Raw genomic sequence first — 144,179 nt, forward strand, 5'->3', positions numbered from 1 at the left:
TTGTTGCGCTGTGTAGTCTGGTCGATGTTTCCCAACGTTTCAGAGGTCATACTGCCTCCGTCATCAGAGTATGAAGATTTCTGTCTTCTGGGTTGTTGTGCTGTGTCGTCTGGTCGATGTTTACCAACGTTTCAGAGGTCATACTGCCTCCGTCATCAGAGTATGAAGATTTCTGTCTTCTGGGTTATTGCGCTGTGTAGTCTGATCGATGTTTACCAACGTTTCAGAGGTCATACTGCCTCCGTCATCAGAGTATGAAGATTTCCGTCTTCTGGGTTGTTGCGCTGTGTAGTCTGGTCGATGTTAACCAACGTTTCAGAGGTCATACTGCCTCCGTCATCAGAGTATGAAGGTTTCTGTCTTCTGGGTTTGTTGCGCTGTGGAGTCTGGTAGATGTTAGCCAACGTTTCAGAGGTGATACTGCCTCCGTCATCAGAGTATGAAGATTTCTGTCTTCTGGGTTGTTGCGCTGTGTAGTCTGGTCGATGTTAACCAACGTTTCAGAGGTCATACTGCCTCCGTCATCAGAGTATGAAGATTTCTTTCTTCTGGGTTGTTGCGCTGTGTAATCTGGTCGATGTTAACCAACGTTTCTGAGGTCCTTGCTGCATCCAGTATCAGAGCGATGATGTTGAAGGCAGCTGGAACCTCTGAACCATTGTTAAATTTATACAAGACTACAACCCTGAATACAGCCATCTTTTCTGGGAAGTGGAAAGAATCGCTCCACCTAAGGTAACATAGCCACCGTAATTATCTTTCAAGTGATTTTAATTGAACGCGCTGTGTTCACACTGACATCTCTGGTGACGGCGTAGAAACAGTCTATAGCTGTTATGGCGGTTCAAGATATCGTCGTTTGTTTATGGCGAAGAAAAATCTCATTGTAGGTACGCCTTTTCTAAGTTTTGATCTTAACAGATTGCACGGTAAGGGTAATTAGTGTCCTTATTTATTAAAACAAACGATAACATTTGAAAGTACAAATATGCATGTCTGTTCCTCTGAATCTGCAGTCTTGTAACATACTGTGTTCAGGGGAAATAAATAATGTGTTATGTTAATCACGTTTGGGGTAATAGTACCTTATGGTGCGGCATTGCCCAGTACCAGGCTGTGTGATGACATAAAGTCTTCTTTCGGCCCCGGCTTATGATCTATTAAGCATATTTTGTAGTTGATTTTATCTGGGAAACATTCTATGACTTCCCCATGTTATTAGAGCTGTCACATTTTTATTTTCCTCTGTACGTATCTTAATTAAATGCAAGTTCCTAGTTACGTATATTTTGTATTAATATTTTGTCCTTACGCATTAAAATACTTAAAAGTACCTTACAAAACACCGCGAATAAACAAACACACTTATTTACTGAAATAATTGTCTTTATTTTCATGGGATTTGTATAGAATGTTACTGCCCAAGGCACATGGCAGAATTAACCCTATATCGGGGCATTTCCGCCAAAAGTGTTTTTACAAAATTTTGTCATAAAATTACAGTTAGAGTAGAAATTGATACAAAATTCTCCGTGTGTTTTCTTCATGATGAATAACTCTATAAGATTCAGCATTTAGTTTTTATAAACATCGTTCATGAAGAAAGAAAACTTATTTTCCCCTCACTTCTCCTATTCACCGCTGTGAGAATCTAAAGTTGTACTATCTCTGATAAATTTTGAGAATTTCACTTTTTGACCTCTGCATCGCATTTGGAAGGTCTGGGGTTCAAACCACGGTCCGGAAACAGGGTGCTTCAACTAATATTCTCGTGATATTCGTCAGTCCTTACACGAAAATTCTCTGACACTATATTCATTCTCCACTTGCCGGCTCTTTTCAGTTTATAATAGCAGTTATTCCCTTTTTGACTTTAAGATCTGTGTAGGAAGATTCTTTAAAGTACCTGAGTAAGTCAGTTAGTAATCTAAAACTGAACTGAGTTGAATTATTGTCCGCTGAAAAGTTACGTGATTGTTAATTTGTCTCTGAGATATAGAATTGTGGACAAGGATGAATAAACAACAAGCAGAGTTTAATTTCTCGCCAAAAGCATTGGACTTTGTACTGTACACAAAGATATGCAAGACAAATTTTTCTCTTTATTACTATTAAATTATTTTCATATTATATTATAGCGTCATATTAGGAAATATAAGAAACAATTATTACGTGTTATTTGTCCGTCTTTGCACAAAAGGGTTCGCATGTTCAATTAAACTCTCTGAACATTCAAACCTTGTTGTTCAAAGACGGACAAATTATATCTAAGAATTATTTTAAAGCGTTCTTTATCTCTTTAAACCACAGTGGTACATTTTCCTGCTTTACCCTAGCTTTAACGTTCTTTAAGTCTGCATTCCGCCCAGAGATGGCGTTTATGCATTTCGTTTGAATTCTCAGAACAAACGACCGTCATTTCCCTAAACATTATTAACCAATTACTCTTTACAACAGAGAAGCATTGTGTTTTATTTGAAGTATTAAACTAATTATTATATATTATTTAAATGACATACGTGCTTCAAATGGTTAGTTATTATATATGCTATCATTTGAATTACGGGTTATCATAAGATATGGCCATGAAATTATAATTAATGTCGGAAATTGTGTGAGATCGGCGTTTCTTTCAAAAGACCTGCTTCTTAAAAACTTCATCTGTACTGCTTTGAATCTTCTGTTATCTTCTTTGGTCACTGACGACGTTTCTGCTATTTGTTTGTATGGGTATGCTGTAACTTTAAATGAGACATATTTTCTCCTTGGGCATTTCAGATTTCCAAACTGTCATTAACTGGTAAACGTTTCATATATTTTTTTATTATTTCTATAATTCCTCCTTTATTATTTCCGATTGCAATTAATTTTCTTAATTACCTTGTAGTCTAGTAACAAGACATATGCACTTAAGTTATGTGTTCTTATTAGGCAAATGCTGGCTGTTTTACTGTTTCATTTAGGTTTAAATCATTAAAGACGTATCCTGAAACTGTAACAATGGAACTTGTAATTATTTTATGCAGTCTCGTTTGTCATTTGTTCTACAGAAATTATGACGACATTCTGTATTAAAAAGGAATGTTTAAACGTGAGTATTCAAGTTACATGAATTGAGTTTATCCTGATCTCTGGCTCCTTATTTACATAACGAAAAAACGTAATTATTTTACAAACTACTTTTACGTTCATTGCATTATTGTTTTATACTGAAAGATAAATATTTACAATGTGTTAAATAGGAACTTAATACAAGTAAAATGACGTAATTCCACTATTTTAAATGTGTCATACAAAACATTTATTTTCTCTTTCTGTAAAATTTAGTTGAATAATTATGAGATTATTTTAAATTAGTCAGAACTATCAAGTATATTAAAAATGCATTACCAACCCTGGATAACTAAAATTTACTCTGCCTGCGCAAACATTTAGGCCTATATATGTGGATGTGCGGCCGAATAAACTGATTTACCAATGAAGAATAAATCTGACAAAGCCCATCCTTTGAGGTATTTTATCTGCAAACATGGCGGTCACAGCTGCTTATTCAGTTCAAAAGACAACAGGCCCACAACTGCCATATGAAGATGACAGTCTTACGGGATACTGCGCGCTGTAACATCGTAGAAGTTGATCGACTATGGTAAATGGGATCACGTGTTTAATTGGGTAAATTTCAGACTTTGCCTTCTGAACGAAAACTTAGTCGAACTCAGATAAAAACTGCTGTCCAGTGGTGATGGGTGGAAGAATCGGTTTAAGCACGTAACTGCACGTTAGTGCTTGACGGCTTTTGGTTGAAATTAACAAACGGAACAACTACACGTCAAGTAGGTTGCAATGAATGGAGTCGATTTGAGTAGAGCTATATTGTGAAAAGTGTTAACTTATATCTTACCCTCTAATTCTGAAATTCATCTACTTTGTAATCAGCAGAAGGCTGTGTCCTAACGTTTCAGAGATTACGTACTTCTGTGTCCCCATTACATTACATTATAGCCAACTGATGAATTCTAAATACCTGCATTCTGCGAGAATAAGGTCACTGAATTGCAGGTGAATATTTTCAGCAATTAGCACACACGTGACTCCCTACTTATAACCGCAAATCATTGCACTGAATTCGATTATGTAATGTGGATGAAAGATGAAGTCTTTGTACACCGTTAAAGATAAACCTATGGACGCTTTTCAATAAAGATGGAATTAGCGACAAGCTGCAAGGCTGTTCAGAGTACATTGTTTTTACCTTCTGGTCTGCGCAAGTGTTAATGAAAACTTTATCCTATCTTCAAAAACAAGAACTTGCTAACTCCACAGAGCGGAGTCCTTGACAAACTTATAGTACGCTCAGCTAGTCAAGAAATCTCTAGCATTTTATGGAACCCAATGGTTCATTATCGTGCTGACAAGACCCCGCCACCTATCCTTATCCTGAGCCAGATGAATTCAATCCATACACACAAATCTATTTTCCTAACATCCGTTTTAATATTATCCTTTCGTCTACGTCTATGTCCTTCATTAAAGCATTTTGACTACAATTTTTCACGAATTTCTTCTCTCCCTATGCACGCTAAATATCCTACTCGTCGGATTTATCATTGATTTGATCATCGTTATGCTATTTGGTAAGCGTACGAACCATGGAGCTGCTCAATATATGCAACTTTCTACAGCCTCCAGTTACCTCGTCCGTTCTAGGTCCATATATTTTTCAAAGACCACTTTCTCAAATATTTTTTATCAGTTTCATCTCTTAACACGAGAGAATTAATTTCCCAGTCATACATTACAACATATGGGGAATTATAGTTTTAATGTTGTAATATTTATATTTTTTAGATAGAAGACTAAATTTTATGCAGCATTTCCTAAATTTAGTCTGATTATTTCCCTCTTAAATGCAATTTTGAGTTGTTAACATAGTTCCTAAAAATTTTAAATTTCTCACATTTTCACACGACTTATTAGCCTTTTTTACACGCTGAATAGATAATAAATAATCTTCCGGCGTTTAGAATTTACAGACGTCTTTCCAGGCAGTTTATTTGTAACCATGACTCATTCTGATTATCTACGTAATTTTCAGCCACATAAATTCGCGGGATCGTGGCCAGCAGTCCCAACAATTTCCCTTAAGGCCCAAAACATGCTTACATTCAACTCAACAATCGATATTAAAACTTTAACACATTTTTACATATCATTTTCCAATAACAGGATGGCTGTCTCTTCTAGGTTGTAGGGCCGTGCATTCTGGTAGAAGTTTACCGACGTTTCAGAGGTCCTTTCAGTCTCCATCATCAGGGATATGAGTATATGATGGAGGTATGACCTCCGAAACGTCGGTAAACATCTTCGTACTCACCCCAAATCCTGCTTTTTCAAATAATTCCCCCAGAATCACCAGGAGAATGATCACCATCAATGTCAAAAATCTTTGTAACTTTTCAAAATTTAATGCCATCTCTGGTAAAGGAAAATCAGTCAGTCAATTTGGGGGTGATGCAATAGACGAAATGTCTCTTACCTTTCCTTATAATATAACATTTGACGAGGGGGGGAGTTATAAAGAAGATAGTATAGTCGCAACGCGGGACGATTTGACTACGGAAAACATGTCTGAGAAGGCGAAATATTGGAAAGAAATGTCGAAATGTCGTCGTAATCTTCATCTATATTGTAGGAAGGGTTCTGTGAACATTATAAGCAAGAATGTTTTCAAGGGAAAAGAAAATTGATATTTCCATTAGAATTATGTCAGTGCAAAGTTCAAGAAGACGTTGCCGAAGATGTGCCAACACGAATCGTTGCCGGGTTTATAAAAATAAAATATATTCCTTAGCAAGCTTGTGTTCTTATAAGATTTAAATGAATTATGTAATAAATAATTCATTTAATGTAGACTGAGTCACTCGAAACTGTGCAGCTTTGGTTCTATAACTTAACAACTGTGTATAATAATTGCAATTGAGTTATAAACTTGCATTGACAAAATATAAACCTAACAGGAAGTCTCTGGTATATTAAAGCAAGTTTTACGAGACCTGTCCAAAAGTTCTTAGCTTGTTTTTGTTTCAGTCTGTGAGATTGTATTTATTTATGGCTTATTTAACGACGTTATTAGTAACACGGGTTAGCTTAGTCATATAGAACGTCGAGTGATAGGACGAATAACGCGTTGGGAAGAGTATAGAGTTGTAATACTATTCTTCAAGTCATTATCGTTTGATTAATCGGAGAGACCGTGAATTGTCGAATTTTATCTTGTGCTCTTTCGTACATTATACGTTTCTCGTATGTATGTAAGTAAAGTTTGTCTCACTATACGCCATGTAGGCGCTTGGGGGGAGTGGAGGTATAGCTCCTCTCTTCCTTGACCTCGGCACTAGATGGGGGTGAGTGGTCAGCATCACGCCCCGGCCGGCTTTACCCCCGGAAAAGGACCCCGGTACCCATTGTAGAGGAGGCTGGGTGGGCCCCAGAGCCGGTATGACCTTCGAGATATGTCACAAACGCGCCTCTTTGTAGGGTAACGTTATATTCTGCTTTAACTTTGTTGGGGGACTTAGTTCGACCAGATTTAAAATACTATTCATATTAAATGTAACGCCGTATACTCTGGTAAGGTAGGTACTGGCCGACGTTTCGGAGGAGCTTACTGCCTCCATTATCACCCTGATGATATCGAGGTCATAGTATTTCAGTCAGGACGTGACACTGTCGAAGTGAACATTAATCAGAACATAAAATTACTTCCATACATTCAAAATAAAATTAAAATTGGTTCTTTTGAAATTACGAAAAATTCCATAGTCGTCACGAGATGACATAAAATGGAGTAAAATTTTGTCGAGATGCGGTCAGAACATACTATAGACTCTGCGTAGGGACTATTACGTTCTTAGACATGTGCTTATACAGAGTTATACTCGTATTTTGGTGATTACGTGTTATTTTGCTACGAAAAGAGCCCTGGAGGAGGGGAGTTGGGCTCAGCGGATATTGCTTCGCCGCTACACAATTTAATCGGCGGTGCCCTCAATCTACCCGGATATGTAGCTGTCATCTTGTGACGAGTTCCCCGTGACAGCTAGTGTAATTACCGGCCGACTGCATCGATAATTACCGACCGGCCCGGCGGGAGCTTTTATCTGCATGCAAAGAGATCGGCGCCAAGGAAAAATGGAGTTGGAAAATTGGTCTTTGGTTCCAGACCCCCCCCCTCCACGCCCCCAATCATCCCGTCTGCTTCCCTCCTTCATAAGCAAACGGCGCTCTGTGGTGTAATCTATAGATTCCATCTTTCTGAAGATCGTATCGTTGTTAGCGATGTGGGTTGGCGAGATCTCACGCTAATTTAAATGACGTTGTTGCATGTCGTAATCCGAGAAATATATTTTTTTTTCTCGATTCATAACTGAAGAACAAGATTTAGTCTATGGAAGAGTTCGCATAATTGAATATAACTTCAATTCTGTAACTAAAAGTCGAAGTTGTGTGATGCTCACAAATATTTCCAATAAATCGTGCAAACGTTACATTTCTTTCGATTCTCGTAATCAACGGATTTCCGTTATAATAATTGTTGCCGTAACTCAAAGCCATTTTGACATTGATTCTATATGAACCCTATTTTTTTTCTAGCACAGTATTTAAATGTTGCCAATCGCAGCGTGAATTTAAAATAAGAGGGATTTAAAATATTGAAAATAATCTTCATTAGTACACCAAACACTGCCGGTTGTTTTCCACCATTTTTCAAAATTATTTTTAGTGAAAATTTGACCTATTAAAATGTCTGCTTTTTTTTATCTTTCATGTGTTCTTCATCACATAGTTCAGGATGAATAAATCCCTCGTTTAGAATACTACACTGCTATAAATCACTTAGTGGTATAATCCACTTATATAGGTCAGAAATATTTTAAATTCTTTTAAGATTCTGTCACAAATTTCAAAGTAGGATTCGACCCCGATATTATTTTCGAGTGTCTTGTGTAGGTCTTCCTCTACAGAGGATCCTTTACAGACGTAGGGACCTTAAATCACTTTCTTTCTGTAGTTGCCCTTCGTTCATTACGATTTAATTTTCTGAGTAATAACACTCAGTCTTCCACAGTTTCCCCTACTTACACTTTCATCGTAATTTAATTAAACAAAAATTTAGAATTGACCCACATAATTCTAGGTTATTTTTCTATAACCAAATTATTTTTTTTTTTACTAAATTCCGATATCATATTGAACAAAATATAGATAAAGCCCTGTTCCCTTGAACGATATTGCTTCTTTGCAATTTAAAAGCGATTGACATATCTTTCCCACCTATTTGCTGAGCCTACGACTATTACAAAGTGTTTAAATAATCTCGAGAACATTAAGTCAAAACTAAGTCTATTACAGAAATATGAACACGCAAACCCAAATAATAAATAATACTATTCATTAAACAATGTGAAGTAAGTCATTGTTGATTAAGACAAATACAAACTGCCTACAATTGCTAATAACTTAGACACACGAAGGAAAGGCGTAATTATGTGACCTAAGAATAAATTTACCGTCAACAATAACATGGCGTTCAAAATATTGTCGTTTATTTTCCACAGGCTTTTATGGAAAATTTTCTGAATTTTGTCTTCATTTTTGTCGGTCTCAGAAAAAGTACATGAATGAGACAGACTACAGGACTATTTATTTTTATTTTTGTGTGTTGAAACGAATTTAATACAGAGACCTACATTTTACTTAACAATATTTTCATTTTACATTTAATTTTATTCAATTGGCCTATGTACATAATTATTTATTAAATAATGGATTTATATAAGAGATTTTACGTGATTTGTTAAGTTTTAATTTCAATAAGTGTCAATTTATTCGTCATCGTAAATTATAAACAGAAGAAGCCCGCCTACGCGCTTAACGGCTGAAATATAATAATTAATGATGTAATTAACTGTTCATCTCGGCCTCTTACGAGCGAGATTATAAATCTCTACATTAATTATTATCCGTTGGTAATAGGGTATACCGTATTTCCTCAATTTAAAGACGCACTTTTTTTACAATTTAAACTTTCTGAAATCGGGTTGTTTCTTGGGTTTGACGGCTTCTAAGAATCGATGTCGAAAAATTATATCTTTTGACTAATATTCAAGGCAAATCTTCATGTCCGTAACACTAGTTATGGAGCAGTAAACAAAGGAAATTCCTTAAATATTAATACAAAGTAGATTTATATTTATATGTTGATAATTTCTTTTGAAATATTACGTTTTTTCCCCTAAGTACATATGACTAAATAAAAGGTACATCTTACAATTGATAACATCTTAAATATAAATTTAATTTTCATCACCGAGGATGGTTCTTTTAGGAACCGAAACATGTCGTGAAACATGAAAAAATGATGGTCTAATGTAAATCGAATATTTCTATAAAGAACATCATTTAATGTTTTAAATATTTTAAATGTTAATTATTGTAATATTTTAATATTTAATAAGAATTATTGTGATTAGACGGACAACATTTAATATATACCGAACTTTTTCTTAATACAGATTTAAATGATTGTGACTTCCCACACTCAGAATCTCATAATCTCTTCCGGTAATTATTACGTGTCACAATAACCATCTATTTCCAGTTTTTAGTGCGAAAGTCCTTTAATAATTTTTGTGATTTTTTATAAAGAAGTCTGATTCAGATTTTAATTCTTAAATGTTACTGTCAGTAATTGACCGTGTCTTATATCTTCTCTTCAACAAAAATTTCAACGTAATATTCATGAGAGTTCGCGTGATGTGTTAAAGATTAACTCTATTAGAAGCTGATAACAGACATTCGAAAACAATGCAATTTGTATTAACTCATTGAAAGTTTAATTCTTTTTAAACACGGAATATAACGATATGATAACTTTTTTTGGAATTGTTTCTTGACAATAACCGGTCTAAATTGTGTGTTGATACATTAATTATTTAGTCAGTTGTAAAAGCGAAAGTGAAATTATTTGGAGCTTTAAAATTCATATTACGAGTACTTTTAATAATTGTTTTCTGTAACAACGGAATGTTATAAATTCCGCATTCAGGGAAATGCTCGCTGAGAACTGGGTCTGAATAGAATTGATATTTCCCATTGCTCTAGTGGGCTAATGGTGACAACTAATGTCACTCCCAGACGACATAATGAACATTAAACATACGCGTCTTGTTATCACTGTTCTGGGTTCATTTAAATCATGCAGAATGCGGTTGGCGCAGGGGTAACAGTAGGCGGACTTTACACATGGGCGGAGTCAGTGATTGACATGTGTCGGACAGGCCACGCCCCTTTCCTCTCCAGTAGCCAACTGTGACACACTTCCGGTTAAATACCTTATGTGAACCAAGACTGCCTATTTTATGTCGTTGGCACGCAATGAATGCGCTGAGTTTTACTGCCATCTAACGTCGAGATGTCGGAAAAACGAATTTGAATTGTAAATATTTTCACCAAATAGCAGGAGGTTTTATAACTTTGTCGATCGATTTTAGCAAACTGTAACAGAATTTGGCGTTTGAAGATGACTGTCTTCTGGGTTGTTGCGCAGTGTAGTCTGGTAGAAGTTTACCGACGTTTCGGAAGTCCTTGCTGCCTCCATCATCAGGTCGATCGAATCCTACATAATTAGGCATTTGTTGAGGATTTTTTCATCATGAAATCAATCTAGCTGAAGGATATCGATTTTGCTTCACCAATAATCGATTTCAATCAGTTAAGTAGGCCTATGAAATTTCCATATCAGGCCCTCTGTAACACCTGATAGAGATCTACGACTCTCATTTTAATATTACCACAATTCACTTCTAAGAAATTGAAAATTATGCTGTAAAACGGTCAGTAGATTGGAATTTAAAACTTGCCTTAGAAAAATAAAATTGAATTTTTATCTGGAAACACATCGTATCAGCGTGAATTAATATTTGAATATCGTAGTAAATTCTACTTATTATATACCTAGTGTGAAATGTTCAAAAGAATAAATACGATAGAATTAAACAAAACATAGTAGAGAATAATAATATAGAATAAATAAAATAAATTAAAGTTATAACGTTGTCTGATATATGTATGATTTATATCTTCCCTGGCGAAATAATTTGTTGTGACATCCAGTGAGACAAACATGAACTAATGCTTGCTTCACCTTGTTGTAAGCTCTGTTTTAATACCCTTGACGTACAAACCAGTATTCTCGGTTCATATATCGGCCCAGAAACTAACTGTCCTGACTGATTCTTCATCTTTTTCCTCAGTGTTTACAAGCTGAGCAGTACCTTAAATCAGGTCAGGACATCGTATTTCAATATCCTTTTTAATTGTAGGATTTGAGGTTTTCACGGTGGTGAGTTTGAAGATTTCTATCTTCTGGGTTGTTGCGCTGTGTAGTCTGGTCGATGTTTACCAACGTTTCAGAGGTCATACTGCCTCCGTCATCAGAGTATGAAGATTTCAATCTTCTGGGTTGTTGCGCTGTGTAGTCTGGTCGATGTTTACCAACGTTTCTGAGGTCATACTGCCTCCGTCATCAGAGTATGAAGATTTCAATCTTCTGGGTTGTTGCGCTGTGTAGTCTGGTCGATGTTTACCAACGTTTCTGAGGTCATACTGCCTCCGTCATCAGAGTATGAAGATTTATATCTTCTGGGTTGTTGCGCTGTGTAGTCTGGTAGATGTTTACCAACGTTTCAGAGGTCATACTGCCTCCGTCATCAGAGTATGAAGATTTCTATATTCTGGGTTGTTGCGCTGTGTAGTCTGGTCGATGTTAACTAACGTTTCAGAGGTCAATGCTGCCTCCATCATCAGGGCGCAATAACCCAGAAGACAGCAATCCTAGTTTTTGATTATTTAATTATTTATTCTACCATTCACTACTATAGGCCTATAGTTTTAGTTACCGGCAGCTTCGTTAAATAAAAAGTAAATAAATAATAACATTTACGACTTGGCCTCTAGTGGCAAGGACAGTTCAGTGTGTTTGTCCTTAAAGATGTTGAGTTTATTCAACGTTTTGTTTTGCTATGTAAAACTTTTACGAAAGAAACTTAGGTGAGGGGGACAGGGGAGTATCTTGGGCGGAAATGAACGTCCTGGCTTTCGGAACACAAACCAGTTACCGAAGCTTCTCTATATATTTGTGCGAGTTTTACGTCAGACCCAGCGGTTTTATACAGCTCACGAACACGGTTCAAAACAACTCATACTAGGCCCATTTGTAAACAGCGAAATGGGTCTAATAATTTACGTGTTGAATATTAGTCCAGTTGAAAACTCTGGCGTGGAGACGACAGTTGACTTTAAACTTGTGGATGGCGTAGGTCGGTAGACGCATCGGCAATAGATCCTGTCCAGGGGTAACACGGCGGATTAAAACGCCCGTGTTTCGACACGCGAACTCCGGCTTTCTGTTTTGGTAAGTAACGAGACCATAAATTTATATTATTTATCTCTCATTTTTGTCAATATTCATTTATTACTGACACCTGATAAACAGCAGGGGCACTGTTTTGCATACGGACTGTCTGATATTTTTTATAATATGTTAGACACTTCAAAAATGGTGAACAATATAACAACATTTAAAAAAATTCTGAGTTACTGATCTTAATAAGGTCTAATGTTTGTGTCATGTAGTCTACAAATTTCTGTAAGCGTTAGATGAGTCATTTTTATAAAAGTTTTGATAAAGTTAAATTTAAGCTTATGTAGGGTTTACGTTCGACTGTTAGATACTGTAATGGCGTTTTTTCACGTATTATTTACGAATTAAACATTAGGACCAAAACACGTGATCCTGAAACGTCAGTAAACGTCTACCAAACTACACGGCGCAACAACCCAGAAGCCATGAGAACCTTAAATCTCACTATTTTAATAAACTTGCTTTTTAGGTAAGCATGAGACTGAATATGACTGTCTTCTGGATTGTTGCGCCGTGTAATCTGTTAAAAGTTTATCATCGTTTCGGAGGTCTCTGCTGCCTCCATCACCAGGGCAGATGTTACAAGCAAGGAAATCTGAAACGTTTGTAAAATTCTACCATCTTCATGATTCTACAACCCAGAAGACAACGAATTTCGTGCTCACCGCTGAGAAAACCCCAAATTCTACTTAAACATAAGTAGGCTTTTTATTATAGCCCATAATAATTACGAAGATAGGCTAACAGCTTAATTATCTGAAGTTGAAATAGAGACATAACTTAGGTTTTAGTGGAAATATCTTAAATTAAAGAAGGCTATGTAGTAAGTAGTATATGGAATTAGACAGCAGATGTTAAAGTGGACATGAAGGCATTTATTGTTATGATATGAACAGGTCAGAATATCCGTAGAACTTCTGGAATAAAATATGATATGTAAGGCCTGAAATAAAGGTCAGATTAATAGTAGGCCTTGGCAGGGCTGTTGTAAGAAAACTATGGCTTGTAGACGACACTGGGCTGTATGTAATCGAAGTTAGAATTCGTTCGTACAATTTTCGTCCTGTATTTTAATAAAATCTATTTTCATTCGAAGTTTTTATGCGTCAATGTAAGGAGGGCGAAGTGACGTGGATTTGTATCGCGACAGTTTTTCAATCTTGAGGCAAGGATAGTGGAGCGAGAAGCAAAATATTTCAGAAGAATTTATGCGTGATCAGTTTTGTAGTGATTCTGAAAACTAAGGTAGGCCATGTACGTTATGACTTCGAAGCACTGGGTAGCTCATCGAAAGTAATATCAAGAGAAATGTGCCCACATTATGAGCAGTCGATACAAGAATTTTTTTGGACACCTGGTATTTCGAATTAGCAAGTAATAGGATTTGAATAGAATTATAATTTTCATAAATTTGACACACCAGATGTTATAATATGAATTTGGGGATATTTTGTTCCGTTCGTATGCCATTCGTGGTCTAGGTTCAAGACAATTTTACGAAGCAACAAAAACAAACGAACAGCGCTTAAAATTAACATGTAGTTACTTACTAGGCCTAATTCCTGTTGGAAGTGAAGTGACAGCGAAGTGTCTTTGAAAGTTTTATCTCACTTTTATTGTACACGAAATGCATTTACATACGAAACAACTTAACTGCAGTTATGGGTTTACGTCACTAAGACGTTACATGGGCATGGAACTAAATTTTAAGTGTAGTAGCTGCTTAGCCACTGTTAATGCGTGAGGAGGATTAAAGTGTGCAGAACCTCAGTTTAACGGCCACCTGCAATTTCTTCACACACATGGGTACCGAGATTTTTTTTCGTTTCCCGAGAAGTTTCGCCATTGAATAAGTTACACTGTTGTGTAGCAGTTGAGCGAAATTCTTCACAATTTCTATAAAATCCATTTTAATATTATCATATTTTCTACTCTAAAATTTTCCAAGTAATAACGCCTATGTTTCCTTGAGATTTTCAAACCAAAATTTTGTATACAACTCTTGTTAAATTCCTAAATGTTTGGTTTCAATTTAACTGGGTCCCAAAGTAGGAACCGGACTCTAGCCTAATTATTTTAACAGCCTTCTTGAAATTTCCCAGTTGGCCTAGAGGGGATTTTTATGTACGATCTATAGACACTGTTGGTTAGAAATGTCGTCTTAACAAATTAACATTATAAATAGTCGCTTTCGAATCAACACATGGACGTTAATTGTGACGTCATGTTGGTTTACTACCTCATGCGTAAGTACTCGTATAGGCCTACTATCTTCAAATAGGCGTACTCAATAAAATAATCACGTAGGCTTAAATAAAATAATTCTATTAATGTGACTAATACTATAGGTCTACATAGGCCATATGCTGTAATTATCTCCTCGTACAGATTAGTCGCATTATTATTTACTTGTAAAATATTTAATCTTTGCTTATTTTAAGACGCATTCAAAAGTTTAGGCTGGCGTTATGATGTAACGACTAGTAAATACTGAATTTCAGAGGATGTGGATTAAAATATTCCTGGCATAATTTTAGGTGATAATCGTGTTTTTTTGCTAGAAGGGTCTGAGGAAGACTACGAAACCTTGAACCGGGGAAGTCTGTCTCCTTGCTGGCATTTGAATGAGGGACCTAGCCTACATAAAGGAGTGCTAACCACTCGGCTGTATTGTTCATTTGTAATCGGTAAGCCTGTTCAAGAAAAAGAATTATTTTGATGACATGTTTTTTGTGTCGAATTGTCAATTAAAAATAAAATATGCTCGAAAGTTTCTGAACGTTTGTGTCGTAAGTAATAACGAAATAGCTAATCGGCTAAGTAACTGAATAAGGTCAAACTTAGGCCGATATGAATTAACTAAGAGGATAAACATAAACTACACATACTTCTGTTTCTCCAAAACCCATTAGGTCTTCTTCATGTTACATCCATAGCTCTTCACTGTAATTTTAAATTACGCTTATACACGTTTAAGTCAGCAGCGTAAATTAAACTTGCGAGTTCAACCGACTTTGATATTGTCAAAATGGGATATTAGGCTAGGCTTATAAGAGCTTCGAATTAAACTCTTCTTTGTGGTTGAATACAAACACAAAATAAAAACAAGAAACGGACACACTGAAGTATACATAGGCTATGAGCTTATTAAACGTGTTTGACAATAATTCGGAATTTATTCTTAAAAACACTTGATTCGCTGTCTGACGCTCGTTTAAATTAGGGGAAAACTGTAATGCAGCTAGAAATATTTCCTGAGCTTACATATTAAATAATAATAATAATAATAATAAAATTATATGCTGAGAGAAACCATAATTGGGGACATGGAGCACGTATTGGGGAAATTAGAAATGCAAACGAAATTTTAGTTGAAACATCTAGGCTAAATGGAAAACAATATTAAATTGATCTTAGAAGAAAGAGAGTGGTTGAAGTTAGGGTCTAATGGTTGGCTATTCAAGACGCTGTAGGTTTACTGAAACTTTCGATTGTTAAATATAAAAAATATTGACCAGCTAAGTGAATTTCATCTCTTCAAAAAGGATTTTGCTTTATGGAGATGTATAATGAATAATTTTAATGTGTTCTGATTTCGATGTTCTTAATAAATGGATAGTTAGTTCTAGACTGTGTCGTCTTTGGTATATTCAAATTTAGAGTAGTTTATTATTTTAATCGCTGGGACCGTGGGTTCGAATCCCACTCAAGCCATGGATGTTTGTTTACGTTGTCCTGTGTACAGGTAGAGGCCTTGCGACGGGCCGATCCCTCGTCCAAGGAGTCCTACCGAATGTCTAATAGATCAAAGCCAACGAAAGTTGGGACCCGCAGTGCTCAGGCACTTGAAGAACGGGTCGTTCCCAGTATCCCCAGTAATACCTACACGTGAATATTTTAATTGACCAAAATAAACTCACAAAACAAATACTCAATTTCCAAATTTCGTTATTTATCGGTCAATAACTATCTTTTTGAGTACATTCACCGCCTCTGCAATCAACCATTATCATTAGCGTGCTAGTAATCTGAAACTCTTAACTTACATGCGTGTTCATTGTTAGCTGATCGTCGATTTTAATCATTTAGGAATCAATTTCAGTTCAGATTTGTTTATGACTTTGGTTACTGCACGTCATTCAACTTGGCGAATTCAGATAAAAGCATTAAAAAGCCTTTGTTGTAGACGTTTCACTCGTACGGGCATCAAAATATCGCTTGCCGGCCTGCCTGAAGCTACAGAGACGCCTGTCAGTGAGGGATTTGAATCGGCAGCTGCTGTAGCTCCGTGAAGCCAACGAACTGGGCTCGCTGCCTGGGTGACGTGAAATAATTTCTAGCCTATAAGTAGCGACCCTCTCTTACTTCATCAGAAGAGTCATTTAAACTAAATTTATGATTTATTTTATTTAAAAATTTAAATTATGTAATTATATTTCTATAAAATTAAGCTGTAGAAGTAACGTGTTTTAGAGGATGGGGTACGCGTGTTTATAAATCAGTGTTAAGACACAGTGGACAAATGAATAAATAGGGGAGTTTTGATTTATTTCGGAGTAGGAGAAGAATTTTTAGTAGAGAAACTAAATGTGACAATTCTTTAAAAAATATTTTACTTACTAATTTTAGAAACTTTTCACAAGAAGTGAGGGTATTCGTTGGTAGCTTAAGTTCTGTGGCCCAAACTGGACATTTTAAAATAATTTAAAATTATTCTAAAATACACAACCACTCGTCCAGAGTAACTTAGGTTAACTGTGGTAAATATTTGGACATAAGAAGAATGATTTGGTGATGGCAAGTACATTGAAAAAAATTACATTATGAGGAACTTTGTATTTTTTACTGTTCTTCGTCTTCTTCTGTAATTCATGTTTAGACTCTGAACCTGTTTCGGCTTCAGTTAGCCTTCTTCCATGATGACCAGTGTCTTTGTAGGGTTACTCTGTTGAGTATTTTGTGTCCAGTCAAGATCTGGGTTCACAAAAATTTTGTGAAGGGCTCATGAACGGAGAAACCGCTCTGCAAATTAAAATACTATTTTTACTAGGTTAAACTGAATTTTGAAGTGAATGACTCGAAGTGTCTCTGAAAGCTACGTCCAACTCTTGTTGCATAAGAAATGTATTTACACAAGAATTAACGGCACTGAAATTCTGGAGTTGCGTCACTCGGAATTCAACCTGAAGAGATTTGGAAGACCTAACACTACGTAAGATAATAATATTAAAATGGATCTTAAGGGAATAGGGTAGAAGAATGTGAAATGCTTCGATTATACTGAGATTAGGGATCATGGCAGGTTTTTGTTAACACGGGAATGAACTTTCGGGTCCTATTAATGACATGGAATTAGGTTACTTCACTACGCAATTGTTACCTTCTCAAGAAGGGCCATTTTCCGTGAGAGCTATTTAGTTTTGAAGGATTAAATATTCAACAGAGTTTCTTTATTAACCCTCGTATGAGTCAGAGGCTATGAAACGTGGGTACGTGTGCCCTCAGGGATATATATTGATATATTATCTAATACGGAATAAAGAATAAAAAGTCCTTTCACCTGTATCTTATCATTTTATAATCAGACATACACGATTTCACGTAGATTTGGATAAAAGTTAGGTTTACAAGAAAGTGAAGTCTCGTTTTAACCTTTAATTCCGAGGGGTAAATTGATCATAAATGGTTCAGACATCCTATAATGTTTATCCTGTGCTTCAAGGTTACACACATGTGCATTTTTAATTTCTTTTTAAAGGACATACCTGTTGTCCCTGATAACTATGGTGGTTACACTAATAATAATGATGGTATTGCTAATGGTGTAAACTAAAAAATACTTGCAATGTCAATATGCTGGTCTACTGGTAGCACGTCTGTGTTTCCTGGGAAACGTTTCCTGTTTGCTTGCATTCCACGTGTTGTGTCCTCCAGATCAGAGCGAACGAACAGCTGCAAGAAATTTGCCTTTACAGACCCCAGTAACAAATGTTACGGTCCTAAGGAACTGTCTCTCAGGCGCCTGAGGCACACACGAACTCTGCTAACCTAACCTTATCTTAGTTTTAGGTTTATTTGTGTCTGGTTAATTAATTTAACTCCACTATACTTCCATTTATTGTCGTAATTAATTTATTCAGTATATTATACAAGTTACGATGCCACGGTGTTCTAGCGGTTAGAACGCTGGCCTTGTAATCCTGGGGTCTCGGGTTCGATTCCCGGCGGTGCCCGAATTTATAACTTGTGTTGGGCAAGGCCGTGGTCTAGGCAACACGGAGTTTTCCTCCGGGGGCTTCCCCGGTTTCTCCGTGGCATCCCAACAATTACTTCATTCACACACAGAAGAAGGCAATGGCAAACCACTTCTGGATTATCTGCCAAGAACGTATATGAACAGGTCCCAGTCCGAGAAAAGGATCGAAGGATCCCGTTCATATGGACCTGTCGTCAGACAGAACACTAAATAAATAAATAAAAGAATACACAAGTTAATATACAAGTCGTGGTGTATTTGATAATCGTCAATGTTTAGGCAGTGCTTTTGACTGTAACAGTCACAGAATTTATGTCCTATCTGATCTTAGACTTCTGTACGTCTCTTCAGATGTCTTAGTAAATCCCATTTTCCTTTTGATGTATTCTTTAAGCCTAAGGATTTGTTCACGTGATTTTAATTATCACTTTTTTCAATACGGTCTAGGCCTATTCACACTGTCCAGTCACATCTTATATATTCTTGCACTGAAAAGTTATTCGTTTCTTACTCTTAAACAATGTTAAGTGTGTCACTTGTCACCACGACGCGGCCTCTGGAGAAGAAGGTATCCGGGTATGAAAGATAATTGACGACAAAAGGTAGTCCATTAACTTGGGGCTTTATCACGGGAGTAATATTTCCCCACCTTAAGAATTCAATATGTTTCAAAACATTACGTAGTTCATTGGGTTTGGTGACTCCTTCTAAACACGGAAATTAAACTTCTGTGTCCATAAAATAAGTGAGATTTATTAAATAGCTTCTCAAGGTCTCTGCTCAGTAGAGTTAAGTTACTTGGTAACTTTGGTCCACTTTTATTTCTATCACTTTATTCAACTGTACAAATCAATTTAATCTTCAATGCTCCAGAAAGTGCCATCGCTGATAATCATTTTTCTTTTTCAATTTTTGTCGGATTTCTCTTATTGACGAGCGATATTATCCTAAGTTTTTGCTTTGTGTGAGATTTTTGATACTTCCATCACTCGTCGTCCTGATGATGGAAGTATCAAGTACCTCTGAAACATCAGTACAATTCTGTTAAGACTACACGGCTCCACAACCCAGAAGATAAACATACTGTACCAGCTATTTTGTACATGAAACGGATCTGACTTGTACTACCTCGCCATTTTGAAAAATCAATACAGGTCTGTTACCTTTATGATATTTGATAATCCGTAAATACCACTTTATTCCCTTATCTCGAGCCAAAAGATTTGCTACGACTACTGTAAATACGTTAAAGATTAGCGTCACATGTAAACTTCAACGTCGTGAAGTCCTGTTATTGATGTCGATTGCATTATTGTAGCTTGAGCGATTGAAGTAGAAACCAATTCGTTCTGCGAAGTTTTCTGTATTCAATGCTGTGAGTTACCGGCGCTCGGAGCGGAGGTGCTGCTCCCAGCGGGCGGTAGGACACACTCTTGTAATTATAAATCCCCAGGGCGATGGTCTTAGACATAAAACTGGAGCGGGATAAATCAAATGCTGACGGACAGCAAACTAATAAATTGTTCCGAAGGCGATAGTCGCCTCTGATGAACATTGAATCTAGCCAGCGTGATTTTGGCTTATTGTTAGTAGCCTTCAAATTACCACTGTTTCCTTTATTAACTGCCATGCTCTAACCCTGAGACTCAGGTTTAACACCCTCTGTCGCAGGGTCGGTCACTGACATTTGATCATTAACCCCTTCACCGAATAGGATAATTGTGCAGGGCGCACAGCGAGTCGGACCCGGCCACGTTTAGTTACAAAGACAGGATACAATGGCTCGTCTTTATGTCCAGACGTTATTGAAATAGAATTTAATTAACGACAGTTAGCCCAGGAGAACATTCGGAACTCAGAAAGTCGAAGTGGCAGGATACTTAAAAAATGTTTTTGAGGATTTCCACAAAATAATATTCGAGTGTTCAAATAACGAAAGATAAGATGGGCAGGGCATGTAGGACGCATGGGAAAATTAATAAAAGCTTAAATTTTTTTTTGATGGTATGACTGAAAAAAGAGATCACTTTGAAAAACCTAGGCGTTGATGAGAGGATAATATTAAAGTTATCTTGTAACAGGGCGGGAGGATTTTGACTGGATTACAGGGATCGGTGACGGTATCTTGTGAACATACAAAGAAACTATTTGGTATTATTAAAATGTGGGGAATTTATTCACTAGATGAGATACCGTCAGTTTGTCAAGAATAAATCGTCTTGATGATGTTTGTTAATTCTGATTAAGCCAGGGGTGAAAATATTACACCAGTGGCTAATACAATCTCTTTGGTTTATAACATACTTAATGACGTTGGCATATCACCTACGAACTCGGGCTGATTGAATTAAAACAACGTGATACAATTGGCGGCACAGTCAGTGGTAAAACAACATTGTGCTCAGTGCTCTCACTAAAGCCATTGAGTTTAAAAGCATAAGATGTACGTTCTACTGGTACAAATTGTTATTGTATCAGATACAAGCCCATAAAGTAGCGGAGTTAAAATGTTTTGTGTAAATTTTCCAGGTAAAAATTGTGAGAGATACAAGCTGTTGCAGAATCAAATTTAAAATAACACATAACTCTGCAGTAGTTTGTGCAGATTTAAATAAAATTTGTATTTCAGCATATGCAATGGTAATTTGCCATTTCTGAATAAGTATTATTAAATGAGAAAATAGTGACAGTAGGGGTTTCTTGGCCCTTGGGTCCAACAGGAAAATTATTCTGGCCTGATCTAGAAAAAAAGTTAGACCACGCTGATCTAAAATAATAAACGCCTTTGATAAATGCTAGAAACGATAAGTACAGATTTTGGCTTATTGCATGTCTTGTAAGTGACAAATTAACATGATGTTGTTTAGGCCTATAGGCCTATGACTCATCCAATGAATATTTTAATACTATCGTGGAAGTTGACGGAAAAGAACCTTTTTGTGTTGACGATTAAATACAGTTTATCACAGCATTATATTTGCAAATCGCATCGAAAATATAAAATTTATAAAATGTCTTAGAAACGAAATTAAATATGAAAATATCTTCATGGCGACTAAAACCATAGTCTTGCCAAAGTTATCAACACAAAACCAAGCACATGATTCAAGAATTCAGACTCCCACGAAACGCAGACATTGCCAGACCTCACCGCAGGCGCTACCTCAGCCTCGTTTTCATATCTTACTACCAGAGCCACGACCGTCAGAATTCGATTACAAATTTTCCGTGTCGCGCGAAAGACGCACATTGGTTATTGTATTACTGTTGTTTATAGTAGTGGTGTCCCTAGAGGGGTGAGGGGCCCGCCTTAAGATTTGTATACTCTGTTCAACAAACATAAAACGCTTAAAAATTTCCAAGTTTCAAACCGGAAATGATGTAATAGTACAGTTGGTATCATAATTCCAGTAATTTGTCTCCTTGCATTTGTCCGTTTGTGGATTATCTATGTTTTATTAACTACAATGATTTATGCAAAACGTCTATTAAACAAAGACAATAGTCTATGTGTGTGTAATGTGAAGAAAACATTAATTTATGTTAATGTCTTTTACTACAAGCTTCGGTTGGGTACCATGACCCCTCGTAGACCAGGGTCGGTCAAAGCAGTCAGAAAAATGGCGAAAAATGAGGAAAGCCAACATATTACGCAACTGGTATTGATGCAGAGACCACATTTTGTAAGTTCGAATCCCGAATGTGTATGCTGCATACCTGTATTTGGGTTCACTGATTCAAATTGCGTATTTTTAATATTATTTATGTATACGTATTTCAAAGCTTCCATGCCGAATTCATTCCAAGAGAAAATAAAAATTTATTCAGAAATTAGTATATTTTGATGTGGCTGTGTTATTTCTGTTCTATTTTGTGTTCTCATATTATATTTTGACTTCTTGGGCGCTTCAGGACCTTTGTTTCTATGGATGGGCAGCCCCCTCATAGGCCCATACTTGGAGACCCGCATACAGTGGAGCGGCCTAACTGAATGTAGGCTGCTGTAGGGAAATTATTCAAAACGGAGTAAAAAATACAACAGGACACCTGGTGTCACCGCTAAAACAGGAACCTTGTACCTGTCGGCTGAAAATCATTTGCAAAGTTATCATAATTTAAATCACTTTTATTTGTTGAGTCTAACAATAATGTAGGAACATAGCCTCAAAACCCTTACACAGCGTAACTCTCAATTACTAACAGGACTTTTGGTACTCAGTTTTACCTACCTAAATTTATCTATCGATTAAATGGAATGTTAATTTTATCATATTGAGGCACATTTTTCTAAACGTCCACAAGTTCTTCAGTTATGAAATTTTATAAACATAAAGTTGTAGATTCTTTGCATGTAGTAACTTTTCATAGCAATACACTTATAAAAGGGTTTAATTTTTGTTAAAAATGAACAATTAAAACATTTTAGAGAAAATATAGATATCCTAATAACGTAATTTAAACAGTTTATTAAAAAAAATTATTTCAAAAGTATATTTTCATGAAAAAGTCTCTGGATACAGACAATACATGATTACATTACATGCACTAAATTTTATTAATGTAGAATTTATAGTAATTTAAAAAAATGTGAGTCAATATGACAAAATTAACATTTTGTAAACACAGCTTACCACCTTCTATTAATTAAAACAAGAAGGTTTAACTGGCTGTAGAAGGTGGTCTGCTTAGACCGACCTTATCCAATAATGAATTCGGAAAAAACAGATACAAAACTCTGCCTTGATAGAGTATGTTCTTAAAAAAGCCAGGTCCGTGTGATTACTTCGGGCACTCCGTAGCAAAATCCAGAATAAACTAAACACATCCCAGACCTTACCCTGCAGCCCTCAGACGCCACGTGCTGAAGAGCATTCTTATAAGTGTTTAACTGCCATCAGATAATTATAGCTAATTACCTACCCAACCAATCCAGTAGCTAATTGGTCACTACAAGGCATTTCTATGAGTAAACAGGTGTTAATCAGATGTTTTCTCTTGTATTATAAAAACAGAAGACTCAAAGCCATTAACACAAAAGCTCGCCAGTTTAACATCTCTGTTATATTAAATTAACATTCTTACGAATTTCCTTGAAAAAACAGTTAAAATAACACATTCTAATTACATATTATCCTCTCAAGCGACTTATTTTTATTTGGGATTTACAATAATAATTGTATATGTATATGCTCCCATTGGCTCGGTGCAGGCTATACCTTTCACTTCCCGCCCTATAAACCCAGCACCTCACACCCTATTGGCATATTCATCGCCCTGATGACGGAGGCAGTATGACCTCTGAAACGTTGGTTAACATCGACCAGACTACACAGCGCAACAACCCAGAAGACAGAAATCTTCATACTCTGATGACGGAGGCAGTATGACCTCTGAAACGTTGGTTAACATCGACCAGACTACACAGCGCAATAACCCAGAAGACGGATATCTTCAATTGTATATGACTTTATTGTTTCCCGATCCATATAAACTGTCTGACGAAACAAAATAGGCTTCTTATAATTTAATTATCCAGATAACATCGAACTTTGACGTCGAGTTCTTACCACGCCTGCATTGTATTCTAGAGGTCCTGAGATCAAATCTCAGTCTAACGACTAGTTATACTGACTGGGCTTTCTCTCAGTCCCTCAATGAGAATGCTGAGTTAGTACCTTAAATTGAACAACGGTGTTTTGTTTCCATATATTTTCCAATTCCCTATTCATTAATCACCATCTCATTAGATGTTCTATAATCTGACCTGTTGGCGTCGTCGTTAAACAAACCACAAAAAATTAATTTAAGTTGCTTACTGCTCCCAGAATTCTTGGCTCTACGGAGAATTTGCAGCCTTTCAGACAATCTGTTAGATATTTTGGAAGGACTTCACAGAAGGACAATAAGCCCATTACTTGGACACGACATTACAACACAGAAACACGCGGTGTTGAACCCACGCCTTATAGCGCACGGTCACCACAATCCAAATAACAACATAAGAAAAATGAATATAATGAAGTTTCTATTTGTTCTGTACCCTGTTCTATATTTGTGTATTATTTTAGGTCAAGAGACCCCCTTCAATGTTATTTGAGGCCCCAAATGCCCCAGTTTTAATATATTTTAAATTTTAGTCATTTGTCAAATAACTAATTTTGTTTTGATAATTTACATTTCAGTTAAATAAAGCAGAAACGTGTTTAAACAAAATTAACATTTGTGTGTGCATGTGAGAAAATATAGGAGCGAAAAATATGTTCGTACCTTAAGCTTAAGTGTGGAATTAGTAAAGGTATTTGGTTTTGGCCCCACCGAAAAGTCTCCTATTTTTTAAGCGCCCTCAGCAGACTCTCATTTTGTCATGCGTGTCATATATCAACAAATTCTTCAGTAAATTCCTTTTCGGGAACAGGTTCTTAATATCTCTTGGGGTGGAAAACATATTTTGTGTCTGAAAATGAAGAGAAATATATAATATTTAGTTTTATTCTGTGATATTTAGGTTTTGGCCTAAAGAGTAAAATTTAGATTCATGATTTTAATATCCTCTTAATCTTGTAATAGGTCTATAATAATTATTTTTAAACTCTTCTACTTATACATATCAAATACAAACAACGACTGTGTCAAGATTTCTGTCTTCTGGGTTGTTGCGCTGTGTAGTCTGGTCGATGTTAACCAACGTTTCAGAGGTCATACTGCCTCCGTCATCAGAGTATGAAGATTTCTGTCTTCTGGGTTGTTGCGCTGTGTAATCTGGTCGATGTTTACCAACGTTTCAGAGGTCATACTGCCTCCGTCATCAGAGTATGAAGATTTCTGTCTTCTGGGTTGTTGTGCTGTAGTCTGTACACAGCGCAACAACCCAGAAGACAGAAATCTTCATACTCTGATGACGGGGGCAGTATGACCTGCGAAATGTTGGTAAACATCGACCAGACTACACAGCGCAACAACCCAGAAGACAGAAATCTTCATACTCACCGCTGTGAAAACCTCAAATCATACAAACTACTATGTCTATTAGGTCTATTACAATCATCCGCGCAATATGTGCCAAGTCAAAAATTATTTAAGCTCTAAGTATTTTTTTCTTTATATTTCCATAACGAAATTTTACAAATTCTTGAGTAGGCGACAGTCAATTGCTACCTCTATATTAGATCCTGTATTTTCCTCAGTCTTTTGTTGTAAGAACCCTTCGTCTACGTTCTTCACTCGGGGTATATCCAAACAGGTAAACGTACCATTTCCATTCATATGGAAAACACCACGACTTAATATGTAGACTTACATTAAACTATAGATTCTAATTGAATCCAGACACACTTTGGAACGCAGGAGAGATAAATGCTATTTGGAAATTAGACCTCTAATATAAAATATAATATTCTATATACATTCGTTCTCGGTTTCCACTGGAAGATTTAAAAATATAACTTCACAGTAGACGTATCTACTCACTCCGACCACCTATGTTTCTAAATGATGTGTTTACTGGCTGGGGAAACAATTTGTGCTGACCACTACTGTGTTCATATTTTTTAGTCGGTGTTGTCGATTTAGTCCATCCAGTTCCAAAATTCCTCCATATCTTTATTTATAATTATTATTTAACGACGCTTTCAGTTACCCTGATTAAATGCCTTATAATGATACGATGATTAGTAAATAATGATTGTAAAATATGTGGACTGTTGCTATAATGACTAATTTAAGGCACTACACGCATTTGACCGGAGTACTGATACAAAAAACAGAAAGCTCCGTACTATATTTTAACCTGGGATTATCAGATTATGAAGCAGTAGTGCCGTGGTAAGACCTAGACCACAACGTACAATTTCCTGGGTATTGTCACGCGCTTTCGTAGTTATATAGAGCAAATACTAGAGAATACTAATAATTTTTCTCCGTTTTAAACTCTGGAAATATATCAGAGGCAAAGTTTAATTTACTTTAATTTTCATTGCGGTGGATTCATAATTCTTTTAATCTGAGGCTACATTGATACGAATAAATTTCTGAGGCCCCAGTTATTATGTTATTAGCTTATATCCAATTCAGCTCTTTCCAAAGTATTTAATAATAAATCTTAATGACATCATATTAAGAATCTTTTCAAAACTTTATATGGTCATAATTTAATGCAGCATTTTTGTAGAATTTTTTATGTAGAATACAAAGCAGAATATTATTCTCCCTCCTCCCTAAGAAATTTTCAGGGCCTGACAAGGTTTTGCGTGGTTTTTATTTCGGAAAAAGAGCTATTTTAAAGTACAGTGGTAACTGTACGTTATATACGTATTTTAACATACATTACCTCTGCCTCTTATTCACAGAGTGTACGCATTAATTTCGTTTTATTCTTAGAATAAACACCTATTACTTTGTAGAATTTCAGGTTCTAACGGCGATGAGTATAAAGTTCTGTTACAAAAATCTTGAGGGTTCCGGGATGTTGCGTATCGTAATTTGGTAGAAATAGACCTACTTTTCAGAGGTACTACCTTCATCATCAGATAACATCTAACAGACTACATGGCGCAACATCTGAAAAGACAGTCACATTCAGCAAAATTTTCAAGAACCGTAATAATAATATTTGTAATGGAGACACTTTCCGTTATCTTTGTGGTATTAAATCGATTTTTGTATTATTATGTAGATTAATTTTACGTTAAAATTTATTTATTTTAAGAACTACAAATGGCTACCAGAATTTATCACGTTTCAAAATTTTATGAGACGGAATAGCAGTTCTTTATAATGTACTGCCGGGGTTAATATAATGCGGGTCTGGACTGTACACGGAAGATACACATCGCGCTAGCATTTGTTGCCATAAATACAAGCTGGTTGCCATAGCAATTGAACGGAAGTGGCTTAGGTTTGTTCAAAGAGAGATAACACTGAAGTAAAAGGAGAAACGAGGCGAGTCTACAGCGCTCATTATTTCTAGCCGAGGGTGCCATGTTCTTGCGTATCTGATCCTGAACTTTTTAATATGAAAAAGTACAGTTTAGGTTGTGAATGTAGTGTGCAGGACTCTGGACAATATCTATAAGCCAGCCAGATTTATGATCCTAGCTAAGAGAATAATATTCGCATTATCCACATAATAATAAACAATGGCTACCAACCTACCCGTGTTGAATGTCATAGAGAACTTTAGTGCCACTCGAATAAAATTTATTTTAATTAGGTCTACGTATTGTATTTTTGGAATCAGACTCAGGGCTACCAAAACACGCACGCAAAAATACACAAATGATGCTCAGTTATTTAGACCTTATATTCGATATTTGTAATAAACAATCTTTCCTACCTTTCTTTTGTTATATCAGGGTCTCAAGGCGGCAAAAATGAAGATGACTGTCTTCTGGGATTTTGCAACGTGAGGTCTGGTAGAAGTTTACCGACATTTCAGAGTTCCTTGCTGTCTCCATCATCAAAAGTAATCTAACTTCAGACTCACTGCCATGATAACCTCAAATCATATTACGAGAAAATTTCTCGGTATATCGAAACGCAATCCAAAGATATCGAATCGTTCACTTCTGGATCGATTGAGGCAAAGTCGAGATTCAGCAATGCATCTGTACCAGTCTACAGATGACACGAATTTAGCCCAGCTTCTATTATACGTAAGATCATGTTATAATGTAGAAAATACGAAAGGCTTCTCTTTTTGTGAATCTTTGAAAGAAAACGACCTGAGAAGAAATATTTTCCTTCGCCGATATGTTTCTCGAAGTGAATGTTCTTTCACGGTCGAACTAACTAGCGACTTGGTAAAATGGTGCAGTTACATTATCTGATAAGAAGTGATTCTTAGCTACGGTAGAGAAAGTGACAATCATGTAATGTTTCAGAGTTTCATAAAACACATAAAATATTTCATAACAAAAAATGAATTTTCTTCATAATAAAATTTTACTTCACATTAAAATACGATAGTTGTCGCATTTCGTGTGATCTCGCGAATAAGATTACAGTTCATCTTTTGGACTATAATCCTAAACTTTCATAATATTTTACGGACGAAAAGTGGCTTGTAATTCTTGATCTTATGAGAATTTTGAGAAAAAACTGAATGAAGTTAATTTATGACTTCAAATGTTGTAATATATAAATCATTGTGATCATAAGCGATGAAATATATACCAGTAGCATTGGTTTGTGGAAAGACGAATTTGTGTTGATTAGACACAGTCAGTAACAAATTCTTCTCTGTAGAAGAGAAGTTTAATGTGTCGACCTCTCTTAAGTTGTATTATTGGTCTAGACACGAAGCTTGAAGTCAGTGAAGGGTTCGTCTCTGGTTCTGCCCTTCTTTGCTGTCGTATTACTGTCACGGCTTCCATCCATGAAAACTTATTAGATCTTTATTAAGGCGCTACCACTCGAGAATTACCCGAAAATTCGAATGTTTGATACTGAGACGTTGTGACCACTGGGTTACAAATACCAAGGAATATCTGGGTGAAGATTTCCGTCTTCTGGGTTGTTGCGCTGTGTAGTCTGGTAGATGTTAACCAATGTTTCAGAGGTCATGCTGCCTCCGTCATCGCCCTGATGACGGAGGCAGTATGACCTCTGAAACGTTGGTAAACATCTACCAGACTACACAGCGCAACAACCCTGAAGACAGAAATCTTCATACTCTGATGACGGAGGCAGTATGACCTCTCAAACGTTGGTAAATATCGACCATACTATACAGCGCAACAACCCAGAAGACAGAAATCTTCATACTCACCGCTGTGAAAACCTCAGGTCTTACAATATCTGGGTGGTCGTTCTAACTTGTCCGTATTCATAAACCAGGAGCGTTACTAGTGACTTATTTGGGTGTGGGCTGGATTACGTCACATCGCCTCTGACTGTAAACCTCTTGTAGCCTCTGTTCAAAAGCTAAAAAGAGACCGGTAGCAGATTGGTTTTGATTTAAAGCGTCCTATATCGGATCAGTATCTTGGAGCAGTGCTATTTCATTTTCAGATAAGGTAGCGATATGGTAAATGGTAAATTTATTTAGCTTGTTTATGCTAATTTGAGTTTTTATTTTTGGTCGGTAGAGTAACTGGCTTTACGTTGCACGTCAAGACTTTAATTACCAGTAGGGGCGATATTTTTTTCTCTTTTCCGCCCGTCAGTACTGGCTCCAGGACCCACCCATCCACCAATTCAATGGTCAAGGCGGATGAAGACGCTGTAGCGTGAATTTGGTCACTCATGTGCATATACTACAGGCATTTCTAAAATTTTAAGACCTATTTAGGCATTTAAGCTTTTTATTCACTCGCCTGGGTATTTTGAAACTAAACTTTGTGTGTTTTTTGTAATTATGCAGCATTTCTTTGTGTGTCATTTTGAAAGTGTAAAGATCTTTTGTTCTCATCTTGTATTATTAAGTAACCTTTTACTTAACAGCTGAGTTTGGCTGGGAAGTCGTCGCAGAACTGATTTTTTGTAAAATTTACAAAAACTTTTATTGTAACCTTGTATATCACATTGTCTGTATATTTACTTATTTCGGGAACAAACTACTAGTTGTATATTTAACCGTATTACATGTACCAGGCTAGAATAATCGTGATTTTTCCCTTCTACTCCGTCGAAGTCGATTTCGCCTTCTTAAAAGAATATTCGTCGAGCGAAACTGATAAACACAGACGTTTCTCGGAGGGATGGAAAAACACGACTCCATGATATTTAGTATGTTCATTAAATATGGTAATTCCTGAAATTATGCGTAAAGTTATGGTTTGAACTCCGTGGAGTACAGTCCTTCTTCGCAAGCTAATATTTACCTAACTGTACAATATTACAAGCTCTGTCACTCAATTACACTTTTAAATATTTTTATTTTTATTTATTACGAAGCATGTAATTGAGTGCTATACCTTGTAATACTGATTTGTTGTGTGAAGACTGCCGATAATAACATTACCCAGTTTAATCACAGCATGAAGCTTCAATATAATATATAATATAATAATAATAATAATAATAATGAAAATTTTCCGTCTTGTTAGAACCGTGTTCATAAACATCCCGCAACAGGACATTACCTTGAGTCATCCTACCTGCAGCTTCCGTAACACAAATGTTAACCGCCATTTTAGACTAACTACATGGCTTTTTAACCTGTCTCCTACACGACAAGAACCCCTCCTATTTTTCGTCTACTTGAATGTCGACATCCTGTGAGAAACGTGAAATAATTTATTTCCTGAACGTCTGTAACTGACCGACGTGGTAGGTGTCCGGCGCTAACCGAAATACGTGGTGACAGACAAAAAAGGTGTCGCCACATTTCTTTATAATAACATTACTGTAATTATACTTCAAAAGCATGTTGTTTATAAAGCACTGTAACTAGGAAACATATGAAGTCAATAAACTTGGCAGGTGCCGTCCTCCGATGAAGCAAATATTAGACAGTGAAGGTCAACTTGAAGAATAAAAGACGATAACGAACCGTGTGTAAACTTGGGGGTCATCAACTCACATTGCCAGCGATGATAACAATTCAGTTCAATCCAATTAATTTATTTAAGTTTTTGCCAACAGAAGCCAATAACAGGCAAACACTGATAATACATACAGATAATAATAAAAATAATAATGAAAATTTTTACAAATACATAAAACAAACAGATCAGCTAAATATATAAATGTACCATATTAAATATAACAGCCAAATGCAGGCAAACATAAAATAGAAAAAACAATATGATACAAAAATAAAAATAAATGAAAAACATAAATAAAAGCAAATAATCCACCAAGGTAAACACTAATAAATATATAAAACGCTAATGAAATACAAGGAACAAAACAATAGCAAAAATGAAACTAAAAACAAATAACCTAGCTAGATAACTGTAAAAGTAATAATTCAATTCAATTAATTTATTAGAGAGTTTAACAACAGCCTAAAATGCCAATAACAGCCACGCACTAACAACGATAAACATAATACAAAACAAACAAACAACGAACTAAATATATAAATGTACAATATAATAATGATAATACATCAATTCATTAATTTATTGCAAAATAGTTAACAGTAAATTAGCTAAATAATATGCCTAAAAGTGAAACATTAAAATACAAAAAACAAACAAACAAATAAACTAATTATATAAACGTACAAATAATTATACTCATTTATTGCATAATAATCAACAAGCAAACGAGCTGAATAATATGCCTAAGTATATAATAATTAATTTAAAATCAGTTAAATATAAACAATACATACAAAATGAAACTTTATTTACAAGAAAAATATAGGCTAAATTAAATGCCTAAGCAAAATATTCTCCTTTTTAAAAATGTCGATGCGCTGACAGACTACATTGGCAGCAGAAACTCTCCTAAACAAGGGACTAGCCTTAAAATTACGATGAACAAATATACGTGAAGTAGTCTCTAATGGATCTGGAGAGAACACGCAAGCAAACTGAATCCAAAACAGATAGGTAGCAAATTTTGCCTTTAAAAGTATTAATGAGAAAGAAAGCATCAAGATGGCTCTTCTTCAGGTGGAGAGAAAGGAGGTTTAACCCAACTAATACGTCTTCATAATTATAGTCACTTAGGCCATTAAAAAATCTGGCGTAACATAAAGCTGCAAATTTCCTTTGAATTCTTTCAAGTTTGGTGGAATCAGTGGAAGTAATGAGATTCCAGGCAACAGATCCATATTCAAATTTAGACCGAACATTAATTCAATTCAGTTCAATTAATTTATTTAAGTGCTTGACAACAGCTAAATAAGGCCAATAACAGCCAAGCACTGAACAACAGTACAAACATTCAAAACAAAAGCAAACAAACAATGAACTGAATAATAATTCAATTCAATTAATTCAATTAATTTATTTAAGTGCTTGACAACAGCCAGATAAGGCCAATAACAGTCAAGCACTAAACAACAGAAAAGGATGAAATATAATATAATAATAACATTAATTTCTATAATAATAAAAATAAAACATTACAGATACAAAATCAAACAAACAATAATAATAATAATAATAATAATGTAACGCAAATGAATATGAATTTTCCAAATTCGTAGATTAACTCGGTCCTGCATTTGACCAATGCAACAATATAGGTCTTAGGGACCAAAGACAAGGAAGCTTGATGTTCAATCTAATGGGACAGAAGTTATAATTTACCCTACCACAACACAGAGTCAGAGAAAACCTTGTTAACTTATGAACCAAGAATGTTCCCACTGTCGTAAGAGTAAACAGTCTTCTATAATCTTGACAAATAAAAATCGCTTAAAAGAATACATAAAATTGTTATATTTTTAAATACGACATTTAATTAACCGATTCTTTAGAAAACCTGGAGATTGTTATAAAATCATCGAAACATTTTACCTTAGTGACCTAAAATAGTGTAGTTGCGTCATATTGTGATTTATTAAATTAAAATTAAATTATTTGGTTATTCCGTCAAATCACAATGTATCTAAAATAAGATAATTAAAATAATTAAAATATCATTCTGTGTTCCATATCGAATAATCGATTTACAATTGGAACAGTTACAACATGTTTCGGTTTTATTAAACCATCATCAGGTGTAAAATTATATTAAATTTAAAACTCAATTACAATTTTTTTTATTTAGTGTAGTTTTGGAGGTCGTGTCCAGATTTTTTCATATAATGGATCAACTTTATTGTTTGAAGTGACACTAAATAAAAAATTGTAATTGAGTTTTAAATTTAATATAATTTTACACCTGATGATGGTTTAATAAAACCGAAACATGTTGTAACTGTTCCAATTGTAAATCGATTATTCGATATGGAACACAGAATGATATTTTAATTATTTTAATTATCTTATTTTAAATACATTGTGATTTGACGGAATAACCAAATAATTTAATTTTAACCTAGTGACCTAATTTATTAAATTAGTTGATACGGACGTCTTATTGACACATTGCTCTGATATTGAACTTTAGGTTAAGAATACGTGGAAATTTACCTGTAAGCACCTGGCAAGAGGTCACAGAGTGACGCTTAGACAAAAGGAGAACTTCACAAACTTGTATTTTATGTTAAAATTGCACGAAAATTTTGTCTACAAAATAAAATAAACTTAAGTAAGTACTCGTATCATAACTAGAAGCTCATAAGGTAGCACACCATGGCTAATATTACAGTTGAATGCACTGTGAAAACCCTTCAAGGTCACTATTTAAACCCTGTTACTTATTTAGTAGTAAGACGCAGTTACTTAAAATGAGTAAATGGGACAATTATTCAACGCGTTCCTCAGAATTCTATACTTCAGATATATGGCAGTTAACCCCATGAAGCCCTAAACTATAAGCGTTTAGTTCTTACCGAAAATAAAACAACTCTACACAATTATAAAAATCATTTGGTTAAACACGGTTAAGGAAACAATAGATGTTTATTCTGAGAATTCAAAACATGTAACACACTCTGTGGGGAAAATACCCATTTATCGATTGTTAAAGACAGGTACGAGGCGCGTCCACAAAGTAAGTTTCCCACTCGTCCCACAGCTAGCAAACCTTATATTGCGCGAAGCGACTGTGCGTACGTTTTAGAGCAATGACGTAGCATGGCGCATGCACTAACGGCACTTCCCGCGTTCTCACAGTAGCATCGTTGCAGCTGTTGAAGATGGAGGTTCTTATTCCAGCTCCCGCCGACTGTGAAGTGCGGTCAGTGATAACGCTAGGCCGCACACGGCTCGACGGACAGCAAGTCTCCTGCAGGAGTTCAGCTGGGAGGTGTTTAATCATCCACCCTACAGCCCGGACCTCGCTCCCAGTGATTTCCATCTTTTCCTACACCTCAAGAAATTCCTGTCCGGTCAGCGTCAGCGTTTTGAGAATGACAGAGAGGCGGAGATGGTTGTCACACAGTGGTTCAAATCCCAGGCGGCAGACTTCTACGACACAGGTATTCAAAAGTTGGTCCCACGGTATGACAAATGTCTCAATTCCGGTGGCGAATATGTTGAAAAATAGCTGGACACTTGCTGTATCTGTTGCAATAAATATTTCCATGAAATTGTGTTTTGTTTCTGTAAACGGCGCCAGGGAAACTTACTTTGTGGACGAGCCTCGTATGTATATATATATATATATATATATATATATATATATATATATATATATATATATATATTTACCATGTGGTTTTAAAGGGGTAAACACCAGAAAACAAATGCTTCTGCAGATTATGGGAGTATTGAGGAACAAAATAATTATTGGAGCCAGATACAGTATCTGCCGAAATGATGTAAAACTTCAGCGGATCGCGATAGTAGTTTGTTTATTCGTTCTTCTGTTTCCTTCCGCCTTCCTCTCACCCACCCCTTCTTCGAGTCGCCGCTACGCTGCGCGCGTGTGGACCTGTCTTCACGACAAGGTCGCTTGCTTGCGTGGAGATGCCTCTGTTCAATCTTGTCAAAAGTCACACGGCAGTTGCACAAATTGCTACTGGTCGCTGTACTCCTCAACATGCGAGGTTGGCCAACTATCCATTATGATAACAAGAAGCCGTACCACGCTTCTCACATCAAAATAAGCCATTTTGGATCCTAGACTTGTCGTAATTTCTTATTGATTGCGTTTGTAAATTAAGAGTATTTCTGAAGTGAACAGCACCGCTTTAGGGGTGTGTTCTGTGTACAAAAATAATGAGAAATGTCTTATTTTTTAGTTATGGCCCACATCACCTGACTTAACCCGATGTGTTATCATTTGTCACGAAATCTGAACGGGTTGTGAGTGAGCGGTCTTTTTTTGTAGGTTTTCTCCTTTTGAACTAAACTGGGCCATAACTTAAAGACAAAGCGTCCAAGGATCCATGTTTACACAGAATTTCTTTGTTGCTTTCGTGTTCAAAGACGCCCCTAAAGTGATACCGTGTATTTTATAAACATCCTGTATTGCGAAACTTTTATTGTTAATTTTAGTTGAGTTAGCACGTAAAATAAAGGACTGAATTTAATTTAATTAAGTAATATTATAACCTGTTACAGGAACTAAATTATCGTTATTATAATTCCAAGACATATTAAATTATTATTGTCATTATTAATTGAATTATATTACTTAGGTATATTTAGTTCATTTATTTATTAATTATTTTGTAATAAATTACACTGTACATTTGAATATTTAGTTTATTGTTTGTTTGTTTTTGTATTGTTAGTGCTTGGCTGTTATTGGCCTTTTTGGCTGTTGTTAAACACTTTAATAAATGAATTGAATTGAATTCCCCAACTTTTATTTTATTTTTGAGGTATAATTTATGTGGATTACTTAGGGATACGTTTTGTACACGTAGGATACAACCTCAAAGTTCACACTGTCGCCATGTTTATAACTTCTTACAGAAAAGAATATACCATACATTATTTGCAGGTAATATCTTCACACAAACCATAATTGATTCCTAACGCCAGTGGTTTTGTAGCTGTCAGTGTCAAACTAAAAGTAAACGGGAAACTTTGTATCACATTCCATTTATTTTATACTCTACGGAAACTCACTTAAGAAAAAATTCACATTTTTCGGACATTTAACTCATTGTCATATGTAGTTCCATGATTCTGTATTAAATCTAATTGTCATCAGTGGGGTCGAATTCAGTGACAAAGGCCAAATTCACCAAATTCGAGCAAACAGGTAGGTCTAAATTTGTTCAAGAGTTAAGAGAAGGGACACACACAGTCACTAATTGTACAGCATGATCAACTGCCCCATATTATTTATCGTAAGAAAGCAAAATAGTTCGAAAGGCTGACAACCAAAATGTATTTCTTATTAAATAATTTAGCCTGCAGGTTGGAATTTTTGGTGATGAGTTCTGTAAACGATATGGAGAACTGAGACTCGTTTCTGTCTGTATTTAAAGATAAATATAATAATAAACACTCGTAATTCTTCGCCAAATTGTTCGCAAGCAAATAAATTCCCACAGGTTCAGGATGTTTTATTCTAAGAGACGCGACGTGATCATTTTCCATCTTAGTGCAGAGGCCCTATAATCCAAAGGGGCAATGGTCAACCCTGCTTGACCCCGGAAAAGAAACCGCAGAAACTTATTTCGTTGTCAGTCAGGCCGGGAGAAGAGAGAAATGCTCTGTTTGAAAGATAATGATTAGCCTAACCATTCCTGTCTCGAGTTACGTCTCATCGCCAACCTGGCGTTCTGACTCTGTAATCGCCATGTTGATGATAGGCTTGGGAAGTGTTGGCAAGGGAACGGGGAGGGGTATTAAAGTCGATATTTTGTTGGAAATAATTTGAAAACTACATAGTGTTGTTGTGATTGTGTAAAATCATATAATGACCTACAGATGGAACAATAATCATGTCAAACCCTCAGCATTAGGAAGTGAATCGAAATAATCTGGTAATGTAGGCCTATATTAAATTTTCATAGATATTACAGTGAAGAAGTATCTTGAAACTGCTGTAATGTCTCTGTACTCAAAATAAATCTCGGTCAAAATAGGTTGCGATCTGATGACACGTAGGCGAATTCCAGTAACTATGAATTTAAGCTGCAAAGCAGATAAACAAATTGGTCTATTGCATATCAGTACTGAAATTTTAAACACTACTATATATGCGTATCGAAGTACTTCAAGAGTATATTCTGTACCTAACTTCGTCTTTCTGTGGTTAAAATTACCGGATTCAAATTTTGGTATGAGATCGGATATCCTGACGAAGTGTTTTCGTATTTTTTAATGCCGTCAGAAATTTTTATGGGGTTGAAACATATATGAAATCAAATCAGGACCACATCCTCTCACATTCTATCGCATTCATTATTCAGTAATTATCATATTTTAAACTATATAAGTCTAAGCCGATTCTGTCCTATTGACAAAATCTTTATTTAAGATTAAAATAAAGTAATTCTATTTGTAACGTAATATTGTAATACTCATCCCACACAAATATTCAGTTGTTCAGATATGACTAGAAAGGATGTTGAAGTTCCTTAAAAGGTGACAAAAACTTTGTTCTGAATTAACAACTGTTTTGGAAGATGTTTTTCTGTAGGTCTTTCGCAGACTATTCTACTTTTTCTTGGTATCGTAACTTCAAGGTCATTGCCTGAGCCAGATGTGTTTCTGGCGCCAGTGTAGTCTGTATCTGTAATAAAAATCATTCTTTTTTTAATAATGTAGGTCAGATATCTTAATCAGAATATTTCTTCTTTTTCCTTATATCTCCTTTTTGTCTTAATTAAATTTTTACGTCGTTTTTATTGAAATTGCCGTATACGGCTTTCATCTGTTGTCAAACACGTTCATAAATGCATTGAATTATGCAATTTTTCCCCACTCCAATGTCGTTTCATCCCACTTGAGTTGAAATATTCGCCTGAGGACCGCCTTTTTCAAGCGCCCTAGACACGTGCTTTCCGTAATGTAAGAGACCAGGTTATACATCCGTAAAAAAAAGCGTAAAATTGCAGCTTTATGAATTTAAATATTTACGTTTTCAGATAGCAGATTATGAACTACATAAATGGTAATAAAACATTAAGCGAATTTCGTGTGTCGTTAATTTTTTCATTGATGCAAATATGATTTGTTGATGTTATCTAATCGAGTCTATTTAAATTTTTCCACAATTTCAAAGGATTTATTAGCTACCTTTATACTGGATGTTTCGTAAAGTCACGCAACCTGTTTGCCAAAAAATAAATTACATTTAAATCAGGAAACAAAAATTAATTAAATATTGAAAATGTCCGCCGGCTTCAGCGATGTATATATTAAATTTTTTCCTCATATTTGATGCAACAGAACCTTTCTTTTCTGCGCTTTTACTGTGGAGAGGAAACGGTTCACCGGACGAGATGTTTTGATCAATTCCTTTGGTACAGGAGAATCTGGAAATATATCCCTAAACTCATTCTGATAATGTAAGATTTGAGGTTCTCACAGCGGTGAGTATGAAGATTTCTGTCTTCTGGGTTGTTGCGCTGTGTAGTCTGGTCGATGTTTACCAACGTTTCAGAGGTCATACTGCCTCCGTCATCAGAGTATGAAGATTTCTGTCTTCTGGGTTGTTGCGCTGTGTAGTCTGGTCGATGTTGACCAACGTTTCAGAGGTCATACTGCCTCCGTCATCAGGGCGATTCTTAGTATGGAGATTTCTGTCTTCTGGGTTGTTGCGCTGTGTAGTCTGGTCGATGTTTACCAACGTTTCAGAGGTCATACTGCCTCCGTCATCAGAGTATGAAGATTTCTGTCTTCTGGGTTGTTGCGCTGTGTAGTCTGGTAGATGTTTACCAACGTTTCAGAGGTCATACTGCCTCCGTCATCAGAGTATGAAGATTTCTGTCTTCTGGGTTGTTGCGCTGTGTAGTCTGGTAGATGTTTACCAACGTTTCAGAGGTCATACTGCCTCCGTCATCAGAGTATGAAGATTTCTGTCTTCTGGGTTGTTGCGCTGTGTAGTCTGGTCGATGTTAACCAACGTTTCAGAGGTCATACTGCCTCCGTCATCAGGGCCCTGACGGAAATCTTCATTCTGATAAGTTAAGTAAGTACGAGATGCCAGGAACTTGTTCGACAATGAACACTCGTTGCGTTTTTGAAAAGGACATCGTTGCATTTCGATTGTTGTAAGGCAACTGACGGACTCAAGCGAGCAGGTTACAACATGACGTGGCCTGCGTTGGATATAGTCACAGATATCGTGTGTTTATTTTCCGTTTGAATTGTTTTAAATTGCGATTTTAAAAAAATATTTTAATACACAATGCGCGGATTTTCGATTAATTTCATAATTATTTTTGTTTTGTAATCTGGTTTTTAGGCATGAATACGTACTTTGCTTTTACTAGCACGGACCAGAAGCTGGTGTGTCCCATTTATTTCCAGTTTCTCTTAATTCTATTTGTACTTCCTGATTGCTTACCGTATTCTAAAGTCCAGTTGAACAGCAGTGCTAATGCATCTCCTTGTTTCAGACCACTCTGAAATTTAAATGCATCAAACATATTTATATGACAGTCTGTGCACTTTACCGCAGTTTTAATTGAAACGCATTTTAATTAACGAAACTAGTTTAATTAGAATGTCTAATTCAATGAAATTGTAGTGCACTTTTCTTATAACTAATTTAATGAGGTTTCTTGAAGTCTATAGGTAAATAAATAATTTTTATCAATTTTATTTTCAGCCCCTTAGAAAAACTAAGTGCCATCAAAAGTCATACTTTTAACCCACCGTTTTGACTTTTTTATTATAGTGCCCACAAGAATTAAATGTAGAATTTCAAGATAAATATCTCATATTTATCAAATTTTTAGTGTGAATAAGATATGCTTCACCTGTTGTCTGAACACTGAATTAATTAGGCCTCCATCGTCTGACGTCCCATGACCGTTCAAGTATTTCATTGTATTATTGTACATAATAAAACTAGGAATAATTTCTACTTGTTATTCAGTTTGGTTTTCAGATAAGTATGAATGGTAGTCTAAAAGTTAGGTCGTGCGGAAATGTAGTTTATTAAATCCCCTCCAACTGCAACATCAGAATGTTAAAGCATATTCATAATAATATAATGTGACGCTGTTGTGGAAAAAGTCAAAGTGTTACGTTGTGATACTCCTGTTTTACAAGTGTGGCTGCTAAACTACTACAAACCAGAAGATGGCTGTCTTGTGGGTTGTTGCACAGTGTAATCTGATAGAAGTCTACCGACGTTTCAGAGGTCCTTTCTGCCTCCATCATCAGGGCGATGATGACAGCAGAAATAATCTCTGAAACGTTGGTAACCTTCTGCCAGACTACACGACGCAACAACCCAGAAGATAGTCATCTTTAGACTCATCGACGTGAAAACCTCAGATCTTACCTACTGGAAGACAGACCGGAGCATTGACCATTGGTACAGATACTTCTAGGTCCAGTGCATATCAACAAACGATATTATAAATAATATTAAAAGATAATTTAATTCATGTGTCACATAACTTTGTTATGGTATTCCATTGCGACAGTTGACGTTTGGTTAAATTATGTCCACAACCGTAAACACACATGACAAAACCTAAACTCCCACCTGATATCTGAAATTACATTTTTATACAGCAATAGCAGCTTTGTAACTAATGATGCAAAAGGCTGTCTAATTTATATAAAAAAATTAACTGGTTTTAAGGGAAGGCCTGCATTCTTATGCTATGCGAGTACAACCGCCCTAATGACAAGTTTTGGCGGTAAAAGACGTTTGAGAACATTTTTTACTATGACATTACCTACCGGTTTCTCTCTCAACGTGTGTGTGTATGTGCGCGCGTGTGTGTAAGATGGTTATCTGGACTGTAACCGGACGCCCGTATGCGGGACTACTTTCTTCATTATGGGTGTAAAAGGTAGGCAACACGTTGATTCAGGTCTGTGATCTGCAGGTGACATTCCTGAATAATGAAGCAAAGGATGTGAGGAATTTGTTAACAATCCTATAGGTAATGAGCATTTCGGGTCACAGATCAAAAGTGTGTTAGAACTTCAATCTTCTTGTATTACCTAACCTCACTTTTTACGTGAATGTTTTGCGTGTTTTTTGAAAACTAACTAAAAGTAACTTACTCAGTGCTGGTTTATGGATGATTTTAATGGTATTTATAGAACTTTCTGCTGAAGACAGACATTTTAAACAATTGCCATTAATGATAATTGTTGTTTCATCGTCTCAGTGTTGTTACTGCCACATCAGACCTATTAACAATTGCAGTGAATTAAGTGACAATCAGAACAAATCTCTGAGACTTCTAGCCAGGACGTGAAGTGATAATAGTTTACCTAATAGACAATTCGCTGTCCGATCTCTTACAGTGACTTAAGGATAAATCACAAATTTTTCAGTCTTGGTGCGATAATATATCAGATAATTTATCAGGACGAGTTCTGATGTGCCGAACGTTAGTTGCCACTTAACACGAACGATTTCTGTAACACTCAGTGTTAATGTTAGGTTAGGTACACCCAAAAGAAACCGTTTGAGTCATGTTCCGACATGTTTGTTCGATACATCTGGGACCCAGGTTTTATCACACTTAGAAACAGTCAGCAAACATTTACCTTGAGAAGAATCCCACCACAGTGGCTACACTTAATCAAGTAAAAATACAGAGCTGAACGTCCAGTTGTTTAAATCCCGAAATTATTATCACAAGAACATAAAAATTAAATTTTCTGAAAGTAAATAAGGCTCGTGTTGCGTGAAGTGTGTCTGCTGGTTATATCACAGGAACTTACTCTAAATCGATTTCATGTGAAGTGAAGATTATTAATAAATTCAAAGTTCTTATGGGCTTAGTTTATTTTTCTCACAGGCGTGTGTTTAATAAAATATGCCTACGCCTAAAATATATTTAGGAACTTGATGCCTTAAAGCTAACTACAGCCAATAAAATTCACGCATACTGTCACATAAATGTGACAAGTAATTTGAAGAATAAATGTATATCTTCCGTAAATGTGTTATTACTCGCATAGACTCTGAAATAATTCTCTCAACACTTTATTTAAGGAAAGAGAACTTAAATGTGATAGTAACGGTTTAACGTAAATCAAGTATATTATTTTTAAATTGTGAAAAATTTCAAATATATGTGAATAACAAAAACAAATCAAAAAGATGTTCACGAGGAAATTAGGAGGAGTCTAAATTCTTTAAACGCTTGGCTACTTTTCAGTTCAAAATATTTTGTCTTCCAGTCTGATTTCTAAGAACCTAAAGGTTGTTTTTTATGGGTGCGAAACATGGTCTCTTACTCTAAGAGGGGGACACAGTTTGCAGGGTTTGAGAATCGGGTATTGAGGAGAATATTTGGGCCTAGGAGAGAAGACGATGGGGTCTAGAGTAAACTGCATAATGATGAGCTTAAAAATCTGTACTCCTCCCTCAGTATGGTCAGGGTGATTAAGTCGAGAAGAATGAGATGGGCTGGGCATGTAGCGCGCATGGATGGGACAAGAGGTGTGCACCGGGTACTGATTGGGAAACCCGAAGGGAAGAGACCGCTGGAGAGACCTAGACGTAGATGGAAGGGTACTGTCAGGCGGGATCTGTGGGAGATAGGAGTTTAAGGAGACTGGAATTTGTTGGCCCAGGACAGGGTCCGGTGGAGGGCTTTGGTTAATTCGGTGATGAACTTTCGGTTTCGGTAAGCCATCTAATTAGTTAGTTATATTAACTTTAAACAACACTTTTCCAAATATTTTAATGATTCCATGCAAGTTAGTTAAGGCTTTGAAAGGTTTTAAAATGAATCTTACAAAGATTACTCCATACAATTCACTGTACGTTTCACTCATCCAACTCAGTGAAATAATTTGAAAGCTATTTATTATGTATAGACGCTTATGACAAAATTATTCTAGATGCTTCTGTGTCACGTTTGGAATAAAAAACGCTAAAAAATGCCACTCGTCTCACGAGGTATAATGGTCCACGCTCTTTGTATTGTTGCAATTCAAATCCTTTGAACTTCTATAAAAAACAGAGCAAAGAATGAAAAGTACAGAACTTGGTACTCCGATAGAAAAATGTTTTGTTGCAGGGCTTAATTTTTATGATCACACTGTACGCGAAATGCTACTAATGCATGCAACTTGTTAATAAGATTAGAAATACAATGATTATGTGAAGTTTAAGGAGTGAATTTTAATTTACATCTGAAATAAAGGAAAGCCGAAATTTAAGATGCAATAAAAGCTAGAATTTTTATGATGCAAGCAGTAGTTCTCTTTCAGAATATGAAACAGGCTGGTTTATATGTATGTCAGTGTGTGAACGGTTGAATACATGTTGTGTATTATGTATTGTGGGCAGAATAGTAGTTACAGGTTTAATTTATACTGGACGTTGAACAAATTATTATTTGTCTGCATTGAGGTTTCCAGCAAGAAGACGGCATTCCTCTGGCAGTGGGGAGCATGACTGATTATTAACACGACTAGGACCGCCTAGAGCGACTGAAATATCGTATGTGCGGTCGTGATAAACACTATCGAAACTGGTCTCGGCTCGTGAGACTCACTTGTCTTTATTCGTAGTCGGTGAAGGTATTAGCGGAGTGCAAGTAATTCTCGATGTGGTCTAAGTGCGCATGTAATAATTTCGCGTTTGAACATCTGCAAGTTTTATTTTAGAAACCATTGAACGGGTTTTAATGAAATTTGGTACCGAGTATTGTATACAATTCTAATGAATAAAATTTGATTCTTACCTATTTACAAAGCTATAAAATAAATTTATGAATGTTCTAAAAACTTAGCTTAAACACAACGGTACGTGGCTTAAAATATATATGTGACTGATATATACAAATTTTATTTGAAACGATTTCGGACGTGGTGGATATTTAATGAAATACGCTAAAAATAATTTCACAATATAGAGTGATACCTGTAGTGACTACAATGTTTTTGCATCAGTAGTCTAAAAATATAATTTTTGTTCTTTGGTAAGCAGTGAAACGTGTCCATTATGGCTCCAATCCTAAATTATAAATATCCGTAGATTTTTTGACAGTAATAAATGAAAATTAAATTAGAAAATATATTTAGTCCTATAACGTTAAATGGTTTTAACGATTGTGTTTTATATTAAATACGAACGTCCGACAAGGAGTAGGGCGAGGAGCCGACAATCTTGCCTTATTGGACGTGTCAACCACTGGAATGTTACGTAAGATTTGGAAATTGTGCTGTAAGGAATTAATTATTTGCAGATTTATTTGATCTAGAGTAAAGTAAATGACTGTACAGACGAATGGAATTGATTGGCAGAAGTAAGACTAAGAAAATATAATCTTCGAGCTGTGTTTCTTTCGCGTTATAATAACATAAGAAAGTCTTAACTGCGCTAAAAGTAGCACATCATTTCTAATTAACAGAATATTCAAGGTACTGGATAATCATGTGTAATTAATCTGACATAATCTTAAGATACGTCGAATCTTTTGCATATAATTCTAATCCTCTAACATTTCGTAAAATTAAAGCGGTAATTTTGAGAGAAATTTCTTTACTTCATACGATATCAGTATGTCTATAATAATAAGTTATGTTGGCATAACGTGCGTTACATTCATTATAAGTTACGAAAGTAGTTAAATGACATGCTTCATACGCTTTATAATTATTTATAATTAAGTTTTTGTGAAAATATGAAAACGGAGATGAAGTTAATGAGACGCACAGCATGATATACCTAGTTTGTTAGATCATAGATGAAATTAAGATAGTTTAGAATAATTTGACATGAATAAAATTAAGGAAAATTTATCAGAGTTTTAACACAGGTGGTTAGAACATGTTAATTGAAAAATATTAGAGACCCAAAACATCTTATTGACTGAAGATTTCTCTGTCTTCGGGGTTGTTGCGCTGTGTAGTCTGGTAGATGTCCACCGACTATTCAGAGGTCATACTGCCCCCGTCATCAGGGCGATGAATTCATTCACGGTCACAAACGTGAAATATAAATTCACGCTTTGGCCTGACTTATCTGCTGGAAGAGAAATCTTTATTTTTATTAATGATGTGATGTTTCAATTAAAATAGTAATTCTAACTACAACAAAATTTTTATAAATTCTTCTAACATCGATATAAAAATAAAAACAATTTTTCATGTTGTCATTTACAGAACATATTTACATCACATGCTGAAAATGTCCACCATCTTCTCAAAGACTAGAATCCACCCGAAATATTATTGCCTATCGGTTTATTGTTGTTTTATTCGATACTTCCTTGTCTAAATACGTAAAGTGATATGTGAAAATGAACAACCATTCTCCTCATGAATACGCCATGTTATCATCTGCAAAACGTCTGCACAGCTGACGTCAGAAGGACCTAGCAACAAAAGCGACCTTGATGAATATCACTGGGGTTATTGGGAGAATCTATTACACGAGGATGGATGTGCTTTAGTGCGTGTCCGTTATTAGGTTTGATTTTTAAATGGTACCATCTGCTTTAGTTCTTTTAGTACAGGTGTTAACTCATAATAATAAATAATTTAAATTTGTAGTAAATGTTTAATTTGAGAAGGACATAGTTTAGACAAATGTTTACTAACATTTGTAAGGTGTTGTACACCGCTACTTGTTCCAGTAAGGTAAAAAGTGCACGGAATACGTTATCTGGTGTTTAGTGAAACGTCTCTTGAACTCGCGTGTTTATATTAGAGCGTTGTTTTTGTTTGAAAAACAAAGAGATTAATGCTTTCTCAATGATTCCTTCAACACTCTAAGGCAGACATTTTCGTCTGCAACTCGCAACATGGGCTGTAATTAATGCCACGCTAAATATTTGGATGAAATACGAATCAGAATGTAGGGCAAAGGTATCTAAGATAAGAAGTCGACATGTTCATCAGACACTTAATCAGATTCTTAAGTTGATGAAGACTTGTTTGGTCCTCATCAACATATTTCCGTGCGCAGCCTTGGATTTTTTCTTATATGAAGACGTAATCGATACATTGTTTAAACTCCTCATAGCTAAAACGATATAAGTAAAATTCTTTTGATATACAAAATTAGTTTTATCATTAATATTAATTGAAAAATGAAGGGAACTTGGGTGTGCTTGCAACAACATTTTTTAGCTTTAATATAAATGTAATTTAATTAATTACAGTGAGTTCAAATACGGCAATACTTCCAGATGGACGTAACTCCTCCACAACTTCATTTCTGGATAAAAAACAACAACAAACGTCCACCCACACAAATCATGTTAAGCACGACGTACATACTGAACAACTTCGAATACGATATTAAAAATACAATAAATCTAGAAGAAAACATCATTTGAAATCTGAAAAACATCTGACTAAAAGTTGCATTTAAGAAATTATATTCAAGTTTATATTATTTTATACACGTGAAGATGGTTCTTATAGAACTGAAACATGTCGTGTAAAAAGTGTTGATCTAATGTAAATCGAACATTTCGATAGAGATCATCATTTAATATATTTTAAATATTTAAATGTTAATTATAATAATATTTTAATATTTAATAGGAACTTTTGTGATTAGACTGACAAATTTAAACAAATAATTACAGTGAACAAATTGAGATCATACACCAGAAAACTTTGTACATTTTTTTAATTATTTCACTTTAGCTTTGATCATCTCTCTAATAATGGCGACAGAATCACATATTTGGTCTCACTTAGTGGATTACAATACAGCCCAAGAATTTACAACGCTTATTTTGTGTAAATATTTTTTGTATATTGATAGCGAAATAGTTACAGGAATTTTATGTAATAAATTTCCATTTATATATAAAATTTTCTTACTAACAAAGTGGATATTATTTATAATCCGGTAGGAATGGCAAACGGCCGCCTCACACCTGCTTCTTTGCTTCAATGTCTCAATGTCAACCTCAATTTCCATCTACAAGAGAGAATGGAATAGTTACAGCTTTAAAGACGTCTTTTCCTTGCAAAGAGATACCAATTAAGTTTTTTATGAAGCACAGGTGAATGCCAGCTGTATACAGCAGACAGAGACGTCTAGAAACATGGTTTTGTCTTATTCAATTATAGTAGTCCATTTAACAATTGTATTGATCTATGAACGTGTTTAAGAAACGAATTACACTTTTATAGCAAATAAGTTCTGTTACGCACCTGCTCAAGAAGGCGTTCTGCTTATGAAAAGAAAATATTCTTAACATTCAGTTTTGCGGCCTGTAAAAGGAGAGATTAAAATGTCCAGTTCTTAATAAATAGAATTACGTCATAAATGAACACAGGAAGACATAAGATAACAAAACTCACTAATCTATTTTTACAGTTTTATTCATAAATATGTCAGGATTGTCACTGAAACCGCCATTGGAACATCAAGTGTCCTTCCTTATGTCGCATTTCGGAAATTCTATGTAATCGCTGTTAAAATTATGCAAAAATACGCTCTTTACAAAGAACATATAAATGAATGCTTAATGATTATGTCGCGCATATCAGGACGTTTAATCGCACAGACTATAAACTGTTATTTGCTGGGTAACACATCTGCAATAATAAATTTGTATCAACAATACGTGAACATTAATTCCAATGAAATGTGTAAAGTCAGAGCATTGGGAAGACAGACCTAATATTTTTAAGCTGGATTAGGCTATATTTTAAATATAATTCTTATAAAATGTACATGTTAATAGTAAGGGACTTTAAATTGTTCAAACCCCACCCCACCTTTAATTTCTCAAACGTTTAACGACGATAATCGGTTTTATAACAGAACTGCAACCACATATCTTTTTACGAATCAATTTTATGGGACGTTATTTGAATAGTTTAATTTTATTGGTTGTAATGTTAATTCCAAGAAAGGAATACATTCTAGCGTAAACATTTAAAATCGTGTAGCCATAGCAGATTTTCACAATATATACATTTTTCATTAATTATTTTTTCCCCAGAAATATATCATACATAAAAACACATACACTACATATAGACCTATATATTTAAAGTTACTTAAACAATTAAGCTTAGGGTCATGTTCGATTTGAAGAGACCCAGTGACTGATTATACACCATAGGATGTGAGATATTGTAGGTGCGTCATATTGTGATTTTATTTAAAAATATTATTAAAATATATATACTCGATACGGAACAAAGGATAATATTTTAACCATTTAATTATCTTATATTACTTTATTGTGATTGACGGACAATTTTAATATATATACCATAGGATGTGTTGGTTGTAAAATAAAGAACTAAATGTTATTAATATGATTAAATAACGGAGAATACTATGGGTAAGGCCTATAGTAAGCATGGGCAGCTGAGAAATGCGTATAAAGATTTGGTCGAGAGAGCATATGAGAAGGAAAATGGCAGTATTAAATTATTTAGTAAATACGGTGGGAAGGTGTCCATTATATCACATTTATATAAATGTGTCTGTTGGATTATCGGAAAATTCCAAATGACGCACTGTTACGCAGATGTAATTAACACTTGCATTATGAGTGTATTTATGGCGAAACACAGTAAAACATCAAGTCTTGTGGCTTCATGGTGTCTTTTGATATGTACTGTGGACGCAAAGTTCCCGTCATTGCATTAACTCAATTATGTACGAGATAACAAAGTTTCTCTTGTACACGCCCTACCGCTGATGTCGCTAGTGCAGCATCATGTTGTACAAGGCCGGTAAATCATGTCGGACCCACGCAGAGGCCAAGTCTGTCCGTTCCCGCTGGCTGGACCCTGAATAACCGGTCGTCACAAGAACAGCCATATTTTCTTTTATGTCTGCTGGTAAGCAGTCAGCAATGATGATGATGACACATAATTTTGATGTTAATAATAACGATTATAATAATAAAAACCACCTCAGTAAATGTATTGCGGAATATCCGTATACATTCTTTACAACGTGCATTTAGAGGTTAGATTCGCCTTGTTCGTTCGTTCAAATTTTGGCCATCAGATCACAGCACCTCAGTTTCCACCTCACGACTTTCGTCATTTGTAATTCTGTAATCAACGTTCATAGGTCATTCAAAATAGGTTTTTGAGGTCGAGCAGAACAGCATAACCTCTTCATCAAATTTCATCCAAATCCGGCGGGTGGTTTCCCAGATGAATTGACTGGACAGACGGACGGACAGACATTACCAGACCATAATGAGTGATCTTTATGCACTTCGTTAAATTTGTCCCTTTAAGCAGCAATGTATAAAAAAACTATGTAGAATGGAGTTGAGTCTCTTTGGCTGTTTCTTAATTTGGCTATTACATAAGCCTGTATCTGCTGAAGAGGTCTTTATGCTGAAACGTGGTGATGTGGGATGATTATAAGTCGAAGAACCGTGTGACGGAGAAGAGTGGCGGTCTCTTTAAAATGCTATTCAGGCATTCGCCCCCCAAAATTGGAATATTCTGTTTCTACAGTCGATACCCGATCGGATATTAGAACCGGGTACTTAAAAAAATAACGCGTTGTCGCTGTGTTAACTTGCTTTTACCATCCGTTACCCATATATAACATGATGCAAATCTGATTCCAGCCCTTCAAGTGACATCTGATGAACATGCATCTAAAAAACGTGTTTTTGACTGAAACTAACATAAATTACCGTTACATACTGACGAGTATTATTCTTATTTTGAAGTTAACGTGAATATGCAAATACATTTTAATGTTTTGCACAGTGGAGCCTATCTGCAGTCAGGGTAATAAAATAAGACTGGTAATGTGTAATTGTTTTTTTGCAAAAGGCATTCTTTGTTGTTTTCTTATTTCATTCATCGTAATGAACATACGAAAATGTTCTTGGGATATCATAATCTCATAAAAATATTTCACGGCTCAGAACCTGACATAACCTCTTATGTGTTTCGTTGAATTTACAGGATACACGATTTTAGAACTTCGAAGTGCCTGAGAAATGGTTGTATGTTATTTTCTGACTTCAAGCTCAGCTCTCGATGATTTGTGTTTATTGGCACAAACACTCCAGAACCCCGATGTTCAGAATGCGCATGTAGACATATTTATTTTTATTTGCTTTTAACCGATTTTGAGCAATTCACTGTATTTACAATTATACTTAATATAGGATACAGATTATCTGTGATTGGAACTTAACGAAAGCAGAACTTTAAGTAAGAGGTCCTTATAAGAAATATAATCCATCCGTCGAATTAATTTAGGAGCAGTTGAAGAGCTTATTACAGACAAGAACTGATATTGAAAACAAAATGAAGCACGATAAAATTAATTAAAAACGAAAATGTGATGCGAGAAAAGAATACAATTATTTTTATTTAGAGAGCTGACTTACATCAGTAAGCAAACTACAATCTTTGTTAAATATGTCGATGCTCCTACAGACTGCATTGACAGCAGAAACACATAATAATTATAATAATAATAATAATAATAACTGTCACCAAAAAACTTTATAATTATACCAGATAATTATCGTTACAGGGAGGCAAAGATTATAACATAAAGAGTTGTCTGCAGGAAGGAGGTTGTACATGAATAAACGAGGATCGATCTCAGCACTCTGTAGAATGGATCTGAGAAACTGTAACTGCAGTCTATCTGGTTAACCCATCACAGCATGGAAATGTCGTACACGGACTGCAATTCCATTTCTGGCATCCGTTTTGCCCCTCAGGTAAATTAGATATTGACAAGGGTAGAAAAATCCACAAGCGATCCTATCGCTTGTGGCATTGTAATTTATTTCGGGATCCGACGACACGAGGTTCCACTTTCTCTGTTTATGGGCTGTTACAACATATTCAATGTGTACTAATAGCACTTTGCTATGCGACCAAAGACAAACAATTGCCTTCCGAACGACCGTTCTTAATAATACAGGAGTTTTATAACACTGCTTTTACCAGTTTACTGAACAATACGCGGTCGTATATCTGTAAAATAATTAAATTACCCCTTCCAAGTCGATGGGGATAGAAATAAAATTTAATATTTCAGTTCATAACGCAAAAGACTATTACTAAGTTAAACTGGTTAGTGGTTTTTAAAAAAAATCCTTTAGGATTTGAGGTTTTCACTGCACTGAGTCTGTAGTCGGCTGTCTTCTGGTTTATTGCTCCGTGTAGCGACGTTCCAGAGGACCTTGCTGCCTCCATTATCAGGTTAATTTTAGTAAGCTCCTCTGAATCGTCGATCAATGTTTATCAGACTCCACTGTATTAACATCCCATACGACAACCTTCTTTATATTAGTTGCAGTCAGAACCTCAGATGCCGGCCATTTATACAGTTGCATTTAATTAGAGCAATATCATAACTAAATATCGACTATCTTCACACACGACGGACTTACGTCAGTAATATCCAAGTCAGTCAGTATCAGTGATGTATGTAAAATATCAAAGAATCGCTTGGAAAATTTGTTTGGTGCAATGGAGTAATCCTACAATATCTTTCTGTTTTATTTATTTGCCTTGTTAATCTCAACCAGATTACATATAAAAATATATTACACACATATTCACATATAATCGTATTGGCATGTATTCTGTCTGTTTATGTGCGTGATTCTGCGATTGAGCGTATGGATTCGTGTATAAAGAGGTGCAACCACTAGTTGTACAATAATCAATTTACATTCATGTGTATACTCCGTGTACATGAATAAAGCTGTGGAGACCGAGTCATGCAATCTGGCCATTTTTCGTAAAATAAATACCACCATCTGAACCCCAAAGACCTGTTGGTGTCTGCATAAAATCTTGTGTCATTTCAGGAGAAAATACCACCAGCATTTTGTTTGAGTTACGTTTTTTATTTCGTGTTTTTACTCAGTTATTTCTTACGTGTTCAGCCACCGCACGAATATACTATTCCTAGGTCTGTGGCTTAATAATACTTTGAAGTGAGTTAAAAATTCAATTAAAATGCCCCGAATTTTTCTTTATTTTCTACTAGTATCTTATTTACATGTTCTTGCTGTTTCTCCTACGTCGGAAAATGTATTCAAACGTTTTCAGTGATAGGCCTACGGAGTATCCGACAAGACTCCACGTGCGACCAATTAACTGTCCAACCGATAACATTTCTTTCATCCTACTTCGAAAATATTTAGTCCCTTGTTTATAAACAGGAAGAAGTTAACTTCCCTATGTGATTGGATCTTATCGACATTACATATTTACACCACTGTCTACCTCTGAATCGACCTGTGACATTAACAAATTACATAATGTTGCGGAATGGTGGCTAGGAATCATGCTTTTTATTCAGGATCCCCGCGTTCAAATCTCTGTTCAAAGACTGGCTAATCTGAAGGGACTTTTTTGCATTATTCTTTTAGTACATCCAGTCAAATGGCTGTCTAGTAAATAAGTTAAATTAGAACATGACCGCTTATTTCTATAATGTAATTCAATTATGTGTTATCCGATAATTGTGCCGCTTAAGCTTAGCTAAGCGTCGTTACAAAACAAGGAATAAGCACTGCACAGACTGAATATATGACAGGGACACTTTTAACCGTTCAGACTCCAGGGTCTGTTATTATTGACGCGATGGGGTGAGACTGCCTTTGGATATCGACCTTTAACAGACCCCTGTTGGTAAAAACCTATTTCAGTGTTGTTTTATCCACCAAAAATCTAACATGAACTAACGCGAGGTCAAACCTGGGAATCTACGATGAAAAGTCAGCGACTAACAACCATATCACTACTGAGATTGGTTAATAAATTTTCTGTTGATGACTGTCTTCTACTGTGGCGTTTAGTTTGGAAAAAAAATTAACCGACGTTTCAGAAGAGTTGACTGCATCTATCATATCACCTGACAAAGACAGTACTTTTGAAACTCTGGTCGATTTCTACCAGATTAGGCAACGCAACATCCCAGAATACAGTCATTTTTATACAGGTCGCCGTGAGAACCTGAAATCTCACCTAATTTTCCGCTCTTCGGTCCACCACTGACTGTATGTAACGCCACTGAAACCGAGTGTCTCAGGACTTGTACCGGTAGCCGGTGACAAGTATGAACACAATGACTGTCATTTGTCGCTGGTATTAGTGCACTTCTTCCAGAACATTTCTTTTTAACATTCGACTTCCAGAGAGCTCCCCTGATAAATCCAGTTCCATCAAAACACAGCTTGTAGCTACATAAACCACAAGCACCAATAAGCCTGCTTTCTGAGCAACATAAATTGGGGGGGGGAACCCGTTAAGATAAAATTTACTGGTCCGCCCCAGCGGGATGCTATCGTCTGTGTAAATTCAACGGCGATAGTCCATCACCATGTAACTACACTGAACCTGCTCTGTAGTCCCTAACACGTTAGTATATTGGAAGCAGGTAGTAATATTATCCCCGTTCTGGTTACGTAAAATGTATGACTGGCATCAATTATACAAGTGCCGTTGTCCCAGAAAGACGTACACACACATTTAATGAATGAAATAAAGACATTTTAAAAAACTAAACCATTACATACGTCCGCATTGGCACTTTGTGAATTAGCGAATCTAGTGCAGGTATTTAAAATGACCACCGTCAGCTTCGTGGCAGAGTCGACAGCGGTGAGCCACCGACTGACAAGTAACCACCAAACTTGCTGCAGGGACTGCGCAAGACCGTTCAATTTCTGTCGGAGCTCTTGAGGTTTTGCTTGCCTTGTGCTGGACACCGCGTTCTTCGGTAACCCCAAAAGAAGAAGTCATCTGGGGTTAAATCTGGCGATCGTAGGGGGTAGTCAACAGATCCTCTGCGTCCTATATATCCACAGGTCGGGAAAACTTTTGCCAAGATAGACCTCGACATCAAGATGGTATTGTTGATACCACACGATCTCACCTTCTTACAGCTGGGAAAGAGTGGGGTAGTGGATTCGTAATTTCGTATACATATTTTGGGACACCTGTTTTCTGCAGTAACTCCTCCTGCCAGGTTGATATTTCGAAATACGAAGATGGTTTATCATACTTTGTCTTTCCCTTATTTTATGATAAAAATAGTGTTGTTATAACGTGCTATTAAATTTATATGTATCTCAGTACTTCAATCTAGTGCCTTGGTTATGAATGTGTGGAGCTGTTCCTCCGTATTTCTATAACGCGTGTTGTTTAGTTAAGCACAAAAGACAAATTAACCTCATTTATTCAAATAATATTTAAAAGAAAATACACTTTATCGTTACAAATATAAATAGCTTATCTGTATATCTTAATGATAATTAAGAAGACATTTGCTCTTAATTTGATAACTAACTGAAACGTATACAGATACTGCAAGGTACATGAAGTGTTATGAATGTAAAGTAAATGGTACACATGGTTACCGTTGACCTGCAAATAATTAAAATTTGTCATGGCTGATGTACAGTTTTAGTGCGCTGGAGAATGTAATCTTAAATTTGGAATTTTATCAGTTTTCTGAATGGACGTTTTGCAATTAGTTGTGTTTTATATTGCTGCCTGACTTCCATTACTCTTTTGTATTCGCGCGTTTTAGGTTTCGAAAGTAGAAACTCGGACAAACGTCAATATGGACATGATAATTTTAATCATTTGTTCGCAGAATACCTAATAATTTGTCGAAATGTATACACTTATCAGAATATGTAATGATTTTTCCTCGGAGAATAAATTACATTTTTTTTACATTATATATTCCAAACCAGCGTTTTCCAAAGCGAAAGCCACGACCCTGCAGGGGATCGCGAAGATTTCTCCGGAGGCTAATAGTCTCATTAGATTACACATAAATTTATACGAAAACGACACATTAAATTACAAAGTTACAATTCAAAAAGTACCTCTTCGATATCATTAAGAAGCCTTGGTTATAATTATTGCTTTATGAATTGCTAAATCACATTTTAAGTCATTTTATAAGTTATGGGGGGGGGCCACGAACCATTTTAATTACGTCATCTGATCCTTATATTAAGCGAGTCTATGAATCGCTGTTCTAAATGAGTCCACGTGCCCTGTGTTGGATTTTAAGATGACTTTTGTGGAACACGTAGGCTTATATCGTTGTAAATAATTTATTTTAGACCTTTTTTTTTGCTTAATATTTGGATAGCTAACGTTCTCGAACCTTTGAAGTCGAACAGTCTTTTTTTTTACAATGTAAAGGGAAGTTGCTTTAAGTTAAATGAGGTAGAAACTGAAATTAATTTGTTGTTAAAATTTATTAAAATGTCGCGTCCGGGAATCGAATGAAATAGCATTCTATGCGTTAGCTGTAAAGCCCGTAATTCAAATTCGAGAATATCCAGTTTGTATGTCACTTGTGGATCAAATATTCTGAGGCGTTGCGTGGTTTTCTTCAGTTCGTCCACGCTACATAATCATTCAGCAAGGTACGATCGCTACTTTACTACATCTCCCCCAGTCTTGCTTTCAAGCCCTGTAATACATCTTTCGGAACTAAACAACCTTATTAGCTTAAACTGCTTTGTACAATATTTATATATATTAAACCAATAAACTGAATGATGGTTGTGCATTGCGAATCTTAATTATCTTCGTGATAATGGCATATTTGTGACGAAATAAATATGGCAGTCTGTGTATTCATTGCAGATACGCTAATAGTAGCAGACTTTATCTATAAATTACCCTCCCGTTATGGATGCATAACTTTGAATACTGCAATTAACAGATTCCTTCACTGAACCTTATTCTAAGGAACATTAATTTAAAATAATTTACTTGTAAATTTTATGACATGCATGTTAAATCTTATACTAGACCTACATAGTATTACTTCACCTCTTAAATTTTTATACTCACATGGATTCGCCTTAGTAATTATGGCACAGCTAAAATATATCTACAAAAAATTCTCGAAAACTATTAAACTAAAATATTAATTCTCGACATAAATGTGGTATCTAATTGAGCCTTAATACTAAGACGATACTGTAATTTGTGGAAAACGTACAAGAACAGTCGCTTGGCCGAACGATTGCTTTGATTTAGTATAAGCAAGCTCATGTTAACTAGCAGACTGGTTTCGTTAGATCAACTAGCAGGTGACAAAACGGAAACAGGTTCATAGACTCCCATCCACATTAATTGGCGAGCTTCTAAAACAACTTTTTGTTAATGGTGTATTATTAAGGGTCAAGCTGTTCTCCTGAACCGTTTCCTGCTCTAGCCTGATGATTAATAAGCATTCTTGTTTCATTTTCAAAATCTACTATACTTATTCCACTTCAAATGTGTTTGTCAAAAATTAAATTAATCTAGTGTCGTTTTACACAAATAATAAGTAGACAACATTTTATATTTTGTGTTGTATAAGAAGACTTTAAGTCTAAAGTAACTTGTATGGACTTAAGCTGTTCTTACAATGTATCAAATAAATAAGGTCAGTGATTAAAGTTTGTAATTATTTTAGTGACGTCATTGTTACGTATTTTGACATACACCGGGTAAAAATTACACGAGGTTTATTCCGAACATCGTAAACTATTACATATTTTTAAGTTATATTTATGTTTTAAATGTTGCATGTTTATGGTGTTAATTACCATAAGCATTCTTATAGCCTTGTATTGAATATAACTATCATTTCACTAACCTCTAGGTGTCCGTAGGCCTTTGTTAGAATAACTTAGAAATTATGATGAGACATTTTTGGTATCGTGGTAACCTTCGATACCATTACATTTATTCTGACTTATATTTAGAATGCTCTAATCGCTTGAAAATTATCTATAACCTCCAGACACATACTAGTTTTAAAATATACTACTGAGTCAAGGAAAAGTCACAAGGACTTTCTATTTTTACTTCAGTTGGATATAACATAACCAAACATCAAATGTATCAATATACATGTATTTTTTAAAATACATCTATATTTTAACTTATTTTAATAGTGGTTGACACTTCTGCTTCATATTCTAGAGGTCCAAGGTTCAAATCTCGGCCTGGAGACTGAGACGTTTCGTGGTTTTCCTCAGTCCCTCCAGGCAAATTTCGAGATAGTAGCTTAAATCAGGTTACGACCGTTTCCTCCCACATCCTTTCCAATTAACTGACATCCTCTCATTCAACGCTATATAGTAAGAGCTACTGAAAAAGCATTGTAAAATAAATAAATATTATCAATGTTTAAGCTTCTCTGGTAAAGTATTGCAACATTTATGGGAGCTTTTAAACTACGTTTGTTTATTGTAATTTAAATATATCGGTTTCATAATGTCAAGACTTAAGGGAAAAGCGAGGTTTGTTTGGAACGCTCTGTATAAAGCGACTTTTCAAGACATAAACACGATGAACAAATAACCTGAAGCGACTTTCGTGATATTTATTTTCGGTTATGTGGTCAAAAGTTTTGAGCAGCGAAGCTTATTGCACAAGGGCTGACACTCCATAAAGTACTTCGCAGTAGGACGAAATATTTCGAAAATGCAAGTGTTTATTTTTGTCCGAACTTCGTTGACTGAACTAGTGAAAGCGTACGTATTCTAAATGGGCATATATATATATATACCGGATATACACAGCAGCTGGCGTCATTCATTTCAAACTGAAGACTGGAAGAACAGCCTACAATGAAGTATCAACTGGTAAGTGTTCTGTGGCTCCATGATTTCTATAACTATACATTCAATTACACATTCTACGACAAGAAATTCCTGACCCAGAATCTGGCTATGCAGATGATTATCCTTCTTTTCCTTAGACCCTGCAGGCAAATTATCGGCTAGTGTCTTAAAATAGGCCACGACCGCTGTCTTTCACATCCTTCCTAAATCTTTAATAACGAATCAGCGTATCACTTGACTTGGTTAGAATGGCTTATTCAAACGTAATCCCTATTAACTTAAGACTTTCTTATCAATCAACACACAAATAATCTGGGATACTCAAAGCGTTGTTAAACAACCCCATAATAAGTCCAGAGTCATTGAGAAATTGAGTAAACTCATCTTGATAAAAAATTCTTTGCGTTTTATAGAACCCGAAAGTTCATCTTTCTCAGAAGATCCTGCCATGAGTTTTGTTAAATAATCTAATAATAAATAAATATACAATAACAAAAATAACTTTGTTAACGTAACAGCAAAGTCCTGTACCGTGTGTTAATGCATTTCTTCTAAGGTCCCCTTAATGTTTGTTTTAATTTTACCCAGTGCGTTAAAACAACCCACAATATCACCACTAACACATTAGTATCACAGATTTGTACTACTACCATCACCACAGGCTCGCGGGAGTAGTTCCGCTCAGAACTTTAAAACCTATTTTCCTGTTACATAGATTTCCAGTTCTACATTTTGTTTATGTCATATTTAATTAATGTTAAGTTTGTAATCAAACAATTAGTCACTTTGATTCATGGGTTAGCGTGAGATGTCGCTTACAGATTGTCAGAGGAATGATTTCTATTCGTGTTGCAAATTTGTCACAAATTGAGATTATTATTATTATTATTATTAATGTTTGTGAAAGATATTTGATTTTGTGGTCTCAAGAACCCGCTAAATGTCCTTGTCTTTGACCAGAACAACCTAATTCACAGCTAGAAACCTTACTTTATAAGATTCATTTTAATATTATCCATTACCATTTTCCTTTGTGTAAGTCTTACAGTTTCGCCCAGTCGTAGGCCCCATGTAAAATTTCGTAATGCGTCCTAGTCTTTTGTTACGGTCACGAGTTGTGAGCCTGTGTCCCTCAGCCACGTCTAAGAATCACCCCTTGTCAGCTGTCTGCGACTGCTTATTCAGTGTATTCACGATTACGTCTATCTACCACTCTGGAGGCCGGCTCTATTCTAAATCTGGAGACACGTCATGCCTGGTAACAAGAGATAACGTAACGTGGATTTAAGAGACAAATTTTATTTAAATAAAAAGCATAATTTGAAGAATTGTTAGCATAAACTTATCGTAAGAGCAAATTGTTGTTTTGTGAATAATGTTCTTCAGATACTAACTAAAACACACAGAGAGCTGTAATTGTATGTAGAAACATAATAATGAGAGAGGACACTTTCCATCGGAATCTCAGTAATCATTAGCAAGATAGTTATTAGATTTCTGTCAATATAATGACAACGAACGACCTGGAAACGCGATTACAGCCAACCTAATAAATTGCATATATACAAAATATACCTCACAATGAATAATTCCCAATTTAATATTTGTATAATTGTTACCTTTAACCATTTGAAATGAAGCTTGTTTAATTAATATCTATTAATTAAGTTTTTAATTCAGAGAAAACGCAACCATATTCTCCATTACAGAGATAAATTGATTAATTCTGTTTTGGCAAATAACAGCTGTTTGTTATAATAATTTAATGAAACCTATATTTAAATACACTGTGTGGGCAAAATACTGATTGTTAGAACAGATTATATATATATTTACCGCCGGTCTCTGAAGGGCTATGTTACAGACATTTTGATGATTATCTTATAACAATGCATCAGTTTCTGAAAATAACCTGAATGTCTGTGAAAAACTATAGAAAAATTAAGATAATCGATTGTGGTCTTCTGTTTCGAGTCTTGTAGGCGATTATTATCGTTTTGGACGAACGATTCTCCTCTAGGGATGTCCACACTTGACATCTTCACCGCCGTGGAAACCTCACAGTGAAAGTTTGCGAAAGTAATTAGAATGGACGCTGTTTTTTACTAGTCAAATGTTGCATCTCGCTCGGTGTCTTAGTTTGAGGACGATTCATTAATTTATTTACTGAGGTCAGTTTCCACTACAGAAAACTCTGCCAGTCTTAAACCGTGTTTTTGCGGGCTTTAGTCTTCAAAAGCACTGTTCTCTTGCTACACAAATTTAATTCCCATAACTAAAAATAGAATATTTCTTCCCTGTTCCAACTTACGCTAAGGATGATACAGAAAATCATAAAACTGGTGCTTTCAGGTGATTCTTTTACTTCTGGTGATCGTCAGTGTGGCGATATGTCTGCCCTCAGACGCTGACCCGACGGACCCTGATGTCGGCTCCAACTACTCACCGACTGATTTGTCCGGCACAGTCCTCAAGAAGAAGAAGTTGAAGAAGCTTCTGTTCCTAGGCTAGACAAGCCGTCATAACATTACGCCTCAAAAGTATTAGTATTCGTGCTGGAACATACCCGTATTATTGTTTAGTTTACTGAGTTACAGCCTGTGTTCGTGGATAATTATCAATAAAATTAGATATTTAATTCCTTTAGAATCTTAGTCTGGATTGTTATCTTGATTTTATAAGAAAGAAAAATTTTGTAGTAATGTTTTAATGGTAATTCTTTAAATTGTTTAGAAACGTTAAAATATAGTGGGTATGTGTGACTGGTTGTTAGAAGAAATAACTTCTGGAAAAAGTACATCAAACTTATATTACAGAAAAATATGTATTTCTTCAAAAATATTTTATAAGTTAATAAATTAAAGTACGTTTAAAACAGAGTCAAATGTCTGTGATTTTGAATGTTGAATAAATTCTTCCTGTCATATATTTTTAAGAGAAGTTTTCGAAATTTTGCCCTTGCAAAACAAAATCCTGAAATAATTATATTTAAAAAGGGATTATAACTCTTGTTCCAACGAAGTAATATCAAATTTATGAGACGAGCGACTAGCAGGGTGTGTCGTGTTCTTTGTAAGTGCATTAACTTGAGTGCACTAAATGGAACACCGTTTTCAAACAGACATACTTTCTAATTTTTATTTTGTACCAATAATCAGTGAGCCGGGATAGCTCAGTCAGTATAGTGACTAGCTACGGGCTGGACGACCGGGGTTCGATCCCCGACGAGGGCAGAGGATTTTTCCTCTAGCCTCTGCGTCCAGACCGGCTCTGGGGCCCACCCAGCCTCCTCTACAATGGGTACCGGGGTCCTTTCCCGGGGGTAAAGCCGGCCGGCGCGTGATGCTGACCACTCACCCCCATCTAGTGCCGGGGTCAAGGAAGAGAGGAGCTATACCTCCACTCCCCCCAAGCGCCTACATGGCGTATAGTGGGACAAACTTTACTTTACTTTTACCAATAATCAGTATTTAAGGTACTATTCATTGTTTGTTTTGAAAATCATATGAAAGCCATTAATACAATCTGTGGAGAAAATTCGATTTTTTTCAGGCACGTTGTAGGCTACATTCAGTTATCATTGTGTTAGTAGTATGTAATGGGCGTAATTTAAGAAGCAATTATTAAAATAAAAAGTTAGTTAAAACAATTAAGACACTTTAGTCTCTCGTGTAACTAAAATTTGAAGAACATCATGTATCAAGTATTGGCGTAGTTGCCCTAAAAATGTGCCTTTCATGAAAATTTGCATGAGTTTTTCTTAAGACGAACTACGTCATACTTAATATTCCCTGGATGTCTATTTCTGTAAGTTTCAATAGTTACAACTGATATTTTTTATTGTTAAAATAAAAACCCGGACCTGCCAATAAAATGAACATAATTTACATTTCATAAGCTATCATAATTACTTACTTCATAATATGAATAATGAAAATAGGATGGGTATTTGCTGTTTCTTTGCGTACATAGCCTAATATATTTTCGTAAACGTTTGTAGCCTATTTCGATACTTGTTCAGCTGGTCCAAGAAATTTAATGTTTTATTATGGAATCTGAAAGTTCATTAAGTGTTATCAGCAACCCTATCCTAAGACAGTTTATTCAAAATTACATCCCACAACCTATTTCCCCACGATATATTTTAATATTATTTAATCTCTTATATACATCACGAAGTAACAAGTAGTCTTTGTCCTGCAGGTATTTAGATAAATATTTTGTAAGTCTATTTATGAAGTTAATGACACAGTATCTCAAATTATATGGCGTAATATGATAAGATGATTAGTAAAACATTGATGGAAAGGAAATATTTATGACCCAATGTCGAGATACTATCCCGGACTTTTCCTGGAGGGACTGATAAAAACCTTAAATTTGAATCTGAGACCTCCCGAATATGTAGCCGAAATGTTAAACACTTGACCGCGAAGTTCCTCATGTACCTACGCTACACCTCTCCTTAGGTCAAGATCGTATTGTTATATAAATAAATTCTATGGATTTATCCTACCATAATATTAATGTGTACTAACTTAAAATGTACACATAAATGCATCAGTAAAGAGTATAGGCCTACTTATTACTTTTAAGCTCATAATTTGAAGGGAAGGAACTAATTAGTGATTTTTAATCAAAACTTCTCATTCAGTAAAAATATAAGATATACAAACTACATTTTATTATCATACTAGCAAAATGAGACATAATATTCCAGAAACTAATTATGATGGGAACAGATAAAATATTGTAATTACTATATGATTAATGTGTTAGAAGTTTATATAAAATTTGAGGCTATAAATCCAACCTCATGAACAGGTGTACATGGAGCATGAATTCAAAACAGTGACCGCTCAGATGTAAATTTATAATTATTCTGCATTCAGTGCAGTGACATCATAAGGCTATAAAAACACAGAATGTGCTTAATCTTTTGTTCCATATTGTTTCGGATTACCTTCTCTGCATATTAACCTGAGAATTTGATATGGTGCCTGGTCTCACACGTTTTATGACTTAATTACTGTGAAATACGTAACTTCGCCTTGCTCTTACTGGAAATGCTACACCATCGTATATTCTTTTGTTCCGCGAATATTCAAATAAGTCACGTGTAAATGTAAGATTTGAGGTTTTTACAGCTGTGAGTCCGAAAATGACTGTCTTCTGGGTTCTTGCACCTTATAGAATGGTAGACGTTTCAGAGGTCCTTGCTGCCTCCATAATCAGGGCGATCAGTCATCTAAAACGTTGGTAAACTTCTACCAAATTACAGGGCGATGTAACCCAGAAGACATATATTTTTCAGCCTCTGACATTTAGGTTGCTTTGAACACATCTTACAAACATACATGTCTGCTCATCTGCCTAACACTTTCCTCCTGCAATTAAAGAGACTTATTGCAGATCAAAAAATATACACAGTTTGCAAACAATTCTAAAGGTAAAATTAACATTAAAATGTTTATAATATACCGTGTGTTAATATAAGTTTTATTGTAGTATAGTAAATATTTTCGCTGTGTTTTTATTAATTATGGCAAAAGTTAAAAAGTATGAAGGCGAAGTGGTCTGTAATGTTTCGTAAAAATCCCTTCTTCATAGTTGCTTGTGGGTGCAAACAGGCAGCACGCGAACTAGATATAAAATTGTATTTACTCGTATAGGAACGTGAGGTAAAAATATTAATATTATAAACTGCACAAATATTGAGCTGTCAGTGAGAAAAAAGTAATGTCATGGTTCTAATTGACGTTATTTCATGAACGTTTAATTATATTTAATGTTATGTCTATATTTTTCCTTGAATACTAGGTCTTAATACAATTATTTATTTAGGAAATTATTGGTGTAATGCTTACTGTTACTGTTTTGGTTTTGGGCAATTCTTTTTTGTGTTTATAATAAAAAAAATGATAACAGCGAAGTCTGTCCCTTGTGCACATGGAAATTCACATTTGACAAACTAAGCACATGAAATTTCTTGCCTAGATGCAATACTATTAGATTCTCAAAGAGAGGTAAGCTCGATAGAGTTATAAAGTAGCAGCGAGGTACCATATAGATGCTTTTTAATATTATAGCTTAAAGGGGAGTTTCTCGCAAGAAGCCCTTACGTAACATAGATAATTGATGCGATTTATAGCAAGTGCTGTTTGTCATGTACTCAACGTTTTAAAATGACATCTACAGGATTGTCCATTTTCAGAAAGCGTTTCTGATGCAAATTTCTTACCGATGTTTTCCGATTTCAAACCGAGATAATTACTTCCTAATTGCTGGTTGGAATTGAATAATTTTCATAATATACCAGCTCCGAATGTGAGCGCATGGCAGATGGTAGAGCAAACTGTCAACCCTAATATTGGATCCAAGTTTCCAAACCAGTTTACCCTTTTCCTACGTCCAACGTGACCCTAAATTACGGGTACAACTGCTTTGAACAAAGGGGTAACACGGTAAATGCATTCCTATTTTGATTGTATATAATTGAAGCTTCGGGTGTATTTCTAAATCGTTACAATAAACATAAGAGCACAAATAATTCAGGATCATAAATAAGTACACTGGTACACGCAGTTATAGTCTTTATTACCTTTGTCAGCCATGAGGGTAGCTCGAAACACACGACTCTCGATTTAATGAATCTAGCGAATCGATCTGTTCACTGAACTTTTCTTAACTGATGAACAAATGCAAGGCACTTTCCTTGCCTGGAATTCATTATAACCACTGTCTAATAAATGTTGTTTGTATCGATTATGGGGACCTAATTTAATGTTCTGGGTCACGTTAATAGACGGTAATTGTTTGGGTTGTAGACACATTTATTGCTTTCCACACCATTCAGCACCGGGACATTTGTCTTTGGGCTAATGTTCATTTAGATGGACTTAGGCATAACTAAATTTCAAACATCTTTGTCTGTTTTAAACAATAGGGGGGAACTATTAATGTTTATGCAAATTATTTCGTTTACTATTAGAAAAAAAACCTTTGTTTGTTCCTCCCTTCAGGTCTTCTGTCTTAACTTTTTCATCAGTCTCAATGGTGCAGAGATAATGTGACTTATTTCCATTTTGAGGCACCTGGTTCGAATCCAGTTCGGGTGTATGCTGTTCGGACCGATGTTTTAATAAAGTTTCTCAGTGGAATTTGTCACCAATTTTCCTCCGCATGATTACCGATTTGTTACTAAAAATAACAACGACCTATTAATGGATGCTACATAACATCAGCCGTTGTTATACTGAAGTAAATTAATCTAATAAATAAACCCGAGTAAAATGTGAAAGTATTTTATAATATTCTGCACTGATATACATCAATGTGCTAATGATTTAACATGGACTTATATGTCAGTTACATTACTTCAAGCTCTGTTTGTATTTACCACTGTCACAACACGTGACTGCAGGAAAAACCATTGGTACACATCGTATAATAAATATTTTTCTAGTATTTATAACACAACGATGTTATTAGTATCTTGAGTTCACACTATCATAAGATACTTCAGACTACATATCGTTAAATTACAGTACACAACTTAAGAAGATAACCATCACCCTTGCTGAGTTCAATTCAACACATCTGCAGGCAAAATTGAGTATAGAATAAGAAACTAATAGAAAAATACATTATTTAGACTTAAATATTACAAACAAACACCACATGTAAATAAATACATTATTTAGACTTAAATATTACAAACAAACACCACATGTAAATAAATACATTATTTAGACTTAAATATTACAAATAAACAATACATTTAAATAAATAAATTATTTAGACTTAAATATTACAAACAAACACCACATGTAAATAAATACATTATTTAGACTTAAATATTACAAACAATACATATAAATAAATACATTATTTATACTTGAATATTACAAACAATACACATAAATAAATACATTATTTATACTTGAATATTACAAACAAACAATACATATAAATAAATAAATTATTTAGACTTAAATATTACAAACAAACAATATATGTAAGTAAATAAATTATTTAGACTTAAATATTACAAAAAATACATATAAATAAATACATTATTTATACTTGAATATTACAAACAAACAATACATTTAAATAAGTAAATAAATATATGTAAGTACTGCAAACATACAGCCGCAGATTAATTATCCATAATGATTCATGCCAACCTTTCCGAAAACAGAGTATCAGCAATAAATTATTCAGTTAATCGCATCAACGCATTCCCTGTTCCAAAAGAGGAAGCTTAATGAACTGTAGATTATAAAAGTAATAACCATTATCTTCCACACGCAATTTATACAAGACAGAAACAAAGCAATAATAATAATAATAACACTCAGTCAAGGAAGATAAAAATTGTGTTTTAATCACATATGTGAAAAAATAAACTAAAGTAATAAATATACAGAAACACATATGCAGAAATTAAAACTATCGTGGCAATAGATAATTAAAACAAAAATAGAGTTTACGAATTGTCATGTGATGACTGTCCTATGAAATACATAGATTAAACGAATATTCAAAAACAAAATTCGAAGACATTTTTTTAAACGTTTAGGAATAATAGAGAAAGTTTTAAGTGCGCCCACTACATTTTGAATATATAACATGTATGTAGCCATTTCATTGACACCTCTGAAGTACTCCATATAAAAAAAATATTGGCTGTTTAACACTTTGGAAAAATTCCATATAACTCAGTACACAAGGACTACATAATAACGAAATGTATGGACTTATTAAAAAGTTATGATATGACGTGCACAACACTTAATACCCAATGAACAAAACAATATAATTATTTATTATTAACGCATAGCTTAATTTATGGAGATCTCCACTTTCACGCACTACACATTTTATTAAACTGCAGATTACCATTGGTACATAAAATAAGACACAAAAGGAAAATACACAGACGAGAATCATATACAGAGCCATCCCCAAAACGAACACAAATTTTTAACTAAAAATAATTTAGAAGAATTAATCAAGCCACAATTTTTTCTCGTTTATCTACATTATACTTACTTTAATCTCAGTTTTCAGGCTTGTAGCTTCAGTATCAAGTTTACGTATAACCAAGAACTTCACCATAGTATCCACGTCTTATTTTTTAATAACTCGATATTTTTCAGCACTGAATATAAAAAGCGATTTATAGGTCTAATTTGAAACACGTGTTTATATGATTATATAATAGAAACCAATGTAGTACAACATTTTAAAATATCTTCTGTTATTTATAGTTATAATATTATATTGTTGTCAATTTTATATCACTACTGAGTCCATATGTACAGTAGTGGCCATATAAATTTCACAACTCTCTTACATAAATTTATTTCAAACGTAACAGAGCAAATATGAAATTGCAATTTCCATCAAGAGTCAGACCCATATCACACGCCACTAAATTAATGTACCAATTAGATCTGCAAGCCATTTTTTGAGGAAATTAAATAATTCTTTAAACTTGTTTAAGAAATGGGAAATTATCTCCAACCATCTGTCATCATACTATTAAAAAGGCCGGATCTAAATCCATAAAGCGGTACACAGAACTTTTACTAGAAGCTAATATAAAGGTGGGGCTAGAAATAAATTCAGAAAAAAAACTAAGTACATGTTAGCATCCCGTCAGCAGACAGGCGGGCAGAATTATCTTAGGGTGGCTAATAAATCCTTTGAAAGTGTAACAAAGTTAAAGTATTTGGGAACAGCAATAACAAATCAAAATGATACTTATGAGGAAGTTAGGAGGAGACTAAATTCCGGAAATTCTTACTACACCTCGGTTCAAAATATTTACCTTCCCGTTTGATTTCTATATACAAAGTATACAAAACAATAATCTTGCCTGTTGTTTTGTATGGGTGCGAAACATGGTCTCTCATTCAGAGGGAGGAACATAGAATTCAGATGTTTGTGGACAGGGTGTTGAGGAGAATATTCGGGCCTAGGAGGGAAGACGATGGGGCATGGAGAAAACTGCATAATGATGAGCTTAAAAATCTGTACTCCTCCCCCAGTATTGTCAGGGTGATTAAGTTGAGAAGAATGAGATGGGCGGGGCACGTGGCTTTTCTCAGTTCTTCCAGTGGTATTGGGGAAAATAAATTAAAATTACGTCACGGTTACTCCTTCCATCATTTTATTATTCATTATAACTTTCTCATACCAAATGTTCTGATTCATGAACGTTAATTTACTTCAAACTGTGTTAAGAAAATTGTTCTTTTGTAGTAGATGAAATTTGCTTACACTTGTCGCTATTGTCGCCACCTGAATTATCCTAAAGGCTCCAAGAAATTGTTTTGATTCAGACATCTCGTCGTGATAGAACACGTTAAATAGCCCTTGAGAGATGAAAACGTAAAGCTGACACAATACAGGCTTTTACTTCCTTAGTCATCAGAAAAACGCTGTTTACCTTCCTGGCAGACACGACTCAAAATGATCACTTGGAACTGGCTCGTCAAATATTCTAAGAAAACCGGAAATTTTCCCATCTGTAGGCCAGAAGATTGCTTTTTGAAACGAGCTTATCTTTCGTGAGCAATCACCGGGCATCTGCTGTATTATATCAAGGAAACGCACTAGCCATAAAAATTAAGCCGTTACAGCATTGTTAAAAGTTTAATAGTCATTTCTAACGAACCGCAAATTGCCCCAAATTATTTTTATATTTTGTGCATATATTTATTCGGGATCATATTGTCAGCTCCTGCGATAAAGATTTCAGCTCGCCGAAATATTAATTGACTCTCCATTTTATTTCCAACGAGATTTACACACATGTAGTAAGAAGAATATTACTTTCTTAAAACATCAGTTTATATACTAAACTACAGAACATGAAGTGTTTATTAAATTTGCTACAACCGCCGATATCTTATGTGAGAAGAATCTATATACACATTAATTTATTTCTATAATTATTTTATTTTATAAGTCATTGAAACTTAGCCAGAAAATCTATTTTGTTGTTACCATTAGGATTAAAACATGAAACTGGAACAGTGTAAGTGTAAGTGAATTTAGTTCTTGAATGATCTTTTCCTAATTATGACTGATTTCTTAAGGAAATATTTTGCAAAACGACCACTTGAAAGCCTGTAAAACAGGTGAGATGAATATTATTAAAAAAATTCCTAGCAAAATAAATTTTGAAGATGCGAATTTTATAGAACTTGAAGATGGCTGTCTTCTGCGTTTTGTGTCGTGTATTATGATAAAAGTTTTTCTACGTTTCAGAGGTACTTACCACTTCAATCGTCACCCAGATGAATGAAACATAGAGCACCTCTGAAACGTCGGTAAACTTCTACCAGACTACACGGCGCAGCGTGAGAACCTCAAATCTCGCTTCATTAAACTTTCTAAGATTCTACTTCAATGATGAGATTTGCTGTTACCGGTGATATTTTACTCCTTTTCGGGTTTAGTTGTTAGAAACATAGTCTGTTGGGTAATCAGCTTTGGAGTTAGCGTAGTTATTAAACTGGGCATTTAACATCTACTTTAGTATCGGTTGTGCCCCAATCACGTTACTTCACTTAATGAAAAGTGCTGCGAATCGAGTGCATAAATGTTTCTCAATAATGAAAAAAAACTTTTCTTTAAGTTTACATTTTTTAATAAATTTGAATAAACTGTTTTCGAACAGTGTGTCTTTAAAATGATAAACAAACTCTGCCCCACTCTGTATATGCTAAAACATTTAAGGGAGTTACTTGTTAGTGAATAAGATTCTTAAGCCATTTGGAAGACATTCATAAGCAACATGAGACCTGTTTATGGTAAATTACGTTTACAACTGACCGAATTATTTACGAGTGTCACTTATTTGGTGTAATATGACGCTTCTGCATAGCTGGTGATTTTACAGTCTGAAAATATTCCAAACTTACTTCCTTCATTTTGGTTTGAAAATTATAATTCGCCGGTTCTGTCTACGATAGTGCGCAACGTGGTGGCTATTTTAAAAGTAATATCGGAACGCGGCTAATGAGTCTGGTTTTATGTCTGTTCGTCCGTCAGTTACAAATCATTAGGTTTCAAGCTTCGGTAGTGACTCGGATGAAACTTGGTAAATTGCTTTCGGGTCATTTTCAGTTTGTTTACTTAATGTTCTAAGTGAAATGAAGATGTTATATAAGGTATATATAGTATTTAGAGCAATTTAGCAGATTTTTCTAGAATGTTTATACTATAAATGTGCTACACAAAAGTGCAAATCTTAATCTTTTTATGTTCGGAGCAAATTTTCTTAGGGACCTAATTAAGTTCTATATAGGTCCCGTATCTTTTGAGAAGTTGACAGACTTTTATACAATGCAATGCCATGCACTTATTTAAGCATTACCATGTAGCCTAAGTCTTAGATACTGTTCGCTGTGGCATATATTAAGACGTATTAAGCCATTTATCTCCTTCTCAAGCATATTTCATATTTGACGTTTTTATTATTCTTAAAAGCTCACACGTCTTGAAATGCTGTTCAAAACTGCGAATACATTACCTAAATATGTTCTCCAACACAAAGTTCGGATTGGGTGTAAATTTTTCCCATTTATTTTACAATACATATCCATATGATATTTATGATAATTGCTAATTTTTAAAAATTGTAAAATATTTTAGTTGTATACAAATATTTGCAAGCAATATATATTAAATATTTTATGGTACTAATTTTACAGCTGTTTATTTCCTAATAAAAGTAATTTTATTTATTTTATATTAAACATTGTCTCTTTAATGCAGAACTCTTTTGCGTTATAACTGTCCCTACATTTAACAAATGTGTACGTAGCTTATTACATACCATTGCTTTATAAATAAGCACTTAAAATTTCTTTGTTTCATTCACATCACTGGTTTTTACTCATGTAACAAGTGAAATATTTACAGAGTATCAAAATGTCTGGCGCTTTGCCTAGCCATCAGAACAAACATTTGAAACTTCTCAGCATTGCATTTATTCCTTCCCCTTTGCAATTTTTTAGTTATTTTTTTTGGTATCATCATGCGGTCTCCAGCATAATTTCTACAAAACAGGTTTTTTACGCAAAATATTTGCGAGCTTCAGTTACACCACGGTAAGAGAGGAAGGGGAGATAGAAAGGGCAAGGGGGAGCACGGGGCTTTATGCGTTATCACTTCCCCTCCCCACCCTACCCCGTAGTTCGGCCGGCTGGCCATCAACCTGTGAATTTGTAACGATCAATGAAGCTCGGAGATATATTGCGGCAGTGTTCGACATACCTCTGTCAGCGTCCCGAGAACAGTGATTCTCATCCAGGGGTCCGCGAGTTTTGTAGAGTGTATTCTTTTGTTTTTAATGCTGGATTGTTCATCTTTAAGCTTTTTTTCATCACATTTTTACTTCCACATTTTCGTAAAAGACGACACCTTCTAACCGTGTATCAGTTAGTCTATGTACTATTTAATGAAATGTGTGAGAAAATTTGGAAAGTTTGTCAGCGGCACCGAAAATATTGAGGAAAACTGCCCTAATGTATCGTGACCCTATATTACTCCACTAAATTTTAGAATCCAAACAGAAAAATAACTTTTGCTTCAGTAAAATAAGTTTGGAAAAAAAGTGATTCTTGCGAAAAACATTATTTTTTGGTCACTTTATAAATATGCATAAACACAACATCAGTTGAAAATTACTGCCATTTTGAATGTAAAACTGTCTAATCTGATAGATATTGACCGATATATTAGACGAACTTATTTCCTGGAGGCACTAAGCGTCTCTGAAACGTCGGTCTGAATCTACTAGCCCAGGGATTCTCAACTTTTTTCGCTGGCGTACCACTAATTCTAATTTAACACATTAAATGTAACACAAACCATGCGTTCAGTGAAAATTTCTTATTTATGTTAATATTAACTTTTGATTATCTTAATTAGATCGCATACAACTCAACATTGGCTTGCGTACCACCAGTGGTACGCTTACTATAGGTTAAGAAACACTGTACTAGACTATACAGTGCTACATCATAGAAGACAACCATTTTCATACTTGTCGCCATGACAATCCTCAAACATCGTATAGTAGCAGTTAATGATTTCTCTCAAGAAAGACACTCTAAATAAGACAGAACTGTAAGCTACCAAATTTTGCCTTATTTAGAATTTCAGATACATACCACAAGACAGCAAACAATGTAGTCACTACTGACGTCAGCTAGTATAAATGAATCGATACGGTAAAATTAATAAAAAACTAAATATAAAATCGGCCAAGCAACATAATAATAATAATGCCGATAATTCAACTCACCTCAAAATAAATATTACGTTTCGTTCTTAATTCCAATGACTTGCTTTGTTACTGGATTTTTACACGCAGTTAGTTAACACTTTGCCCATTAACTGTACCAGTTTCCTGACGTAATGGAGTTATATACAATTTTGTTTTTCGAAATATTTCTGTTGACTCATAGGGAACTAACAAAGACACGTGACTACGCTTCCATTACGTTACACCGTTTATGATCGTAAATCCAGGACAAGGCGAGACTTTGCCAGCAGCCTGAGAACGATCCGGTGTTTAATAGATGATAAATCATTGCCGTTAATCCATTAGCTACAATGTTCCGGCAAGCAAAAATTTACCGAGTACCCAAAAACATGGCTTACGCCTTTCATAAACAAGTCAATTGTCCACTGACATCTTCTCAGTTTTTACGCCGTGTAGTCTGGTACAAGTATACCGACGTTTCAGAGGTACTTGCTGACTCCGTCATCTGTGCTATGGTTTTCCTGCGGAGGACGCTAGAATCCCTAAAACGTCGATAAACTTGTACCAGACTACACGGCGCAAATACCGAGAAGACAGCCGTTTTGAAGTCCTGATAATGTTTATCCAATGATACTACAAGTTCGATAGAATTTATCCTCCACTGGTATTGATGATGTAAATATTTTATTGAGGGAAAACTCAGAATTTTTCACAGGGAATTTTGTCTACAGATTCAGATTTGAACCTTATGTCGAAGCAACATGACACTATACGGGGAAACCTAACCCAAGAAATCAAATCCGTAGAAAATAAATTCGAGGGTCCGAGAAGTATTTGCTTCAAATCAGCTACTGGCGAAAAAATGGCAGGGCAAAGTATTTGACAAACTTTGTAGTACACTGGATGACCACCAGTCGTTCTCAGGTCTTTATCTTCTTATTATGTTTCTTCTTCTTCTACGTTAATAGATTACCTATATTTGCCAATTTTACTCACACGCCATAATTATATGTTTTGGTATGGTTGAGATCAGTTCGATTTCCACGGTAACAAAAGGTTGAATGTCTGCAATTTCATTTTAATTATAACAAAAGGAATTCGGGGTAGAAATTAAGTACACTAACCACTGAACACTTTTTAACAGTTCAAGGCACACGCGCAAATTTTAGAACTGTAATCTGTCTCTACGAATAAAGACCGATATAAAATAATCTTGACGTTTTCCGGACGGAAAACACACACACACACACAAGCTACTTCCTGTTTTGTACGAATATAATTTAGTCAAGTGCAAGTGTGAACCTGTCTTATCAGAAAGATATGAATGAGTAAGTTTATCTGCTACAAACGAGCAGAGTTCAGTTACTAAAGTGCTGCAGTGTTTTTACTCAGGCTTCGATCCAAAATTTGGGTCAAAAACTATTCATAAGTTTCAGCTAAAACTACAGTAATTGTATATTTAAAATACGGAGACCATTTGCATTACGTTGTTATTCGGATAGAATGGTTTATGTATTCTTCAGTAGACTCTTAATTTAGTGACAAGTAAAGATATTGGTTCCTACACGTAACTGGTGATAATATTACAAAGCTGTTCCCTAAATGTTTTCTACCTAAAAGCTGTTATTACTTCCGGCTTTGTTAAAAACACGTTCTTATCTGCATTGACTCTATTTTTACACCGCCCCACCAATAACTCTTTCTATCCCGTCATTTATTTCAAATAAACGACTAACGGCGCACTTGAAAACAACAGTTTCCTGCATGGAGTGCGTTCACTATTCACTATAACAGATCAAAACTTACTTGTGAGTAGGCTACTTTGCGGTTTAATTAAAATATAAACTATTTAATAATAATTAGAGGCTTTTAATGCATTGGTATTAAAGGATAAAATAATACCTCGAAAGAAAAAGTGCTTTAGAGCAGTGTTCCACAAACTTTTTTACCCTTGACACACCCTAATTTGTCAAAGACACATGACGACACACCACAGAATTTTGCCTCACGAAAATGAGATACCGAACTATATGTGACTATAAAGTGTATATATGCAAATCTTTGTCCTGTAAAAGTGAAGGCATATCCAAACGAAATATAGCACATTTTGAATAAAACTATCGATGTAGGATTTGAGGTTTTCCCGACGGTGAGTCTAAACATGGCTGTCTTCTAGGTTGTAGCGCCGTGTGGTCTGGCAGAAATTTACCAACGTTTCAGAGGTCTTTGCTGCGTCCATCATCAGGACGATTATAGTCATCGCCCTGATGATGGACGGGTGTAGTTGATATTAATAACTCTTAATAATACAAGAACGTATATGACAATATGTGTTTCTACGACTTAACATTTAAATTTAAATTAATGGAAGAACGTTTTTTGACTGACTACATACTGGACGACCGGGGTTCGATCCCCGACGGAGGTATAGGATATTTCCTCTAGCCTCTGAGTGCAGACCAGCTCTGGGGCCCACCCAGCCTCCTATCCAATTGGTACCGGGGTCTTTTCCCGGAGGTAAAACGCGGCAGGGGAGTGACGCTGACCACTCATCCCCATCTAGTGCCAAGGTTAAGAATGAATAGGAACTTTACAGCCTCTTCCACTAAGCGCCTGAATGGCGTGTAGTGGACAGCTTTATTTCATGTGCATGAGAAGCTTGGTGCCTGTCTGTCACCAGGTTCGCAGTATCTTGGCATGTGATCCTGTGAGGAATACGATTGTGGAACAAATTTCATGTATTTGCTGATGGTCCACAGATCGGATTTGCCATCTGAGACACATCTGTCCCGTTGTTTTTGAGGTTATTAAAACTGAGAGGATTTCGGCTTTGTTCTCTTACTTTATGACGTCTCGTGGGCTTGTAGGTAGATGCAAACATTCGGAGTAACATATTGGCTCCATTTCAGGCTGAAGTTTTTATTTAGTAACTAATTATTTTTATGAGTGTTTTATACCAAAAGGTTCTGGGAATAAATCATGAAGCCTAAACTTATTTTTATTCTAATATTTTATTCTAAATTATGTCAACAAACTGTCAAAAACTATTAATTCATTATTATGCAATTAATGTTTAATTTATATTCACAATTTCAACTGTCTTATATCCCTTTTTATCTTAAAGTTCTGGGCACATTTGTAAATTTACCATCTAAAAACTATTGCAAGAATACACTTATCGACTCGCGAGTAGCTAGAACATGTTACAATTTCTTTATTGAAATATATTAAAACGCTATTAACTTACTATTACAGACAGGTTCACACATTAATCTATAATTTTATTAACAAAAACAGCCATTCGTATGATATCTGACAGTGTTTTTTTCTGTCTAGAATCTTTCAATGTAATTTCTCACCAGTAAAATACATCCTAGTTCTTGATTCAACATTCGTTGTTAAGCTGAACAGTTGCTCAAGGTAGTGGGAAATACTGATGAAATTTATATGCAATTAACACCTCAATGATTAACACAATCGATAGAATATAAAACTCTGGAAGGGAATAGAGTTAAATTCTCAGTTGAAATTCTCAGAACTTAAGTTACTGTCCATAGATAATAAATAAGCGCGGAAAGTGTATTCCTTACCGCAATACACATAATATCCTCACGCGTTCTTTACGACATGCATTAAGACAGAGGTTCCCAAAGTGTGGGGCGCCCCCTCCCCCCGGGGGGAGGAGTGGTTTTCTGGGGAGGGGGGTGTTGTTTGTATGAAAAACTTTTTTCACTTGGTTAATTTGCAGTCCAAGTTTTCTAAGTATTTTCCAGAAGCAGTAAGTGATAAATACAAATGGATCACGGATCCATTTCATGCTGAATCGCCTCAAAATTACGACTTTTCTTTTCAAGAAGAAGAAACTATGTTAACGTTATATCTGATACTTCTTTAAAAGTTCAGTTTCCTAGGAAGTCGTACATAAAATTTTGGGTGGGCACTGGAGGGGAGTTCCTTTACCTCAGCAGGAAACATCTGAACATCCTTCTTCCTTTCGTAACATCCTACCTGTGCGAGACTGGATTTTCAGCTGTGGCTGCCATCAAAACAAAGTATCGTTGTATGATGAAACTGGAAAATGACCTTAGAGCGGCCATTTCAAAACTCCAACCTCGGTATGATAAGTTATGTTCACAGAAGCAACCAAATCCATTCCACTAATCCAGGTATGAAGCGTATATTTTGTTACAGTTTTTTTTAAATTAAATGCATTGAATAATATATACTAAATTATAAAAAAATATATACTCATAGCTAAATTTTATGTCAAATCTGCTTGCTTGCACTTGTTCTGGAAGGGGGGGGCTTGAAATTTATGAAATGTTTTAAAGGGGGCGCAAGGTATAAAAGTTTGATAACCTCTGCATTAAAAGGTATTAAATTCGCTATGTTCGATAGTTCGTACATTTCTCACCTGATCGCAGCACTCAATTTCTACCTCACGAATTTCCTCATCCGTCATTTTGTTAACACCGCTAGTAAGACAATAAAAATACGTTTTTGACGTCTTGAAGTATAGCGCTGCCTCAACACCAAATTTCACCCAAATCCATCCAGTCTTTCTCGAGTTGAACCACGTGGACAGACTGAGGGACGGACGGACGTAACCAGACCATAATTCGTTTTCGCTCTGCACTTCGAGAAATTAACGCGTAATAAGTAAACTACCACGTTCCATGTCGGCGGCAGACAGTGATTTGAAATTCTCTTCAATTCATAGCGCCCTGTGTCATGACGTCACAATATCATTTCCAGGAACTACAGGCAGAATTCAAATGAAGTACAACGTAGGAAACACAGGAACCAAATGTTAACATTCACGATAAGACTGAAACGGTATAATATTCTGTCTTTCCCCGAAATGATTATAAAATCTGAAGCTTAGATCTAAATTCTGGTTCTGAATTGTATTTGTTCGTGCTTCAAACAACATTATATTCTTCATATCGATTATCGCTGTTCGTTCAGAACATAAATGTAAGTTCAATTAAGCACGGAGCGCCCTTAAATAAGCACAGGTATGCGTCTCCACACCATATGCTTATTAAATAATGTCATACCAATAACACATTATAGGCTGGTCGTATTCTTCCGTCCTGTCTGTTGAACAAGAGAACCACTGGACGGATTTGGATAAAATTTGATATGGAGGTTGTGCTATTCAGCACAACCTCAAATGTTTTTATTCGACAAATTATAAAGTTAAACTTTATTTAATGTTTCTCTGGGGCGTCTGTCGTTTCAAATTTTTGCCAATGAGCACAGTGGTGCCACCTCAACAAAAACTACGTTTACAAAGTCACGAACAAGAAAGAAGTCGAAGAATGCTGTTTAGACTCAAAGATGGATAACAACATTTCTGATAAACAGACAATATATTTCTCCGAAACTTTTTTATCTACCTAAGATTATACACAGCGATGTCCAAGACCATCTTCATCTCTGTGAGAACCACGAATCTCACACACAGTATTTATTTCATGTGGCTTTCACCATTCATGACCATCTAATATCCATGTAAAGAATTTGTGGATTTATGTTTGCCTTCAGTCCTCTATAAGGTTATAAAACTTCGAGTTTAATTAAGTACCAGAAGGTATTTTATCTTATACAGTTGTGGATATCAGTCAAAGGTTATTTTAATGCCACTGAGAAGCAAGTATTCTGTAAAAAAATTAAACAAATATGAGAATTCTGAATACTTTCGTGACAAAATATACTTAATATATGTAATTAAAAGCATAATGTTTCAATTTGAACCTTCCATATCGTGTCTAATGTACATTTACGTACTGAGTAAGACACTTGTAACATAGTACGTACATAGATATAGGAAACATTTTCTCAAAGAACAAAATATCACTCCTGTTATTACTCTCAGTAAGTTATATTAATTACGTGAACTGATAAGACGTTTTTACCATTATTTTAGCTTGTAATGAACTCTTTCACACAGCCATATCGCACCCTTCTGCTATCCCATCTTCATGTACAGTTGAGTCATCATTTGCATACGAGAGTTCACATGAAGTCTTAGAATATAAACGCGTCTAAACATGCCATCAGAATTTGCATCTCCAAAAAAAATATTCGTGATGCTCTGTGTCAAGGTTAATGTTTGGCCTCGTATGAGCGCTGTGAACTTTATATAACAAGTTAGTCAATGGCTTCTGGTACTTTTACGATGACTTGTTAACAGCAGAACTTGTAAACTGTGGAATGAGAAATAACATGATGATTGTAAGTGATGATTTAGAAAAGTTGTGAAAGTAATCAGTCGTTGCTTATTTAAGGTCTGATATGTTAACCCCTCGATTTAAAAACGTCATTTGTTAGATGTAAATTAATTGTAAGGTAAAAATTCGCAAATAAAATAAAATTTCCTTGAATTTAAATTTAAAAAATCTGACTGGTTTCCTACTCCCAGAAAAATTGCCAGATATTTTTATCACATATACTACAATACAATACAATCATAAAAATAAGGACAGTATTACTTTGTATAATATTTATTACCTATTTAACCTTATAAAACACTACTGAAATTTTAAATCAAACATTTTCATTGTACAGCAGATGCTGTAGTTAACACATTCCACATCAAAACTTACTTAAAAAACGAATAAAAATTGTCTTTATTGAAGATGTACATACAATAATAATCAATAGCAGGAAATTACTACAGTTTTATTTACTAATTAATGGGAAAATTAGGGTTTTAATGAGGAACGTTTAGGTAGCATTGACGGCAGTTTTATGGGATTATATGCAGACGCGAAGGTTGATTTCTGTTGCAGCGAAAATAATGCTGGTAAATTGAGAAAATGAATAAATGATTTGTTGTAGCAGAAAATTGTAAATCGGTAGAGCTTTAATCGAGGGATAGGTGTACTTACAATGCGAGGTTAAGTAAAATAATGAGAATCTTGTTAAGTAACAGACATATTGGATGTTGAAGAAATCGAATACAGAGGAGTGAAATAAGTTACGTAATTCTTAGCGTTACAGTTATTTATCTTTATAATTTGATTAGGATGATTCAGAATGAATGATGCGATAATACAAATTTATAAAATTTGAAATGTATATAAAATTTTGGTTGAAAGATTTGAGTAAGACGTACGCGTGGACTGGACCGTTCAGTATGGGAATAGATGTACAGCCTTCCTGATGAAGGTAACGAATCTTTGTTTTAAAGCAAGAACTGTAACTCATTTAAAATAAAACTCATACCGATGGAGCGTGTTGCTGTCACAAGCATCCCGCAGGTCTACTGACCTTACAAAATCACTTAGGTTGTTGATTGGCTGTGTCTGGTCGCACGTGGATCAGAAGCAGCTGGTCTTTGCTACTCGTTAATTGTCACATCTTCCCCTAAACTCATTGATGTTATCACAGTACACGGAATACTTATCCAGTCGACAGTCTCTCTCCAACCGGTTTTACGAAATTAATATTTGAAGTTAAACTTTAAACACCCGTGTACATTTACTATTAATCATAACTAGATGTGGCGTGATATGATATATGACGTACCTTTGGGTTTGTTTATGTACGATGTATCTTTTAATCCCATTTATTTTCATAGTTAGATGTGTAGTATTTAATAGTGATAATTTTTTAATTCTTTAATGCTGATTACTTTGGTATCCTTAACTCAATTATATACCGAAAGTCGCCGTTGAGTGGTTAGCACTCCTGTTTAAAATCTCGATCCGGAAATCGATTTTCTTCTCTGAGGGTTTTCGTGGGTTTACCTCGAGAAAAATGCAGCTATAACAGTATAAATTAGGCTAAGGTCGCTTTCATCCGTGTTATTCATTAATAATCTGTCTGTGGATGCGTATAATCTGAGATAATGAAAATATCTTTAAATAAACCTTAAAGAAATAAATTTGATTGTCTTTTGGGTTGTTTCACGTTTAATGTGGTAGACGTTTAAGGTCGTTTTAGAGGTTCTTTTCGTCCTGATGATGGAGACAGTAAGAACTTATGAAACACGCTAAACTTCTAACAGATTTCTCGGTTCAACAACCCAAAAGCCAGCCATTTCGTGAAAACCTCATATCTTACCTAGGCAAAGCGGATTACTTACACACTCGCCAAATTTTTTTGAGACCTCAACTACATAAATTATACGTGTCGTCTACTTGACAGACTTTGAAGAATGTTTCTTCTTAACACAAAACTCCAGTGAATATTTTTAATACTTTGAAATATACCCACAAAAATAAAATTATTTAATGCGTGTTGATAAAAAATATTTAAGTTTACTGTACAGATTATTGTTTACATAACTGTTATTCCAAAATATTTCTTATCACTTTACACCGTAAAATTAAACTCATTCACAAAAACAGCACGTAAATGACACTTCAGCTAGGGTGATTACGTACGACACTTGCTACAGAAACACTCAACTCCTACGTAAAATTATTTTGATTAAAACAGTAAAGCAATACATTATTTACTGACGTATAGAATTTGATATACGTATTTTCTTCACGACCCGAAATAACTCGGTTTTAACAATAAGACGGAAGAAAATAAAAATATTGTCTGGAATTAAATCCCGTTAACATTTTTTCAAAATTCACCTACTGAGTTTTCTCGGAATAATCAGGGAAGCAATAGGAACGTTTTGTTTATTAAAATTAAAATTAACAAGTGTTTCAGACTATTAATTTTGTTCATTTACAGTTTATTCAACGACGCCTTGAGTAACTCAGACTATACCAGGTGATTCAAAAAGGACTTTACAACTTTGAAAGTGTATGGAAATTTATTCAGAAGGCTTACAGAATCGGTTGAGATGTCATTTTGTAGCAAAAGAAATCAAGTTTGACTCACGTTGTGCTGTAGTACCGAATTCCGTCACCGCGAGCGCAAGCGGCAGTACATTTGAAAATGGCTCGAAAATTTTCTCATACCACAGTTAGACGAAGATGACCAAAAAGGACGCATTCACTTCCAGCAAGACGGCGCACCACCTCATTACGTCACAGAAGTCCGGGATTTCCTCAATAACCGTTTCCCAGGTCGGTGGATTGGTCGAACAGGGTCGATAGCATGGCCACCTCGTTCTCCAGATTTGACACCTCTCGATTTTTTCTTATGGGGTTTCATTAAAGATCGTGGGTTTGTTCCACCCTTACCTGGCAATCTCACTGAGCTCAAAGCTCGAATCACCGCCGCAGTTGCAGAAGTGACACCTGATATGCTGGATCGTATTTGGCAAGAAATTGATTTCAGGTGGGATGTCTGCAGTATCACCAATGGCAATCACATCGAACCAAAATGAAAACCTCAACCGATTCTGTAAGCCTTCTGAATAAATTTCTATACACTTTCAAAGTTGTAAAGTCCTTTTTCAATCACCCTGTATATCGTCAAATGAGAGGATATTCGCGAATGATTAATTGGAAGGATGCGTAAAGAACCGGTCTTGGACTAATTTAAAGTAATATCGGAATTTTACTTGAGGGGCTGAGGAAAACCACGAAAACCTAAATCATAATAACTAGTCTCCGGACCAGTATTTGAACCAGGAATCTACTTAATACGAACTGGGCCTTACAAGAACTTATCTGCAACTTTCTATATGACAAATATTTTACACTTTTTAAGGAGTAACATTGATACAGAATTCAGTCAGACAAAGAGAAAATAATTAATTGTTTGTTTGTACGTCTGTAAGAGTTGGCTGATTATTAAACAGGATGTTTATCGTATGGTTCAGAAAGCTGTAGAGAAACATACAGAAGAATTTATGGCGGCATGTCATTGGCGAAGCAAAGTTCTAACTTGACTGACGAATCGTAGACTTGATTTTATCGCAAGTAATTTATTTTTTACAAACGCAAAAGTAGCATGTTATAAATTATGTGCAATTAAAGTAATTTATGGTTAAACTAACATTTAGTGCAGGAGTGTTCTAAATTTCTTTGTCACACATATACAGAATTATAATTTATAAGATTATAATTAATCAGTGATGCAGGATTTTTATATATTTATACTATGAAACAATTACGTACGCGCCTTGTCAATCCTATTTCACAAGTTCATTTTTTCCCTCCGAAACTTTGAAATTACTTCTAACAAAGTCTTTTACTCTTGAAGATTTCTGTCTTATGGGTTGTTGCGCCGTGTAGTATGGTCGATGTTTACCAACGTTTCTGAGGTCATACTGCCTCCGTCATCAGAGTATGAAGATTTCTGTCTTCTGGGTTGTTGCGCTGTATAGTCTGGTAGATGTTTACCAACGTTTCAGAGATCATACTGCCTCCATCATCAGAGTATGAAGATTTCTGTCTTCTGGGTTGTTGCGCTGTGTAGTCTGGTAGATGTTTACCAACGTTTCAGAGGTCATACTGCCTCCGTGATCAGAGTATGAAGATTTCTGTCTTCTGGGTTGTTGCGCCGTATAGTCTGGTAGATGTTTACCAACGTTTCAGAGGTCATACTGCCTCCATCATCAGAGTATGAAGATTTCTGTCTTCTGGGTTGTGGCGCTGTGTAGTCTGGTAGATGTTTACCAACGTTTCAGAGGTCATACTGCCTCCGTCATCAGAGTATGAAGATTTCTGTCTTCTGGGTTGTTGCGCTGTATAGTCTGGTAGATGTTTACCAACGTTTCAGAGGTCATACTGCCTCCGTGATCAGGGCGATGAATCTGCAACGTTGGTAAACATCTACCAGACTACACAGCGCAACAACCCAGTAGATAGAAATCTTCATACTCACCGCTGTGAAAACCTCATTTATACATTCTTTTACTCTTGGCTGAAATCAACGTTACCATATTACATGTGTCTAAACATCATGCACCTACATGATATTTGAGGGTTGTTATTAACTTCTTCACTGTCACTAAGGAAAAATTCGAGCTTTAGCCCCCTCTGTTCTGTTAAAGTTGAGACAGGCCTTCTTGGAAGACCAATTTGTCGCAAATTTATGCTTCGAAGCAGCATTCTAAACCGAATAGTCAGGCGTTCTGGTCGACAGAAAACGCTGGACTATGATACAATTATTAAATTCCCCGGGCTGGGCGTCCAGGATTCAGTCCCCAAAATGGGAAGGTATCTGTTTTTCCACCGAGAACACATCGACTCTGGGGCCAATCCAACCTCCTACTCAGTGGGTACCAGGGGATCTTTCCCTGGGACAAAGTTCCACTCCTATATGGCATATTCATGGTATGTGATTAAAGACGAAGAAGGATATGCCTTTATGGCTTGGTGCTTAATCAAAAGGATATGAAGCAAATTAATAGCCTCGTATCATAATAACCCTATCAAAAGAGCAAACATTATGTGGGGTACTTAATGAAGCTGTATCAGGTGCATAGGTTACGCGGTATCGGATGAACTGAATTGTTTATATGGAACGCGTCTTGAAGGAAGTGTTTCGGGCCTGTTTAAAGGTGGTTCGTATCCATTTTTAGACAGAAGAGACTGAGAAAATCCACGAACATTCATTCAGGATACCAGATGCATTTGATGAGTTTTGTTCTAAAGCGATACCGCTGTGTAAACCCTTCCCGACATGAGCTATGTTAGGAGAACATTTTGACAATACCCTACTTACGGTAAGTAGTTCTGCGTATCAATTTCTGTCTTTTCTAGCCTCTCCAGGAACATGTTGCCAGAATTAGGGCGATATCATGTTTGGTGACCAGAGGAAAATGAAGGTTTTTATTAAATTTATTGTTTTGTTGTTTCTTTCTTTCTTTCTTTCTTAGGCTGTCTGCCATTTATTTGGAACAAAACTATTACGTCATATCTCGGCTGAATGACGTAGTCTATGAGAGTCAAAAGCACACGCGATCACCTTTCAATCTATTTTCAGAAGCTCAAAATCATTGCTACTTCGCGATGCTGTCAAATATAATATTGAAAAAATTATTACAGCTTTTAAAAGCTTAAAACTAGACAAAACTCAGACCCCACGCTGACATTTGCAAACATACACGAAGAAGAATCGAAATGTAGGTCTTCCAGTTTATTTGTCACGTCTATCCTTACGTAATAGTTACTGAACCGATTTATATTAAATTAGGTATTACATGTGAAAATTAAATTTTGTAGAATTTGCTTTCACTTCCTGCGCAGATATATGACATAAAGAAGGAAATGTAAAACTGGGAAATTTCTATCCATTAACTCTGCTTTTTTCCATCGGATTCTGATGTGACAATTATACCTTGATTCCACTGACGGAATAAAAGTGTTTCTATTTAGTATAATTTAGAAACCACTGCTTCAGAAGACAAGGAGACCAAACGGGATTAATTTATTTCTCCGAAAATCTGTATTGCATAAAAACTAGTTTGATATCCACTTTGGTGTATGTTTGCTCTACCAGCGAATTTAGTGTTCTAAAAAATGTCAGTTCAATGCAAATCGTGTACCTTGACATCTTACAGGAATAGGGGATAATACTACTTACTTACAAATCCAACTTATTTCAATACATGGAAAAATATAGTAAGTTGTATACAGAGTATTTATTGTTGTTGTCATTTGTCACTGGTCTCATGTAACGTACTACGTAGCAAGGCCAAATATGAGACAAGAATTTGTGTGGGTTTAGAGGCGTGTCAGTTTCTGTGGCAATATGTCGCTATATTCACTTCGATGCAGATATGCATCGATGACGTCATAGAAACGTGCGTGGTTGACTTGCTTGCGCATGCGCACGAAGTAGGACACCGAATTACGATTAAAGGCAACTAACCACCGGGAAATGATAGCAAAAATAAGTTTGTGTAGAGACCTTGAAAGTGGGCTTCAAAATAAAACGACCTTGGTATCTGTAGAAGTGCCTGGCAGAAAACTTAAGAACAAGTGACAAGGATGACCTTGGAGTTAGGATTCAAAGAGCAATGTTGTATGCTTCGTATAAAGTTGCGTCACGTGACACGAAAATAGCTCAGATCTCGTACCATAGCAAAAGCTAGTAACGCCATATTGTTGACCAAGAACCACGTGAAGGAAGGGGAGGTTAATGTAATTCCATGACCTTGTAGCTTGCAGTTTGACATAGTTGCTATAGTTTGCTAGTTTGTATGATATTTAACGACGTTGTATCATATCCAGGTGCACATTGTGTCAAATGACAAGTTGGCAATTCGCTGTGTAATGGCTCACATGGGCTAGACGTAGGCTATCCAGAGAGTTTGAGCATTATATTTGTATGTGTGAATGTGGATAATTATTAACATTCGACATGACTCATCCTCGAAAACGAAGTCATTTATTCCCAGCTATAATTTTCTAGAACAGCATTAACAAGTTGTAATAGTGAGGAGTGCCACGGTGGTCTAGCGGTTAGAACGCTGGCCTTGTAATCCTGGGGTCTCGGGTTCGATTCCTGGCGGTGCCCGAATTTATAACTTGTGTTGGGCAAGGCCGTGGTCTAGGTAACACGGAGTGTTCCTCCCGGGGCTTCCCCGGTTTCTCCGTGGCATCCCAACAATTACTCCATTCACACACAGAAGAAGGCAATGGCAAACCACTTCTGGATCATCTGCCAAGAACGTATATGAACAGGTCCCAGTCCGAGAAAAGGATGGAAGGATCCTGTTCATATGGACCTGTCGTCAGACAGAACACTAAATAAATAAAATAAATAATGGTGAGGGGTTGTGTTTTATATGCGGTACGGCCTGAATTATTCTTCAGTAGGTGTGTGGTTTTGTAAAATTTATTCTGAATATTCCCAATGTATTAAAATAATTTACTCTTGATATTAACGCGTCGAAACTATGACAACTTACCCGAATTGAGTATAAAATTTTAATATTACTTTATGGAAATGTTAAAGTTTTTGACTTTAGGCCCAAGTTCTTCAGATCAGTTAACCTCCAATACAAGAGCTGTAAGGACACTGATAATGATAACTACAATAATTACGTTTTGATAAGAATAGACCGAAACGAATTAAGATCTGAGATTAGTGACTAAGTACAGGCTGGATGGTCTGAGTTTGATTACCGTTAAGGTATAAATGTTTTTCTTTTCTCTTGGTTCCAGCGCTACAACCGCATAGTACGACACTAATTTCGTACAACTGGACTGAAATATTTTAATTAGATTTGCCTCGAGAGAAGAAACCAACGGAGTGTAATTCAAGGATGACAGCTGTCGTCAAGACGCCGGGGGTAATTCGTCCGTTGGATCCACTTTTATACAGTCAGGTAAAAAAAATTGACTATCCTACATTTTCGTGGAGATTTCAATGTTTAACGATTCACTCTCCGTAACGTTAGTGCTGAAAAGATTTCAAGACGTTTCAAATTTTCTTTTCGCCTCACGGTTTTGTTTTGTTTTGTTATCAGTGGAAATTTGAATTGTTATTTATATGAGACTGTGTCGTGTAGAGACCACCGTTCCATATTTGTCATTAAGGACGTAACAAAGATTATTAGAACTATCATAAATAAGCTGTACGACACTGAGTATTGCAGACGGGGGTAATATTGCTGATTATGATCAGGTTTGTGACGTCACGCCAGCTTGAAGTTGTTTGCCGACGTCCGGGAGGAGCGTAACGCCTAATCACCAAACTAACTAAAGGAGATAGAGCCCTTGAGAAGCTGATAGTAGTAAATGGTTTGGTCTCAACACCTTTTGTCCATATCAGGCAATTTGACAGTACTTACGGCCATAAAATAGTCACAGGTTTGTCCGGGTTGCGGGTTAACCGGGGTTTATCTGGTTTAAAAGATATTAAAAATTAATTTAGTTAAACTGTTGTAAACGTTAGAACGTTTAAAACCAAAGGGATACATACAAGAATGACATATTACTTAACGTATTAGAATTCATCAAATTCTGCTGATTCTAAAGTCTATAACAATAGAACATATCAGTTGGAAATATTTTTTTAATAGTTTATATGTACTGTATTAAATTTTATATAAAATCCTTTCTGTTATTAGTAAATTTTAAAACTTTAAGTTTTGTATGTATGTATGTAAGTAGACTTATGTATTTGTTATATTTGCTTGTTTATTTTATTTTTGCTGATTTTCCGCGATTTCGATACTATAAAATATATTTCTCAAGAAATTCGTATAAACCTAAATTTACTGCATACCGATATCTGCAGCTGATTAACCATTTGAAGCAAAATGTTCAATTGAATATCTTATTTAAATATTCGGTCCCTGGTTCAAAGAAATTATTAATACATAGCATCTCTGTTAAAATTCAATAACATTGCTCCTTCTGAGAATCGTAGACAACCAATGAATACACTTTATGGATAGAACTCACAGTTATTCAGTGTTAAGGTACTTCATCTTTTACGGATTAGGTCTCCTGGTCTGTTATTATTCAGAAATACATTTGAAACATTAAATCGGTTTACACGTTTGGACATGTCAGCCAGAAGTAGGGCCTACTTAAACCAGATTAATAATTTCGTATCTGAAAACAGAAGTAGTGTCTACCAGTACGAGGTTTAGAATCATATAGACCTAATCGTTTCTAGATCATATATTACAACTGCTGGCAAAACCAATAGAAGGCTGTGGATTACACACTGAGAGCTTCAAATTAACTACAGTGAGGGTACTTCTAAATAAGTTATGATCGGCCACGACGCACCAAAATCCTTTTCTTCAGATGCGACTGCTGGTTCCCTCAGGGTTCTTGAGTGTTTTCTGCCAACCTAACTCGATGGATAAAATATTTTTCTGGGGTTATGTAGCGAGTGAGCCGAAACAAGAAAGAGTCGTAACGCAATAGAGGGCTGAAAAGGGGAGGTCTAGGAGATGGGGAAATGTGAGGTTTTGCAGTTCCGATAAAACGAACGTTCTACACTTGTCGTCATTTTCAAATTCACAGATTTATTGACGATAACTTTGACATATTTCAGAGTAACAAGAAATTATGACTCAGTAATTAACACTAAGTCTGGCAGATGAACCGGCAAGAAGTATTCATACACCCACTAGAAGTATAATTTATGTATGATTTGAGGTTTTTACAGCGGTGAGTTTGAAGATTTCTGTCTTCTGGGTTGTTGCCCTGTGTAGTCTGGTAGAAGTTTACCGACGTTTCAGAGGTCATACTGCCTCCGTCATCAGAGTATGAAGATTTCTGTCTTCTGGGTTGTTGCGCTGTGTAGTCTGGTAGAAGTTTACCGACGTTTCAGAGGTCATACTGCCTCCGTCATCAGAGTATGAAGATTTCTGTCTTCTGGGTTGTTGCGCAGTGTAGTCTGGTCGATGTTTACCAACGTTTCAGATGTCATACTGCCTCCGTCATAGCCCTGATGATAAATTCAGCCAGTACCTCTGAAACGTCGGTAATCGTCTACTTGACTATACAGTACTACAATTCATAATACCAGAATATTTTATAATTCTCATTCAGAAATAATAAATTAACATAGTATGTGCTCAAATATAAATTTTATTAAAAAGTGCGCTTATTACTTTAGAGATGAATGTAGTTACTTATTTGCTTCTGCAACAGCTTTTATCTGACACACATTTTATCTAGGAAATTTGCGTTTTTACAAGTCAGGTTTAATGTCCGTGGGACTCGTGACACTTGTAAGTAAAGCACGATAAGAGATGATAATAGCGGTCTTTGAATCCTTTTTGTTATAAATTAAATGAGCTTGTAGCTAACAGTAACAAATTAACAAATAATTTTGCGGGTATTATTATAAATGTTTTCGGGGATGTGGCTCGCGGGCCGCAGTTGTATCACACTCAATAATATCGTTGTAATTGTATCTGTTTTAAATATGTCTGAGAATTATACTTGACGTGCCAAGAAAGCGAAAAATTACATAATACTGGAAGCCATCGTAATTTCTGCTGTTTTCCTACGCATGTGCTATAATAATTGTCACTTATCAGACATAATAGTAAATGGGAGGATAATATTAAAACTAAACTTAGAGATTGTAACATTTTCGTCTTTATATTTCTCCGTATTTTGTCAGCTCAGTAGAGTTCTTCCATGGTCCTGGACTTATGGGACATACCGTATATTTATTTATTTATTTATGTGTGTGTGTATGCGCGACAGTGTCCGCTCTAACGTGTGCCCACTGCACATAGGCGTAAAACGGAGTGTGATTAATTATGCACGACAGAATTGAGCAGAGCATGTGACACTAACCTTAGTCCCGACTCCACTTCTGTAAGAAGCCAAGACAAATGACACGGACTGTAAGCAGTAAGGAGACATATGAAATTTTAAGGCTTAGACGGGAAGATAATATTAAAGAGGATCATAGAGTATTAATTTTAAAGATAAGAACACTAAACAGGCACAATTTACTGTCGAATAAGTTGACTTTATTGGATCTGTTTTAGGATATGTGTTTATTTTATGGTTTGTTAGCGACGCTAGTAACAGCTAAGGCAAAATTGCGTCAAACGTTAGGATAATTATTGAATAATGCTTTGGAGAAAATGGAAGAAGACGGTTGTTTATTACTTTGAGGTACTATTCAGGAATTTTCTTGTAGAGACTGAGGAAAACAATGAAATACCTTAGATGACCCCAGTGCTGAGGTTTGAGCCCGGGACCTCCCGAGTACGAAGCAGCAATGCTAACTATGCATCTTGGGTGAAAAGTATTTGTCATGAGTTAAAATACTAAAAGCATCAAAGTGAATTATTAATATTGTTACCATCAACATTATAATTTTCATACTTAGTTTATGAGACCCAGAACACAAATTTCGAACCGGTTTGTGATACGTACATGGCATGCCTTAAGCGGCTATGAAGTCACACAAAGTCAAATGATCGAACATTGTGCCCTCAAATATAAATTGCTGAAAAGTAATTTTCAGATACGAAGTAAGTCAGCCTTCCTCTTATTTTGTCAGCATAAACATATTAATTTTTCAACGTTACCTGTTGTGTTTAAATTGTTATTTCACTCTAGTGTAAGATATTAGAACTACACTGCTGTTTTTTTCTTAGTTCATCGTAAAAAAAATTGCTTTTAATTTTAAATAAAATAATATATGTATTTTAAATAATTTTGTCAGAAATATAATGGTTTCGTAACTTAGTTTTTTCCCGTAATTTAACCAACTGGCAACCGTTAGGAAGTGATTAAATATTAGCATAAATTCGGCTGCTTATGATTTAAGTGATATAGAAGTGCTGGAATGTGACGTGAGTAGATAAATATTTTTTGTATCAACCGAAAGCAACAGCTGCTATTTAATGAGTCCAATAACGATTGGTAATTGCAGTCACAAGATGGTAATTTATTAACATTAGCTCAGGCATCCACTGAATTTATGGCCTGTGATAAACGAAACAAAAAAAATCCTGAGGGTAAATGGGCGCATGGTTACTCGATCAACACCTTTATACAGATGTTTAATTACGGACACGAGGCATTCAAGGCATCCGAGCGATGAATGCCACTTACAGCTTCAGCTTTTGGCCTCAGTTTAGGTAAATAGTTCCATTCCGTTTCAGGGCTGACATAAAAACATGTACATTTCTGATGTCTGATCTACAAAATGCAGTCATTAAAGAATAGTAAATTAAATAGTTTGTAGAATATAAAATAACAACAATAAGAAACCTTATAATTATTATTCAATTTATTTATTTAATTGTGTGACAAAAGCCAAGAAAGTTTAATTAAATTTTCAGAGAAGCACAAAAATAAAATAATATAATAAAATCAACAAATGAGATGAAATAGGACGAAATAACTCTAAAAAATACACAGTCCAGATTTATTATACTAATCTACAGGATCCGGACGAAGACAACATAATCTCTATTACAAATACCAATGACCTAGAAAGTGGAATTTGTGGCAGAAATGAATCTAGCTGAGGAATTAATCTTGTAATTATGATTTACCATAAATTTAGAGTCGTCTCTAATTATCCTAACGTGTTGACGTATTCTGAAAATAAATAATTTTATTTTACTAAGGAAAAAATGCACCAAGATGTCTCAGCCTTCGTAACTATTGCAGCCAATGCTCACAAAAATCATTTACAAATAAAACAGAACTGTTTCTTTTGACTCTTTCGAATTTGGACGAATCCGTCATTACAATAGAGTGCAGGCAACATATATTCAAATTTGAAACTCACAAAGGATTTATGGAAATATAGATCCTGCCAGAAAAGTTTGGAGAAAGAGAATAATGGGCTTAATAAATTAAAATATTTATTAGAAAGGTTTTGTATAGGGAATTTGTAGATAAATTTAAAAATAATAATATAAATATATAGAGGGAAGTAAGCGAAATGTGTTCTAATATTAAAAGACAGAATATGGGTGAAAACACGACAAAATATTACTGGTATTTTACGTCGAATTGAAGAGTATTTGGAAGAAAATATATGCAGAAGAATGCAGTCAAGAGACTAGAAGATGTTAAGAATGGTGGAAAGCGAGCATCTGGAAATCGGAGGGTGTTGGGGGGAATATTAAGCAGCGAATGTACCCTATGTGTGATAAAGGGGGCTGGAGCCATATACTGAGATGTGAAGAAACCAGAAGTCGGATAGAAGAGCATGTAAAAAAATAATTGTCATTATTGAGCCAGAAATAGACATTAGAAAAATAGCAGTAAACTTCAAAACGTTGGCTTATACTTAAATACATATAAAGAAAAATTGGAAAGATGAATGATGAAATGTAATGCCAACTAAATTATAAATTGGGGGATAACAAAGATAAGGGGCTGTGGGCTATAATTTAAATGAAATTAGAGAATATAAAAATGTTATAACAAATTTAAATGTAATTAGAAGTGGACTTTAGACACGGGAGACATGTCCAACATTGTAAAGTGAAACCAACAGACTTAGTAAATGTTATTGTCAATGGATAATTAAAGATTTGTAGTCGGACGTAATGAGTGATGTTTATTCCAGAAATATGCAAGTCTGAAAATGAATTTTAATTTAAAATACTACGTTAAATTTAATGGTTATGTAATCAGTAAGGTAGCTTTGTTTATCATCAATACAATCTACCACATCTAAACTTAAACACTGAGTTGACGATGATCACGATTAGCCCAGGGGGGTGGAGGGGGGAGGGACGCCTTCCTTGGTCTCTAGTCGCAGTTATCGATGGTGCTCGCATCTGCTTTATGTGACCCTCGGAGAAACCATGCGCAGAGGATAACGGTCAGGCAGAGTAAGAATGGTCATGAACTTACTGAACGGACAATAAAAATATAGGGCCATCATGCAGATTCTGTAAAAAGTAATGTTTTAAAACTTTAAAATTAACACGTAAAGATTTACAGAATACATATTTCGACAAAGCTGAACTTTTCGTAAATATGTCTTCAGCTTGTAAATTTAGGATTTCTAAGATTAAAACTCTGTTTCTGCTTCATGTAAATAAGTTTATTTTATCAGTTCAAGAAAAAAATACCCAAATTCTAACGCTGAGCAGGTAAATATTAGAAGTGGTTGGAACATGGCTTAACTGTGATTATCTCCCTTCTGAGGATCCATAATGTTTGTGGTAACAAGTGAATGATGGAGCAAACCTTATAAATTTAGAGAACTGTGGGTATCCCCGCTACGGAGTTTACTCTCCTAGTAAAACATTAATTAATGCTGTTATGGACCGGGATTTATTTTTTATAAGGCCCATAGAAATACAAGAGCCAATATGTCAAAAGAAAACAGGACATAAATAAATAAAAATCCGTCTTGTTTATCTCGAAAACCAAGAAGCTTTGTTTTTATATATTTTACGGAATTTATAAGATGATATAATAAATTAGCATTCATGAGTTAAAAATGTAGACTAGGTGAAATAACAGACTGATTTTCATTTATCTTCGTTTGTCAACCCCTCCCGTGCTATGCGCAAGATATCTCGCTTTGAAGCTCTGACCCGGATTCAATTAGTGTTTGCAAGATCAGTGCAAGAAACGTGGCATGGCATGTTCTAACGATCAAATGTAATTATTCGTGAAATTCAACAATATTAATGATACAATTGAAAAATACTTACAGAATATTAAATACCAACAGTGAATGGGTTAATTTAAAAACCCACACCATTTCGTTACGTGTGGCTCTGCTTTCGTCACCAGACATCTAATTTGTCCCCTGGTAAAATGATCTACATTAATACGAAATACGAACTCAGTAACCTGTTAGTAGAAGCAAGATCTGTTGTAGCTACATTTTTAGTTGACTACAAGTCGGCTACCTTCTTGGAGATGAAACTAATGCAATGGGATGTTGCACTGTGCAGTTTGGTACAAGCTTTTTGATGTTTCAGAGGTCCTTCCTGCCTGAATCATCCGATCGATTGATCGATTATTGTGGACAAAGTCGAACAAGGACAGGTATCTACGAAACGTCCGGTTCTCCCCTACTAAGATCATTGCCTCGCTGCTCCATATTTACTCATAGATCATTTGGATCATCTGTGGGAAGGACAGTGGGCCCAAACAGAAATATGCACATTGTTTGTCAATGTAGTGACAGCACAAAATATTTACCATTATTTTCTTCTTTCATCGAAACTTCTTAATCCTTACCCCTACTTCCAGGATGTTCACAAACCACAGTTTATAGATTTTAAAACAAGTAGTTTTAAGTCTGACAACCTAATAATACCTACTGAAACAACAGTATCCAAATGTTTTAACACCAAGTGAAAAGTAAGTTTTAAGCACTTATTTCACAAAAGAAAAATTAATTTCTGTGTCACATAAGTTGCCTTTTCAGCAACTATTAAGTGATTTAGATTAGTCAGGTGATGTAATTAGAAGAAACATTCGCAGTGAGATTGCTTCTAATTTTTTTTTTACTCTTGATTAAATAATTAACTCAATGGCTCAGAGTCTTTCTTGAATAACACATTTCTTCCTCAAACCGATGGATGTAACGTATGTTCTATACTCCCGATAAAGTCACACGTACTCAAAGCTACTATTAATAAAATTAAGGACCACACAATAGATTCTAATCAGTGTTAAATATGTAAAGACAATGTTACAGCTAAGTGTAGTCGCAAAAGATTTTTATTATTACAATGTACGTAATTACACAAAAAATAAGCAAAGAAATTTAATCAGTAAACTCAATTTAAAACGAGATGACAGAAAAATGTCGGTCCTACTACAGATAGACTATCTACACCCCATTATGTTATGGCGTCGATCGACGGAATAATTTATTAAATGCTGAAAATGATGTATAGGAATACGAATTTGGTCTAATTTAAATTTTGTTACTAATGCCGCATTTGCCTTGAAGCGCTTAGGAAAATCAAGAAAACTCTTGGTTCGGGTAGCCGGTGTTTTGGCCGAGATTTGAACCTGAGACATCCCGAATACGAAGCAAGACTGCTAACTCAGTTGGTATAATCACCACTAGAGCATTTTTAAATCGTTAATAATTACTGAAACTTATTAATCGTCTAAACCACAGTAGTGAGATACGGAGAAATTGGTCAATTTTAATTAATTTAAATAGACGCATAAGAAATAATCAGTAGCAACTTGGGAACAATCTCAAAATTTGCTTAAAAAAGACAAATTGAAATCGAAGTTTATTTAATAGTCAACATTAGTTTCTTACCTCAAAGATAACATAACCCATAACCATTACAGAGATCAACTGGTTAATGCTGATTAAAGAAATAATTCTCGTTACTCTGAGAATCTTATGCGACCAATAAATATGTTCTGTGGATTAAATGCAGTTGATAGTTATTAAAGCTTTCGGTACACACGAAACATTTAGCATCCTGAAGAAGAGAATAATAACGCTCTAATAACAAATTATCTAGTTTATGATACATTTTGCAGCCTCTAAGTTATTTCGTGTTTCAAAAACAAGACCATTATGCCATTCGCCGTAACAATAGCTTACCCAATAGACACAATTGTCTGGCGGGTTTGCATACGGCCAGGCTGAGCTGAGATGAATGTCGTACAAACTGCGTCACCTCTGTAGTTTTAACGATGTACCGGATGTAGTACACGTCCTGAAACTGCTCACGACGCAGTGGTGACTATGCTTAAATTTATGTCCCGATATTATTTTTGAATTTTGCCCCCCCCCCCCCCCAGACGATTTTCTCTCATGCTAACCTGCGCAGTGTCCTCATTGTCAACAACATCACAATTTTAGATCGCTTGAAATGTCTGTATTTTGATACCGATTGTCAGATATTATTTTGGTAAAGTCAGAGCATTACTATTGTAATTGGATATGGACAACTGGATATGGATTTAGCTTTGACAAAAACGTTTAATCCGTTTTGTTTCTTTAGGTTAAAAACTTAAAATAAATCTTAATAACATTTTAAAACGACATGTATCTTAAATATTTGATTTTATATTTGAAATTATATATCCTTTTAGACGTAAATAATTTATTTGTGACTGTCATGGTAAAGTATGAAGTTAATAATATTGTATTATGTAGCCCTATAGTGGGAGCATATATCACGTTAGTTTTAAAACTAATTTTTATATTTTAACAAATTGATTTTGCAGCTAATCGGTCGTGCAAAATCTCAAAGAATCCGTGATCTCCTAGCTTGAATGTCTCATATGTACCAATGATTATTAATGCACCGAAGCAGATATTAGCGTGACCCTAGCGCCAAAATTTAGAAACTTATAAGCAGCAGAACTTAAAGTAGTCTAGTTATCGTCACTTCCAAATTCAATGACTGACAGTAGATGCATGAGTTTTGTTTCAAAATACCAAGCCACAAACTGCTATTATCATTAATTCAATTAGTCGTCTCAGAATATATATTAAAAGGATATTAAATAAGATTAGTCCTACTGTGAAGTAATTACATAATTCTGTGCACACTCACGTTTATTAATTGAATAAGAAAATGTTATTAAGGGAGTGAAAACATAAATTCTTGTAAAAATTTTTTGCTTCAAGAGGAATATATTTATACGTAGGAATAAAACATGAAGGAAAATAGATCACATTTAAAAAGATATGACATTATAAAGAAATTCTCAAGTCCTTCAAACTTTGGTTGTCGTATAACTGTATTTTAAAAATTCCCATTCATGAACAACACGAAGTTAAATAAACGTGTCTTCGGAATATTTGAGACATTCTTTTCTCCATACTCAATAATGTTCAGAAAACATTATTTATTTTATCACATTTCTTATTTAAAATTAAAACCGTTTATATTTTTGGGTTAACGAATGTGCATGATATGATGTTTAATATAGCCGTACCGTAGTTGAGGTGCCTAGTTACCGGCTTTTTATTTTCACCATGGAGGCCCAGATTCTCATCCAGGTCAGTATATTTGGCATTTATACTGGATGAAGTTTATCTGATTTATTCTGTAATTATGTTCCAATATGTTCATTCAAGTATGATTTTGGGGACAAACAAAGGACCAGGTCTAAATAATGACAATGATACCAAAAGAAAGATTTTCTGGCATATGTAACAGACAGAAAAGTTTAGAAAATAATTTTTTATTTAAAGCTTCTGGACATGCTACTTAGTGTCCATTTTTATATTCTGTTGTGGTTTTATACAATTATATAGAAAACAAAATTTCTGTCACGTGAAACAATTCTTGTTTCCTACGTGTTGAATAACATAGAAGTTTATATATTTGCGGTTCTATGATGCAACGTGTAAGAGATACGTTACAAAATAACTAATTTACCTCCTACAACTCCCCCAACTCTTAAAAGCAGCTTAAGAAGTACGCAGTACCGATATGAATAAATGTCCTAAACGGCAACTGAAGAAATAAATATTTTGTTATCTCATTTAAAAAGTCTTACACTTATTTTAATCTGTATCACCAAAAATATTTATTGAAGATTTTATTGTTTTACTTCATATCAAATATAATGTCATTTTAACCGAAATTTATATTACGTAATCAATATATTAATATTTATTTGTCATATAAAAGCTTGTATAATTTCAAATTTCAAATTTGGAATTTTTACCTTCGTTATTGGAACCCTCTTAAAATTGTGAGCGTTTTGTTTACCACAATTTATACATACGTCACAGTCGAGACTTTACTAATCTTTCTTATTATATAATCTTCAACTTCGATACAAACGACCGCGCATTTAATTCTGTTTGAAAAATTGAGACAGAACAGCTGATTACAATAATAGGCCTGATCCCTGGAAATGATACGGGCTAATCAAAAGATATTCTTGATGAAATTATTTTGGAAAAACATTCTCTTCACATTTATCGTCCCATTTTCTTTATAAAATATTAATGCGTACTTCTTACTTCCCTTTTTGTGTCAATCCTGAACTTAACTCTAAAACAAGAATTTGGGGGTGACTGCTTTTTGTGACTTTGCGCCGTGTAGTCTGTACAAAGATCGTCCCGTTGATGAAGGCATAAAAACTCTAAAATGTAGGTTAACTCCTATCAGAATACACAGCGCAACATCCTATAAGACAATTATATTCATTTTCGCCGCCCTGAGAAGCTGAAATCAGACGTGGATTGAGGTTTCATATCAAGTCATTTGTATTGAGCTTAATATTTGAAACTAGACGGCAAGACTGTGGAAGAATAAGCAATATAACTTAACGAGATACTCGGATGCTTGTATAATTCACTTGATGTTATTAAGATATTGACCCAAGAACAGTGATATGGGTTGATACACATGGGAAACACGAACTGCATGCAATATTTTGGTTGAAAGCCTAGAAAAAATTTAAAATCTGAGTTAGTTTATATCGTTTCAGAATAGAGTCAAGTTAAAAAAATGTCGATTTCCTAAGAACAGAATATTTTACACACTGGAATAAGTATTAACTGTTCAAAGGAAAACGTCCTGTATCATGGTGTTAAATAAAACCATCTTCGGCCAGACATTTGACTTTTACTTCCTTGAAGTTCAAATAACATAGGAAGTGGATGTGCAAATCCGACAAAAGAAATTGCTTGTTTAAGTCGATAAGTTCAATCACCTGTCGACTTTAATAACAGGCTTTGATTTGAGAAGTGAATGTAGTGAGGTCAATACCCTGTAAATAGGTGGCTAATAACTGAACAGCTACGCGCAGAAATCACAAAAAAACAGTAATTACTATCCGCTTACAAACGCGACTTAAACTCTCTTAGAACAGAAAACTCACATCAAAATACAAGACAGACAATGCAAATCTTACAATTATACTTAAATAAGTGATTGGGATTTTGAAATAAAGTTCCAAATTGCCATCTTAGGTTCGAAATTTAGTACGAGTTTATTTTCCATAACTTCTAATTCACATGGACCACAACAGATTTGCCTCCACTGTGATAGTGGCTTTATTCTACTAGCCGAAGCCATGGGGCCCCCAGGAATGCTATTTTTCCAACTGCAGTGCACACCGAATTATTTAAAGTTCTTCACTATTAACCTCTCTAGGCATTTCTATAATTTTTAATGTGTTACGTCTCACATACTCCTACTTTATACAAAATATGTATGAATAATCTCGATTGTTGGGATTTTAAACCTTGTCCATCGTATGATATAAAATATAACATTTCATCTTCAGGTGTAGTGAATTGTACACCTAAACTGTGGGTTGTCTTAGAATGAATAAATCTCAATAACCATAGTCAGAACCCTTCGGAATTAATGTGTGTGTATTCATGTTAAAATATATTAAATGAATTGGTTACCATTAATACTGGTTTCGTGTCTCACAGTAAAATTCTTGTCCTCACTCCACCGCTGTCCTTGACGTCATGGCCCGATCCGAATCGACGGCCTGTTAAGAAATGTAATGACGTCATACGGTAACAATCCCGGGCCAAGCGTCGGAGACTTCTGTTCCGCCATGAAGAGGCAATGTGTCTGCTTGCCCCAGTCCATCATTTGACCCACACGCGCAAGGTTTTGGGGTATTTATTTCTCATACGTCGTCGTATATGTATTTTTTTAAATATATATTTATTTTTACAGTCCATACACAAACGTTGAAGTTAAATGATTTTGTTAAAATTATATAATATTAAAACATTATTGTTATATAAAATAATATATTTGGCGCTTTTAATCGTAAATACGATTGTACATTATTTAGCGATTTTTTATTTATTAAACGACATGTTTCGACGGTACTATCGTCGTCTTCAGGTTTATATCAATTTTACAATATTTTAAAATTATTAGATATTTTAATGCAATGTATTATAATGATCTGTGGTTTGTTTGTACATTTTCTATTTTCATGGTGAGTTGTTTGTTTGTAGTCAGACGTTTTATTTTCTGTGGAATTAATGTTTAATTATTATCTTGAAAATGAGTATGGATTGACATAGGAAATAAATAAATAAAGAATATAAATGTAAAATATAACGAAAACATACCAAGATGTGTTGTGCGGAGTAATATTAATATTATATAATTTTAACAACATCATTTAACTTCAACGTTTGTGTATGGACTGTAAAAATAAATATATATTTAATCAAACACAAACATGACGCATTTAAGCTACAAAATGTATTTTTTTATTTATAAAGCCCACGTGACTAATACATATAGGCATACATATAATTTGTAGATATTAAATCACACACAAAGAATGACATAAATTCCTTTAAGCCTAATAAATATACACAGGCAAACAAGCAGTTCCGAAGTTGTAATCCTCGGTTTACAAATATTTATGAATAAAAATGAAGTTTTTACCTGTAAATAGCTGTCTTCTGGATAGTAGCGTTGTGTAGTCACTCATCGCCCTGATGATGGAAGCAGCAAGGACTTCTGAAACGTCGGTAAACTTCTACCAGACTACACGGCACGACACCCCAGAAAACAGCCATCTTCTGATAGAAATGAACTGATTTTTCGGAGGAGCTTGCTGCCTCCATAATCAGAAAGATGAACGCCCTACTCGACCCAATAGAATAAGCATTTTGTTCTGAAGACAAAATTAGTCAGCTCTCGAAACGAAATTGCTTCGTTTTTAGAATATTAAACAATTAATGAAGTCTTAGAGAAACAGCAATGCTGAATATAACACAACATTCTTAGGATTTTAAGGTCATTGTTAAAACCCTTTAGAGTTACTTTATCTTCAAGTATAATGCAACGCCTTCGGAACCATTTTCCTCTGCGAATCCATCTTTCGGCCCCCCCCCCCCCCCCGCAAATTTAAGACTCACAGCTTTATTTTGTGGATTGGGTTTTATAATTCGGATGTGGTTTATGTAGACTAAATTACTTTCACGATCATATTTCTTGTAGGATCAGTGCATTGAAAATCGCACGTCCACCTAAAAGACGATTCTGAGTTTTTGTTCGAATGGAAAATTCAATTATATGAAGTTGGAGTGATTGATATGTGGGAGGTCCCGTATATAGCAGTAACATGACCATTCATTATAGTTTATTTTTTTACAAAATTAATGTAAAGTTCTAGGAGCCATTTTTCTCTTACTTGGTTCTGCCCACTCATTTGTCTGTTGGTACTATTGTTGGCCTGAATCTTTCTCAAGATAATTTACACAGGCAGACACTAATTACGTTCTGTCCAACGAAACAAGGTCGAATCCCTTGCATAGGTTTGATAGCTTTTTTTGCGTGATAGGCGTATGTTAATAGCCTGTATGCACAGTATTTTAAAATTCTTTATGCTAAGAAAATTCTGGGGAATGTTCTACACAATGCTAAATGCGTACAGATTGTATGAATATAATTTTTTATAAATTTTACTTTCATATTTACATACATTCTTAATTGTTTATTTTAACCGTCTAATCACAATAAAATATTTTATTAAATATTAAAATATCAAAATATTATTACTATAATTAACATTTATTATTTAAAATATTAAAATATTATTACTATAATTAACATTTAATATTTAAAATATTTAAAATATATTAAAATATATTAAAATGATGCTCTTTCTATCGAAATGTTCGATTTATAATTAGAGCATTATCTTTTTCACGACATGTTTCGGTTTTCAATGAACCATCTTCAGGTGTTTAAATAAACAATTATAATCATCACAATATGACGCAACAATATCATCTCATACATTCTTAATTTTAAGTAATATGTACAATGCGTTATATGAAGATCACGAAATTCAAAAACTTTATCTAAATGTATGTAAACAAGAAATTTTTCGTGCTTCTTCGCACGAATCCAGATTTCTACCTCACTTTATGTTTTCTGTTCTTAACGTTCGATAGTATCGAAGAATAATCTTGACAAATGTTTTGATAATTAATGAGGTAAATATCACATGTTAGATGAGTTTTATTAAGGATGTTTTTAATAGGCGTATGTTAAATAGATAAACCTAATTATCACGACAGGCAAAAAATATAAACTATGGTAACAAAAAGATATTAACATTGTAGAATTATGATGGATGACTATTTATTATTTTTTCTGTGTCCAAATAGTTTGTAATGCCGTACAAACTGATTTTATGTAGAAAATAAGGCTTAAAATAAGATATTATATTAATATCTATTATATTTATGTCTGTGTAAATCTTCGTCTTTGCGTCCTGCATTTTTATTGTTTCACATATTTTATTTTTGTCTAATACTACATTTTGTGTGGATCTACTAATTCTTCTTTTTCGATATTCTTAATCATCCTCTTAACTGTACACGAAGTGAGAAGCGTGCATACAAATCGGATCAACTTCTTGCATCCTGTGACTCTCTGAACACAGATTCAACGTATCGAGTCCATAAATCCAGAATCCTTCGACTCGTCAATAGTCTGTAGGGTCGTGAACTTATCCATATTTCACAACACGGTGCTCCAAATTACGTATGCTGTTTTTGTACTTTACAACATTTATTGTATAAATGCAATATAGACACATTTTTCGAAATATTATTATAAACACTATTTATTTATTATTATTTATTTAGTGTTCTGTCTGACGACAGGTCCATATAAACAGGATCCTTCCATCCTTTTCTCGGACTGGGACCTGTTCATATACGTTCTTGGCAGATGATCCAGAAGTGGTTGCCTTCTTCTGTGTGTGAATGGAGTAATTGTTGGGATGCCACGAAGGAAAACTCCGTGTTGCCTAGACCACGGCCTTGCCCAACACAAGTTATAAATTTGAGCACAGACGGGAATCGAATCCGAGACTCCAGGATTACAAGGCCAGCGTTCTAACCGCTAGACCACAACCACTACAGAAACAAAAAGTCCATGAAAATATTGGTAGAGGTCATAAATAAACTCGGCCTCTTAAAATATGTGGAATTAGATGGGGGTATAATTTTGCACTGCTTATTACAACACAAGTGTCCCGAAAAGATGTACACACACATTTAATGAATGAAATAAATTCATTTTAAAAAACTATACCATTACATACGCCAGCATTGGCACTTTGTGATTTAGCGAATCTAGTGCAGTATCTAGTATTTAAAATGACCACCGCCAGCTTCGTTGCACAGTCGACAGCGGTGAGCCACCGACTGACAATTAACCACCAAACTTGCTGCAGGGACTGCGCAAGACCGTTCAATTTCTGTCGGAGCTCTTGAGGTTTTGCTTGCCTTGTGCTGGACACCGCGTTCTTCGGTAACCCCACAAGAAGAAGTCATCTGGGGTTAAATCTGACGATCGTAGGGGGTAGTCAACAGATCCTCTGCGTCCTATATATCCACAGGTCGGGAAATCTTTTGCCGAGATAGACCCTGACATCAGGATGGTGATGTCGGGTGCCCCGTCTTGTTGATACCACACGTCCTCACCTCCTTACAGTTGGCAAAGAGTGGGGATAATGGATTCTTGAATGCGCGGTTATATTTTTGTAAGTATGATTTGAAGTTTTCACAGCGGTGAATATGAAGATTTATGTCTTCTGGGTTGTTGCGCTGTCTAGTCTGGTCGATGTTTACCGACGTTTCAGAGGTCATACTGCCTCCGTCATCAGGGCGATTCTTAGTATGAAGATTTCTGTCTTCTGGGTTGTTGCGCTGTGTCGTCTGGTCGATGTTTACCAACGTTTCAGAGGTCATACTGCCTCCGTCATCAGAGCGATGACGGAGGCAGTATGGCCTCTGAAACGTTGGTTAATATCGACCAGACGACACAGCGCAACAACCCAGAAGACAAAAATCTTTAAATTTTTGTAACATTCTGTATATAAAAGTGGTGAGTTGGGTCTAATTGATTCTGGACAAATTTCCAATGACGAGTTTTGATATTTGTTATATTCAGTTTGTGTATTATAGTACAGACAGACAGATGTTCATTTAATTGTAGTGTAATAAATATTATTTATTGATGACGCCTTAAACACATTAAAAGCAGAGAGATTTGTAAACATGTTAATGTTTTAGGCTGTTTCAGCAGACAAATAGGCTAGCTTCCAATATTCGATTCCATATGTTTTTGCAACACAGTTAATGCGCCGAAGCAGTCGATAAATCTGTATTATAATTACACGTAAAAGAACACATTTCAGTCGATACAATTGTGAACTCCATCACCGATCTTTGAAGTGATCACGTTGAAGAAAAACACTGCTATAAGACTATTCATTAACATTAATAGTAGACTCTTCTCCTATTTAATTGTAGTATATTAATTTAAATATAGCTTGTATGTTTCATGTTCTGCGTGTTATTGTGGATGGAATTCTAACTGCGGAACCTTGCAATTTGGCAAGTATTAGCTACACGTTCATGATAAGTTGGTGTAGTTGTAAAAAGTTGTTTGGATTTTAAGAATAATTGCGGGAATGAGCAAGATCATTTCAGCCGATGCTGGATTCCGAAAGGAAGTTGACATTGGAAGCGAAGTGAAGAGAATATTCGGTGGACAACCAAAGTTTCGAAGAATGTAAAAATACAAGTTTTTTCATCAGAATTACGAAGGCTACGAAATTGCGTTGTATCGGAATGCGAACTATGAATTTCTTTTTTTAGCTTTATGTAAATTTATGAAAGCTTAAAAAGTCTTTTCTTTAAGTGAATTGTTTCCTTTTTAGAATGTGTACAATATTTGATACGAATATGTGAAATTAGTTTTTATCACGGAATATGGATTTATTTAAAGATACACACGTAGACTATTTCCGCAAAATTGAGTTCAAGGGCTCTGTAAAATGGAACCAACCACGTGATTTAAACAATTCTTATATCATGCGGGAGATGTAACGTAACTCCAGCGACGAACACTAGGAGCGCAACTACTGCATGTCAGTAAACTGGCGAATGAACCAGAGTAAACGTTTTGTTTAATCGAGTTCCATTCCACAAAAAGCTGTGACCACTATTCAATGAGGAAGTTTCAGAAAATAAATTCTTCATATAAAAAAATAGTTTTGAATTTCTAGAAAGTACATCACTTTCGTGTGTGCGGAATCAAAGACATTGAAATCCAATAGTGCACCAAAACATTCTCAGAATTTCTGCGTCAAATAAAGTAAGTTTAATTTTTTGTTTACCGTTATGTTTTTGTTATTTTGAACTGCTGAGATAATTTGTTTTTACCCTGTGTGACGTTAATTCTAAACGTGTTTATAACAAACTAGTGCCATCCATCGATTGTAGTGGCATTAATGACCTTTCTTGTAATCGCATATAAAAAACAAACATTATATATGATTTAGAATTTACTTGGAAAAATTTTCGTTCATCTTCATAGCTTATACAATGTACAGATAAGCAAACTGTAAACCGACATGAAGACAATTCAAATCTCCTTTGTTGATAAGGCAGACAGTATTATTTATTGTGGATAAAATATATTTATTAATATAATATTTAAATCTATAGTTAGTATTACAGACAGTGTAATGCAATATTGCAGATGTCCTTAAAAGTTCTTGAAGGAGTCCGTCGTCCTTGTACTTTGATGCAAGGTTTTTAATTTTAGTTAGAATCTCTCCACACGCTTGTCTTGTTAGTAAAGCAGTGTTTTGAAATTAAAGGCCGTTGATGCTTAAATTCCCGTGAGCATTGTTCGTATTTTAGAGTATGGAAAATTTTAACATGAAATTATATTTCTCAAACATAATAACAATACTAATATTTGCAAATTATTCTTTAGTTTATCTGACCATTTTAATGAAACCCATTATTTCCATCATCTAGTTGCTGATTTCAATGTATGCGTATGTGAAATGTAACTAATATTATAGCCAAATCTGAATTAGTTTATAAGGAATTTGAAAAGTCTTTTGACAACAAAAATATAGATGCCCATTTTGACTAGATCATTAAACTCGTGTCTAAGTGCTCTTATCCTAATCGTTGTTATTTAGGCCTATTACACATTATCAAACCTACTGAATCGATATATCCTGGGTAAAAACCTATATATTTTTACAATCTAAGAAACTCAAACTCTCATTGGTTAAGCACTTAAATTACAACAACATAACTATTAATATTTAATGCTACTTAAATTCGCAATATTTCCTGTAAAATATCATAAGTTAAATATCTTAAGAGGATATAACAGAATATATTTGAGTGAAATGTATACATGTATGCTATGCCTCTAATAACGCGCTTTCATAAAAATTAAATGTTTTACTTAAAACTCCGGTGCAAAATTACGTTATCTCTTTTTCTATTGAAGTTATAATCAGTTGACTCTTTACGTCATCAAGTAAATTAATGGGACGTTAGTTTTAAATTTTCTGTCAGAAAAATTAAGAAATTTCCCCGTGGTAGTCAGCACCAACACTTCTTTAACATACATTTCTTTATAAACTTAATTTTCATAATAAGTTACAAACACACTATCTCCTGACTTTCCTTTGATTGGAGAAATATTTTTTTATGTAAGTCATTCTGGAACAGAAGCATCGTTTTCGCCTAAATATGCATGAATTAAATCTGAATTTCTTTACAACTTTCTAAACTTTACTCTTTAGATTATAATGTTTCAATGCCTGGCGACACACTTGCATTTATCGACTAAAAGGTGGTCATCGATATTTATTTAAAATTTAATATAAATTTATTTAAAATGCTGGGTAAACAAGTTTACGTATAAATCAATAACTGTATTTACCAGATTTATTTATGACCTTATTAAATATTGATTTAGAATTTTGTAAATATTACGCAGTAATTTCATTTTATCAAGCAGGGCGATATAGTGTTATAATAATTTACGTCTGGCCCACAAAATAAGTCCGCGAAACGCAAATTGTAAACCTTTGGATTGTGACTTCACTCTAAGCAAGAGAGGGTGATTTTAGGTGGAATTATATATAAATTATGAGACCAATATTGATATTTCATAACCTTTTGCTTGTGAGTGTTCATTATCTTCGTAATTTTAAATATCGAAGATTAATATGTCAGCCAGAATTCCTTAAATTCTCCCACAGTTCCTTACTTATTAAATTAGAGGTTAGAAGATGCGAAATTGATATCATCATCACGAATGTAACATTTTTGTACATGAGACTATGGGAAACATCCGTCCTTCGAACAGGACCTGTTCTTGTAATTGCGAAGTTTACTTGTTTAGACACCAGACCTCTCTCCGATGTAATTATGGGGCATCAAGGACCTCTGAATCTTTGGCCAGTTTCTACCAGACTACACGTCTCCAACCCAGAAAGACAGCTATTTTTGTCCTCCGTTATTTTATACGTTATTGAGGGTTAAATTTCAAGCATTTCTGTCCGCTGTTTAAGGTTTCATGACCTTGTAAGTTTAACCAAATTTCATTTTTGTGTTTTCATATACACAAATTCCATTCTTCGAGATAATTGTTAACAATACTTCAAGATCAGCATGCAATTTGTAATTACCCTGTCGATTATGGAGTTATGAGTTGCGATGTCATGTAGTCTTGGAGATTGTTACCAATATTACGGAGGAAAATATCCCTCTTCATTTTATATGAGTAAACGGAATAACAACGCAGATCATAAATGCAGCGAGAATTTCAAATCCCAATATGTAGGCTGCATTGTGTTTCTTCCTTTAGGCAAATAATTTTCCTGGTTCCAATCTAGAACACCATAAGAGTTGTATAATGATTATTTTTTAATGTTCTACGTTATATAATCTGTTAAGATGAAAAATCTTTCTTAATTAAAAGAACTACGAAACTTTGCATAAACTTCCTGGAACACAACTTTGCAGAGTTAATAATGAACAGAAGACATGTATCTATAATAAGCTTATAGACGTGTAATTACAGGCGTCAGTTAATGTAAAGTCGTGACATTATTAACGCGTTAAGAATATTTAGATGCTTTATTAGTAAGTAACAATCTTTAGTAAGTTGGATGGTGATTGCTAGCGTTTACAGATTAGGGGTTAATAAGGAAAATGTTTTTGTAACACGGTTAGCATAAAAATTTCTTAGCCGCAAAGTCAGATGCCATAATATTCTAGTTCATAAATGCTTCTACCATTAGGAAACTTTTAGAAGTAGTTAAAACATGACAACTCAAAACTACTTGGATGGGAGAGAGGGGAAGTAATACGCTTAAAAGGAACAAAGATGTGATTACACACGGCGTAAAGAGAGGAAACAAATAGGGTGTGAAATAAAGACGCGAAAGAATTATTTCACGTTGAATTTCAATGGGCTTCGTTAGTAGTTATAGGGTAAATATCTTATATTTTAAGTTAATAATTACTTAGTAGCATAACCGAAAGTTTCAACACCCGAATTCCAAAGCTCACCTTTGAACTCGGTACCGAGTTAGTACCTACTGCCTCCATCCTTAAAATCTCTTTACTTGAAATCCATCTTAACGTAAATATCACATCTAATTTTTGGTCTTCCAAGTGGTCGCTTTCGAAATGGTATTGGCTGCAACAGTTTCTATACATTTTCTGTATCTCCAATCCGATCTCAGCTGAAAACTTCTTAATTTCACATTTCTAGCGACACTAGTTGACTTGCATAAATAACAGATTTCCTCATTATACAATATAGGGAAACGCCTTATTAAACTTCGACGGGGAATGATTTTTTTTTCGTTCATCAGTTCATTGCCCGTATTCTTCCTCCATCTTTGTCACCTTCTATCCTTCATCACGTGGTCCTTTCACATTCCGTAACTTAAATATGTCAGCATGAACAATTTCAGCGTTACTGCAGCTCATGTTAGGACTTCTAAAAGCTGTCTAATGGTAGCTGCACTTGTAAACTACAATAACGTTCTAATATGTCATTACTGTCAGTCAAACATAAAGAAACACATGCCTTCACTTAAACCATACACCGTTTTATTTATATGTAGGACTCTCTACGAGGTGCGATCGGAAAGTTTCAAGACTGTGTCAATAGAGGGCGAACCGGATGTAGTACGAGCTTCTGCCGCTAAGGGGTTGGGCCTACATTCATAGTGAATCAGTGTGCCAGCCGGCATCATCGAATTAGCATTTGTTTCTTACTTACGGGCGTTTTGGTAGTGCATTACACCGACCCTCCTGCGATTTCGGAATGGCGTGTGCCAAGGCTCCTGTCTGAGGACCAGAAGCAGAATCGAATTCTCGTTTGTCAGGAGCTCAAAGATCTTGCAAGAACCGACCCCAACTTCCTTTCTAAGCTCCGTGTGACTTCTTCCTCTTCCCAAAGATGAAAATTCAGCTAAAGGGAAGGAGATTTGAGACGATAGAAGAGATTCAGGCAGAATCGCAGATGGTGCTTGACAGGCTGACAAAGAAAGATTTCCAGGGATGCTTCCAGGCTTGGCAGCGGCGCTGGAATCGTTGTGTTCACTCCCAGGGGAACTACTTCGAGGGTGATGGATGAATTTAATACCTGAGATAAGTGTACGGGTTTTTATACGCGTAGTCTTGAAACTTTTCGATCGCACCTCGTAGATTATATTCTGGATTCTAAATTACTTATTTAACATCATCCTTACTAGAACAGACCATTTTTCTGGGCACATTCTACTCTTCCCACGGAGGCCGTACTTTACACGCACGAAGAATAATTATAGCCTCAGCCATTACCATAATCGTAACTGTGATTTTAAAGCAAACACGAATATATCGCTCTAAGTTCTGATTAATAATAGAAATTTGTCGCATCTGTATGCCTAGATTGTCTTGAGATTTTAACTCTTTATAGAGGAGTGGTAAATACGTATATAACCTATCTGTATCTCGCATTAAATTTTACTAATTGTAGGGGAACACCACATCTATTTACAGAACAATGCTTTGTCCGCAGCTGATCTGTCTGGAATATATGAGCTGATATAATAAACAATATATTCATTTTTAATTCACAATTTTAGATTAGGTGATGTTTTTATTCAATTCTAAAATTGTTATCACCCCGTTTGGTGTCAAAAAGGCTGAAATTCAGGATATATAAAACAATAATTTTGCCTGCTGTCTTGTATGGTTGAGAAACATAGTATCTTACCTTGATGTAAGAACATAGACCTAGGAGGGATGAAATAAGTGGGATTTAGAATATTGCATAACGAGAAGCTCCGTGAATTGTATGTGTCACCTAGCACAGTGAGGATAGTGAAATCTAGGAGGTTTGTATTGGCTAGACATGTAGCACGCATGGAGGGGGAAGGCAAGGAGTGCATACAGGATTTTGGCAGGGAATCATCCTTCTACAACAATGAGGCGAAATGTAATTTGTAGTATGTTAATGTGAAATGATGCAGCTCTTGTAGTTACTAATAGAATATTATTTAGTAAAATACGTTTTAATAAACTTAAATAACTTATTTGGGCGTATCAACGATTTAAAAATTGTTTTCTATGAGAGATTTCCGTAAATATTTTTCAAGAAGTTTTTGTACTGAGTTACTCTGACTTAGTTTCTATCTTAATTTAAAATGTCATATAGAGCGTCTTAAAATAAAATTGTTTCTCTCCTTCAAATAATTTTAACAATGGCATCAAAGAAAAGCAAATAATTCCGCTACACCGAAAGGCATTTTAGTACAGCAGCGCCACAGTTATTTCACGACAGCAATGGGAACTGGGATTCTCAGCCCTTAAACTGGAAATATCCATTGCCATAAAAGCAATTGATAGGAAGTCAACAGAACACACACATGTGGCGGCTTTACACTCAAAGCTGCTACAATGAAACTTGTCTCTGTAGAAATTGTTCGTCTATAAGAATAATGTATTACTTATTACTGTCAACATGATTCGTTTATCTTAGTTTATTATTAATTCAGAGAAAATTAAATAAATATTGTGACAACGAGAGTCTGATTCAACATTACAATGGACTTTCGAGTTCCATAAACAGAGTGGAATTTCTTGATTTTGACACAAAGAATCAGTTTCTCAAGAAAAATCAGGCTTTTTAAATTCATTTTTTGTTACAGTTTCATTCAAAGATGTCTGTGGATTGATTTTGTAACTGCATCCAATTTGTTGTTGCTGTTATTATAGTCCACATGTCTTAAAACGCTTGAGGTTATCGATAGGCTATCGATATCTGTTGGACTTTATGATATAGGACATACCTACCTTTTGTTATGAAGTGTTGTTCTGAAGAAATTTTTTATGTTCTTAAGTTTATTTTTAACCTTATCAGAGAAAGGATTTTACTTTATGCAAGTAATCAGCTGTTTTTTCAAGTCTTTGAAGACAGCAGTTGCTTTGTGAGGTCCTCCAACACCAATTTATATTACTAATAATTTTTCCACATCATTTTAATATCTGTCACACCTTAAGATGCTACTCATTTTAAGTCAAAATTGATATTTCCCTCAACATTGTTTCACTAATCCAAATCTGACGTTGCCTGCATTGCTTCTATTGTTCCCTTAGTATGTCCTCAACAAGTTGATGCCACTTCTATCCATTTAATATATGCTTTGGCCTTGTTCTCTATGCCTTGAACTTAATGATTATAACCTACGGACTGTCTGCTGATTGCGTAAATTGGTTCCATAGTTACGTAACAAACAGGCTGTCTCGTCTGTTATTCTGGGGCTCTGTCATTGTTTGAATAGTAATATATTCCTGAAGATTTCTGTCTTCTGGGTTGTTGCGCTGTGTAGTCTGGTCGATGTTTACCAACGTTTCAGAGGTCTTGCTGCTTCCGTCATCAGAGTATGAAGATTTCTGTCTTCTGGGTTGTTGCGCTGTGTAGTCTGGTCGATGTTTACCAACGTTTCAGAGGTCTTGCTGCTTCCGTCATCAGAGTATGAAGATTTCAGTCTTCTGGGTTGTTGCGCTGTGTAGTCTGGTCGATGTTTACCAACGTTTCAGAGGTCATACTGCCTCCGTCATCAGAGTATGAAGATTTCTGTCTTCTGGGTTGTTGCGCTGTGTAGTCTGGTAGATGTTAACTAACATTTCGGAGGCAGTATGACCTCTGAAACGTTGGTAAACACCTACCAGACTACACAGCGCAACAACCCAGAAGACAGAAATCTTCATACTCACCGCTGTGGAAACCTCAAATCTTACATAATATATTTCTTCTAAAAATGATCTGTAACAAGGAATAAGCAATTTAATATTCTGTTAATGACTTGTGTGATGTTATTGAATTTTCTAAATTATCTTCTTCTGCTAATTGCGTAAAGATTTTTCGTCTCACAAAATTTTCCTTTGAACAAGCGTCTGTTTTGTGGAGTGTTATTGACATTACAAATTCAGCGCTCTTGAAAGCATTCAGTGGGATATTTTAGCCCTTTGTTACATTTGTTTGTTTTTTTCTCGAAGTTGTCACAGTTGGTCTATGAAATTATTTAGATTCCTTAAATTTTCATACTTTATGTAGACCTTTTATGCACTTTTCCTTTGTAATGGATATAGTGGCTCATAATTTTCTACCTCACTCTATGATGCTTTTAGTTTTCGTGTTATTACTCTCATTTTTAGAGACTTTTCATTGTTTAATGTCGGTTGATTACGTAAAACGCGTCCTTCTGCTAGATGCTCGTCAAATGGAAGTATGTATTTCACAAATAATGTGCTGTTCTTACATCAGATTTTTTGCATTAATTAGTTACGCAACGTTTTATGATTTTATACTTTACATTGTTTTATTTGTTGTTATTTTTGTGTTGCATCTGTAGGTGATCATACTGCTGTTCAGACAGAACATTAATAATAGAGAATTATAGTGAATTACATTATTATTATTACTCTTGTTGATGTCGTCGTGTTGTTGTTAAAGGCAGTAAACAGCTTTCTGAACCTCAAACACACTTAAAATTTAAAACACTTTAATCGCACAGTTTCATAACTGCTGTGGCATTCATGATTAAATAAATTTAGCAATACTTTGCCTTCAGATTGAAATTTCTGGAAATATTTTAGCCCAATGAAGGAAGAAATCTTCATTGATCCACTCTGTATAAATAATTCTAACAACGCTTCCTGGAGGGAGCCCATCTTGAAACTCTGACCTTTATCTGGTCCCCTTAAAAATTATTATAGGAGAACCAGAAGACAGTCATCTTCGGACTCACCGCCGTCTAAACCTGAAATCCTACTTTTGGGGCTTATCTAAGATATCATGTTCTTCCAACATAGTAGCTAACAAGTTAAAATAGACTGCTACTTCACCTTTGTTCAGTCCCTCCGTTCTTGGACGAAAAAGCCCCTCAGGTTTTAAGACACATATTTTTATTCTTCATAAATGCGAGAAACCAGTCGAATCCAGCAAATTTCTTCTCGTCGTCCCATGGAAGTCAGATTGAGTTTCTTTACCGCCAACGAATACGCCGCCAGCCCAAACTGGTCAGCAGTTTGACCCAAAAAATCCTTTCCAAACGTAGAAGCTCATTTACCAAAATAGTATCTTGATCTCTCAAGTGAGTACGTAATTCAGCTGAAACAAATTTAGCATCTGTTACTTTATTTTGCATTGTAGTAAATAGCATACAAAATAACTGGGACTTTGCCCTTATAGACAGTGATACTTCCATTACTGAAATTGTATCTTGTATCATAGACTTATTTGTCCATTTATAATACTTTTTGTTCAAATTTGGCTTCCTTGTCATCTAAAATAAGGTAATTTAAAACGAATATGAAACGTGTATGTATTGTCTTCAAAATGTTTGGTAGGTATGCTAAGAAAATATTTACCGAGCTTAAAAAAATTTCCTTAGGTATTAACAATAAGATTTCTTTAGTAAATAAAATATTATTTTATAAAATCGATGCATTTTGTTGAAAGTAGTTAAGGTAAAATGTATGTTGATAACATATTTAAAATATATAATAAAATTCAGGTCAATACACAAACTTTATTTAGATGTTAAAATTTAAAATTTAAATGTTAAAATTTAAAATTTAAATTTGCGCCATTCATCATTATAACGATGTTACAATAGAGCGCCTTAAAAGACAACACCTGAAGATGATGCTTTGCATCGAAACGTGTAGTAAAGTGAATAAAGGCGCTCTATTGTAACATCGTTATAATGATGAATGGCGCAAATTTAAATTTTAAATTTTAACATTTAAATTTTAAATTTTAACATCTAAATAAAGTTTGTGTATTGACCTGAATTTTATTATATATTTTAATCATAAAACACAAACATGACGCATGTAAACCTTAAACTTGATAACATATTGTTGATAAAATATACTAAAATCAAATGGCACAATTTTAATAAAGAAAAATTAAGTCACAAATTTTTGATTTGAATTCTAGTATTTTTTTAATCAAAGTTGTACCTAAATTATTGTGTTAAATGTAGTTTAAAAATTTGACAGAAAAACATTAGATCCCCTCTATCCACCTTTAAGTTACATAATTTTCACTGACCATTACCAACTGCAGTAGGATATTAAAATTTACCTCCTAAGTTTTGTCAGCCGATGTCATTGACCTCTGTCCCATAAATCACCGTAATTTGTTATATGAGAACTTAACCTTGACGAGAAAATTCTTCGCCACAGAAAATAGGCAGAGAAAACTAACACTGTTGCAAAGCTGAAATATCACTAATTCATCATAGCCAATGCCCACAGTTCTACCAACAATTCTGTTCGTGAAATTCATCACTTTCCTTACTTTGAACAAAATTGTAACGCTTATTCCTAAATATATTATTCAATAAAGTGCTGGATAATTTTAACTGCACGTTACATTTGCTCTTGTTAATTAATTAATTAATTAATTTCCTTTTATTAGCCACAAATCTGGAATTTCAGCTTGAAACTCGAAGGAAATCGAAATATCAGTTCAGAGTTCTTTTATCTTAATAGGATTGTGTCTTAGGCGTGGGTCATGATCAGTCAAGCACTGGGGATCGTGAGTTTGAACAATTCTCTTCGAGGAGGGTAACAAAGGAGTCCTAATAAACGTCTAACAGACGTTTCGGAATGTTATAAATTCTCCAGCGGGCCAAGCCTATTAGGAGGTGTAAAAATTATCGACTCTTGTAATATTTCAGTCTTTATATAAATTAGGTTTTCGAGATAAATTTACGAGAAACTTCGAGACGTTGAATCACGATCAGCAATTATCAGTGACTAACATTGTGAATAGTTTTAAATTAAATTTATTATTCATATATTGAATTAGTATATTGATATAAATCATTTCATACGGCCTAATATTTCCTTAGCCTGCAATCGAGACTTAAATATCATTCACAGTCGCCTTTAAGATTCGTTTGAGGTAGCTGATGATATATGAAAGAATTTATTCTGCGTAAAAAGTTTCAAACACTGTGACAATATTTTTTATGTCATAAGGAATTAGGAATCCTGGAGGGTAATTTTTGAAGCAAGGTGCGTATACTATTAGAGACTCACGCATGTTTAGTTCAGTTAGAATATTTCGCGGCTGTTCCGGCCGAACGGTACGCTATGCGAGAATACTGCTTTGTCTAGTCTTAGCGGCACAGTCACTAAATAACTTTACTTTCTGGGCATTACCCCGAACCCATTATGATATTAATTCGCATATTATACTTTCTTACATTATTCTTTACGTCTCTAGCAGATTTCACTTCTCTTTTTTTGTGAATTTATAGCGTACTGGAGAATTTATTTTAATACACAAACATCCAGGATCCATTTCAAGTTGACTTCATAATAAAATTGTTTTATAATATAAAGGTATGGTTATTTAACTTTAGTAAACAAATAATTAACCATATTTCCTGACATCTTTTTCAACAAAAACCTATTAAAATTTTAATTCTTCAGTTAGAAAAATTGTAGAAAAGCAATAAATATTGTCTACTCTAAGATAATTTGTGGTTCTGTTTCAATTCTGTTACGTATATACTTTAAAATATAGCACGACCTTATTCTCCAACACATTAAAATTCATCTTGTAATTCGTCATTAGATGCTATACAGATTATGAAATGTCATAAAATTAAAGAAAAATTAACAGTGCCAATTCTGTATTTTCTGCAGTTTTGTCGCACGTAGTGCTCAGTTTGAAGAAAAGGCGTGCCCTTACATAATCAAATCCAACTTGATTTCAAAATTGTTTTTTGTGGTACCTGAAAATAATATTTAATTATAACTTCCTATCATATTTTTTCCACGTAGTTTCTCTGTTTCCAAGAAATTTCTAGAGCAGACAAAGCAATCCATTATAATTACGGAGTACGGCTACATATTTATGTGTGCGATCCATTAGCAGATGACAGCACAGAGAAATGATACCATCAGCCACGCCATCGACTGCAAAGTAGCGACCAATAATACCAAAACAAAAACTGTGCAGAGGTTAATGTAAAATACGTGTTTCTATAGAGAACATTATGAAATATTGATGCATTATTGGTATTATGATAAACTACGCTAACCGTTTCAAGCAGAACACGTCACGTAGCCTGTAGTATGAAGAATTAATGTATAAAATTTCCTACTAACGTATTTTCTATGCAGGTCCATGTATATATAAATTTGTCGCTTTTATTGACAGACGTATTTTTCGTATTCTGAATGATACTGGCTTCAGAAGATACCAAAGGAAATATTTATAATATTTTGAAGGAGACTAGAAGTAAAATTATTCATGTCCCATTCGATAGTAGAGCGAAAATCAAGGATTTTGAATTGGGCTGATGTGCTACTAGCTTTTGCGTTATAAATTTTAATCTCTCTTTTGTCTTGTCATATTTCTGTTAATGTATCTGAGAAAGTGAATTTGTAAAAATTGAGAAGTCATTCCTAGGCGTCCTTCGAATAAAGACTTACAAAACCAAAATCCCAACTACGGGGCCACTTTCATCAAAACTCGGTTCACTAGACGTAAGCCTACACTTAATTTTTGATGCTGCTTCAATTTCCCTAGTTTGGTTGATTTTTAAAAAAAATATATGAATTTAACGGACTATATTATCCTAAAACTCTAATACATTTTTGTCTTTAAAACTAATAGATTCTGTTAGAATATAATATAAACGTGATCTATAACACTTTTGTTGTTCTTTTGTACGATTATTAATATTTCATAAATCAAATTTAATTTTATCTAGTTGACGGTACCTATTTTTATTGCAGACATTATTTCAGTACTTCGTAGACACATACTTGAATCGCTCTGATGACTGAGGCAGTATGACCTCAGAAACGTTGGTTAACATCGACCTGATTCCACAGCGCAACAACCCAGAAGAGAGAAATCTTCATACTCTGATGACGGAGGCAGTATGACCTCTGAAACGTTGGTAAACATCTACCAGACTACACAGCGCAACAAGCCAGAAGACAGAAATCTTCATACTCTGATGACGGAGGCAGTATGACCTCTGAAACGTTGGTTAACATCGACCAGACTCCACAGCGCAACAACACAGAAGGCAGAAATCTTCATACTCTGATGACAGAGGCAGTATGACCTCTGAAACGTTGGTTAACATCGACCAGACTACACAGCACAACAACCCAGAAGACAGAAATCTTCATACTCATCGCCCCGATGACAGAGGCAGTATGACCTCTGAAACGTTGGTAACCATCTACCAGACTATTCAACGCAACAACCCAGAAGACGGAAATCTTCAGGTATATGGTTCATATCCCCTATAAGTTAATGAACTGGCTCTCGATTCTGGCTATTACTAATAGATCTTAATAGAACTTCACGGTGTTTATTAGCACTTTAGCTTCTTATTCAGAAAATTCCGAGCTGGAATCTTCGATAATGGGAAGATTTTCCTAACAAAATTTTCGTTTCTACAGTTCTGGTAAGTTGATTCTGAAATAGTGTCTCATATTAGGTTATTATTTTTCTTTTTCACGTGATAATAATGCATAATCAGCCTGACAGCGCTGTATAGCATATGCATTTGACAGAGAGTCTTTAAATAAATAAATAAACTATTCAGTAGTACTTCAATAGAAGGTAAAGCAGAAACTGTGATATCATGTCTTTGCTAAATCGGTTTATTTGTACTACGTCAGCTAGGAAATCATGTAATGTAATAGTTATACATGCATATGTATATAAATAAATAACATGATTGAAATACAAAACGCTTTTTTTTAAATTTTAGCGAATATTTTTTCATAATAAAATTAGGTCATATTTTGCTATTTTTGGGGCATATTTGTAAGCATATTTCTCGGTTTTTTAGGTCATGAACTTCCGAAGCCTTCTCATACATTTCCAGTTTTTGCTCAGTTTACAAGACAATCTCAGTTTGGTAACAGTTCCTGGTCTCCCATTCTCATTCTCTTCATTAGGGCTTGAAATTTCTTTGGTTTCCGAGTCGGGAATGTTTGTTACGTGCCGGGCGTATGCAGTGTCTACAACACTGAAAAATAAGAACAGAATTCGACTCTGTGATCGATGTCAGCCTGCGATAATAATATTCTTATCTAACATGAATGAACCACTTCAATGAAAGAACTTTTTCTTAATATCCATTTATTACTTTTTACTTTTGGGGTAATATTTGGGCCTGACAAAATTCAAGTAAGTGGACAATTTAGTTATATTATTCTTATTAATTAGGAATATTATCATTTGTACGGGTCGTCTAATATCGCAGTGAATTCTAGGAGGTTACAGTAGACTGGGCATTTGGCTAAGATGGGGAGACAAGAAATGTGTACAGAAGTTTGTTAGGAAAACTTCTTAAAAGCATCTGCTTAGATTAACCACAAGGCGATGGGAGGATAACATTCAGGGAGATCGTATAGAAAAAGGTTATTAGAATTGGTTGTGCAGAGGCAGATAGAAGTCAGGAACATGTCTAATAGTGAATTTGTGTTGGCAGTTTTGAACTTTCGGGCTGTGTTTTCACAGGATTAGGTCTAATTATTTTTATCCTCTTATGAGTTTGAAAAGAATTTGGACATATGGAATCTGCGAATTATTATTCTAACATTTCTCTGTACTAGTGACTTGCGATCAAGTTTTCTTCCTTTAAATTCATTAATCCATTCAGTAGTTTAATAATTAATAAATAAGGAACAATACATCAGTGTTAAATGCTTCCCAGTTCTTTAGAGCTTCAAAAAGATTCGACTCTTTGTTCATGTAGAATTCATCTAACAATAGAGCCCTGTATACGGGGGTTCAGACCATCGCAAGACCTCGCCATGAAGAGAGAGGTTTCTCCGAAAATTTTGATAACTTCCTTCAAGATTACACATCGTCATGACCCACAAGACAACAAATTTTTGTTAAATAAAATGTGGGATTCTTTGAACTGAGACACTTGCGAATAAAGCATATTGTTAGTCATCAGCCTGCTGAATGCAACACGACCGAAATTTCAACAATGCAAGCCTATCATCCGCACAGAAGTTTGACTCTTTAAATTTCACTGGGAATCATCAACACCTCTTTAATTTTATTTATCGGTTTTTTTAATTCTTATTGTAGGTTATTTCCCGAGACAGGATTAACCAATTGTTTCTCTGCAATATTACAGTGTAGTGTTTTCTTTGAGGTACAAACCGAATTATTAAACATTATTTAGACGATTTTCGGCTTTGGAGTTAAGTGCCAATAACTTCATATCACATTATTGTTATCTTAAGTTATGTGGTAATTTTTATGGCCAGTTTCATTGAATAAGCTGACTTTAATACTGTGTAAAGTGTCTTCATGAGCGTTCATTATTCGGGCTTCCTTGAACCCGTGGGATTCAGAGGGAAAGACACATTTTAGTACATCAATGTACGTAACTTTTTCTATCATAATTATCGCGTAACAAAGCGGAATTGGACAAATAAGAGAGGAGTGGAATTGTTTGACTCTGCCCGCTAGCATGAGAAAGTTTAATAGTCTCATATAGCTGTGTCGATTATGGGAATGAATATCACAAAACCGAGTAAAGGTGTATACCGAATTGACATTTCTGAAGATAATATCCCATCGTTACAACCGAGGTGAAACTTCCTTTAGGTGTGTCTGTTATAGCCCGTAAAATTATATATAAAAAACTGGAATTATAAAGTATAAACAATTTTGTTTTTTTTATAGACTTTACGTGTCTTTGCCTCACGGACTATCCCTCTGACTTTGAAATGTTTACCTATTAAAAATACACGCTGGAACGTACCCTGTGATCCTGAAGTAACGTCAGAGTCAAAGTTTTGAATGATTTACTAAATTTTGCAGAGAAAACATCGACCTTCGTCCCGTAACAAGACTTATAATGTGGACCTACCAATCATACTCAGTTAAATACGAAACTTCTATTTAAGTGCACTTAAACTTAAGTTACATATAGCAAAAGACTCACATTTTTATGTTTATTAAGTAGGAGAATGTGCTAGTGTTACGTTATTTAATCTCATAGGCGCACAGTACCTGTCAGTAAGCTACTGGTGGTTGATTTTATAATAAATAGTTTATATCCATCATTTATTTAATCATAGTCATAAGAGTAATACAGTGAAGACGTTACTTAATTGAAAATGTTGTTAAAGCAAATGGTTTTGGCCTAATTTACGGTAATATGTCGACATTTGGTTTAAGTGACTGAGGAAAATCACGAATAGTAATGCTTACCCTGTCATAAAGCCGGGAGTTGAACCAAACGTTGTTGAATCGTTAGTATTTCTGAGATGTGGCATAGAACGTAATTAAACTTGAATCAAGATTACTTTATACTGACGTCTGTAAAATTAAGTGACAGGTGAGCTGAGCTCCATTACGAAATTATTTGTACATTGCGATGTATTTTCAGAAGTAAGTATTTATTAAAAAAATAAAATAAAAATATATTAGCGACTTTGTATAGCTAAGAAACATTTGAAAGAAACTGTGTGAGAAAAAATAGGTGTAACAATATAATTTTAACTCAGGCTCTAGTTTATAAATTATAACTTGTAAATTAAGAGATTTTTTAGGATAACAAATTTTCTGTAAGTGATCAGGCGAAGATATGCGATACGATACCATATTATGTGATAACGATAAAAAATATTGATATCGCCAGCCGTTATTATGAAGTTGCAAAATAAAGACAGTATTTCTTAATGTGTTGATAATTTCCATGAATTGGGAAGTAGTTTAGCCTTTCCGTTTAAAATTTTCAGACGATTTCTTGTTCGACTTACACGCCTTTGATTTATACGATAAATTTAAATTACATTACTGTGACAACTATCAATTAGGCTTATACTATTTCACTGTGTTATTTATCGTGTACATTCAGTTTTTGTCGAATATTCCCATTTCTCTTCTTATCCGTGAGGGTGTAATCTTATTCTAATCTTAAAATAGTTATTTTCAACAGAATCTTGTATCCTCCTTATTTTTTTTTATTTTTTTGTGTTAGATTCAAAGCCGCTGTCAATTGATCATATTATGTGGCGTCACGTGATAGGATGATTACTTTAAAATTAGTTGGAAATAATGTAGAAAAGTGCTGTCATGTCTTAATGGATGGCACTTTCACATAATAATCCTGGAGGGACTGAGAAAAACGGCGAAGAACCTCATTCAGAATACCCTGATTTCGGGTCGAGATTTGAACCTTTGACTTCTCAAATCAGAAGTGATTGTCGCTCGACAGACCTCCATGATTTGAAATTGTTCACACGTGTCTTAGAGAATCAGTGTTTGACGGTGAGAACTGGTGTGAAGTGACTCAGATAAGATTCGATAAGGGGTCTTATGTAGACAATACACCTTAAGATTTAAGTGAGTATTTATCACCAGATAGCCCGTGTAACAAACGTCTTTTCAGCAAAGGTTCAACATTGTGAAGTTAGAACAAAACGATTTGCTACACAGTATCAGAACTATGGTGCGTTCGCTGATAAATCTGAACGCACCTGTCACTTCTGAACTCTTGACAGAAACTGCATGCCTCACCGCAAGACACAAATAAAATATCGCTCCATAAAACAATAAAATCAACTTATTTTTATAACAGGCGCTAAACATCATTTCTCTGTGACAATTACGTTCTGGTTTATCAGTGAATGTGCAGTGTTATAGGAAGACGTACAAATTCCTTACATGTTTAAATTAAACGTAATAAATTTATAAATTTGTCTCGAAAAAAATATATGATTTGAAAGTCATATTAAATATTGCACATTGTCATTCTAAATTTAATTCAGTCTAAAGTAATTGATGTTAATAATAGGCCTGATTTATATAAAGCTGGAGTCTTGGCCTATCTGAAGCTGACTTATAGTTAAAATCGTGGTCGATACCTCCAAGAAACTCCATATTCATTAAACTGTCTGTGAAGGCATAATATTTAGCGTTTGTTCTATCACTACGATTAATAAGCCTATGTGTATTTTTATTTGTGTATATTTGTAACTTATCGACATGAGTACTCCAAATTTCATATTGCCATATAAATTACAGGCTATAAGCCAACTTACAGTTACGTTAAAGTATTAGATGTCACAAGTTATTATCAAAGTATTTTACAAAGTTATAATCTTGTTAATTTACGTACAATGTTTAAAAATATACAGTAATAAAAGCTGTGAAATATATTTTATGTTCTTAAAAACCTCAGTGAGCAGTGTCGTTACGATGAGCGAATTTCAGATCCTTTGAGAAAATGAGTCTAGGGAAAACAATGACACACGAAATATTCTTAATAGATATAATTAATTATTAATGAAAGTGTAAATATTACTGTTGCCATTTATTAGAATGACGTAGGCGTTCCTTGATGAAAGTTACAGTATGGTCCATCATAGGAGCAACATACATTTCTAAATGTTGCAAAAATTATGTAGGATTTGAGATTTTCTCGGCGGTGATTCAGAAGATGGCTGTCTTCTGGGTTGTAGCGCCGTAGTTTGCCAACGTTCTATAGGCCCTTTCTGCCACCATTATTAGGGCGATGGCCCAGAAGACAACCACCTTTGGACTCACAGCCATGAAAACCTCTAATTCTACTGTTAAGAATGTTTTAACGTAGTCGAAAATTGGAATAAAAGTCCCTTGTCTTTGGGTAGTGTTGAATACAATATTTGTGTAAAGGCACTAAATCTGACCATCATTGCAGCACCTTTGTTTTTCTGCCTGGTCAAATCTCAGTCGACAATCTGTTACCGAAGTGGCGGCGACTGCTACATCATGCAAAACTATGGCGCCAGAACGTCTGAAATCATTGTTAGAGATTCCTTATAATATAAAAAAGTTTTCTCTCACGCTACAAAACGTTGTGATAAGAGTCAAATTTTGTGGCATGTTTTGACATGTGTCAAGAAGTAATAGGTAAGCATGGTGCTTCGCATGTTCCATATCTCTGCGTACGTTTAATTTGAAATTATTTCTGTATAGATGTCTAAACGTCATCACGAGAGAAACCTTCTGTAGTTCAGATGGGACGGAGCTAACTGCACAGTAATTTGAACTCGAAAGAAAACAATCATAATTATAATTACCAAAGTGAACATTCTAGGTTTAGACACGGAATGTCCATTACAATGCAAAATGCCAAACGCCCTACAGTTGCTCGTCAGCTTACAATATTTCAAAATATATTCAATGAAGCGAATGATTTCGCAGGTAATGACTGTGGCACCCGTGTTATCGAGGTAAGGCGTCTGTCACTTTAAATCAGTTTGATATAACCATCGTACTGTTTTGGAGTTACTTTTTTAACTATCAATAAAACATTTTAAGAAAGAAGGAATTATGACAAAAAATAGGGTATAAGACAGATAATAGACACATGTATTCTTATACGCAATTGTCTGTTGATTTTATGATATTCAAAAGCCTACGAATAGGATAATTGAAAAGAATACACAAACTAAATAAAAAACCTATTGAGATAGATTTGAGTGCCAAAGTAAATCTGTTGTGGCGAAATGCGTTTATTGTTTAATTAGCATTGTTGAATAGGCCTGTCTCGTCTTGCCCGGTGTGGTCTATAATTTTTAGACTAGACTATAATTTGTGCACCATTACCGTATACTTTGATAATCACCTACCACTCCCACATTGTAAATTTTTGGCCACGGTGGTCTAGCGGTTAGAACGCTGGCTGGGGTCTCGGGTTCGATTCCCGGCGGTGCTCGAATTTATAACTTGTGTTGGGCAAGGCCGTAGTCTAGGCAACACGGAGTTTTCCTCCGGGGCTTCCCCGGTTCCTCCGTGGCATCCCAACAATTAACCCATTCACACACAGAAGAAGGCAATGGCAAACCACTTCTGGATCATCTGCCAAGAACGTATATGAACAGGTCCTAGTCCGAGAGAAGGATGGAAGGATCCTGTTCGTATGGACCTGTCGTCAGACAGAACACTAAATAAATAAATAATAAATATAAAATAAATTTTATCTAACCCGATCTCAATTTAGAATTGGTCCGTCCTTATTTCGTAACATTCGGATCTCACTGTTGCATTTTGTTATGAACCTTCATTAATTTAATTCCCTTACTCATTTCTTCTAAAAGTCATTTAAATGTCACCATCTAACATATTATATGTCGAAATAACTTAACCTTGTCGATATCATTAGATATCTATGACGTGGGTCCTTGTCGTTTGGGTACTTGGATCGCGGGTAAAAATCCCGCTCAAAGCATGGTTGTTTGCCATCGTCCTTCTGTGTTGCTGTCTCCTGTGTTGGTAGAGGCCTTAAGACAGGCTGATCACCCATATAGGGAGTCCTGCCACGTGTCTAACCCGATTCATATTCTCAGAAGTAATTAGGAATTGGAAGAGGCCAGAAGGTCTAATTAGTAAAAGATAATGGAATCTTAAAACGTACTGTTGTAAGAAACAAATTTATTTGTTTATTTATTTATTCACTTATAAATTGTTTATTTAACGACGGTATTCAGTAACACAGACTGTTTTAACATTCAATGACTGGGCGATTACCGAAGTGGATCTAATTAATTACAAAGGATAAGCCTATGATTGGAAGCGGTTGTGACCTAATTAAGGTAGCCTACTATTCAGACAATTTCCTGGAGAAACTGAGTAAAAGTGAGCAAAACGTGTTAGGACAACCGGTCCCTGTACGAGACCACAACTCGGGCCCTCTCAGATACGAACGGAACAGGAAAGCTATCATTAGTTACACTAATTTTGTATCTTGCCAACACGTGAGGTTTACAGCTTACGATGCATAAAAGTAGGCAGCAACAACCCTTAGTATATAAACTGTTTATAACTAGATTTTTAATTAAAAATCCGAACCAGACGCAATATGGCCTACCAGTGTCACAGTGTTAATGTAAAAAATACGACACACTCTCAGATTTTAGGTCCATACGAAGGTGAGGTTGAGGATGGTGATGTTGCTATGGGTTCTGGCGTCGTGTAGACTCGTTAGGAAAGCATCTATCTACGAGTTTACACGGCGCCAAAACTAAGAAAAACATAATTAAGTACCGACAATTAAAATGGCCCATTCAGCCGAAAGGAGTCTAGTTTTTAATTTTAATTTTTATTTTAAATTTTATTAATAACAAATCAATGTGTTAAATTGTATTAGTACATACTTTTATCATCATAAACCACAACCCACTATGTAATCTACGCCCTCTGATCTTCGCGAGGATTTGACCGTGGATTGAAGTAAGCCGAAGGAACTATCAAATTCCATGAATGAACGACGCACTTCTAACAACTGGGATGACAAAGAAATGGCATGTTTATGACTAGTTTTGTGTATAGCTCTGAAAGCACGGAAATTATGGTCGAATTTCTACTAAAAACTATTATTACTACCTCCGAGCAAGTGCTCTTGTTGTTTGTCATTTGTCTCTGATTCTAAACTACTAACAGCCTTGAAGTAAGTTGGTAATTGCGTATAGCCTAGGGTGACTACGTTAAGGAAATGAATATTGGGGGGATGTCCAGGACGTAATAGTTAAATACAAAGTTCACGGACAATTATAGTAAAAAGCATCATGTAAACTGGTTAAGCCTTTTGATTACGTATATCAGGCGTGTGAAACTTGAGGCCCGTTGGTCACACGCAGTCGTCTTCGAAGTTTTAGATGGCCCAATTCGATTCCCGAATTTTAGGCGGTGCACGGTCTCGAATTCCCCAAATTCTAACATATTTTTAGTTCCAAATGCACGACAAATTACTAATTACGTACCGCTGGTTTATATTTATATTAAATAAATTGGGAATTTGAGTAATATTCATATTTTTTTAGCCTAGTGGGAATTTAAGTTACAGGAATGAAAAATTACAATAATCTGACATATTTTAATATTTTCCGTCAAATCACAATTTTAATAAGATGATAAGATGATTACAAGTAAATCGATCATTCGATGCGGAACGTAAATGATATTTTAAATATTTTATATTTTATTATCTTATTAAAATTGTGATTTGACGGAAAATATTAAAATATTAACCTAATTCACAATATGACGCAAATATACTACCTTATAATAATCTGACAATAAAATTAGTAACAGTAATTTATATATATATATTGTATTAATAAGACATATTCCACATCCTATTGTCACCTGACTAACTTATGGATCAATAAATGTTACAAAGATTCACGTATGAATGTACGTGGTAACAGTTTCATTTTATCTCTACCCCCGTTTTAACGCCAACATTAATGGTTGGCGGACTCTAACTGGCTGAGGTGTTTTAAATCGGGATGGTTAGAAGAATATTTTGGCCTAAAAGAAGGACACAATGGAAGAGTGTAGCAAAACGCAGGAGCATCATAATTTATTCTCTTTGCAAAGTAATGTATTAATATAAAATGAAAAATATAATAGGCTGGGTATGTATCACGTATTGGAGAGATCAGAAATACGTAGGTTAATTTTCGTCCGATGACCTGCAAGGCGTAACTGCAGAAAGAGGAATAATATTAAAATGGATTTCAGCAAAACAGAGTTAATTTATCTGGCTCAGGACTATAAGTGTTAAATTTTTGGTGTTTATGAAATGTGGGGAATTTATTCATCAGCTAAGAGACTGTCAGCTTCTCTAGTAAGACTCTACTCTGTGTAGTTTGCGATATTCGATGGGCTAATTCCAATGCATGAGATTTTTGATCACCACGCGGACAGATCAACCTACGAAGTTTTAGAAATTCTTAAGGAACATTTGTAAAGCAGAATCAACATCCTCACAATGTGAACGGGACCACAAAAGAAGCAACACAGCGGGATTGGGGAGGGGGAGACAGCACAATAACACTTGGGCCCCTCCCACTTGTCTTGTCACGCGACGGCTAAAGTCCTGCCATTGGCCGTACGCGACACGTCACATGGCTACCGCCATCTTGTTTTCAGAGCACATACAGATATTCAAATTGTAAATACAAAGCTATCTTAACCACAGAATTATGTAAAATCTCTTTTACAGTGTTCTATTGTTTCTAACAGTACCAACCACATTTTTCAAAAAATTAAATTGTTGCGTAATGACTGAAGTAATTTGAAATTTAATTAAAATTAAGTGATTTAAATAAATTAATCGCAGTTTTATTACACACAGCAAAATATAAGGATAAATAGTAGTTTGAAGGATTCACTAAAGTGTGTAACGACTTTAAACTGAAAAGTGGAATTGCAGAAGTTTAACTTGCCGACTCTGCTACTACGTGGCGACATACGATGAGGTAAGTAGGCGAGTGTCTGAATCTACATGTCAGTTTTGTGAATCACGTCATGTCGGTTCTGTTGTTAGCATGTACATTTATTTTAAAACTGTTATTTTACATCTTTCTTTAAAAAGGCTGAGTATGTGTGCAAATATAAAGTCTTACGAAAGAACAAACAAGTTTATGATTTATAAAATCCAATAACGTTAAGCATACATCTGCTCGTTTAGTCATATTGCAGACGATAAAATTTTGAAGTGTAAATGTTTATGTGTTATGATTAAAGTTGCAAGCCGTGCTAGGGAGACCACGCATTCTGAAAGATAATATAATAATAAGCGAATATTAAAGACGCCTCATCGGTGACGGTTTGAAATTGTCTTCTATTTAATTTTGCTTTTTTCTATAAATAGAGATAAATACGGAAAGCTGTCAAACCTCATCCTCTGTAAATTTAACGCGTATCATAATCTCACAACCGTTTAATGTGCATCTTATCTTAGCATAAAATTAAAACCTGTGGTCTATCTTTCCACCTCTTAATCGGTTTTCTAGATCGCTATGTGGTTCTAATATGTAAAATTCCAATAGACCCATGCAATTTTTGATTCTACTATTCAATTAACTGGCCCATTATAATATTAATCTGTTTACTTAATTACCCTAGAGGTAGGTCCACTGTGGGAGACGTGTAGCGTACACAACAAATTATCATGGTAGCCCATGTATTATCTAGATTAATAATTTATTCTTTATTGTCATTTTTTCATACTTGTAGCAGAATTTCTTAAAAGTTTCAGCCGAATTAGTCACACAGGAACTTCGAAGTATTCGGCCACGTTCTTGTCACTTCTCATATACACACTTTGTGTGTTTATCAAACTACATTTTTCTGACGTATTTGTTCATCGTCGGTTTGATTTGTCTACAAGTATCTGAAGAATACACACCAGGATGCTACCCTACAGATTTCTACCACTTTCTAATTTGCATTTAATTTTCATCTCAAACTACGTGTAGTCAAAAATTAGGACTAATCGTGCGTCAAAAACAAAGAAAATTGGCCTAGAAATACAACGAGATTTTAATTTTAAACAAACCACTACTAGCCATGTTGTTAATAAAAATGTTATTAACCTTTATAAATTTCGAAGATTACTGGCTTCTAGGTTGTCGCGCTACGTAGTCTGGTAGAAGTCTATCGACGTTTCAGAGTTGCTTGTTGTCTTTATCATTAGGCCGATGAGTAGAAATATTTTCCTTGTAACGTCTCTTAAATTATCCCTTAAGAGACTTATATTTCTAAATGTTTTATAATGTAACTTACAGTCCTACTTACGTAATTAAATTGAGTGGGTGTTTGGTTTCGTAAAAGACTAAGCCTAATACCGCTAAAACTGAAACATCTACAAACACTTCTTTGTTAGAACGTTAAGACTCTGTTACCAGCAAACTGCACATTCCATTAAGGTCAATAGACCCAACCGTAGCTGAACTAGATCACTTGTTTTATTTAGAGGAAAGACTTAGTACCGCTAATCACTACAATTAGCATCTGACTTATAGGCCGTACCTAATTAATGTAGAGCTACTTAGGACACAGTTATGCAATTACTATCTGGATAAGACACTTTCATCTCTACGGAAACATGATTAGTGTTTCAGGACTGACAGAAACGCAGTTCGCACTTACCGGTTGCAAATCTGAAATACTTTCATGCCCTTCTGAGATGAGTACAAAAATGTTACCTAACTGACCCAACAAATTTACCACCTTTATGGAACACGAGTGTTCATGATCGTGGTAACAAGAGACTGTCACCGGTTTTCATCCTGAGCCAAATAAATCCAATACAAACACCAACGTCCTGTTTCCGTAAAAAAGAATGATTCGTTTTAATATGATTTTTTATTTTCGTCTGGATCTTTCAACTGTTATAAAAATATTTGTAATAAAACAAAAACCAAAAACCCAGTTTGTAGCTGTCTCACTGAGATGATATCACAGAATAGAAACATTACAAAATAAAATGGTAAGTGCATTGAATGTTTTTCATTGACTCGATGAAGGTATTTCTATCAAGTGTTTACGTAATGTAGTTTCCAGTGGTAGAATAATCTGTTACAAAGAATAAAAATTTGGAATATGAGGTCCTGACCAGTTTTAAAGTACTACTGAAGAATCTGCTTGCAGGGCCTGAAGAAAATCATGAAAATCTAATTATTGGTAGCCGGTCCAAGGCATAATACAACAGCGATATCTGAAACTCGGAGCTAGGCAAGTGATTCAGCGGGGGCAGATAAGATACGTCATTTGACTTTAACGCCATTTTGATTTTAATTTTTGCTAAATCAAGAAGGGGGCGCAGAAAGGACATTTAGAGCACGAAATATGGCGAATTCATAGAGAATTCTGGTTGGAAGACCTGAAAGAAAGGTACACTTTTGATAGACCTAACGTACGTACGAAGATAAAACAAAAATTAATCTTAAAGGAGCAAGATATACATAAGCTGATGTGGGATGGATTCATCTGGGTCACACAAAGTAGTATTAGGCCCTATTATCGTCATAATTAGCTTTTTTTACGGAGGTCGCTCTCATTAAGTGAATGTTCATTTAGTTTCCGTGTTAGCCCAGTAAACTTTCTTAATTTTCAGATCAGTAGTTAGTTTCTCTGGGCAACGCTTTTGGGTTAAATTCTTTAACCAACGCTGTGGTAACAGAAACTGAATGTTCGACTGTGCTAATTCTAAATCCTATCCATGGAATCGATCCTGAGTCAGATCGTCAAACACAAAATCCTTAAGACTAAAGATCTATCCTAATGTTATCCTCCCATCACGTTATCGGTTTTAAAATTGGACTTTCTCAACATATTTCCTCATAAAAAATACCATATGAATAATAATTCCGTTCAGTTTCTTAATAGTAATAGTCATATTTGTCAATAACAAAAGCACTGAAATAAATATAAAAACTAAAATAAAACATGGGCTTGAAATAATTATTAGAATTGTCTCTAAATATTGTAAGAGGTGGTTTAAATTTTAACTGTAATGCAAATTGATTCTCGGTGTTTCCATTGGCTGCGAAACTTCTTAAAATTATATCCTACAGGATATGCTAATTTTGTCTAATTATGGACGGGAGAAATTGCCTAACATGTAAGACGAATTGTTGATAGGCTATCATAAAAATTGCAGATAAAACTCCAATGGCAGTAGAAGGCCTATATTAGTTTCATATAACCTTCATTAGGCTTATCCTACAAAAATTCCTTTGTTTGTCCTTACCATTCTAAATGCCCGACAAACCAACTTGTTCGTCTCCCACAGCATTTGTTAACAGACTAAATTCTTAAGTTATATTTTACTTGCTAATGGCGGTGAATTTGAATCTGACTGTATTATGGTTTGTTGCACCCTGTAGTCTGGTAGAAATCTACTGATTTTTCGGAGGTACTTACTGCTTCCATCATCAGGACGAGTAAACCTCGCGCAACAACCCAGAAGATAGACAGACAATGAGAATACGACGTCTAACTTATATTCAGAACAATCAAGAAAATATTGTTTTCATCAGCATAATAAATTTTATAAGATTTCACTGGTAAAGAACCTGCGCTAATTGCAGTCAACGTATGAAAAGTTTTGGCCTATTCGCGTGTTTCGATTCGTTCAACCCTGAGATTGTGGAACAGAACATGAACTGCCGTGTGCTATATAGATGTATTATTTATTTATTTATTTATAACTTTTATTGTACACTCGGATTTGAACTCTTTATGCAGCTCAAATCTTACAGAACTTTGGACACACGAACATACGTCAATAGCTATCATTTAAATAAATCAGATGTTTTAAAAATTTTATTTCACTTTTACCTAATGAATTGTTTAATGTCTGAGACAAAACGCTGCATATAAAGTTTTCGTATATTTGCTTTTAACGATTCGGTGTTTCAGAGATTGAAAAAACAGCTTTTTAATAACGCGAAATGGTTTACGGAATTCTATACATTGATTTTAGCAAGAATACTAAATTTCTGTGGTCTTATATTGAATTTTGGGACAAAAAAAATAATATATCTGAAGTCAATTTTTATTTGCTCCTATAAGAATACTAGAAGACTAATCGAAAACCTGTACATGCAGCAAAAAGTCAAAGTGAGACTGGACTCAGGAGACACCAACAGCGTTGAGATAGGTAGAGGGATGCTGCTTATCACCAATTCTTTTTAACCTGTACGGGGAATGGCTTGCCAAGGAAGCTCTGGAGGGAACAGGAGACTTCAAAATTGGAGGATGAGTCATAACGACTGTAAAGTATGCAGACGACTTAGTAGTATTGGCGAAGGAGGAGGAATTACAGAACATGATGGACAAGTTAGTGGAAACAGGTAGAGAGTATGGAATGGAAATCAACATTGAAAAATCAAAGGTAATGAGGATAGCACCGAGAGCAGAACCATTGAACGTTGTAATTGGAAACCAATGGAGAATGTGGAGCATTTCAAGTACTTGGGAAGCATAGTCACGACGGACGCCCTATGCACCAAGGAAGTAAAAGCAAGGATAGCCATGGCCAAGGCAGCTTTCGTCAAGAAGAGGATACTTCTCACTAGCAAGTTGGGCTTGGAGATGAAGAAGAAACTAGTGAAGTGTTACGTGTGGAGTGTCGCTCTGTATGGAGCAGAGACTTGGACACTCAGGAAGAAGGAACGGAAATACCTGGAGAGTTTCGAAATGTGGTGTTGGAGAAGAATAGAGAAGATCAGGTGGACGGATCACTTTTCTTCCGCTAGATATACAACAATCTCCATAGGACTTAAATTAACCCAGTAACTATACCATCCGCATTAAAATAAACATATTTATTACCTTAAAATCTTGCATACAAACAAAACTGTTTGCAGTTTGAAAAGACACGCAAATTTGTTTGCCACTGATGATGACTTCTTGAGGTCGAAACGCGTTTGGCACTAAGTATCTTTTCAAAGTGTAAACACTTTTGTTTGTATACATGATTTTATACATTTATTACCTGTAGATCAAGAAGCGTTTTGTTCGTCAAATTACAATGATTAATCAGTTATTATAATAGTACGAAACTACTTCGCGCGATCGCCATGTTGTTAGCTTTCATCTTCATAACAAATTACTTCAGAGTGCGTCTTTATAAAATTTACAAAATTTCATTGAATGTCGTCTGTGTTATTTACACGTAAAATTAGATGTGGCCGTTGGTGTCGACTGATGGTAGCTGCTGCAATGATGTTTATATCGATATTCACGATATTTTATCGATTAGGATGTATAAAATTTAATGTCGTCATGGAATCATCGACTGTTGAAAAAGCGGACAGACATTCAGATCACGAATAATATTAATAGCTCTTCCGAAGACCCGTTCTTTACAGCAGATCCTATTTAGTAACAACACTATTTTATAACACTACAAGTCTCTTTCCTTTCAATTAACCGATTTTTGTGTATCGACTTGGACACGCAGAACTGTGCGCTGAGCTGATTCACATATCTGTTAGTAGTTTACATTAAACCCACTGAATAAACAAGAAATTTTCTTAAAGATCGTTAAAATAGGTAGGATATAATTGTAACGATATGTTTTCCTGGATGTGAATTTAAGTCGAAGTTTGAAGGTTTTTGATGATGGCACGTAAAATATTGTTCTTTTAGAATTTGTTCACTGTCTAAACTATACACTACTACTATTTGTTCGGAACTTTAAGTCTTTAGGCAGAAAAATGACAGAAAAAGTATATCTTGGACCTTCTTGTTGAGCTAGTCTCAGACTTGTCCGTCCTGAAGACGGAATCAAAATAAAGCTTCGTTGTAGGACTTTTGTTCATAATTTTACAATTTATAATGTGGACAAAGTCCAAAAGAACAATTTTAAGTTTTCAATAAGTTCTGTTCTTGCTTTACTCCCGACATAAATAACGTCTCACTTATGTCTTTCCGTGATTTTCTCTAAGCACCTATCCACTCTATTCATCTCTCCTTCCTCTCTAAATTTTCGTTTTTTAAACAAAAGGAAACTTATTTGTTGACAACAATGAACAAGCTAAACGAACAAAACTGGAAATGACTAACCTTAAACATGCTAGACTTAGTAGTCTATCGCTTCTTCGGTCCCCTGACTTCGTCGTTTCAAGACCCGTTGAAGTGCACCATAAGATGTTCACACGCCCCAGTTTGAATTATCATCAGACAGGCCTGAGATATTAAATGACCTAAAAGGAAAAGCCGTGTTACTTCATTTGAGAATTAATGTTAACTGAATAACAACACTGACAAGAGGTCTCTGTATATGGCTGCCTTCTGGCTTGTAGTTGTAGTCTCAGTCTGATGAGGACTCGTCGCCCTGATGATGGAGGCAGCAAGCACCTCTGAAACGTCGGTAAACTTCTACCAGATTACACTGCGCAATAACCCAGAAGACATCCATATTAAAACTTGCTTCTGTGAGAAGCTCAAGTCTTATTATGAATCGTAGTTAAACAAGTCAGGAATCTAGATGCAATGACAAACGCTCAGAAACACATTCATGTTGTTTTGATAATATATAAAACTGTCTGCTTCCACAAGTTCCACGATTTTCCGTTGCCACAAACTGTTGAGTTACGAACTGCATTTCTGTTGAGTAACGCGGATGACAATAGAAAAACTTCAGAAGCGATCTTAAGTTTCCCGTCATGCACTGTAAGAACACGCACTCACATTCTTGACCTTCTTGTTCGATGTTTGATGTGGTTCTCGTCCGATGTCGATACACATTTCCCTTCTGTAGCTGTGACCTGCACCGCAATTTGGCACTTCGACGTTTTGACAGCCACTTGATCCTCTGAGCTCCAGGCAGTAATAATTACGAAGTTACCACACAATTTTTGCTGTCCTTCTCTGAGAAACTTTCTGACAAGTCCTGATCAGCGGTGCGTTATTCTATCCGCATAACAATGTCCAACCCGCGGTCATGTTCACGTAATTACTACAAGAACTTAAGATGGATCTTCTGGCTTTGTGTACCTCACGCAGAGGTCTGTGGCTCGCCGAAGGAACCACAATGACGTGTCCGTACCTGACGCTTAGGTGTAGGTCCTGTATATTGTTACGTTGACCGTCTGTATGGCGTCTTGTCCAATATATTCAAAACTAAAATGTGTAGAAGCAACACAACACGCAAGGAAACTTAACGCTTTTATATACACCCAGAAAGAAAAAAGAAAAATTTATAAAATATAAACAGTTTACTACTGTTTCTAAAAAGGTTGCTTGAATTAAAACACACATAATTCTCAATTTACAAACGTAATTTGTTCGATGAAAATTATTCGTGATTTAAATATTCTTTAATTATAGAATGAAATTCCCATTAATTTCAATATAATAAGAAATCTCACTAGTTCGCGACTCCCAGAAAAATCGCCCAATATTTTTATCACATATGTTAAAATAATATACAATTATAAAATAATAAAAATAAGAACAATATTGCTGCCGTGTGATAGTTATAACTTATTTAATACTGTAAAGCATTATTTAAATTTTACTAAACACGAAATAAGCAATTTTCTATGTTAAAGTCTTCATTATTGTATGTATTATTATATTAACGAAGAATTAATGATATCAAATTAATTGATTCTGGAAAAATAATATTTTTAATGAAAAATAGATATTAATTAACATGTTTCGTTGTAGCAATTTTCGTGCAATCGAAGCTCCTAAATCTAGGAATAGACGTATATTTTGATTTAAAAGTTATTAATTTTCCTGCAAAGTTTAGGCCGAGTTTATTAACTTACAAAACCAAACATTTATTCGACTGAAAATTTGCTTATGAGGTAGCGAGTATAGTTTCTTACTCCTGCACTTGTCATTTTTCCACGACTTTTTAACTTTACAGAGTCCACAGTGAATGAAACAAAAACAAATTATTTTATACAACATTTACAGATGTATTTATAACACTTAGCATTACAAATTTTATACAAAATCTTCTTTAAAAATGTGACGGACAAAATTACACACAATTGAGTAAATAATTTTTTTAAATAGTGTAATTTTCTTACTATTCTGAAGACAGAGGAGGAGGACATAAGTTCTTCCGAAACGTCGGTAACGATACATTAACGCCACACACCAGAATAGACCTACTTGCGTGAGCACTGATAGACCTACAAGACTGTGGGGTCTAAGGTCATGGCGAATAAAATCATTCTTAAATAAGAAAATGAACAAATTAATTAAAAATCCACCAATAAAACAAATATATTAAATAGGATAACAACAGTGAAAAATCTCATACAAATTTTAGTCTATAGGCTGTGGATTACGCCTGTTAGTTTACACGTAAGCTGACTTGAACTTAACCCGTATCATGAAACCGGGTCTGAAACCGATTCAGAATTTCTTTCAAGGAAATAATTTCGCAGTGACCTTGACTAGGCGAGTTACTAAGCTGGGGGCCTTCAAGATACCCCCAGGACATGCAATGATTATATCATTTCGTGTTTGTACCCATGTTTATGATTGACAGCTAAAATTGTCCACTGTACATTCTCTGTTATTACAGGTTTAAAATGTTTAAACCCCTTATCAGGGTAGAATCTTGCGACTCTACGCAGTTGTTATCTGATTGAGCGGATAATTATGTAGGCCTAGAAATCAGAACTGAAAGTAAAACATAAACCTCGCAAGGTGATTCATGAAGATCGTAAGTAAGTCGAGTACAGAATGAAGATACATTTCTTAAAAAAAATAGATTCAGTGTTTTAGTTTTCTATACAGGGGTATAAACAAATTTAATAAGTTTTTCCAAACTAGAATTAATTCTGTGAATACAAATGTAAATCTAATTGCACATTTATTTCGTCAATATTATGACTAGACTATCGGAAAGAATTTATTGTCATGTAGTAACTTCAGAGAGCCACGGTGGTCTAGCGGTTAGAACGCTGGCCTTGTAATCCTGGGGTCTCGGGTTCGATTCCCGGCGGTGCCCGAATTTATAACTTGTGTTGGGCAAGGCCGTTGTCTAGGCAACACGGAGTTTTCCTCCGGGGGCTTCCGCGGTTTCTCCGTGGCATCCCAACAATTACTCAATTCACACACAGAAGAAGGCAATGGCAAACCACTTCTGGATCATCTGCCAAGAACGTATATGAACAGGTCCCAGTCCGAGAAAAGGATGGAAGGATCCTGTTCATATGGACCTGTCGTCAGACAGAACACTAAATAATAATAATAATAAGTAAATTCAGATCTGCATGTATTCGACGATGTTGAGCTGATTGAAATATGTACATAGCTGAACAATTGTTACCTCGCAACATACACGCCTCCCACCCAATCTTATCTTCCTTGATCTGATTACATTAATAATAACTGATCAAGAGTGCAAATTTGTGAAGATTGTGCTGTAGAAAAGTTAGAGAGTCTTTGATTAAATTCCGTCTGAATTTATTCAAGCAGACCGAGATACATTACGCTCAGATATCCAAAAAAATATTAATTGTATCTGGAATAACGGAGAACTGTCAGAGCAGTCGAAGAAATCTGTTAACGTAAATATTTGAAGAATTGTGGCAAAACTGCTATAGTAATTACCGATAAATATCAGTAGTATTAACTGCACAAACAGTTTTATCAAACATTCTTTTGTCAAAGTTAACTGCATATGTAGAGATGATTTTCTTGAGGATCATCAGAGTCGATTCAAATGTAATCGATGATATCGATCGATCTGATAATCTGCAGTCATCAGATACTGGAGAGAAAACATTGGAAGTATGTACTCTTTGGAGTACACTAATAGTAAAAAAAAACAGTAAACCTGTCCCAATATACGCCATGTAGGCGTTTGGAGGGGGGAAAAATGAATATTGGTAATTCACCTCCATACTACTCAGTAACACAACCAAGAAGACCATATATAGGATTTGAAGTTTTCATGGTGGTGAGTTTGAAGATGGCTGTCTTCTGGGCTGTAGCGCCGTGTAGTCTGGTAGAAATTTACCGACGTTTCAGAGGTCTTTGCTGCCGCTATCATCAGGGCGATGAGCAAATAAAAATAAATACAAACTGCAAAAAGTTGGGTTTATTTAAGCAAATATAGAGAGAAGTGGAAAACGTTAATTAAGAAATATGATGGCTAATGAATTGTGAGGAATGTGAATATAGGCAGAATTCGGACACTGCAAACTGTAAGCAGACCATATAAATGTCAATGCCAATGTTGAACTAAATTCCTGAATGTCAAAGTCAATTTGATTACATTTTGTCGATAGATAAGTAACTGAAAATATGGAAAGATTTTTAATAGCACTGATATGACTAAGTTTTGTCCTTTTTTAAATTGTGCTTGTGTGAAAATATGCCCATTGCCAAACCAGTCTCGCATTATTTAATTAGATTCTATCACGTTCATACCTTCAAAAATGTGTTTCCAAAGTGGCGCATATTATTAATGCATTATATTGATGCTTTGTTGGACATAATCCATTGTCTAAAGTACAGTGTATATTTTTTGAATTGGCTTTACTCAGGTCAACCTAAAGGGCGGGCTGTGAGAACTACCGAAACGTCTTTCGTATCAAATATTGGTGTAAGGTAGTGTCCAGCACGGGCCCAACACCGGTACAGTATTGCCTTAAAGCTCTACAGAATTATTTGGACCTCAGACATCCCAGCTTATTTTATGGTCCTATTACTTGGGTCTCTTAATTAGTTATTTATTATAGTATTTTTATACTGCGTTATTATGAATAGACTATAAGATACCGATAATGTAGAACTAATTACATTATTAACTTACAGTCTTCCTGTCTTATGCAGAAGTTAACTTTTAAGAAAAAACGTGAGATTTTTATTTAATTTTTTTTTACAATTTAATATACCTCAGTGGACGTCATGATTTAATACTTGGAGTATCCCCTTCCAAAAGTGTTCAGGTAAATTTGAATTTCATTTATTTTTAGTGCTCCTAAGAACACTTACTGTCGGCCATAGTGTTCACGTGATCTGGATCAAGGGCTTTTTCATTCAGGTGCTGGGATCGTAGGTTCTAATATTTCGCAGTGCATGGATATTTGTCCTTGTTCTCCCGCGATTTGTTATTTTAAGTAGATAAAGGCTTTGCGGTGGGTTATCTAAATAGCCTAAGAACCTCCCTTAAAAGAAGAGGCTTGTGTCCTTCAAGGACTGAAAATTCATGGAGTAATTAAGTAAGATTTTTTGTTGTTTATTCTAAGAATTCTCACAATTTGCTCTGTCTGCCAATTTGTTTTAATAAATTTACTTACAGCGAGTCATTTCATCGTAGAATTATTAGTACTCCTCTTTATTTCAGTTTGTGGACATAAATTTTATAAACCTAAACTTGTCTATAGAGTACGTTATGTAATATTTAACTACACACCGTCTCCACTCAAAAGCTTATTTGTTTAATTGTGTTTTGACAAAATAGCCATATACATAAATACATTCTGCAGAAAAAATTCAAACCTATCGATTACAAAAGCAAGTGGTACATATAGTTATCACTAGCCCAGAAAAACAAATACCAAAATAGCCTTATTAGTAAAGTAATTTAAATTGGAGTCCGTGCCGTAGATCAGGCAATTAGATGTTGAATTTTGACCGCGAAGGCCTGAGTTCACGCCCATGTTCTTCTATGTGGAATTTGTGACGGACAAATGAAGAAATGAAGAGGTTTCTTTCCGTATCCTTCGGCCCTCACCTCAACCACATGAGTCCACATAACTCATTTTCGAAGCAAATGAAACAGATGTGATATCAATCACAATATTTATTTTACGCGTGTTTTGTTTTATCCAGAATAGTTGGCAACCACGGTTATAGTTCACTAACAACATTTGCTCTCCAGAGTTAAAAACCAAACTTCATCTTAGACTCACTGTTTTAAACGACCATGATAATGTTGAGGGAACATCACGTGCCTCACAAGATTACTAGTCTTTGGTCACTGCTGTGATTACCTTTTTGAGCCGCTATCAGTTAAATGATTTATGGTCAGAACCTGAACTAAATTCGAGTATGAAAGTAACACGAGTCCAGGACTAATGTCGTTTTAGTGGGAAATAGATAAGAGATAAGGCTGCAGACGCCCAGCGAAGGCTTGGATTGATGTGATTCTTATGGGAAACGAAGTATTTGCTAATGGTTATTACCAGCACTAGTTCAATTCGAGCAGAAATTGTGATTTATCAAATGAAGGATTAATTGGTTTGTAGCACATAACGCATCAGCGTGGTGGCCACGAATCTTATTTACTTTCAGATTTGACGTCATTATTTGTACTCGTAGTTTTTACTTTGTTTATTGCTTATTTTATAATATAACTGATTTCCGATCTAAATATAACAGAAACGTTTTAAACTGTGCCACAATATACAAATACGTTGTTTTGTAAATTATTAGTAATTAATAAGATATTATGTCAGTTATCTCACTTGGACACTTCAGTTTAAAAGTATACAAATCATGTAGAGTTAATGTTTTCTTTAAGTCGTATAAATCAACACCAATAAGTTACAGGCCGCGTTAGCTCTGTGATAGCGTGTTGGTGAAGCTGAATTTTACATTCGCGCAGTCGCCATGTTTTTACTTTATATTAAACAAAGAATTACAATTCAAAAGTTCTGTATTTTCTAAAATTCTATTACCATACATCATTGTATGACCATATCGTAAGTAGCGCTAGTGTCGATCCAACTTCACATGTTTATTCGTCAGTCATTTTGGCATTGTCAATTGTAGGAAATTGAAAAGTACGATTTTAGGGTCATCAGATGATCTGACTCAGCGGAGTCAGCGATTGAACAGAGTTAAACCAATTGTCTCTTTAATAGGAGCGATTTGCTGGTCTAGGGCGTACGGGAACTGAGTGTCTGTTTGCAGTCCGGGAGCCCGGAGGCAAACAGAAACCAACAAAATAAGCTGGAAACCACATTTTACAACGCCAGCAAGTAATTGTGCGCGCAGCCTCATGGTTCCTTTGTTTTATACCCAGCACGCCATTTGCCGCCCGCAGACAGGCCACGACTAAATAATATTGGGAACAGCATTCTTCAGAGTTTGATGTGTCTTCTAATATCTTTCCTCCAGCTCTCTCTCTCTCTCGCTGGATCTGTGTCTAGATGTTAGAATATTGGGAGTATCACGTGATATTCTAGTCAAGGATCTAGAGAGAAATTAGCGGGAGAACACAAAATTCGGCCGTAATTATACTGTTCAGTTTCAAAATTACTTACAAACGTCAAAGGTGGGCCACTGTATTTATTTTATATATTGTAATTATAGTACTGAAATTTTTCACACGTGAGCCATAAATAAGTGAGAATGAAAGGGCGCAGAGACATTGCCAAAATGTGGTGGGATTTGGAAACCGCTGACTAAAACGAAAAATTTTACTTGCAGTTGCTAGAGGACCAAATGTGGCCTGCCTATAGAACTTTTAAATAAATGTCGAGGGAAACGCATATTTATTACAAATTTTATTTTTATGTACTAATTTAAAATGAAAGGGCCTTAAAACTAATAAAATTATTAGGGCATTCCTCAGTGTAGCTCGTCTTTAGCACCAATGACCTTAGTGAAATTAATTATCCAATTTATAAACGAACTGAAAGCTGTGACCGTTGATTTTGAGCTAAATCGGTTTTCGAAGTATTTCACGCATTGGTTACTCAACCTACCGTTTCTTTAGAAGGCTATGTTGTGTCAGACACTCCATATTCACTGTGTTGATAATATGTAAATGCGGTGTTCTTAACTTCAACCAATATTTTATACTGAAACCACTTTAATACTTCTGAAAACAAAGAGGCTATGATATTCCTGTGTTTATCGCGTGGTATATTTTAGTGCATTAAATGTTCAGTGGCTATTTACGTCAATAGTTCGGTTTTCCATTTGATTAAATATTCGGTTAGTTTACAGACTTTGTCGACATTTGCCAAGTGGAAAGTATCAAGAATATTATGAATATGAAAATACGTAAAGTAGAATATGCCATGTCCCATTTTAAGTCAGTCGTCTCGTCACTGATGTAAACTCACGGAACCGACGTTTGGATAGAGTTTGTAAGATGTATTCATTTGCAAAGAAAGATCAGATAATTAATAAGGGAACAGTAATATTTAGGCAGATATACAGTACATTTGTACTCCATGTCGTTAAGATCCAAGTTACAAACAGCATGCCCTTCCGTTGCTTGGTTTATTCGAAACACTTCTTCCAATTCAAAGTCCGTGCGTAACATTAATATGTTACGGTTAGACGTTTTTAGCCACTACACAACCTATAGGCTGCAGAATCACCCCTTTTCGGCTATCAAATGGACTTTGTAGCAGTCTTATGTGTTGAATGACTGATTTTTGTAAACCACAAGCCATTTAATTCTTCACTTCGTAGGAACAAGGAACTAACCTGTTTCGAACACGTAAGCCTGGAACCTGTAGGCTAAATCAACGCGGATAAAAGTAGAAGATTTTCAGAGTATCTCATGGGAAATTCAATAAACTTCTGTGCTCAAAACCAGTGCAGAGATATCACAAAATAAAAATCAATATAAATTCATGAAATATTAATGATATTAGTCATGATGAAGGTTATAATAACGTGAAATACGTTCAAAATTTTTGTTGGAAGTCTGAAAGTAAGGAATCACTCGTATGACCTAGGCGTAGGCGGTTATTAAAATGTATTGTAAACAAACAGAATGGGAGTTTATGAATTGGAATTATTTGGATCAGGATAAGAAACACCTGAGGACTGTATTAAAGACGGTAATTAACCTCTGGGTTCTGCAATACGTTGGGAATCCCTTCGCTAGCTGAGCGACTCTCAGCTTCTTAAGAAGATCTGTGCTCCTAATTCATCTTAGTTCAATATATTGACAGCAGCCAAACAACGCCAATTACAGCCAAGATCTTGAAGAACAGTACACTATAAAATATACATAATATAATAAAATCAACAAATTACGTAAAAAATTAAAATATGACATTAAAAAGAAAAAAAGCAGGTTCGACTGTACAAGATGAATCCTACAGAGAATCGACAAACAAGACAATAGTTTAAAAAAATTAGTTGTAAGTAATGTTAAACAATATTCGTAGGCAAAATACAATTTTCGTTAAATTGTCAGTGTCCTTGCAAACAGAGTAGGGACACCCAGATGCTAATTCCTGAAATAAAATGTTGATAAATTTCAACCTCGCCAGTAGACGTAAAACCCTCGTAATTATTGCTACACACGCCCACAAAAATTCTGCTGACACAAGCCTAACATTCTCTCTGATATTTCCGAGCAGAACTTAGCCTATTGTCTGAAAATGAAGTGTAATAAGTTTCTTATGTTTTACGTTTTATATTTATTAGACGATGGATAATATCCAAGAAAATTTTTATTCAATTGATTCTTATGTTTTTGTTGGAAATCAACCAACCACTCAACCATCCAGCCAGCCAGAATGAAGGCAATTGTCTTCTGAGTTGTTGCGCCGTGTAGTCTGGTAGAAATTTACCGACGTTTCGGAGAATCTTACTGCCTTCATTATCAGAGGTACCACACAACACGCTGCAAAATTCCAGCAGACAGCCGTCTTCAAACTCGCCTCCGTGAGAACCTAAAATCTTACCAAAATACCGTTTCTATAAGCAAAGTGCAGAAAATACAATCCCGACAAACATTTTTCTATGAACAAAATATCAAAGTATCGCTGTATTTAATGTAAAGCAGGTAATTTTAAGTTACCCAAAACATAGTTATGATAGTATGTTTTAAGATTTTTAAGGAATCTGTTGTAACATAAGGTAGACTGGATACTTTTCAAGTCTGAATGATTTAGCAGTGGTAAAGGAATTCAAAACAACAGAAACGTATTCAAGTTTTTAACCACTATGCTGCTGCAACACATCAAAAGGCTGTTTAAAGAAGAACAAACAAAAAGGATAATTTAATAGTCCGTATTATGCCCAACAACTTCGTGGCACGAGAGAACTTGTTGGTGAATACAAAGTTCAGAGTCGAGTTACGAAGGCCTTTAGAACAAGTTGCACGCAGAATATTTTAATTATGAAGGCCACAGTTAAAGAAAACATGTTAGTTTCCCTGCCAATATTAACCTTTGTACTAATAATATTAGCAGTAAGCAAGTTTTGCGCAGAATCTATGTCTGACTGCAAAGGCAAACACTCATTAATAGAGGCAGTGGAACGAAAATTTGTTGCATTAACGAAAAAAATTAAATTAAAATATGTTTATTTTAATACGTAACTTGTTAATATTTATGTTAAACAACAAATATCATAAAACATAACCTTGAGAAACACACAGACAAAGCAGCGAAAGGTGATGAAAAAATTACAGAAAAAGGAACTTAATACAGTCTATTAGTTACGTAAGAGTTTACATAAACTGTTGACAAATCGTAACAGCTAATGTTGCAGAACCAAGTCAAAAACTCTGCTTCGAACAAGGTCGATTAAATCTCGTTTTCCTTGAGAACACAATTGGAGAAACAGTGTCAACAGTTAACCAAACTTTTAACTGACAAAGATTTATATAAAAACATGCTGAAAAATGTGAACTTAGACTTATGAAAATGGGAAATATATTTCTGTGTGACGAATGGAAACAGTTTTAAGAAATCATTTAAACTAACAGCAAGACTTTAATTACTATCACAAGTTTTGTTGATAATGTCCGACTTTTCCCATGCAGTAGGGAGTGTCTGATTAGACAAAGACCAATTTTTACAACAAAGACAATGTAGTCCGACAGATATCTTGACCACAGTCACTTCCTAGTTTTGCTAACAGCATCATTGACAGGATCTACAGTTAATATATCGCTGTATAATGAAAATATCAGAAACATGATCCCAGAAGAATAATTATTATAAACATTAAAATTTCTTACAACATACATTAGAAATTTATTTAGTTGGATTCTTTTAGAGAATATCACCAATCTGAAATTGTTCAGATTAAGATAAAAAGTTACAAAACAGTTTTAGAATGGTAGTTTAAGTTGTCACTTACTGATTCGGGCCAAAAATCTGTCAG

At 35.0% G+C, this 144,179-nt stretch overlaps 2 long non-coding RNA genes across 3 annotated transcripts; both read left to right on the plus strand.

Annotated features, from left to right (window-relative positions):
* The first annotated feature begins 12,157 nt into the window (after positions 1–12,157).
* LOC110835979 (uncharacterized) lies at positions 12,158–60,767 on the plus strand. 2 transcript variants are annotated; one of them, XR_015534471.1, is made up of 3 exons: positions 12,158–12,475; positions 50,808–51,000; positions 60,241–60,767. It is a non-coding gene; the product is annotated as an uncharacterized LOC110835979 (long non-coding RNA). The 2 variants fall into 2 exon arrangements; XR_002545109.2 differs by lacking the exons at positions 12,158–12,475; positions 50,808–51,000 and adding an exon at positions 57,820–57,909.
* Positions 60,768–102,644: 41,877 nt separating this feature from the next.
* Positions 102,645–116,642, plus strand: LOC147874190 (uncharacterized). Its single transcript, XR_015534473.1, has 2 exons — positions 102,645–102,963; positions 116,573–116,642. It is a non-coding gene; the product is annotated as an uncharacterized LOC147874190 (long non-coding RNA).
* Positions 116,643–144,179: the final 27,537 nt, after the last annotated feature.

Source organism: Zootermopsis nevadensis, unplaced genomic scaffold (assembly GCF_977971745.1).
Source record: "Zootermopsis nevadensis isolate Lab colony 2312 unplaced genomic scaffold, Znev_1.0 Znev_ptg000010l, whole genome shotgun sequence".
NCBI lineage: Eukaryota > Metazoa > Arthropoda > Insecta > Blattodea > Termopsidae > Zootermopsis > Zootermopsis nevadensis.